This window comes from Acipenser ruthenus, chromosome 3, assembly GCF_902713425.1.
Source record: "Acipenser ruthenus chromosome 3, fAciRut3.2 maternal haplotype, whole genome shotgun sequence".
Lineage (NCBI taxonomy): Eukaryota > Metazoa > Chordata > Actinopteri > Acipenseriformes > Acipenseridae > Acipenser > Acipenser ruthenus.
The window spans coordinates 6,650,646-6,770,775 of record NC_081191.1 but is presented as its reverse complement, the minus strand read 5'-3'; the positions used below and the strand labels follow the sequence as shown (position 1 = coordinate 6,770,775).

At 36.5% G+C, this 120,130-nt stretch overlaps 1 protein-coding gene and 1 long non-coding RNA gene across 3 annotated transcripts; both read right to left on the bottom strand.

Annotated features, from left to right (window-relative positions):
* Positions 1-33,943: 33,943 nt before the first annotated feature.
* LOC131709204 (uncharacterized) lies at positions 33,944-42,613 on the bottom strand. The gene is made up of 2 exons (XR_009311422.1): positions 42,500-42,613; positions 33,944-34,173 (listed from the first exon to the last, which is right to left on the bottom strand). It is a non-coding gene; the product is annotated as an uncharacterized LOC131709204 (long non-coding RNA).
* An 11,874-nt stretch (positions 42,614-54,487) lies between these two features.
* skap2 (src kinase associated phosphoprotein 2) lies at positions 54,488-119,689 on the bottom strand. Of its 2 annotated transcripts, none has more exons than XM_034058763.3 (13): positions 119,467-119,689; positions 117,877-117,982; positions 117,012-117,037; positions 113,733-113,831; positions 84,369-84,446; positions 84,102-84,185; positions 81,484-81,608; positions 80,566-80,629; positions 80,094-80,222; positions 70,973-71,044; positions 64,885-64,997; positions 56,252-56,354; positions 54,488-56,116 (listed from the first exon to the last, which is right to left on the bottom strand). In XM_034058763.3, the coding sequence occupies exons 1-12, from the start codon at positions 119,504-119,506 to the stop codon at positions 56,262-56,264; spliced, it is 1,029 nt and encodes a 342-aa protein (XP_033914654.3). In that variant the 5' UTR covers positions 119,507-119,689; the 3' UTR covers positions 54,488-56,116; positions 56,252-56,261. The 2 variants fall into 2 exon arrangements, with proteins under 2 accessions (XP_033914654.3, XP_033914652.3); XM_034058761.3 differs by having other exon boundaries at positions 84,369-84,449; positions 119,467-119,687.
* Between the last annotated feature and the right edge of the window lie 441 nt (positions 119,690-120,130).

Here is a 120,130-nt window from a genome sequence, read left to right as displayed (position 1 = left end):
GCTAAAAACACACCACCAACCAGAAATTACCAAACTATATTAAACCCACACAGTTTGTTGTTTATTCATTATCCACCTCTTCTATCAGATATTTTTAATTGCTATGAATAACACCTAGATGAATGGATACAGACTGAAACCAAAGATAAGTAAGATGTCAAATGAGTTTTAATGGTCCTTCAGTACAATATAATATTTACCACTCAGCACAGGTAGTATCGCTAGAGCAGCTTGCCAGTGAAAGCAGTCTCAGGGTTAACTGTCTGCTGAGTGACCTATTGATTATAATGGGGTGCATGCACCAATAGCTTTAATGGTGCATTGCATGATGAAGGGACAAAAGAAAAGTGACGTGACATTTTTATTTAGGGAAAAAAGATATACAATCAACATCCTTTATCAGTCTAATTTAAATAACTAATGAGAATATAGATTGATATGAAATTTGATAAAAGAGCTAAATTCCTAAATATTTCATGAACCTCATTTTTAGGTATAACATAAATTACAGAAACACATTTTTCAAAAAACTAATTGGGGGCGGGATTTATTTTCTTCTTTATGAAAAATATATCCTTTAATTGACTACAATACTAAAGAAATTATACATGTGACATTATTTGTTCTTATACATTTTTTCCCCATCAGTTAATGTATTTTACATCTTGTAATGCCGTCAAACAAACAAACTTCTTAATTATTCTACTAACATTTTTTGGGCATCTCTTTTGAGAATAATTGGGATACACCAACCCTTGCTGTGGAAGTACTGTAGTAAACCAAAATTCTAAAGCACCTAACATTGAAAAGAATAATACTGAAACACAGTCTACATAGTCTGTCAATGAAAACTAAAGAAATCTGCTAACATACATATCACAGATCAAAGAACCATGGTAAATTCCCAAATAGACATGTCCACCACTCCACATGCAAAATGGTGGCAGACTAACTGTAGAATAGGCCATTGAGGACATGAGAGGTCAATTTATACCTTACAGCCAACACTATGTGTATCCATTGTGGAGACATGGGTGCACATGCACTCTTGAACACGATGCCTGTTGGGCTCCAAGGCTACCAGAACGCACCCCTCTCAGGGAACCAACAGCACTCGTTAGCATAAGGATGACAAAGAGGTGTAGCAATATGTCTGGAGCATTATTGGCTTGCCACTCAATTAGAGGCTGTCGGGATGACATGAATGGAAATAAGATGATTTTCAGTATATTACAATCCATTACAGGGTAAAGTGGAACACATGATTGCTTGTACTGCTACACTTTTTGATCATCACATTAGGTGTGGTCTCTTTGTTGAAAGATGTTGGTCAAGTTCATCATACAGACACTCAATCAGATTGAGATCTGGTGATTGTGCTGCCCAGGGGAGATGTAGGTGCTCCCCCACTGTGTTCTTTAAACTCGTCCCTGACCTCCCTGGTCAGGGCCATTCGTTGCCCTCTTCATATTACCCATTCCTGTCCGGAAAGTAATGATGTATTGAGGGCAAAAGTGCATCTGCTATGATATTCAGGTACTGTCACGTAACCTTGGCCTTTTCCATTGCTGGATGTCAACACAATGAGACCTTCTGGAATGAATCCGACTGACGTCCGGTGTCCAGGCAACCCCTGCCTCCTGTCCTACAAGCCCTGCCTCCTGTCCTACAAGCCCTGCTAGAGGCTTTGCATCCTGTGAACTCTATTTTAGGGGTTTCTGAGCTTTTAGGTATACATATATGTGCTTAACTTGCTAAAATGGCCTTTTTTAGCATATGAACAGTGTATGCTGTAAACTGCTCAAATGCCATACTTTAACTGTGGATAAGCAGTTTGTAGCAGAAATGTGTCACTATGGAATAAATGTATATGCATTGATGTATTGTTTTAAGTAAGTCTATTCATGAGAAAATATACACCCACTGTGTCTAATTCAAAATGCTTAATTTCAATTATCTTTGGCAGCAGTGTGGAGTAGTGGTTAGGGCTCTGGACTCTTGACCAGAGGGTTCAATCCCCGGTTGGGGACACAGCTGCTGTACCCTTGAGCAAGATACTTTACCTAGATTGCTCCAGTAAAAACCCACCTGTATAAATGGGTAATTGTATGTAAAAAAAAAAAAAAAAAAAAAAAAAGTGATATCTTGTAACAATTGTAAGTCGCCCTGGATAAGGGCATCTGCTAAGAAATAAATAATAATAATAAAATCTCTAATTTTGGCTAACTATGAATTGTCAGAAAAAAAAACGGTTTGTGGTTGAAATTGATGGTCCACAGTGAAACATTTTATGAAGCAAAAGGGGGTGAAATGTCCATTTAAATGTTTAATAACCCAGTTAAATAGAAACTCTACATTATCTACTATCCCTAAATTTTGTATGATTCTGTCACCAACTGATTTAGAGACTGCCAGAGAGTCTAAAACGCCAGAAAAGGGGACTTAATCACTTTGCTTTTGTATCTTTCACAACATATATTGTTAAGTGCCAAAACAGAAGGGAGGGGGGTACCATTGTCTCTCATCACTGGTGTTTAGAGGCTTAAAACTGCACTCGGTTTACCCTGGTAGCATCTTTCTTTGTCATTCACTTGTCAAACTGAAAATGAGCTCAGATACAAGTTGTCGTGCATTCATCAAAGCAGACAGGCCGTCTTTGCTTGGTTCTACTTGGTTAAGCTTGTTTTTTCAATTGTTAAAACTGAGACACTGGCAGAAAATTCTAGTGGAGATATACCAATTACTGGGTACACGTAGAGTCACTGTACTGGAGCATGTAGCTTCCCCTTCATCTGCAGCGACAATGCCTCCCAATAATGTATAGCAATTCCTTTGGAAACTATGCCCTGCAGCACACATATGAAAACGGAAAAGAAAGAGAGCACATTTTTTATGTGTCATAAGTCCAACCTTACAATAATACCGTGCACACAAAAATGGTATAAATACATGATGAGATTTAAGGGGACTTTCTTTTACAGTACTGCTTGTGGGGATAGCTGAAGACTGTGGCTTTTGATACAGTTTCAATCAAAGGAAACACATCATTATCAGAATCCATTTATGCCTGTTTTCAGACAACGCTGGAGGTATCGTAATTTATAGATGACATTTTGCCCAGTGGGTTTGCAATAAATTAGAAACTGCAATGTCGGGACGCAGAGTCCACATTGTTATTTGCAACCATTTTCTTATTTTCAGACTTAAAAAACTAGCATTTTTAATTAAGCAAAAAAAAATAATACAAATCTCAGCATGAGTGTAAAATGCATTTGATAGTTGACAAGCAGATATTCTTATGACTACATTACCTTCCTTTGTAATTAATATGACAGTATCTATCTATCTATCTATCTATCTATCTATCTATCTATCTATCTATCTATTTATTTTTTTTCTTTGTGGGATCCATTCCTCCAGTGAAACGTTTAAGATGTGTTTAAACAACCTTTAAAAAGATGACAACACATCATATTCACAAAGTTAAAAATAGATTTATTTTTCACTCGTCATTAGTTAAGACTGCAGGCAAATATCATCTGGCTCCTTTATCTACTATACAGGATCAGTTTGAATTGAAATAGTAAAAAAAAAAAAAAAAATCATTTTAAGCACAATGACTTGTTGTGGATCAGTGTGGTTCACAAACATATATTTTAGGATTCTGTTATTAGAATCCCGTTTTGTGAATGTCAGGCATAGTCTGTAAAGCACCTCTATCCACGGTTGTCAGTCCTTCAGGCTGGCTGTTATGAAAACGGATGGGAGCACGAGGAGCTTCACTAAAGCCATTGTCAGTCTGAGTTCTGTCATGTGTGTTTTGCAAGACACTCTTCATCTCATCTTTATTGTACATTGAAAGGACTGTCAAACCCTGTGAGAACATGTTTGTTTAAATGATGTCAAAAGCCTGGTCTTGTTTTTTTTTGTTCTTTTTTTTTGATAGGGGGTATTCTTTTAGTTTGCATTGATTCCCTCTCTTTTATGAAACCTCAGAATATATGAAGGAAAGTATATACATTTCAGGACCTGCATCTCCCCAGGACTGATTTATAGAGACGGTGGGACTTTTATCCCAGTAAACAAATCAACAAAAAGTATAACAATATAATATATTAAATCCCCACAATAAGACCCCCCCCCCCAAACCCCTGCTAAGCGAGATCACTGAATTGAGTCTGAACTTAACACAAGTGATTCAGAATCAGGGAGCAACTCTTCAGCTATAGTATAGAGCTATTCAAAACATCTTTATACCCCAAATTAAAGATTCAACAAGCAAACTAGTAGATAAATAACTTATTAAAAAGAAGAAAGATTTATAATATTAATTATTATATAAAATATCCTTATAAATTAATACAGTAATATGTTTTTAATTTTACACGTGAATAATAACAGGTACAGAATGGTCCAAATACCTCAATACTGGAGAAAACTAACATCAAATAAAATGTTATTCTAATTTTTTAATTTTGAAAATGACCAGTGTAGTATCATGATTACATGATGTTGGTTTTAACTTAATTAGCATTGCTTTGCTTTTATATATGTTTTTATGTTTATTTTTTTAAACATGAAACCAGGTTTTGAATATTATAAGAACTATCTGTGTTATTATAATTAAAAACAACGCACCATACAAGGGCAGAGAATGTGTTTCCAGAATGCTCAGGGGATCCCGATGGCTGTGATGTAACTGAGTGGTTTTGTAGCAGAAAGCTCCTAAAATTAAACCTGAACTTTCCAAATAGCTTCCTAATAACCAGTGCCCAAATCAATGGGCCTCCATGAATATTTTGACATAGTTTAAATGGGTTTGTATCCTCACCATTGAGATCTGGTGATTTAGCCTGTCAGACTGCAAATGTGGAAATATCACCTCTCACTGAGCAAAGTCCAATATCTCATTAGAAATGAAAATAGAAGAGAAGGAAAGCACAAATGCTGTCAGCAATAGCGAGGAAAGAAATGAAACCTCTGGAGGCCTGTATATCTTAAACAAAAGATTATGCACTGCCAGGCCATATAAATCATGCCATGGCTCTGGGGCTGCAATGGGCTAGAAAATAAAAAAGCATAAAAATGTCATATTGAAATACAGGCTCTGAGAATTCTTTTATGATGAGCCTAAATTTGCCTGACATTCTTGCAAATTCAAAAGCCTGCTATGATTGTTTATTCCCTGACTCCTTCTGTCATTCTCTGGGCCTTCATACTGTTGCAAATTATTCGAAACAGGGCTTATTATGAAGTCAGGAGCACAGTTATAATTGTGCGCTCCTCTATGGAGCTCCTTAGCCAAGGAGTGGGACAGCAGAAATAACTTGGAAAATCATTTGTTTTTCAAAAAGAAAAGTTCAGACACTGGTTGTTAAGTGAATAGTTTCGGAGCATTGGAAGAGAATGCTATTTTAATAACTACATTTTGCTCTGATTAATTTAGTTTTAAATCTCTTAGTTTTAATGAATGATTTACCTTGTGTCGATATTTACTGTCAGAAAAGTAAATGTATACTGAAGCTAAAATCAACTCCCTTTCCGGGTGTTATTGTTTACCTTTGATTCTCTTAAAATCCACATTTCTGTTCAACTTTAGTTAATAAATAAAACAGGTGCAGTGCAGCTTTTAACTGAGGCAAATAACTGTAAAATAACTGTTAAATAGAAATGTATTATTAGGCTATATAATATTGTATGCAAATAAAATTAAAAATAATGGTGGTAGCATAACAAATGTGTCTTCCTGTTTTTACCTTTACTGTACTGTATGCAGTAAAATATTACTGTCCAACCACAGGAAGTATTTAGAACAAAATGTTCTTCATCCTCCCTTATAAAATTATGGTTAACACGCAGTTAAACCTCCATCGTTTCGATACAGATTTGATCTGATCTTGACAAATGTATCTTTTCTTTTCCTATTGTCTTACCATACATTGCGGCACCACCAGTGTTATACTGTTTGGATTACCCTTTCCTTTGCAATTCAGAATTGACACATTTAATTATCCATACATTCAACTCTCTAGCACTTTCTGTACCACATCTTTAAACTATTATCCACTTTTCACTAAAAGATGTGACAACCCAGAAGTATCAGAGATCTCAATCACCCAGGAGCTACAGGACATGTCCTTACCTGAAATCCATTGAGCCACTGTTACACAGTACAGCTATAAATGGTGATGACAGCTGCAAAGTACAAACAATAAAAATTAACTGCCCAGAAATGACCACAAAAGCTGCTGTAAAAGGCAGGTTTGATTATTTATCATTCAATACAGATACAGTAAGAGACTGTGGCTCATTCAGTACTTTTTTTAAATATTTACTGTTAAACATTCACTGAGTTCTATTTTGGTCTGAGTTCACACACACACACACAAAAATGCTTATTGAATGTTACAAAAAGCAGTCTGATCCTGAATTAATAAAAAAACAACAAAAACAAATAATAGATTTAAGAAATACATATGAAATGGGATTTTGTGGTATTTTGAACTGTAGGATTATGTTACAAATGTATTTTCAAAGTATAATGTGGGACATACCCACTAGGAATAGTAGTAGGTGGGTAATTCAGTTCCACCATTATATAATTTAGGAAATATATAATTGGCTCCCACTTTTCTGGGTTAATATAAGGGGTGATAGTAGACATTAGAAATAGGCTATTCAGATAAATGACCCAAGCACTACAGTAACTGATAAATAGCCAAGAAAGATTGATTGCAGCAAATATCTGAAGATAATCTGTAACTGTGGCTGTCCCATTGAGAGATCTGTAACCCTACCAAACACAGGCGTCGAGTACGTGGGGGCTTCAGGGCCCGGGCCCCCACCGGAAAATGGTTTCGGGGCCCTGCCCCCAGGGAAAAGTGTGTAACGTGCATATTGTTATTTTGTTGTTGTTGTCAGATGTATTTAGTGGTGTACAGCTGGCAGAGCGTTCCGGCACTTGAAGTTGGATGTATTTGTGCATACGTGTCAATGCTACACGTACGGTATACACCGAAGCCGAAACTGTTTGATGCCAGCCGCCGTCGCAGTCGGAATTTTTCTGACTGACCAATGAAGAAATCAATAGCAGTAGCGGCAGGATCAATTCCGAGTCTGTACTGGCAGGTAAGATCTGAGGCCTCGCATCTCAGACTGATGTTTCATCCGAGTCATGCGCTGGGAATCATGGGAGCTGTAGTTATTTTGCATCATGGTGAAGGGATTTGGTGGCAAGCAAACCAAAAGCAGAGTAGGTGGTGCTGTCATATAAACTCTATTTGTTATTGTTTCTGTAGTTTTAATAATGCTCTTAAAATGTGTTTTATGAAACACCAATAGGTGTCTTCAATTTCCTAGCCGCTGCCATGGTTTTACATTTCGTGTTTCGAAAAGCATATGATTTAAATTACTATGGATTATTTTACTAAAATAACCCCCTTCACACGAATTTCCAAATTTAAAAGCATGCTGATGAACTGCATCTTGCTAAAATACTTTTATTTAAATGAATACATTAGAAAAACATCTTGACGAATTAGTCCTAATTGTAGTGAATATATAATTATATAAAGAGTTTACAGCCACTTACTCTGTAGGTAGGTGGAGTGCATACTGTGAGTATGTTATCAGGGCTGTATGTTACTCTGTAAAAAAACAACAGCAGCGTTTTAAAGTAATTCTGAATAGCGTTGTTACTAGCTGCCTTTTATTACACAATAAATATATAATGGTACTATATCTTCTTCTTTTTAATGTTAGTCAATGTATTTTTAGTGGGTTTTGGCTTTTTGACACTCAAATTAACTCTGCTTGTCTTGGAATAATTAAGATCTGTTAACCAATTAAAACGGAGAACGCGTTTTATGAAATGTCAAAATGCCAATCTAAGAAGACAAATAGCTCTTATATCAACGAGGATGTCTAAATCTAAAGATACACTTTATATCATCTAAATATTCTTTACTAATATCCTAATATGTGTGTGTTTCCTATCATTCTCTATTGTTGTGCTGTCTTTGGTTGCTTATTAACTTGTTCTGTTGCCTTTTTGAATCATTGAACCATTGAAAAAAGCTGTATGTCTCAAGTGAAGTTGTTTTTCTTGTGTTGCAACTACCACACTTCAAAAATTCAGTTTTTCCAGTGGTCAGAAATTACATTTGATAGTAAGCCTGTGTAAAATGACATAAACAGAAACAAGAATGATAGCGAACACACATAATAGGATATTACTAAATAAAATATTAAGAAAATGGAAACATAACTTAACAAAATAATGCAAATCATAGTTTTAAAGAATAGACACCACCTGCAAATCTACAAATAAACTACATACAGCACACCTCCAAATATCAAAATAAACATAGTAGGTGTTTTCTGGGGAGTGTTTTTCCTTGATGAAAAATACATGTGATTTGTTTAACATGCTTTAAGAATCAAGACCATTGTCTGGTGAGTGCTTTTGTTTCAATAGTACTGTGTATTTCTCAGACCTGATAGCATTTCTACTGCCTCAGTGGAAGTAACATTTGAAAACTCTGAGCTGGGAAGATAGAGGGTCATGATACCGTCATATAGCATTTAGTGTGTCAGGAATGTGTCAAGGGTCAAGATAAGAAGTATGTACCTTACTGAATGTCTGACAATTCCTGAAAAAGCCTGGTCTATAAAATACTGCATCATCTTCTGATCTGTAAGTGTAGCTCGGACTGAGCCACTTTTAACAGGCACACTTTATTAAACAGACCTTTGAAACATGAATTCATCCTTGTTCCCCTTTTTTGTGCGAACATTTTAATGTATGAAAAAATAGCGAAACTGGTTTCATTTTAATAGTTATAAGTCATATTAAATATGGACTTTCTATAAATCTCACTGGTCTTACATGGTTTTAAGACAGTGTTGACTGTTATTCTAAATAAGGTCTTGCAGCTACGACAACAGGGAGATATCATCACTAGTTGACAGTCTCATTTTAATATAATACCAATCTAATATAATCTCCAAAAAGGGCACCCAGGTGATTAATGGATTAATGAATGTTCAATTTAGCCATGGAGATTAATAAATAATGAAACAATTATTTGTTGCGTCTTTTCTTGCAGGGCTGGCCTTTTTTCCTTGATCGGCAGCTTGCCCAAATACAGGTGGTGGTATTGAGATTCACCGATTATTAAAATAGACCTGGACATATGAAATCTGAATATTACCAATAATAACAACAAACAAAAAACAGCAATAGAGTGTTTGTGGATGTTGCCTGTACAGCGGATTCACAAGTGTTACTACACTTAACAGAAGCCATAGAACTGGAAATAGCAATGCAAAACTAATTATGCTTGATAAACTTACATTTGATGCAAGGGAATCTGAATCTACTCTAAACATGGACCTCATTACAGTCTTAGCACATTAAAACGCAAATGGGATTTGAAAAGAATGGTGTAACAATCTTTCCCCTGGTCCCTGAAGCATTCAGTCATAAATTGGGTTTGTATTAAATTGTGCCAGTAGTATGGTATTGAATTGGAGAAAAGTGCTTTAGGTGGCAGATAAACAAGACTGGGCTACAGTATATGAAAATCTATTTATTTCTGTGTTTCTGTCTATCCATTTGAACAACCAAATGAAAACGCTCCTTATAAAAACATAAATAACTCAAAATGTGAAGAAAAAAAAATATTAAATAACTGGACAATGTTACATTTTGGAAATGCCAAGTCCTATTCACAAAGCTTAAATAATATTTTTAAATTAAACATTTTAAAATGTGTCTGTTAATAGGCCTAAACTAAAGTTTGCTGTTGTTATCGAGTAGATAAAAGGACAAGCCTTGAACAGTTTCCTGATCTTGACACTTTTAAAAAGTTTATATTTTATTCATAAAATCAGACTTTATTTGGTAACATGTTACAATACATATCTCTATATGGTTGTATAGTTACAATGCGAAAATAATTACAAAATAAAAAAGTCACTTTCCAGTCTATTCTAATAACACTGTATTTTCCACATGTGGTTGTATATTTCCAATGTAATCACTAAGTTACTACAATTAATAGAGCACAATAATAGTGTCATATACAATGTCATGTAAAGTGTTAACTATTTTTTAATACGAGTTAATCCTTGTCAACAGGGCATACTCAACCATTTGATGTATTGTAATGAGTAATAATATAACTTATCAATATTGCTCATGTCATATACTCTCTAACAAACAGATTTGGTTTGGCTTACCTTAATTCCGACTTGGCGATTCTTAGCGATTGGGAAGGGCTAAGAGAGACATGCAAAGCCCTGCTGTGGTGTTCTAGCTAGTCCCTGTTCTCTCTGGAGAAGGTGATTGGGCTTTTCTGTCTTGGTGAGACGAATGCAGTATCTCACTCCTCCACCTAGCTCCAGATTTGAGTGTCCGGTAGAGGGTTGGGAGCATTAACATAGCTAGGGATTCCCCAAACTCGTTGATTTGCTTTTAAAATCTAAACAGACTGTTATTTTCAATGGAATGGAATGAAATGGACCTTAAAGGAGTGGTGGTGCCACACAAACCCTGTGAAAGCAGGGGTGTAAAAGTAATGCATTGCACATTGGATTCTTGGAATAGAGTGCTGCATACTTGTTTAGAATCTGTTATTCTATACAGTCCTGCTCTGTGCTGTAAAGCACCTGCTAAACTATAGATGTGTAATGCTAAATATAGGCAACCAGATTCCCTGAATGTCTGAATGGCAGCACTCCTAAGAAGGACAGCTAGGGCAGTGTAGAGCAGAACCATACTGTCAAATAGTAATGATGTCTCACCACTGAGAATGTATTTAGGGGTTACCCTGGCTTTTAGTAACTTTCTCGTTTTCTTTTGCCGGTGTCTCACACAAGTTGGCATAATGAATGGTTACTGTAGTTAGCCAAACAGCTTTCGTGTTTAACATTATATTTTATCTACAAAGCATTGATTCTTTACTGTTCCTTTTGTGTAGATGGCACATCTTTAAAGGACAGATCTCTTTATTCTAACTTGAATGTTTTTTTTGTGCATATGAAATGTTTTTGGTCACATACATATGGTTTTGTTACCCTAATAAAAAAAGGATGTGTTTGTTTTGTTTGTTTGTTTTTTTTCCTGAGCAGTAAACCCTTTTTTACGTTGTAGAGACAGACAACGGCAGCCGTTGTAGCAGTAGAGTTACAATATGAGGATGCATGACTAGATACCAGTGGAACAGGTTTAATAACTTCCTAACACAAATAAGAATGGAAGTTTTCCCCCACCCTCCCTTCGCTATCGCAGAGCCCTCCACCGGACACTGTGAGTCAGCCTCAGCACCTCGGGGAAGGACATCTGCAGGAAGTGACATCAGACTTTAAAGCTTAAAGCTTTTGACAGGATTTTTGACAAATAATACAATGATGCCAACTGAGATAAACCCATTCTTCTGCTGCTAGAATCTGGTGGTACACTCTGTACGGCTTCAGTCTGATAATAATAATAATAATAATAATAATAATAATAATAATAATAATAATAATAATAATAATAATAATAATAATAATAAAATGCACAAAGCCGTGTGTGTTTTTAATGTGAAATGCTGTCACTTCAACTTTGTGATTTGTAAAGCTGTCAAGGTGAAGTTGAGCACAGCTACAGGAGCTTAGGTAGAGTTGAGACTGGGTGAAGTGCGCCCATATGGTGGTATATTTGGAACACTGGCTATTTCAGGGTGTAACCACCTGGGTTAGAATTACAAAGCTTCCCTTATGTGTAGCTTATTTTTGACAAAAGTGAGGGTTAGCATATTCACTTACCCCTCCAATTGCAACTTACAAATATACTTTTAAAATATTTTTTAAAAAGGCTTACTGTATATATCCTGTCTATTACAGGGTAATAAACGCACTGTGAAGGAGTAAAATACTCATGTGGTTAGACTAGGAATAGACAAGGAATGGTGGACAGTGGCAATGAATCCAGTGCAGAATATTGTTGTTAAGCTAATCTTGACATTAAAATAGGCATACAATTATGTTACCATGAATTGTCAATTATATCTACCTATTCAAACAAGACTAACAACTACAGTGCTGATTTATATAGACTTATCTAAAACAGCCACATATAAATAATTAACATATTTTGCTATTGTACCTAATTGGCACCTTTAGTTAATGCAGCTGGGCACTAGTTTCTGAAAGCAGAAATTGTTAGATATTTAATTGCTTTCTATTTTTATATCCCAGTGTGTTTGTCTGCAGTATATTGACTGTTGCCTCTATAATTGCTACTGGTACAGTTTCAGTCTGGTCTAAGGTTTCTATTGCTCATTGGCAAGGCTGCAGATCCTTTGCCTAAGTCGGGTCATGTCTGAGACTGCAGAATTCCCAGAAGTGCCTGGCAGTGACATATAGGCTTGATTTTTTTGAGGATGCAACATCGACAATGGATAATTGCAACGCATACGACATAGTTTATTTAGATTTCCAGAAAGCTTTTGACAAAGTCCTGCATAAAAGATTAATTCTCAAACTGAATGCAGTAGGGTTTCAAGGAAATGCATGCATATGGATTAGGGAGTGGTTAACATGTAAAAAACAGAAAGTGCTGATTACAGGAGAAACCTCAAAATGGAGCAAGGTAACCAGTGGAGTACCATAGGGATCAGTATTAGGTCCTCTGCTATTCCTAATCTACATTAATGATTTAGATTCTGGTATAGTAAGCAAACTTGTTAAATTTGCAGACAACACAAAAATAGGAGGAGTGGCAAACACTGTTGCAGCAGCAGCAAAGGTCATTCAAAATGATCTAGACAGCATTCAGAACTGGGCAGGCACATGGCAAATTACATTTAATAGAAAAAAGTGTAAGGTACTGCATGCAGACAATAAAAATGTGCATTATAAATATCACATGGGAGATACTGAAATTGAAGAAGGAATCTATGAAAAAGACGTAGGAGTTTATGTTTACTCAGAAATGTCTTCATCTAGACAATGTGGGGAAGCTATAAAAATGGCCAACAAGATGCTTGGATATATTGTGAGAAGTGTTGAATTTAAATCAAGGGAAGTAATGTTAAAACTTTACAATGCATTAGTAAGACCACACCTAGAATATTGTGTTCAGTTCTGGTCACCTCGTTACAAAAAGGATATTGCTGCTCTAGAAAGAGTGCAAAGAAGAGCAACCAGAATTATCCCGGGTTTAAAAGGCATGTCGTATGCAGACAGGCTAAAAGAATTGAATCTATTCAGTCTTGAACAAAGAAGACTACGCGGCGATCTGATTCAAACATTCAAAATCCTAAAAGGTATAGACAATGTCGACCCAGAGGACTTTTTTGACTTGAAAAAAGAAACAAGGACCAGGGGTCACAAATGGAGATTAGATAAAGAAAATAGGAGGCACTTTCTTACACAGAGAATTGTGAGGGTCTGGAACCAACTCCCCAGTAATGTTGTTGAAGCGGACACCCTGGGATCCTTTAAGAAGCTGCTTGATGAGATTCTGGGATCAATAAGCTACTAACAACCAAACGAGCAAGATGGGCTGAATGGCCTCCTCTCGTTTGTAAACTTTCTTATCTTCTTCTTATATCATCGACACCTAATACAGAAATATAAGACGTTATAACTAGAGAAAAATATATGGGGCCTGGTCTTAGGAATTCACTGGGTGTAATAGGAAAACACTTACAACAGATAATTATCAGCAGGCTTTATTTTGTAAGTGTTAAGCTAAAATCCAGCAGTGATGACTGCCATTATCACACTGAGCTCAGCAGGATGGAGTGAAAGACAGCTGTGGGAAGCCGGGGGCTCCAGCATAAAGTGTGAAAGCACTTGGACCTTTCACAAGCTTCCCCTCAGAAACGCTCAGCAGAACCTGGTGGTTATCAGTCACCCTCCTAACAAGCCCTGAAAGCTCAGATGGACAGTGTGAATGTAAACAGAAGTCTAAAGCTATGCGGACCCCACAGTAAATAATGTCCTGGTAATGTCAGATGAATGTGCACACTTTGAAGATGTTTACGGCAGATGGACAAACACTTGTCAGTTAGCTGGTGCTGGCGGTCCTTGATTTATTTTAGGAGATTGCCCATCTCATCAATCTGGTCCAGGACTGAGAGCAGACAGCATGCAGCAGCAGTGAATCTCAAACTTAACACCGGTGTCTACTGCTTGACAGGAAAATATAGACAGTGTCGTTTTTTTGTCAACCTAATTTTACAACCCAATTTTGTTTTTCGATAACAACGTGAAGAGCAGCTCCAGGATTATGGTATTCCACAATCTCAACTTTGCAGATTTATGTACCAATTGAAAAGTCAGATGGTTTATTTTATGAAGTCTTAGTGTTTAAACTAAAGCTGTGATCCTTCTGTTGATTTCTGAGGAAAGTCCCATCTTAGCCACTGGTTTACTGTGGCCTAGGGTAAGACACAGACCCAGCTGTAACAGGAGTGATAACAGGACCCAACTGACAACAACAACATGGTGTGTATCAGTGTCACGCTCCAACGATTCTGATTAATATTGGTCCTTTATTCCAGTCAGGTTACTTCATTTCAACTGTTATCCTTTAAATAAACTGACAGGACCCAGATTTAAAAGGCAACTGGCAAATCGTCTTTCTCTTTCCTATGAGTGCTGTCTCTTTTCTATGTCTTCATTGCTAAAGACAACCATGTGCAACACATTAGGATATTGTTCAAACATGTTGTATTTTTAATTACAGCGCTCTACCTCAGTGTGCAAAACATCTGTATATGCTATTAGTAAATAAATAATTGAGTACATTCTGTACATGTTAACATTTGTTTTGCCTAATTTTGTAAAAAAAATATATATGGTAATAATGCTGTCAATTACACCAAAATTCATGATTGAATTATAGTAATTGTAATTCTATGTAATTCACAGTAAACTGAGAGTATGATAGTAATTAAACTATAAGTATGTCTTTATTCTTCTGATAAAACACCAACGATCTGCAGGATTCATTTTGTAATAGCCAGTGCACTGTATGTCAAAAATAATATTGGTGTTATACTTACCAACTATAACTCAATATGAATTACTGCATTCTCTTAAAGACTGTGGAGTTCTATGCCTGGCCTCATTAAGATGTAATGGTAATTACCTTTGGATATCCATGAAAAACAATTTAAATAGTTACCTTTCTGAGATGGCAATTAATTTTTCCCAACTCAGTTACTTTCATGGGGTTTTAAAACAATTAGAAATGCTTCCCACTCCTTTCAGGCTGAGCAGTGATTCAGATGATAAGGCAAAGGTAAAATCTCGCTATGAGATTCAGCCTTTGGCGGTTTTCTAATTGTTAATTACTTTGAAATGAGAACTCAACTAATCTGTGAATGTCAACAGGAATTCTTTTCATTTTTTAAGTTTGTGAGTTTTTGATAGAACATAGTGCAGTGGTTCCAAGTTCTTCAGCACAGTTAACAATAAAGGGTTATGCTTTATCCTAGTCCTATGTTGTGTGCAAGAAAATCAGTGTAGACGTATAAAAGCAGGTCCAGTCTGCTATTGGAACCCAACCCGTACTTCAGTTGGGTTGGGTTACAGTGAGATAGCGCTACATAGTACTAGACACAAACACTAAAATAGTCCAGTACAAATGTCATCATTCATGGCATTCAATGTACTGTCTAATGCACTTTTTCATGAAAATAAAATAAAGCAATCAAAATGTCTGATTTGTATTATTGTATTATTGAGTATTGTAACATTAAAGGTTTGGTAATTTCACACATACCCTGTACCCTAACCCTGTAAGAGTAGAGTCTAATGTGTTGCACAATGTTGAAACTGATAACAGGAAATAGTAATACTCTTGTGACTATATTATATATATTTTATTGATTATATTTTATTTTATTGTAAGGCTTTCCCTGCAGAACACTGCTATGTTATGTTGTGTGTGTAGTCAGACAGTTTTGGTGATGCACAGTTAGTAGTCTTCTTCTGGCTGGCCGCTGCTCTGTGTTTTGTTTTTGTAGCTTGTGTCTGCGCTTGGCTGTGAAACAAAATAAAAGAAAGTGCTGGAACTCTTAGCTGTGTCAAAGTGCTAGTTTGTATGGTGGCCCCTGAAGTGCAAAACACGACGACATTAAGGAAAACGCTGCAACATTAAGGAAAACACAACGACATTAAGGAAAATGCTGCAACATTAAGGAAAACACAACGACATTAAGGAAAACGCTGTAACATTAAGAAAAACGCAGCGACATTAACTTCAAACCAGAATGGGTAGGTACATAGGAAAAGGAGTTCCACATCACTGATATTTATTTCTTAGCAGATGCCCTTATCCACGGCGACTTACAAGATATCACATTATTTTTACATACAATTTCCCATTTATACAGTTGGGTTTTTACTGGAGCAATTTAGGTAAAGTACCTTGCTCAAGGGTACAGCAGCAGTGTCCCTCACCTGGGATTGAACCCACGACCCACCGGTCAAGAGTCCAGAGCCCTAACCACTTCTCCACACTGAGTACTGGGCCAGGTTCATACCCAGTCATGCATCCACAATGAGCAGGTTCTAGATGTGATTCAAAAGAAAGCCAAGCCATCACACTCATTAGATTTAAACCAATCACAAAATCACTCAACTTTGAAAAGGCCTAGATTGGATGCTTTGTACACCATCAGTCATATACCATGTGTTAGAACTTGTGATTAATAGAAGTGAATAAGATACCTGACACTTAACTCGCTGATGTCATATTTTCTCTTGTGGAAACAGTTTTGCATCACCATATAGTGTAATATAGCGGGTTGTGAGAGACGGCAGGGAGGGGGTTAAAACCTCCCTGCAAAGGAAAAAGAAAGAAAAACATGTGAGAATGCACAGTTTTGTATTGCTTTATTGTTTCATTTAATTTGCTTATTGTTTAGTTTAATTGTTTTATTGTTAATTATCATCCGCACCTGGACGTTATTAAAAATTAGGTCCAGGTGTGGGATTTAAAAGGAGAGCAGGCAGTCTGCTCGAGGCTGCTGAGTAGAAGGAGGCAGAAGAGGTGCTCTGTCTCCGAGTAGCCAGAGAAAAAGTAAGTGCGGTGTCAAACCAGTGTGTTTAAGTTTGAGGTTTTTTGAAAAGTCGGGAAAACAGCTTAGCTGTCCCGTGTTAGGAAGGGTGTTCCCGTGTGTTAGTTAGTGCATGTACAGAGCTAGGTGTTTATTTTGTGTATTTGTTTTATTTTTGTGTTTATTAAAAAATTAGCGCAACCGCGCAAGAAAATCCATTTCTGTGTGCTGGGTCGTATTTTTAAAGGGGCACGAACCCGAGTGAGTGCGAGTCGTGTTACAAGAGTTAACTAATCTTGCTTCATAAAGTCGAATGAAACCTGCAGAATAATGTTATGTTAACATATTTAATTATAAACTGCTGCAAAAAAATGAAACATTTTACATTTTGAAATCTAACATGAAATACTGTACTACTATTATGGCTTCCGGTAGACTTTTGCAATATCATTTTGTCGTTTCCTTGATTACATTATGTTTAAACAAATATCTAAATTATGTTCCTATAGTTTTTTTTTTTTTTTTAATTATGTCTCAAACCTAGAATTCTAGGTAATGTAAAACTTTTGGTGATAGATGTCCCTTTTAAACTGTTGCCTAAATTCCTGTCATGGGTCTGATTATCTGCATGTAAAAGGCCATAGAGCTGTATAAAATGATGAACCCACCTGCCAAATATAAAGCTAAAACGGCCAGTCACCTTCAGATGACCTTCAGATCTTCTTCAAAATCTGACCAGCACCATATATTAAGGGTCATTGCTCTGTCCAAACACAACATGGATAGTCAATGGAGCTCATAAGCCTTAGTTATAAATGAATATAATTAGTAGATTCCACAATATATGAACTCCGATCCACTTTGTTTTCAGTTTTAAATTACTGATATTGAACTGCATGAATACAACAGAACGTATTTATAACATTTCCAATACTATTGCTCAGTAGCTAGTTAGATTATTAAAAAAAAGACAAGAATTGTGTTGGACTTTTAAAATTGAAATCTCGTTTGAGACACTTGCTAATGTTAAAATTGAAATCTCGTTTGAGACACTTGCTAATGTTAAAATTGAAATCTCGTTTGAGACGCTAGCTAATGTTAAAATTCAAATCTCGTTTGAGACGCTAGCTAATGTTAAAATGGAAATCTCGTTTGAGACACTAGCTAATGTTAAAATTGAAATCTCGTTTGAGAAACTACCTAATGTTAAAATTGAAATCCTGTTTGAGACACTAGCTAATGTTAAAATTGAAATCCCGTTTGAGACACTAGATAATGTTAAATTGCTTGCTGACTACCAACAGGTGAACAATTATAAACAGTGACACTTCAAAATTGATTAAGGATAAGGATAAATCCTGAACACACACACACATATATCTATATCTATATATATTTACTTGCATTTGCATTTATATATATATATATATATATATATATATATATATATATATATATATAGACGTGCTCAAATTTGTTGGTACCCCGCCACAAAAAACGAAGAATGCACAATTTTCTCTGAAATAACTTGAAACTGACAAAAGTAATTGGCATCCACCATTGTTTATTCCATATTTAATAGAAATCAGACTTTGCTTTTGATTTTTCATTCAACATAATATTGTAAATAATAAAAAAAATGAAAATGGCATAGACAAAAATGATGGGACCGCTAACCTAATATTTTGTTGCACAACCTTTAGAGGCAATCACTGCAATCAAACGTTTTCTGTAGCTCTCAATGAGACTTCTGCATCTGTTAACAGATAGTTTGGCCCACTCTTCCTGAGCAAACTGCTCCAGCTGTCTCAGGTTTGATGGGTGCCTTCTCCAGACTGCAAATTTCAGCTCTTTCCATTGAAAGCAGCCCCAAAACATAACCGAGCCTCCTCCATGTTTCACTGTAGGTATGGTGTTCTTTTCTTTGAAAGATTCATTTTTTCGTCTGTGAACACAGAGCTGATGTGACTTGCCAAAAAGCTCAATTTTTGACTCATCTGTCCAAAGGACATTCTCCCAGAAGGATTGTGGCTTGTCAATATGCATTTTAGCAAATTCCAGTCTGGCTTTTTTATGTTTTTCTTTCAAAAGTGGAGTCCTCCTGGGTCTTCTTCCATGGAGCCCACTTTCACTCAAAAAGCGACGGATGGTGCGATCACAAACTGACGTACCTTCACCTTGGAGTTCAGCTTGTATCTCTTTGGCAGTTATCCTTGGTTCTTTTTCTACCATTCGCACTATCCTTCTGTCCTCTTGCGGCTGCGCCCAGGGAGGTTGGCTACAGTTCCATGGACCTTAAACTGCTTAATAATATTTGCAACTGTTGTCACAGGACCATCAAGCTGCTTGGAGATGGTCTTGTAGCCTTTACCTTTACCATGCTTGTCTATTATTTTCTTTCTGATCTCCTCAGACAACTCTCTCCTTTGCTTTCTCTGGTCCATGTTCAGTGTGGTGCACACAATGATACCAAACAGCACAGTGACTACTTTTCTCCATTTAAATAGGCTGAATGACTGATTACAAGATTTGAGACATGTGTGATACTAATTAAAGAAACTAATTAGTTTGAAATATCACTATAATCCAATTATTTATGATCTTTTCTAAGGGGTACCAACAAATGTGTCCAGGCCATTTTAGAATATCTTTGTAGAATAAGCAATAATTCATCTCTTTTCACAGCTTCTTTGCTTTATTCTATGACATACCTAAGGCATGCAAGTATACATGATAAAATAGCTTTTAATTCCTTCACTTTTCAGGAGGAATGACACATTATTTCAATGAGCTGTAAGGGTACCAACAAATTTGAGCACGTCTGTATATGTATATATATATATATATATATATATATATAAATGCAGGTAATGCTGTCAAGCACCTAGACTATTTAAAAGCATTGATTATGTTGTCCTCACCTCAGAACAAGCATGAAAGATATTCTTCTTAATGGATCATTTGTACAACCTATTTCATTATCGGTAATTTGAGCCTCATTGGATATATATATATATATATATATATATATATATATATATATATATATATATATATATATATATTAAAGCTTAGACAACAAATACTATATTATACATATTTTCATTACAACTTTGGCCTCGACCTTTGAGATACCCCTGCCCATAATTTAGTTTGCTGATAGTGGAGAGGCTGACTTTATGGAAACCATGGGCAGGAGAGCTGCCCCATTACACGAAGCTGAAAAACAGGTGGAGGCTGGGGAGGAGGAGACAAAGTCTGACACACACCAGGTACTGGATTGAGGTAAGATATAAAGCCCTTTCTAGCTGATTATTGGACATGTTGTTTATTGAATGACTAATGAGATACTAGCCATTTGACTGACAAATGTTCTGAAATGGAGTCACCTATGCTTGATGTTTATGATTTTACTCCAGCTTAAATGTGAGTTCTCTGTCTGAACCACCGCTTTGTTGAAATGACAAGTGCTTTGACTTTAGGTCAGTACCACGTGAACAATAGTGTACAACACAAACTGACAAGTAACATTCAGTACAGTGCGTTCAAGAAAAGTGAGAATGCTGACTTCCCACAGTGATGGTGAAAGCTGTGCAAGGTGTCTCTCCTGACATGCTGCTTTCGAAGCTGATCATGTAGACAAGCTAGAAGTTATTTAAGGAACATGTGGTGATGTCATCAGCATTTACAGAACAACAGAACAGCTGTTTTTCAAAAAGAAGAACAACATATCAAATGAACACCATAAGAGAAGGTGAAAGTAATGGCGTCCTGTATCTGGGACCTCATAAAAACAAGACTTTGCATCTCTCGAGTAAATTTTGGTCAACAAAATTCTTAAATAAATAAATACATCTATTATGTAGACTGCCACTCTAACTAGATGATAATCAGGTATGTCTGCCATGTAACCTTGACCTGCCCAATCCACAGATCTAAACTCAATCGAGGCCCCATGTGATGTGTGAACACTCTTTCGAGGCTTTAGAAGATGAATGGTCCTTGATACAAAATATATCAAAGTTTCTTAGATCCGTACCTTTTTAGTGAACAGAAACGCCACACCACTGGAAAAGCTTCTGTTGGTATAACTTGAATATTTCAGGTAATTTCTAAACTTCCATGCTTTAAAACTCATTAGGGATGTCAAGGTCACTAATGAGCAGGTACAACACTAACAACAAGGTGAACAAACCTTCAGGAATGGGGTACAAATGATTTAATATCACGTAACACAATTCTGTTTAATATACCACTCAGGTGTTATCTGTATTTATGCTTTACACTTCCTGACAGTGGATAAAACATAAAAAAGATAAACATTTGGAGTTAAAGAAAGACAAAACATGAGGACTTTGCAATATGTGGTAATATGCTCATTATAACATTTTTTTCTTCTCACAGCTACAAAATATAAAATGAGAAGGTTTATTGTTTTTTTTTTCAATTTCAATACACAACAAATATTTGCAATGGTTTAAATATTTATTATAAACAATTCATAACTCATCAATAAATGTGTATAAACACCAGTAGGCAAGTAATATAATCATGTAACAGCTAAACAGTGTTGTGCTGTTAAAATGCGTTATACTGCTAACCTTTGTAGATGCTTTATAAAAGGATGACATGTGACCAACATATCAGGGATGGCCAATAGTGGCTTAGTTTTGTTCTGAAAAACGTAGAAGATTAAGAATCTCAATCAGAACTCTGTGTTAATGGGAAGGGGGAGAGGAACACCCTTCCAGAAGGTTCAGTAGTTTTAAATGAGACTTTATGCCAGGCAGGATTTATAGCTAACCAATTATGCAAAACTGGCCCATGGAAAACAAAATTAGCGCTCAGTTTTTAGTCATAAAAAGTAGTAAAATCTGACGCCTTGAAAGTCTTTCAAAGGTCGCTAGATCTGGGCTGGAAAGCCAGTACATGTGGATATGACCGAGCTGAAGTAGATTTAAACTATCAAGGCTCCCTTCATAAAACCTCATAATAAGAGCATAAAAAATAAGATGGAGTAAGTCTACTGTTTCCATAACGATTCAAGAAGGTGGTTCAGTGGCTCACTTAGAAATGACCTTGGAACACCTGCTTTATTACCACAGCATTATTTATTCATTCCAGGTGAATATATATTAACAACATTGGTAAGCGAATCTCATTTGAAAAGAACAGGAACACCTTGATTGTATTGAAGGCAGCCTGCTCTTCAGATATATCATCAACAGCATGACTTTAAAGGCATTTGGTGTGACCCCGAATGGCACAGTGCTTGTATTGAGCCTGGCAGGCTGCATGCATTTGGGTAGCCGTACTCTCCCCAGCTGTGACCAGCTGAAATATACTGTACCTGTCTTACATGATGTATTATAATATCCCCAAACCCAAGATGCATGTTGCTACCAGACGCAAATTAATGCCCACCATCAGAGGCAATTAATGACGATTAGGAACACACTGGCAGGGTTAAGTTTTTGCATTTAACAAATTGTTCACACCGTTTCTCAGGGCTGCCATTTGGCCTGGTGGCCCTTAAGAAAACGTACAAATGGTCTGCATTAATTAAACCAAAAAACCTGTATCTTCCAGCATTAGCTACAAGCTAAGACACACAGGGCTGGCTATCTATTTTCTCTGCTACTTTCTTTTCTACCTTCTTAAAGTATAAACATAAAACAGTGTAGCAGAAAAGGGATTAAATTATTTATTTTTTGATTTCCAGTTGGTTAAGTGACTATCGCAGGATATTATAATGAATCGGTGTTAATACTAGAAACCCACTGCCTCCAAATACAACACTGCCCATAAGTATTGACACCTTGTGGTTTCAAATATATATGAAATTTATAATTAAAGTTCGGGAGGAGGGTCAGACACCAATCTCCGCATCACCAAATTGAATCATTCAGTTACACATTAGCTAATTAAATTGTTACCACTATAAATACCCTCTTCACTTATCTCTCAGTTGCGTTTTGATTTCATCGTACATGCACGCATTATGGTCAGTATTCTGAATTATTCCGTTTCAGCGGAGCCGAGATCCACGCAACCAGTTCAAACAGCCCTCCCCACGACAACTTCGGTCGGCGGTATTACCACTCCAAACTTCTCTTCCCAGATGTCTGCTTCTCCTGTCTGCCGTGGCTCCTGCCTGGCCACTCGTTCCTCCGCAACTCCTGACATCAGAGACTGGACGATCTCCCAGCTCCATCTTTATCTTCGTAGCAACAACATCCCATTCAAATCTACAGCACGTAAGGAGAATTTATTTACTTTATTTCATCCTTCCCGTCACAGGCGCTATGACGTCAGCACTGATCGTTGCTTTACCCAGTGTTGCCAAGTCTCATGACAAAACAAGCCCAACCCATGTCGGTATGGGTGTTTCTACAAATTCCAACCCGCGAGAAGTAAGCCCAATTTCTGCGTATTATAAGCGGACTTGAAACACCTCGCCCGCACCGACTGCATCTCCACGAAGCGCGTCTACTACTGGAAAAATCCGAAAGCAGGACCATCGCACCTGTCAATCAAAGGCTCATTCAGCAGTTCCTGAGCATTCTGGCTCCAACTATAACCTTTCAGGTTACCTCCCATCACTGCAGGCGTCCAGCAGACCCCTGTAGTGACGTCTTTGGCCACTATGGGCGTCCAGCAAGCCCTCATAGTGATCCTTTCTCTGTGAAATGCTTTTCTTTCTGCTCATCAGCAGTTTTGAGCATTTGTATCCAGAGATTGTTTTTACAGTTAGGAGCGGCTGCTCCCGCAATCTATCCTGGGGTTTCAACACCCGCCACTGTTGTATAATATGCATCTGTAACCTTTCTGGTTACACCCCCTCATCACTGCAGGCGTCCAGCAGGCGTCCATAGTGCTCCCTTCACCTCCAACTATAACCTTTCTGGTTCCCTTCCCTTACTGCAGGCGTCCAGCAGGCCCCTGCAGTGACCTCCCTGGCCACTATGGGCGTCCAGCAGGCCCTCATAGTGATTCTTTCTCTGTGAAATGCTTTTCTTTCTGCTCATCGGCAGTTTTGAGCATTTGTATCCAGAGATTGTTTTGCCAGATTTGTAATAACTTCATTGAAGGAACCTGTGCTATTCCGCCTGTAACTTCCTTCATTTCCGCTCACCGTAACTCCATCACACCCAGCATCAACAGTCCCTCATGAAGATTGCTCCCTGCAATATGCAAATCGACCACGCCATATTCTTAATCAAAATTGCTGGGAAAAACGCATGACTGGCTAAAACTAATATATCAAACACATTTAAAATAATGCGCATTGAGCCTGTCCTCAGGGGATTGTATTTTTTATATTTTCACTTTTCTGTCTGGTCCCCCTCCTACTAAACACAATCTTCTGTCCCTCCTAGGCCATTTAAACTACATGGGAGCATGGGAGGATTTGCAAACAAGAGGAGGCCATTTAGCCCATCTTGCTCGTTTGGTTGTTAGTAGCTTATTGATCTCAGAGTATCATCAAGAAGCTTCTTGAAGGATCCCAGGGTGTCAGCTTCAACATTACTAAGTTGGTTCCAGACCCTCACAATTCTCTGTGTAAAAAAGTGCCTCCTATTTTCTGTTCTGAATGCCCCTTTGTCTAATTTCCATTTGTGACCTCCTGGTTCAAAAAGTCTCCTGGGTTGACTTTGTCAATACCTTTTAGGATTTTGAATGCTTGAATCAGATCACCGCGTAGTCTTTGTTCAAGTCTGAATAGCTTCATTTATTTTGGCCTGTCTGCATACGACATGCCTTTTAAATCCGGGACAATTCTGGTCGCTGTTCTTTGCACTCTTTCTAGAGCAGCAATATCCTTTTTTTTTAACGAGGTGACAAGAACTGAACACAATATTCTAGGTGAGGTCTTACTAATGCATTGTACATTTTTAACATTACTTCCCTTGATTTTAAATTCAAAACTTTTCACAATATATCCGAGCATCTTGTTGGCCTTTTTACAGCTTCCACACATTGTCTAGATGAAGATATATCTGAGTCAACATAAACTCCTAGGTCTTTTTCAAAGATTCCTTCAATTTCAGTATCTTCCATATGATATTTATAATGCACATTTTTCTTGCCTGTGTGCAGTACTTTACACTTCTCTATTAAATGTCATTTGCCATGTGCTTGCCCAGTTCTGAATGGTGTCTAGATCATTTTGAATGACCTTCGCTGCTGCAACAGTGTTTGCCACTCCACCTATTTTTGTGTTGTGTGCAAATTTAACAAGTTTGCTTACTATGCCAGAATCTAAATCATTATGTAAATTAGGAATAGCAGAGGACCTAATACTGATCCCTGTGATACACCACTGGTTACCTTGCTCCATTTTGATGTCTCCTCTAATCAGTAATTATAGTTGGGAGCGGCTGCTCCCGTGTTCCCCACCCCCCATCACTGCAGGCGTCCAGCAGGCCCCTGCAGTGACCTCGCTGGCCACTATGGGCGTCCAGCAGGCCCCCATAGTGCTCCCTTCACCTCCAACTATAACCTTTCAGGTTACCTCTCCTCACTGCAGGCGTCCAGCAGGCCCCTGCAGTGACCTCCCTGGCCGCCATGGGTCTCCAGCACGACCCCAAAGTGGTCTCTTCTCTGTGAGATGCTTTTCTTCTTTCAGCTTATCGGCAGTTTATTCAAACACTTTCAAAACTGTTCCCTGGGCCACAATATTGCATACTCTGGAGGCCTTCTCTTTTCTACATGTTAACTACTCCCTAATCCACGTGCATGCATTTCGTCGAATCCCTACTGCGTTCAGTTTGAGAAATTAATCTTTTATGTGGGACTTTGTCAAAAGTTTTCTGGGAATTTAAATAAACCATGTCATATGCTTTGCAATTTGTACGCAATGAGGATAAATCCTCGAGGCAGAGCTTTTATCTCCTAACTTCTCTTTATTTGATCCTTTCTGTCGATTCCCTCAATGATGTCATACTTATGGTTTGGTTCCTTTTTTTCGCAAGGAACTCCGCCTGTGGGAGCTCCTACTAAAAGAAAGGAATGGCAGTACTTTCTTTTACAACAACTGTCTCCTGCTGCACAGACATTCAACCGTTCAAAGATGCAGCTCCCTCTCTTGGCTTTGGAGGATACTACAAGGGAAAATTGGCTTTCTGCTCCATGGCCCAACGAATTCAGCATTATTCCTATAACCGATCACTCCTCGTCATTGCGCAAAATGTGTCCATTTGCTGTAGCCGCACTCCTTTTGGGGGTCTTCCTGGGCTCAAAATCCATTCTCCACTCACACAATTCATCTACAGTCTAAATCTTTAACAAGATCGTTCATTCTTCCACCATATAATGAGAATATTCAGAAGGATTACCTGTTTATTTGTTACTCATCAGTTCATTTTCAGAGCTCAACACATTCTCGGCCACCTGAATATAATCAATTCTCTTTCTTGTTTCCAAACGCAGAGATCCGGAGCATAAGCTCCCGAAGACGACCTCCTGCCAACTCAGATTCCTCATTTTTCAGACCTGACATTCATGTGAGCCACCTGCTGCATTCCCTGAGTTCTTCAGGCTCAAGAAACAGCTCTTCTCAGCATCACTCCCCGCTCACTGCAAATGTACTGGTCATCCTGGAATTGCTTTAAAATTTCACTTTGCATTCAACATTCCTTTCCATCATTTTAAGTGCCCGTAGCGTCATCCTATATTATGTACCTTAAGAACAGAGCTATAAGATTTGAATTTCTGGCATCAAGTTTTTCTACAAACTCAACTCAATTTCGGTGTCCCAGCTCTACACTCTGCAACTCACAAATTTCACTAATCCTGAAAGGGCTTCAACTATCAGAATCTCTTTCTCCCCCTGCTTGCCTACCTATTGCCATCAACGTACTCTCTTGGTGCCTCTCATCTGCTCCAGCTACTCCTGCCTGTTTTAGATAAAACCTTAAAGCTCTTTCTCTTAGCCTTCTTGGGTTCCCATAGGTGCTGGGAGTCTACATCGCTCTCAAATTCAACCCCCACATTCACCCACTAATCTCTGACCTAGCAATCCCCTTATCTGATACCCTTTCCTTCCTGCTCAAAAGAAGTAAAACGGACCAGGAAGATTAGGGAAAGCTTTTCAATTTTGTTTATAAATTAAACTCCCATGTTGGCCCATATGACCCCTTTCTCTCTTGTCCATCTCCAGCTTTCTCAGGGCGCATCACCCTCAGGCCCGCTGTTTATTAACAAAAACTGAACAATCGTCAACCAACATTTGTTCTTCTTTCACCTGATTTATTTCCAGGTCCGGATTCGCAGCTGAGCAGTTTTCCGATCCTTCCTTCAGAATCGTAGCAGCTTTTTCCCACGGAGTTCCAGGCTCTCTTATCAAACGGTTAGGTTGTTGATCCTCCAGTGCTTACCAAGTTTACATTATAACAAATATTATGGAGCCTAAAAATGCCTTTACAGAAATGTGCTCTTAAGTGTTAGTAGCCTGCCTGGAGGAAGGGCAATCGAATCAGCCATGGATTCCCAGAGGTTTATTTCCCAAAAATGGGTTTTGTTTTCCTCTCCTGCGTGCTGATGATCATTTGTTAAAGGTTGGCTAAATCTTCAAGTGGGCTATATTCAATTCTAATTTGTTGCATTGAGACCGGCTTGTTCTTTCTGGGGGGTCTCAGCCTCGTCCAGTCGGCCAGGCAGCGAACCCTCAAACCAAGTTAGGTTTGATGCCAAATGAATGTGTATATACAGCATACTTTTCTGTAAAATCGCATACTCTGCATTCTCTACAATAAATATTTGTACTAAAACATTTTGTGATTGGTGTTTGTCCCAAACTACTGAATATAATTTTTGGGCAGTCTGAACATTCATAGAATGAAGTGGACCAATAGGATCTCTTCAGCAATACCAGATGCAGCCTCTCCAACACTGACTGTTATACTGGTTTAAAAGGTTCAATGTCACCAGCACCAGTAACTTCAGCAAAACACAAAAACAATTATTAGGATTCAAACCAACACTCTTTATCTGATAACTGCTAAGTGTGATCTGGACTCCCAGGCGATTCTTGAAAAGGGTTATACAGCCAAAAAAATAATTGCTACCCTTTTTTCTAAAGACACAGCATTTATGCGCTTTTAAGAAAAGGAAACACACACTAATTGATAAAAAGGATCCAAGACTTGTGCTTTATTAGAGTGCTAAAGCAGGATGAGGTGCATTAGTGCTTATGTGACTTTCTGTGGAATAAACCAAGACTATTTCTTTTACAGTCTGAAGCTGAACTGCACCTTATTCTTCATAAAATCAGGTTATTTTCTACAGCTGAAAACCCATCTTAATTTGCTGTTGTGTATTCATCCTAAACAGTTTGTTTTAATAAGTAGCTAAATGAATACATAATTCCATTAAATATCACTCGGGTATGTTGGTATATTAATACAATGTAGAAAAAAATAACATTAACTGATCTGTTAAGATAAACAGATCATTTGATGTTCTTTAAAATGAAGACCAATGGAGCTGGCAGTCCTCTAAACATGACCATGCATCTTAATTCCATGAGAATGTTTAAGCATTTTCAATTTTCAATCAGTTCCTAGCATCTATATTGCCTGGATACAAATTTCTATTTTGAAAAGGCTATAAAATTTCCATTGCGGATCCATTAGCAGTAAAATAGCCTTCAGAGGTTTAAACAGCAATGTAGTGTAGCAACTACCACCCGTATGCAAAGTATTGCCTAGACTAGGATTCTGGTGGAATACATTTCAGAAACACTAGCACAGCGGTACATCCCATGTATTGTAAATGCGTGCGCTCCATTTACAGAAAGTGGTAGGCAAATAAACTAATTTGGTAGACAATGCTACCGCTATGTTCGCTACTGGATGGGAATTAACAATTGAAAATTACAATTCATTTTACAGACTGCAGACAACATTATGGCCTATAAAAAACCCAGCTTGATGACATAATAAAACATGCACAATACAGCGAGGAAGCGATTATTGATCCAGCATATCTGTAGGTAACACTTGAAACAACTACCATCCTTCAAACTAATGTTTCTATAAATGTTTCTATTAATCCAATCTGTTCCTCTTATTTTATCTTCATTATACAGTAGGATGTCAGCCTAGCTGGTGACATTCTGAGCGTGAACTTTCTGTTTAGATGCACAAAACAATATGGTGCAGCAGTGCATTGAAATGTATGCAAAGTCTTAAAACGGAATAATTAATTTAAGCAGTAATTGAAATAGACTGTGGTAACCGCAATGGACATTATTGACTTATTACTAACTTACAAACATTTTAACAAATGTGTTTCATTATTTGTTTATAGTATATATGTGGTGACTTGCTTATCAATTTCAGTTAAACTTCAGGTCTCATGACTATCAACTCTGAGCCTAGTGAACATATTAGTGAACATTTGAAAGAAAACAGTAATTGTTAATAGTGTATTAATAACTTGTAGTTAACAACTCAAAGAGAGTTAATTAAAATAGAGTATGGTCATGATCTTTAATCAAAGATCCACCACTGTACTGAACTGTACATTTAGGAATATGTTTGAAAAGTACCTAATTTAATTACTCCGGGGGCACTATGAGACTTTTGTTGTCCAGTCCATTATTTTCAAATTCATGTGGCAGCCAGCATGAATGTTTAATTTCCATTAAAAGGATTATTGGAGTAATTCCCAGAGATTTTTTAAAGTCACATAAATGGCTAATTATCAGGTAGAACTGTAGCACTTAAGGTTTCAATTTGAATTTGCCCAAATTAGCTGGGAAGTTTAATCATGAATCTTTCTTTCTAAAAGCCAATTGAATAGGACTCTTAAAGAGGTGTCAGCTAACATCAGTGTCAGACCAGTGTTAAACATGTGTCCACAATGCTATATAAACTTCTATATTTACAAAATCAGTTTCAGCACATTTAACATCTATTAGTTTTATTACGTTTAGCACTTAAAAGGACTTCTGGAATTTATTACGCCACCACAGGCATGGAAGGCTGAGTAATTCATTTCTTCTCTTTTGCTGTTTGACACAGTATTCTTTTTGGCTATTCTATATTATACAGCATCACAACTTTTCGAACAAATCAGATCCTTCCATTACAGTGGATTATGTAAGCAATAAGACCCGATACAGAGGGCATTACGGACCATTTGTGTAATGGGGTTATTACAGTCAAACGGTCCATAATGCCTGGTACTGCCCACTGTTGAGGGTCTTGTTGCTTTTTGTACTTCAATGTTACAGCACAGTTGATTTGTATTTATTTTGTTTTCTGTGTATATTTCCACATAAGCATTCTAAAACGAGCATTCTACAAAATGTAGTGCTCCATTATAAGAACATTGGCTATGGGCTTTTCTAGAATATTGGTGTATAAAACAGCATTTTTAAAACTGAATACTTTTATTTGAATACACTTAAGTTTATCTTTTGTCCGGTAACTTTTAAGGCTACTTTCACATCGCTGACCAGTCACGAACAGTACTTTCTGAACCAGCATTGAACATTAACTGGATTTCTGTGGACCTAATTGAATTGTTTGTGTAGCGACGGCCCAAACCTGCAGCAATACTGCGTGTTGCCATCATGTTAGCGATTTCATTTGTTCCTAATGGCTGCAAGTATACCAAATATCTTTATCACTTACATTGGGTGGACCTAGTCCAGTTCAAGAATAAAGATAGAATGGCAGCTTCTGTGGATATTTCATCATATATTTCTCTAGTGACTTGATGGGGCAGTTTTGATCATGTCCCTTTTGCTCAGCCAATCAGAGTGCAGGGAATCTTTTCATTGAAGTATAAGTCAATATGCATGCACTGTATGAAACTGAACTAGTCTAAGCTTCAAAAATATTCAGTATGGCAACCATGGAGACTACTGTAGAAGAGAGCAAAGTAAAAAGCAAGCATGTCTAGATTTATTGAAGCATCCGAGAATGAAAACCAAAAGGTCATTTTCTATAAAGCAACGGTGTATATTATAATAGGCATTATTTGTTTTTAAGTGCAAAAAACACGGAGGTAAATGTTCCAAATTCGAAAAGTATCGCTGCGTATTTGTTTTTGCATGTTTATTCCCTTGTATGATACCCTTGAAAACCAAATAAAATAGACAGACATTCAATGTATATGTGTATTACATGGGTTGCTGCTTGTGATGAACAAGTTTTCAATACACTGTCCGCTGGATTACAGGCTCTTAAGCTTACAGAAGAATGTTAGACATTGACCATGGGAAGGGACATGAAGTGGTTAATTGGGTGCCTTGGTTGTGTTGCACAGTGAAATATGACACCACAGGGTAGATTTAAATATGCATTACCGCAAGCCTACAGCCTAATTGAGCACAGTGGAATCAGCTGGGGTCCCTGTCACAAGAAGAGTAATGTGATTTGTCAAAAGCAAGATACAGTATTTGTAAGAAGTTGATGAAACATTTATAATCACTTCTAAACACTGGGAGATGTTGCATGGAATATAAAAAGAAACCTTGAATGAAATGAAATTTTCATTAACACATCTGCATGTTTAATTCTAACCTTAGGCATTGTTTTACGATGGCCATTCTCACCACTTGTATGGAGAAAAGCTCTACATCACTTATAGACTTATAAAAAGTTATCACTTATAAAAGTTTAATGTCTCTGCATGCCCGCTAAAGTGTTTTTTTTTCTTCCTTTAGGTTATATTTTTCTCTTTTGATTGAATTATCCTAAAACCCAAGTTCCCGGACCCAAGAAAATAACAATACAAAGACCCCTCAGCAATCACAGCTGTGTGAGTTGCTTAGAAGCAACCAGACATCACAAACCGTCCTGAGAGAGTGCTTTATAAAGAGGTCAGCAACAGTTCACGTGAGGGCAGATTCATATGTTGTCAAACTCTGTCATTGTAGGCTACTGGTTTAGAAAAGTGTGAAAGTGTTAAAATGATGAGAACTCTGTAACCCTTTGTCTGACAGGTGACATTTTTCCATCTCATTACAACGATCACAGTAGCTGGTCTGTTGAATTATTTATAAAATGAGCATTTCAGTTATTAAATCACATGTACACCAGTACACTGAAAGCTCGGCTTCATTTTTGGTTTCTTTCTTCAATTCAGACTCTGGTCAGGTCATCTCTTTTTAAATTGTGGTTTGCTAGATTGGAAATAATAAATGAAAACAATATATCCTCTTTACTGTGACATCAGGGTTCTTATTTTACAAATAACACTGAATCAAAGAATAATATATAAACAATATTTATATAGAAGTACCAGACTTTTAAGTAATGTCACCTTATATAAATTGTCAGGTTACATTACTCAGAAACATGTTTTTGAATACCGATATTTCACTAGCTATGGTATCTGTTTAAAAAGGTTAAAAAAAACAAACGTTCCTTTAGATTATGTTCTGGATTCTTAAAATGGGATTGCATACATTTTCTTAATTTCTTGCTGCCCATTTCTCAAAAATAGGCATGGCTTCATCTACACATATTTCTGTTGTACCCAGTTACAGATCTATTTTCCTTTCCCTCACCATTCAGATGTATCCTTTGTTTAATTTTATAACCTCTCCTCAAAAGGGTGAGTGATGTATTACAGTATTGTAGGCCTAAAATACACTTACAATCCAGCCTAATATTACAACACACAACGTTTCCTCAGTACAGCAACCCTTCCTGTCATGTGTGGTTTGACATTTGTAACCACCATGACGGGGGCATTCTGCAGCAGGCCAAAGTGGACAATAAAGGGGAGGACAAAGCTGATAATGTCTTTTGCTGTGTAAAGGGTATGCCTTGGTTGACTGATTACGAAGGAGCACTTGACTGATGAGGATCAGGGAGCCTGCGACTGTGCAGTCCCACCCTCCCAGCAAGATGAATGCTGAGAGCAGGGACACTTCTGGGATGTTTCGGTTGGAAAGCAACCAAAATCTGGAATGCATAATGCACTGTGAAGAATTAGAGCTACGCAAAAAAAAAAAAAAAAAAAAAAAAAAAATCTTGTAACTGAACTATACTTTTTCAATGTTTCTTTTGAAAAAAATAGGCACATAAAAAGTCTTAAGGATTTTCACAAATCAAGTTCACTGAATATACATAACGCATTTCTTTGAACCAATTTCATTTTAACATACGTGTTTTATGGTGACATTTCAATAATGTGCCAGTATTAGCTGGAATTTAATTGTCACTATTACACAGAATTATGCCCCCAGGAGCTTACCCTGTTCATGTATTTATTTATAAGTCATGATTAATAATGTTGCTATCAAGATGTTAACCAATCACTGTATACCAATTTTAGGAAGGTAGCCAATCAAAATGTGAGACACACGTGCTATTAGCACTCTAAAGGAATCCAAATAAAAATGATATTTGGAACATGTTTTAATGAGGTGTGATAAATTTGCAGTGACGGTTACATTTTTCGTCTTATTACTCACTGTGTTCACAGAAATCTTATGCAACAGATTAACATCATACTGTATGTGAATAAAAAACATTTAGAACTGCATTTTGGTTTAGAGTTTCTCAATAGAATTTTGCAATATTTTGTTATGTATAAAAAAACAGTTGTTCAAGCTCCTAGTTTTTTAGGTTTTGGAAGATGCTTAATATAATAATATAAACATTTTAAACACATTTTCTTAGAAAATCTTAAATACAGTACATTCCATTCCTTTTGTTCAGGAAGTCCTATAAGTAACGATTCCTTTTTTCCTGTAAATTGTTTGTTTAAATACAAAATATGGAATATGCTTCTAGTTTACATGACTGAATCTGAATGACCTGAGCAACCTGAATGGTTCAGGACAGTGTGTGGGTTTATAAAACATGTAAGGTTTGTAGTCTTCTTAAAATAATAACTCAGCCTTCTTCAGGTAATCATCAATCAAAAGAGTTTTATAAAGGAACAAAGCAAATCCAAAGACAGTACAGGACGCAATCACAGGATAATACTGTAAGCGAAGTTACAGGTCTCAACAGGTGGTATTCGAGCGCCCCACCCTGGCCTGTGATGTTATCTGAGCTGCCATGGCGACAGAGATGGTATGTCTGGGCTCTCATGGCATCAGAGAGTTCGTTTCTGAGCTGGTGTCAGTGGAGATGTAGTAGTCCTGAAACAATAGTTACAGATATTAATATAAGGCAGGTTACATCCCACCGGGCATGGAACTCCACTGAGAGGGAGTGGAAATCTCCTACCTTCACCAATGAGGCATACCAGCAGGTGCCCCGTGACGCGGCACCGAAAGCACAGCGTGTCACCCTTTGTAGAAGTTTATGAATTCGAACCAGTCTTAGCTGGGTTGATTGTGGCTCGCACCTATGATCAGAATCAGTTTTTTAAGTAGAAAACTACTGCATAAACAAAGGTCACCCGCCCGAGGTCACAACTGCTCTTTGAGTAATACCACGATTCTCAGACATGGAGGCACCTCGGGCCATGTGCAAAGTTACAGAGCTACAAGGACAGGGCACAGTCAGACAGGAGACTTGAAAAGCCTTACATTAAACACAGAGGAATGACACAATGTTCAGAGACAGAGTTGCAATGATTTCTCATTTCTTTACCATTTAAAGGGGCACATAAAAGTATTACAATTTATATAAAACCTTACAAACGTAATACAACCAAAGCATCCAAAATTGACTGATTTAGAAGGGAATACATTTCTACAAGTGTTGATAAATCACATACATCTACCATCGAAGAAGAGCAAGCATGCGTGCCCCAAGTCCATCAGTGCTTTAGAAACCACATCTGATTTTATTAATCCAAATGTAAACTGCAACTCATTTGCTGTAGTGTTCCAACCAAGGCCAGCGCTAGGTTAACTAGCGCCCTAGCAGTGTTTGAGGCGCCACTCCCTATTAGTTACCAGTAAATCCTGGTGAATAGCTTTAAACTATGACATATTCATATATTATTATACCTACTGATGTAGACTATTAAGTGAGGTTAATAATGATTCTGCCGAGGGTGTTGGGTTTGTAAAACTCTTTACTGGTTAATTCAAGCAGATCTCTGCACAGCTAATCAGCAGGTACAGTCATCATCTAGACTGATTACAACCAACCATGTGAAGATGTTACAGAGCTTTTGTGATCCATTGAATTTAGCAGTACCTCAACCCTACCGAGCATCAAAAGAAACTTATCACTATTTTTGGAAAAAAAATAAGGTATATAAATGATGGACATTGACAAAATGTTTCTGGTTTCTTTTTAATCACTCAATCATTCATCCTTGACCATGACACGCTTGAGTGGCTATGACTGAAGCATAGGCACTTAATCACCTAATTAGTGGACACTGGATATGGAGTGATTTCAGCTGTTGAATTGCAAGCTTGAATAAAAGCAATAAAGAAAATCACAGAAAAGAAAACAATATGCCACGTCTGTCAAGAGAGCAGCGACTTCGTGCAATCGGCATGTTGGAGGCTGGACTAGAGCAGCGTACTGTGGCTCGCTGTCTTGGGTGCTCACAGCCAGCAATTTCAAACCTGGCGAGACAGTATAACCAGACACACTCTGTCAATGACAGGCCACGAACTGGGAGACCAAGAGTCGCAACACCTGCCCAAGATCGACAGATCATTTTGCAGCATCTTTGTGATGTCAATTGTTAATCAGCACAATAAAAAGTCACTGCACCTGCTCTAAAACAGAGTTTGTCATTTTTCGATCACATCTAGTGAATTTTATCCAAATATAAGTGATAAGTTTCTTTTGATGCTCAGTACACATTTTACTTGGAGATTTAAACAAAACCTTTTTGTAAAAAAGTGGGTTCATTGTTACCCTAAAGAACCAAACATGTTTATTTCAGTGGTTTTGAAGAAGTAAACAATGAACTAGAAAACTTTAGGGCTTGCACTCCCTTTTGGCTCAGGGTATTTTGCATTGCACAACACGTGGGGCATGCATAGGGCTATTAGGATCCAGACTGGATAAGGAGTTAGGTTAATTTAACCATATGTTTTCAAATGTTGCTTACAGGCAACGTACTATTTTGTTATATATATATATATATATATATATATATATATATATATATATATATATATATATATATATATATTGTGATGATGTGTATGTACCAGACAGTAATTTGGAGGCTTTAGGACCATGGGGGGTAGCCACACACTGTGTTGAAACAAATGTAACAAGTGTTTAATTGTATAATTAATCGGCAAATGCTGATCAGATGGAAGTGATCAGGTCGGGGTTAAAAAGGGCCTCAGTTTGTGTGTTCGGGGGAGGGTTGAAGTGGTGAAACAAGCGTGTTGGACAAAAGGTTTTCTTATAACAAAATAAAGGTACGGCGATCCTTGACAACGGAGTTCTGGACGGTGATTTGGCTGAGGTGATTTTGGGAATTAGTTTAAACAGGGGAACAGGCTTACCCTGCCCTGCATTAGTTAGCCTTTCTGTTTCTCAGTTTAGTTAGCGCCTGAAGAAAGGCTAGGTTTTGTTTTGTGTGTTTTTTTGTTTGAACAGTTTGCTAAATAAACGTACGCCACGGCGTTTAAAGAGCACTACCCTTGTTTCGTGTATAATTAAAGTGACAAACACCTGTTGGAAAGAACAAAGTACTTCACATTTGGTACCAGAAGTGGGGCTTTGTTTTCTTTGAGAACCCCGCAACATGGAAGAATTACTTAAAACAGTTCTACAAGCAACAGCAGCTCAGCAGCTCGCCACAGCGGCTTTGCAGGAGCATACCAAAGCCCTGGCAGAACAAGCAGCGCAGGATCGTCGAGAGTGGAGAGAACTATGGAGCCAGATGAATTCTGGAGAACGGGGGGGAGCAGCTTCTGCGGGACCCCGTCCTATAAGAGCTAGCCATGTTTTACAGAAAATGAACCCAGCAGACGACGTGGAAGCTTACCTGTTGGCGTTCGAAAGGACCGCCGAGCGAGAGGCTTGGCCACTTGAGCAGTGGGCTGGCATTGTTGCGCCTTTTTTGAGTGGAGATGCTCAAAAAGCTTATTTTGATTTGGAGCTAACAGAAGCAGCTAATTATAATCTTCTGAAAGCTGAGATTCTGGCGAGAGCCGGGGTCACCGTAGCTGTGAGGGCTCAACGCTTCCATTCTTGGAGATATGAAGAGGGAAAAGCACCAAGGTCACAGCTGTTTGACTTAATCCACTTAGCCCGTAGGTGGCTTAAACCAGAGACGAATAGCTCAGCGCGGGTTGTGGAACTACTGGTCCTCGACCATTATCTGAGGAACCTTCCAGTGGGCTTACGAAAATGGGTGGCACAGGGCAGTCCAAACACCGCCGATGAACTAATCGCCCTGGTCGAGCGTCAACTCACTGCCCTGGAAATTGCCCAGCCCACATCCCGTTTTGCCAAAAGCAACTGGCGCCCCACAAGCCCGAAACAACGCACCGCCGAGAATCCCGGTAAGAATGACTGGGAAAAAGGGGGCGCTGAAGAGCGGTCTAGAACCGTGAAGGGACCTTGGGCAGGGGAGAATAAATTGTGGAATGAAATGCAGAGTTTGCCATATCACAGGGTGCAATGTTTTAAATGTGATGGTTGGGGGCACATTGCCCGAAATTGTCCCAAGAGGGAGACGGTAGAGTCAATGGACTGTCATGTAGTGACTACGGTTAATAACTTATTTTCCTGCAGGTCACCAAAAACAGAGTATGTGGTTGCTGTTACAATAGGCGATAAAAGCACAGTAGCTTTGTTAGATTCAGGCTGTGGGCAGAGTTTAATATCCTCTGACCTGGTGGGGGAACACTTTTCTACAGACCAGGCGGAGGTACGAATAATGTGCATCCACGGTGATATTAAAACCTACCCAGCTACCACCGTAAATATAAAAATAGGTTCCCAGGAGGTAAAGTTAAAAGTGGGAGTGTTACCTAGACTTCCTTATCCAGTGATTGTGGGTCGTGATTGTACCGAATTTGCTCGCTTAGTACAGTTGCGAGAGGTTTTTGTTGCTACTAATGAGGCAGGGTCATCTAGTGGCCAGAACCCAGAGTTGTCTGAATTGTTTCCGTTTGACGAAGAGGTACTAGCTGAACCGGGAAAAACCAGGAAGACACGAAGTCAAAAGTATAGGACCCAAGCTAAACCGCAAAGGCTCCCTGGGGGGAAATATACAAGCAAAAGTGCAGACCCCCAAACGCGTGTAGGGCAGCCTAACAGGGAATCTGAGTCGTTAGGAAGTTTAGAAGAAAACCTCTCCGAGATGTGGGATGAGCTAGCAGTGTCTTCTTTGGACTTCAAACGAGAACAAATAGAAGATAAAAACCTACAATATGCCTTTAATCAAGCTGTGGTACCGGACGAACGTTATTGGGAAAATAGGGACACGGTGACTATACCACATTTCATTGTTAAAAATGATCTCTTGTATAGGGTCACTAGAACTGAATGTGGCGAGTGGTTAGAACAGTTACTGGTGCCAAGTAAGTTCAAAGGGGTAATACTACAGCTGGCTCACAGTCATTTGTTAGGAGGGCATCTAGGCATACAGAAAACTAGGGACCGGGTAATGATGCGTTTTCATTGGCCAGGAGTCTATAAGGATGTAGAGCGGTTTTGTATAGCTTGCCCGGAATGTCAACTGGTCACTGGCAGGAAACCTACTCGAGCCCCGCTTGTCCCGTTACCTGTCATAGACGTGCCATTTGAGAGGGTGGGAATGGACTTAATTGGGCCCTTGGAAAAGTCTAAAACAGGGTTCCAGTACATTCTGGTCATTGTGGATTATGCCACTAGATACCCCGAGGCTATACCGTTAAGGAACACTAATTCAATGAATATAGCACAGGCGTTGATACAGGTTTTTTCTAGGGTCGGTTTCCCTAAAGAGATCCTTACCGATCAAGGGACCCCCTTTATGTCCACAGTTATGAAAGACATGTGTAAGTTGTGCAAAGTAAAAAAAATTACTACCTCTGTTCACCACCCACAAACGGATGGTTTGGTGGAACGGTTTAATAAAACGTTAAAACAAATGATAAAGAAGGTAATGCACGTAGACGGCAGAGACTGGGATAGTTTTCTTCCTTATCTTATGTTCGCTATCAGAGAGGTTCCTCAAGCCTCGACTGGGTTTTCGCCGTTCGAATTATTGTATGGGAGACAGCCGAGGGGAATTTTAGACGTTGTCAAAGAAGTGTGGGAAGGAACGCCACCTAGAGGGGACAATTTAGTTGAGTATGTAATAAAAATGAGAGATAGAATGGACAAGGTTAGCAGCCTGGTAAATGAAAATCTGGTCAGAGCGCAAGAGCGACAAAAAACGTCGTATAACGCCGGGGCTCGTCTAAGAGAGTTTAAAGTGGGAGACAAAGTGTTGGTTTTGCTCCCTTCACATGCACACAAGTTTTTGGCTAAATGGCAGGGACCTTTCCAAATAGCGGATAAGTTAAGTAATGTAAACTATAAGGTGTACCAGACAGGGAAAAGGAAACCATACCAGATTTACCATGTCAATCTGCTGAAACCGTGGGTAGACAGGGAACCTTTAGTAGGCACAGTACAGTGCGAAGATTTAGAACTGGGTCCTGAGTTGCCGGGTATGACAAGTGCGACTGAAATGAAAATTGGTGAACACTTGACTGCGGAACAGAGTAATGCAATTAAAGAACTAATTAATAGAAATGATGACGTGTTCTCAGACTTGCCAGGGAGAACTAATCTTATGTCACATAGTATCATTACCCCTCCAGGAGCCTGAGTCAGAGTGAAACCATTTCGAATTCCAGAGTCTAAACAGGGGGATCTCGCTAAAGAAATAAAAAAGATGTTGGAATTACAAGTAATTGAGGAATCAAATAGTGACTGGTGCAGCCCGGTGTTGATGGTGCCAAAACCTGATGGAACTATAAGATTTTGTATGGATTTTAGAAAAGTGAACGAAATATCAAAGTTTGATGCATACCCAATGCCGAGGGTGGATGAATTGCTAGAAAGGTTGGGAAAAGCCAAGTATATTACCACACTCGACTTGACCAAAGGCTATTGGCAGGTGCCATTGTCACCAGAGTCAAAAGAAAAGACAGCATTTGTAACTCCACAGGGTTTATTCCAATTTACAGTGTTGCCCTTTGGTCTGCATGGTGCCCCAGCCACGTTCCAAAGGCTTATGAACAGGGTACTCAGGCCACATAGTCACTATGCAGCAGCTTATCTTGACGATGTGGTCATTTTTAGCGTTGATTGGGAGTCTCATGTATACAAGGTGGAAGCGGTATTGAGATCGTTAAGGGAAGCAGGCTTAACAGCTAATAAAAAGAAGTGTGCATTCGCTCTGCAGGAAACAAAGTATCTGGGATTTTCACTCGGACGTGGCTTAATTAGACCACAGCAAAACAAAATTGAAGCTGTTCTGTCTTGTCCCCGTCCAGTGAACAAGAAACAAGTCCGAGCCTTTCTCGGACTTATTGGCTATTATCGCCGGTTCATTGAAAATTTTGCCTCAAGAGCTGTGCCCTTAACAGATCTCACTAAAACATCCACGTCTAACATGGTAAAATGGTCAGCAGAGGCTGAGTGGGCATTTTTAGATTTGAAATCAGCACTGTGCTCTGAACCTGTTTTGATAAGTCCTGACTTTGATAAACCGTTTATATTACAAACAGATGCTTCGGAAGTGGGTTTAGGGGCAGTGTTATCACAGTCCTGTGAGGGGGAGGAACATCCTGTTTTATTTTTGAGCAGAAAGCTCCTCCCAAGGGAAAAAGCATATGCTACAATAGAAAAGGAGTGCTTAGCTGTCAAGTGGGCAGTGGACTCTTTGAGGTATTATCTCTGGGGAAGGAGATTTACACTGGTTACAGACCACGCCCCATTACAGTGGATGTATCGTCAGAAAGACAAGAATGCGAGAATAACCAGGTGGTTTTTAACGTTACAGCCTTACTGTTTTGACTTAATACATAGAAAAGGTAAAGAGCACATAAATGCTGATTTCGTGTCTAGGTTTCCGCAGCCAGCAGAAGTCTTGTATGCCCGACCCCACGGGATCGTGCAGAGGGGGAGGGTATGTGATGATGTGCATGTACCAGACAGTAATTTGGAGGCTTTAGGACCATGGGGGGTAGCCACACACTGTGTTGAAACAAATGTAACAAGTGTTTAATTGTATAATTAATCGGCAAATGCTGATCAGATGGAAGTGATCAGGTCGGGGTTAAAAAGGGCCTCAGTTTGTGTGTTCGGGGGAGGGTTGAAGTGGTGAAACAAGCGTGTTGGACAAAAGGTTTTCTTATAACAAAATAAAGGTACGGCGATCCTTGACAACGGAGTTCTGGACGGTGATTTGGCTGAGGTGATTTTGGGAATTAGTTTAAACAGGGGAACAGGCTTACCCTGCCCTGCATTAGTTAGCCTTTCTGTTTCTCAGTTTAGTTAGCGCCTGAAGAAAGGCTAGGTTTTGTTTTGTGTGTTTTTTTGTTTGAACAGTTTGCTAAATAAACGTACGCCACGGCGTTTAAAGAGCACTACCCTTGTTTCGTGTATAATTAAAGTGACAAACACCTGTTGGAAAGAACAAAGTACTTCACAATATATATATATGTGTGTGTGTGTGTATGTGTGTGTGTATTTATTAACCAACTCATCCCACAACTACACCTTACCACAACAGTAGAACATTATGTCGTCTGTCAGTAATACGTATAAGAGGAATACCGGACGATTGGTTCAAACATTGGTCTAAGAACAATTTGAGTGAGTCTGGAACTTGAAAAACAAAACTCTGTAAAAGTGAGTTTGCAAAAGTATTCATGGAGAGCTTCAATCCAGCTTTAATTACAAGGGAATTTCTTCTAAAACTACCACAGTAGATAACAGCATTAATCAGCCCTCTTATAAAGGATCACAGTAGATGATTTTGAACAATTTATAGCTGCAAAGAAACAATCTTTATCAAGCAACCAATAAATAAACACATTATTTTTCAATGATCATTTTATATTCAGAAGATTAATGTTGAGCAACAAATGTATTATTATAGCCAGGTAATAACTATGAGACTAAGGGGACAGGTAAGCTTTGATTTTGACAACATAGACACCTCTGGAAGTTAACTTTGAGAATGTATAAGACTTGCTAACACAAAGGTCACAACGTTATGGTCTATACAGTTCTTCATTCTATTTATACAACATAAGACTGCCACAGAAAATGTAATGGCATTTCAGAAAATAAATACGTAGTGCTCAATGAATTTCTGCTACAGGAGATTTCATTATTTCCAGTGCTGTGTGTTTCTTATCTGTTTTCCAGTAACACTGTTAGAGCAGTGGTAACCAAATTAATTATACTTCATTTGACATCTTTAACAGTATTGACCAAATTTAAGAACAAATGAGAAATGCTTATCAAGCTTGAAGAAAATAATCCATCAGTGGCAGAATTGAAATTTTTTGCAGTTCTCTTATTAATCAAAGTAACACTTACTATCCTATCTCCACTTCCCATTAACATCCATTAAGCAGGGCTGCTGATTGAAGCAATTTCTTTTGGGATCGCATACTCATTTTAAAGGAGCCTTTCTTCCCTAGCAAACTATCATACCACACAATTACAGAGGCAAGCGAAAGAAACACTGTGCTCATACCATGACCTTGACACATTCAACAAAGACAATATAACAAAAATATTCAACTCCAGCACAGAAGCATGTGCTCGTCCCAGCTCGTCCAGGGGTTCTATACATGCTCTTAAAAAAATTAAAAAAGGAAATTACTCAGCCCTCTCTTAAAAGAATAAGAAACTGCATGCAGAAATCTTTGGAAAATATTGACAGTGCTGCTATTTTGAAGAGGGAGTAGAGGGGTGTGTGGGAGCTTTATATATCATTCCTGACCTACCATATAGATAACCTAGTCTCATTTATTAATTAGAATGCTAATATAATAAGTATGAAACAGCTTTTTTTATTATAGTTCATACTTAATACAGATATAGCCGTGTAGTCCCACTTTCAATAAATACACTGAAAATGTGTTTCCCATATTTGTACTGTGGAATAACCCCCTTCCCTCCCTCCTCTCTCTCTCGACTGTAAAATCTCCATCAAGTGTATCTGAATGTTTTTTCCAGCCGTGTCCAGTCTGTCCCTCCACGGGTCACCCCTGTCTACCACAGCCAAGTCTACCTCTTCTAGTCTCTTCAGCCATTCCCAGGCTTACAGGGAACATATGCTTCCACATTACATGAGCTGTCAAGAAAATCATATTGACCTTTATTCAAAGTACTGCTGAATTGGTTATATTTCATTCATACAATGTTTCATACACTGTCACATGTACTCCAATAATATTACACAAAGCTATTAGTGCAATTAAAAAAAAAAACAACACTGTAATGAATGCTTATTTTCTTTCTTTTTTTTTTACATTTTCCTGAAACAAAAATTAGTCCTGGTTTCTACATGGTGCTCTATTTTAGTTAGCTGCCTGGGTCCTGCAAGTTTAACCACAAAGCCAAATGTACTTATTTGAACAACAATAAAAAGGAGTGCCCCAAATCCAATTAAACCTTCCAATCCAATTAAAACATAGCCCGGATCAATAAAGTTCAATGATCTATTAGAGCACTTCAATAGATAACTCTTACAAATGCACCCTATTCCTTTGACAGGTTTCTGATATATCAAGTGTGGGAAAGTAAGAGCAGCCCAGACACTGTCAATTAGGAATGGGCCTAAAATTACCCTTTAAAACGGAGATGGGGATTTCAATTCCCACCGACAATAAGATATCGTTTCATTTAAATCAAGTCAGAGATTGTTAAGGTGGAACTAAGGTGGTTGTGTAAGTGCATGGTGTTTGAGCACCCCTCTTTGTAATGCATGATGTCTCCATTGTTATAATGGAGCAAGACCTTAAGAAAAATAAATCCAAACTTCTAAGCTACTGTTGCCAAACAGAATTGTATGTTTTAAATCATGCATTATTCAAACACATTACTTTGCTTCTGATTTCCAATACAACAGTTATTATATATATGCAACAGACTTCAGATGGACCAGTGCCTGTACGATTCTGTTAGGTACAGCATTTCAATTTTCCAACCACTTCACTGTTCATGCAATATGATACCAACATTTACCAGTACACCCCCTCTCCTCACTTTAATTTCACTTTATTCACATTGATCAATTCACCTCTTCCCCTGCCGAAGCTGTCTCTGCTGCCTGTGCATGACCAGACCCACTTGGATCTGTGCAGCTCTGTATCACGCCCCCTTGTAGTGCTCCCCCACCCAGTGTGCTCCGGTATGGGAGATGGGAGTGGATATTAACATTGCTAATTGCAAAAAAATCAGCCAAACTTTATGGACATCCAAAAGGTTTATAAATGGTCCAAAAAAGTAATTACAGTTAAGTAAACTGGGCTAAAGTAAATGAAAGTGATATTTCAATGTAAAAATAATAAGGGATTATTACATGTTACTACAATGCTATAACAAGCATGTGACATTAGACAATCATTATGCATTTGGGAAATGAAACGCAATACAAATAGCAGATTAGTGCACTAATGTATAGTAAATGCAGGTTCGACCCTAACAGAAAACCTTTAATGTAAATTGACTTATCTGTCAATCTGATCTCTGCAATCTCTTACCTGCAGTTGGTGGCAAATAGAGACTTACTTACATTAGGCTGTCATTTTATGTTGTTTTTTTTCTCTTGGCTTGGTTAGTTAACATGGTTATAAAGGGGCAACAAAACGTTAATATGTTTAGCTTAACACTAGTACAGTGTAAGAAAGAGCAACACACTAGTGATACTCATAAAGGACAAAAAAAACTCCAGTAATTGACAAGTTTCAGATCCCAATCAGCACTAATCCTAAACCTAAAGGTAAGTCCTATATAAAGTATTATATACATACTAGAATTATGTGAAATGGGTGGGTGACAAACTGTAGGATAGATAACATGAAAATACAACGTCTAATAAAAGTACATTTTATCAATTCAAAAACGATGTATATGTGGGTACTATTGTAGGCAGTTTTTAATATCGCTCTATGAAAACGATGGCAGATTTACACGTTACAACAAGCCAAAAATAGACCACATTCCAGACTGTTCAAAGTTCATAAATCGTGTTTGTTCAACATGAGCGAATGACTCAATACTGGGAATCTCTTCTTAGAAAGATGGTATTTATTAAGCATGCAACAATATAAAAGTTTGAAAATCACACAAAACAGTTACACAATTAAAGTCACATTAAAAGCATTACAATGAGAACTAAGGTTTAAAACAACAATTTACCAACAAAATACTAGTACATACTGACACAACAAGGGGTCACACAATACCTGAATAGATATTTAAGAGTATTGTTACCTAGCCTGAAAAGCAGTTCTGTTACCTTGTGTTTCTCCGAGTGTCAGGGCCCCCAACCTTGATGGATAAATACTGAGAGCTGAGGGCTCCAGGTGCAGTCTTGTAGTTTCTTAGAGTCTGAGCAAGCAGGGATCAGCAGCCAGTCTGGGGCTAAAGCAGGTCTGGATAGCGCTGGGCTCAGATTAGAGGGCAAGCATAGGGGGGTAGAGCTGGGGACCAGGAGTTGGGGATGTAGAGTTGGGGACAAGGAGCTGGGCTAAAGCAGCGGGCTTTATACTTTTCAAACAAAGAGATTATTTGAATTTCCCGCTGCATGCTCCGATTGGCTATTTTGTAGCGAATGGGCTTGCCATCTTGATTGATTGCTCCCCCCTTCCTCTGTCTGATTAGTTCTTTATCATAATCTGGAAAGGGGAAACTTTTAAAACGTGCATAACTTTTGCTAAATAATTCAGATTTTATTCTGAATTCCCGTTATTTTTACCATAAGAAATTACATTCCTTTAGACACCAAACATGTCTGGTTGCGACTTTGGTTGGACATTGCCAACAGTTTAATTCTCTTAGGGATTTATTACCTGGGTTATTCTATACTTGTTAGGCAATTTAAGAATAAAAACGCTTCCATCTTGTACTCATGGTGGTATTAAATCAATATGATGTGAAATTTGTCTTAAATCTCTAAATCTTTAAGCTATTTTTCTCTTTTCAGACTCCAATGCTAAACTACCTCTCTCAATAGACGGGTTAATTAAATCATGGAGACGGGTTTGATTATCCTTTTGTTTCCTGAGTGCCTGGTGCATTCAAGGTGTTAGGTTGATCGTTCTCTCTAGGCAAAGCTAGACAAATTAGATTAAAGTTCATTCAATGTAGATTCCTGATACAATATCATAAGAACATAACATAAGAAAGTCCATGACATTTGCAATATATTTGAGATGACAATGTCTATAGAACCTACATATAGAAACAATGTAAAAATAAATTAAAAAAAGAGATTCCATATTAACAATGTCCAACTTCATGCTCAATATTACACTGCAACTGTCTGGTTTCCGAGCACCTGTTTTTTTAAGCTTTCTTAATTAACGTGCCTACAGAAGCATGGCAGACTTCCAGTCACACAGATGGACCGGCTAAGAGCACCACTGTCCAACCCTTCTCCTCTTCCAGCTCTTCCTGTGACCTCTGCCTGAAAGCTCTCTCGCCCATAGCAAATCAGCACGGTTATCCATTTCATGTCCCTGCAGACAGTGAATCTAACGGTTCCCTTTGTAATTGGTTAGAAATGCATCCTGGATTGTTTAACTCTTCGTGGGAGGGGTTTGCTTGTTCTTTACCACCAGCTTAACCACAATTACTATTCAGCACAAGCACTCCATGTGTATTTATTTTATTAGATATAGGCTGGAGAAAATAAATGTGTCAACAGAGTGTAATGCTATGAGTACGGATTCATTTCAGCAAGTCTGCAAGGTGTTATTATTCTGGAAGGATAAGTGACTGTTTCTCAGTGAATAACGCCTTCAAGGAAACTGGAGTAGAAATCTGTAGCAGGGGGCCCAGAGTCATTTGTTTTAACACTGCACCCCATGCACCTAATATCAAAGCCTTTGCCCAGGTTAGAAAGGTACTTGAAAAAGGGTGATGGAGCTTTTAAATATCACAGAATAATATTTTCATAGCGATTTTATTAATCATATGATGGAAAATTGTGTTTTAAATGCTTTGTCATAAGATATAAAAAGCAAATGTTACAGCACACCATCATTTTTCTTTTTTTTTTTTTTATTACAGACTGCTTCAATTATTGGTACTGTAATAATGTAATGTAACTTGGCTAACATAATATAGATTTAGATAGATAAGAGTCTGTAAGGGTGTCTTTGTCAGTGCAGTGCAAGGACAACATAGAAGGAAGCAGTTTTCTGCCCTAAACAAACCTGGGCGGGTCAAGCTGCATATCACATATCACCTTCTCTCTACTAATAAGCCTGTGCACCACCATGTGGTATCTGGACCCCCTCAACTCTTTCCCCAACAGCTAACCACACTGATGGGCATGATTCTAACCCAATCACTGGCGTAACATCAACCCTCCCTACCACACATGCAATCGCAATCACGTAAACAGAAACTCAGTTACCAGGGGACCATCCCAATTATTAACATGACATTGTGTTCTCAGACTGGGAAATGTATTCCAACACCAAACCAGCCAGAAAACCTGCTGCACCACGACTGTAAACACAGTACTGTGAATCTCGCTGACACACTACAAAAGAGATGGCTAAAATCACCTTCTCTAAAAGGTATACTGTGTATCTTTGATTACAATTATATTTTTAGTATTCAAATAATTCAACTTATATTTTGAAGAGATATGTTAAGGTTTGATGTTGATGCCCTTATTCTTATAAATAATTATAAATACAAGAACCTAAAAGGGTTAGGAATATACCCTGCATCTATATTCTTGTATCAATGTATTTCTGCAATAGGGTAGTTCTGTGGTGTAATGCTTGTAATATCTAGGAAATGTTGAACATAATGGCCACCTACCTATATCTGCAATAAAATGTAGAGTATGGATTATTCTAGTTGTAAGTATCAAAGATAAATTTTGCAACTGCAGGTAATGATGAATCTTTTTGCACAACCAATGTCTAGAGGAAACCTGTCTTCTTCTCTGAGCTGTGACACATAGACTATTTATAGGGCCCTTAGCATTGTGGGGTTTTATCATAAAGAGGCAATGTGTCTAAGATGCTACTCGCTAAAAATGTTACCAAGGGCTTTGTCTCTTTGAAGACCTTTTAGTGGAGAGTGTTAGATTCTTTCTCACTGTGTTTATGTCCCCAAAAGACAAGGGACAGATGTTTAACATCAGGCCATTAATCCCTTAGCCCAGGTTCCTGTGACAGCGCAAACCCAACAGAACAAGCCCTTTGCCATCACTTGTGTACGAGCAGCAATTTACTGCTGATTTTCAGAACAGGGTCAGGCCAACAGAAACTTGGCAATCTCAAGTACAGCTGGGAAACAATATGCACAATAAACTGACTCCCATACCTCCTAGCACTAATTAAACCAGCTCCCACCAGGAGAAGAAAAATAAAAGAAATCACCAACACAACACTGGAACACAGCCCCTTTTCTGCATCCTCATGCATTTCTGTAATTCACAGATGTGCCAAACTAAATAAACTAATATATATTTTGTGAAAATGGGAGTTTAAACCGGGAGTTTGAAGTTTAAAAAAAAAACAAAAAAAAACTAAAGAATTAAACTACTTTTCAGTTTTCAACTTATTTATGGCAAAAAATGGCAAATGAAAAAGAGCTCTGTGTGATATGTGAGATTAATATATGAAAATAAACACAGGATCAACACAGCAGCTCTTGAGCCTCTATTTAAAAGTTTCAGACAGCAAAAAGTAAACAAACAAAATAATGCGCGTGCGAGCAAGCATAGTGATCTCTATGGAAAGCTATCTGGGACAAAAACCTGTTGTGCTGCTTTAGAGTGAGTCAGAATCTCATGGGACAGGAAAAAAAAAAGGCAAGCACGTCATTCTGAAATGCCTCAGTTAAACAGTACCCAACTTCCAGAAAATGTTATGTAGTGATTTATATATAGATTGTATATATTATATATTTTTTGTTGCAACCTTCTGTTATGTGGAATGTAATACACGAGAACCAAAACAGTGAGTTTTTTTCCCCCTTCACTTTACAACGCCATTTCCACGTTTGTTTTATTTTAAGTGTTTAAAGTTTAATTTCAGTTTTCGCTTGCTTGTTCAGCTACAAAAAGGTAAAAAGTAAATGTCATGTTATTACTTTATAAAAACGTGTCTATGGTCGTTTTCCTTGTCAGGGTATAAATACTTTTGAATTAGGATTTTTGCAAAAAAATTGCTGAAAAAAATAATTGTAGACATCTATTTCTTGTAGCTTTGTTTTCCTCATCCACAAAAGCAAAACTTTTGCTACAAAAGATTTTTCCTAAAATTCTTTGTTTTTGAGAAATTATAAAATTTCCATTGGGATATGTAAACTTTTGACTACAACTGTATCTGTGTGTGTCAATGCCTGTTATATATATATATATATATATATATATATATATATATATATATATATATATATATATATATATATATATATATATATAATTTGTGATTAGTCAGCACAAACCAATTTTTTTTTTTTCTCTATTGGAGTTTCAACTTTGTGAGACGTTCAACCTTAAGTAAAACAATGAGAGATGCATTTGGAGGTATTTGATGGGATGAATAAAATGACAAGTGCTCCACAGTCCTGGCATATTGTGTTATTAAACCTAAGGATCATACTGAAGGTGCCCAGCAATGCATTTGGAAAGGACTCACATATTTTACAGGTAGTCACAAAATCGAATTGTCTCTGAAACGGCATAAATTATCACACAAGAGACAAGCCTGCGGTCCACAAGCAGGCGACACACAGGCGACAACGTAATGCAAACCAATCAGAATGCACGTTTTTTTCACGAGACGTAAACATGCTGCGAAGGAAGACTACGATATAAAAATGTACTAATTACATTATAATAAACAAAATAACTAAATACATAAACTAAATAAAAATAAAAAACTAAATAAATACAAATCGAAATATATTACATCTATTATTTATGTATTTATTTTTTTAATTTTGTCACAAATTATCCTTCATAACTGCATACATGGCAAACTAATTTAAAATAAAACATTTTTAAAAATACGCTACATGTGTATTTTGTTATTGTAGAATTGTACTCATAGCTTATATATGTTATTGTAATTGTGGACATTAACATTCGGTTATCCACACACACACACTGTATTGCACATCTTTAGACTACATATAATTCATTGGATGAAATGCAGGAATCCGAATGCATCATATACTGTCTGACGTTATGGTCGAGTCTTATCATCATGTGACACTACTATCAAATTTGATTGGCTGGTATTGAAAATGTTGCCCTCATGTTGCCTGAAAAATAAAACATTGTCCTAAATGGGCGATATGTCGCCGGGGTGTTGCCCAGGGTGGTCACACGAGACGACAAGTCAGCAACATCTGTCGCCCCCTTGTTGCCGTTGACAAATGTCACCCGTGTGACCAGGCCTTAACAGGGCAGTACAGTTTTGCATTTAAACAAAGCAAAGTGTACTATATAACAGGATCCTGTAAACAGCTCTCTGTGTTTGAAGACCTATATTTAAATTTTACTGGCTTTAATTGCACATAAATTACTTGCTCGTTATAAACATAACTGGCTCTTGCAACACTGAATAGAGTGCATTCGACTAACAAACCTTTCCTGTGGTAGCTGCTGTTTCAGCCACCCCAGCAGCAGTAAATTGGTCGGTATGATAGGAGCATTAAGCCTCCTTTAAGACTTTTTTTTTTTCCATGTGAAAAGAATCTGCAGCAACCTTCAAGAGTCACAGCCCAGTACTCTCCTGTAGGACTGAAGTATCATTAACAACCAGACACCTCAGGCACAAGTCTTAACTCAAGAGCCTTCCTGTCTCCCATCAAAATTCATATCCTCTCCCTTCTAGAGCAGAAATGCTTCTCGTTATGACATCATTCCCCTATTGGAAGAAACACTGATTGCTGTACTGGTGGCTTCAGAAGGCAAGGATGTAATTTAGCAAAATAATGTACCATGCTGATTAATTTAATGTAGCCCATGACTAATTATGGTAATTCATTACATCTACAATTAGGCTAAGTAATTTATTGCACTGCAGTCTCATAAAGCAGAGGATTTATATCGAGTTTTGAATGTCACCCAAAGGACATATCTGTACCTTGTCTTAACTGAAGCGGAATCAGGCTGCCAGCTGAGAAAAACACATTCTCACACCGCCATGTTTGTACTGCAGGCAGAACAGAGGCTTGTGGAAATGCCTGCTATAAAACCCATCTTCTTGTCCAATTGCACATTTGTGGTTACTTGGCACACAGCTTCGATTATTTATTTATTTATTTTTTTAAAACTGCATTATATTTTTTTTGTCTAAAGATCTGCTGTAATCTATGTTATGAATTTTTTTTTTTTTTTTTTAAATATATTTCTTGCAGCCGACAGAAGCAGCTTCTCCTACCCTGCAGTGTGGTTTGATGCAACAAGGCTACACTTCGGAGACCAATTTGTTTTGCTGATCACCATCTCTTTGACGTGGCTGCAAATGTTACCTTTCTTTTTCAATCAAAGACACAGCAGGGTGTGCCATCTGTTTGGCACAAACTTAGCTCCCTTTCCCAAATCAATTTTGTGCTGATTACTTCAGTGAAGCAGTAAAGGATGGCATTTTTTTCTGACCAAGCTGTGTTTCTTCTCCCTTTCCCCACATTATCAATTCAGAAACAAGCCACTACGTTATGTTAAGCTGCAGAATATTTAAGGCAACCCAAACCTTAGAAATACAATATACTTGTACTTATAATGGCAACAAACCAACATTGTTAAGCTAGAATTAAATTGGAATATATACACCATATTAAAGTCACAAGCTCTGGTTGACTGGTAACTTAGATTTCATATTCTGTAAACATGGTGGAACGTGACACAATAAATGTTCCTTTCATACACCACCACATATTAGCTCACTGGAGAACTACAGCCTACAGTAACAGCTACTTCTAAATAAAGTACAGGCACACCCCAGGTTACCTAAGGACTACATGCAGCAGTGAAGGGGTTAACTTTCCCCTCTGGTCAGAGAACGAAGCCCCCTGTAGAAGGAACAGATGATCAGCACCACAAGCTGAAGCCACAGGGATGCTCTGGGCTACTGTTTGCTCTCTGGAATGCAAACGAACATGCTCCCCTTTTTTCAATAGCATCATAATGACTTGCGAATGCTATAGTACTGTCGTACTATGTTCACAGTTTCAGGTCAGCCAAAATATTATTGAATACAAATAGTACAAAAAATAATTTGGATTATCTACAAAACATGCACAAAAAAAAAGCAATAAAACAACGTGCTCCCCTAACACAAGGAAGCTGCTATGTTGGTGCTAGGTGTAATAATCTGATGTTTACATACCCTGGACATTGTGGTTAAATTACCCCGAGTACATTTATTGACAGTAACCCGATTTCCAAATGTGTCTAAGAGTTAATTAAAAAGACAAATGAAATTGCAATTGTTTTTTTTTTCTGCTAAATATTCTGACACCACTGTTGCTCGACTAAAATCGAGAGGAGATTCTGTATATATGTAACTTAAGAAGCTAATAATAATAAACTCTGAATATGAAAACAAGTAAATTTATTATAAACCTGCATGTATATACGATTAGTGTAAAACGTATGTGTGGGATGATTATTCCCAGTACCTTATTAGCAAATAACACACACAATACAATGAGCTACTTTATTAGTTGATTTCCTGCCTGCAGTGCCTGGTATAAAGTCTATTCCGTACAACAAAGCACAACGAGTCCAACACCATTGCCCCAGAAGAAACTTACTGTACACTAAAGAATCAAAAGGTTTTATCTGGAACCAACATCAGCAAAATAAGACCTATCTTGAGGTTAAATCCTAAAAAAAAAATAAAAAAAAAATAGGCTGTTCTTTTTTTGAGTCATTTACTTTAATGCATGTTCTCTTATTCTCATGGTCCAATTCAAAATGAAAATGTTGAGTTCTTTTTCTGTTCAGGCATTGCATTTCAAGTAGAGCTTTTAGACACGGACATTGAAAGAACTGCACTAAATAGTATTTCCCTTTGTTCGTCAAGCAAAATAAACCAGGAAAAAAAACCCCCATAAAAACATAAAAAAATAAAAACAAACATATTTAGGTAAAATACTATATGGAACCAAAATCTGCTGATGCACTATTATTCATGACATTAGCATGATACTAAAGGACCTGTTTCTCTCATTGAACAACAATCTAAAATTATAACAAATACAAACAAGTCTTGTCAAAATGATGAAGAGTTTGGAAAGAGAGACATGAAAACTTTTTGAATGTAAAACATGCTTTTATAAAGCTGCAATTTATTTTAAACAAAATATGTTCTACTTCATTTAAAAATATTGCAGCACATTGTGGAGCTCATTTTGTTCTAACACATTTACAATTGAATCCTTCAGCTCCAGGACTAGCTGGATTTCTAAATTCATTCTATGGGAGGTTTTGTATATGCAATATTATCTGGGTAGGCATTGTCCAGGCTAGTATAGGGGCTTGTTTAAAGCATAGGTTTAAAAATCTAAACTAAAAACAACGCACCATTCACATGGATCTGCCTGTTGATCTCATGGTAAAAAGAAATCATTGCCAAATAGAAATGCAAATATATTAGCTGTCCGATTTAGAAAATTCTACACATGGTTGAGTTTTTAACTGCATAAACTGCTAATACTGCCATAATCCACAACTGAATTGATTCTATATATAAATATAATATATAAATATATTTCAAAGCTAGCTGAACACTTTGGGGTCCCCAGGTTACTGCTGTGTTTAAATAATGTAATTTACCATTTGTAACAAGTGTTTATTTGGAAGAAAAACATACCAATAATAAAATTACCAACCACACTCGTATTAACCCAAACTAATTTAGCATTATACAGTAAATACAAAATACTACCTACAGCAAGGGCTATAAAGAAATAATAAAACAAAGAGTTTTCATACATAACCCCCCCCCCCCCCCCCATCATGGAGGATAGTACAGTAAGCCTACCACAAACCTTGCCTCAGTACTTTTACAATATCTTAATTTCCCTAAATAAATGTGCTTCCCAGCACCATTTAATTGACTTGGTTCAGTTTATGGGGCCATATGGCATTAGAATCATTCACTTCAGCTTGTTTTGTTTAATTACTACAATCAACTCTTTTCCAAATTAATCATAACAAAGTAATTTCATTAGTTACACAGCAGGCTGTTGATGTATTAGCATCGTAACAGTTTGAAAACAATTAAACTTTATTTGAACCTTAAAAATGTGCAGGGTGGAACGTTATTACAAGATTTACTGGGTGCACAAAAATAACAGGGACACGTGCCATTTATGATTGCCTTTATTGTGTTAGAATGATCTATCCCCCATTCTTTAACAAATAATATCATTAAAAAGCGTACATTTGTGCTGAAAGAGCAAAATGATTCATTATACAAATCACACAATAAAAATGTATTACCTGTGCCTTGTTCATGTAATTCCATGCTGGTAAAATATATATTGAATTGTAATTTTAGCAAATTATTTTATTACTAAGCAACTAGCAAATGTAATCTACGTATGGCTATCTATCTGAACAAATAGCAATCTACTCAACTGTAATCAAATGATACATAAAGAAATTAATTAATTTGTAATACATATTTCTAAATACTGAAATTAAATGGAGGGATGCAAAACAAAAAGCAAAAACAAGCACAAACTGGTTGAAGGATACAGGTATCAAACCTGAAAGAGGGATATTACTGTACTAAACTGGGAGGATTTCCCTGCCATATGTTTTCTTTCAATTTGGCATGGCTAACAAAAGGGACAAATTATAAACAAGAGACAAAGAATGGAAGAAAGGTGTCACAGATGTCATGTTTCATTGCAAGAATAGTTTTGAAAAGTTTTAATTATGTATTTTTACAAGCAGGGAGTCCCCTCCCGTGGAGGAATAATAATAAAATAAATAAATATATGAATAAAAAACTATGAATTGACAATAATGAGGCAGAATTACAACTGAGAATGGGGGATTACACCAGCTGTGCATGGTCTCTGCTGCCACCTTGTGTTCGTTTTTATGTATTTTCTAAAGATTAATTTTTCCTATTATATATATTTTTGGCACAGAAATACATAGCACTCCTTGACTAGCATTTTAAAATACAAATATTAAAAGCTATTTTGCTAACATTGCTGATACATTTCACTCAATACAAAAGCTGCTTAGAATCTGATTTTTTTTTTTTATCCAAGTAATTTAAATAAAACATACAAATAAAAATCAACAATTATAAATAAATGATGGTAATACTTAAACACATATGGCTTGGTTTAACATTGTTCCAATAGCATATATGGAGTGGGCAATTTGCCCAGAGTGTAAAATATATCCCGTATTATAATATATCATTATATTTGTATGTCTTCAATAATGTGTACTGTTGTAGCATGTAGGAGTACTTTAAGATTGAGAAGTTATGGTGACTTGCTTTTAGTAATTGTTAATGCATTTAAAAGGTATAGTGTATAGTTACAGACAGAAAAGGTGTTGCAATCTCTAGTATTCAATTCTGTTCTTTTTGGAAATATTTTTCACAGTATTATAATTCTGATCCTCAGAGTACCATCTGTTGTATACTTTCTTCACACATACCCAACCAAGTTCTCCTTACTGTTTTATTAATAGTAGTTTGGATAGGTTTGTAATATAAGGGCACATTTACTTCCATACTACTATAAGGTATTGAGGGGAATATGTCTTGGAACAACAGTTAATTCATTCATATATATATATATATATATATATATATATATATATATATATATATATATATATATATATATATATATTAAAATGGGTAAATGTTAAGGCAAGCTTACAAAGCAGCTTCAAATGCAGTTACAAGTAATGGTATCATTTGACTGGTCAATAACACACAAGTTACTTGATTGTAGATGACCCTAGATAAGAAAAACAATAGAAGTTAGAAGGCAAAATTAATATATATTCACATACACACTTTTGCAAAAAAAAAGGCATAATAGATGTTTTTAAATATATTGCAATAGTACTAGATTGAATTTAAACATACTTACTCCGAACGTCTTAAAGAGTATACATCTCCATTAAGTATGTCTTTGGAACTATGCCAATACTTCCTTTTATTTCTCCAATCCACCAGCCAAAATTCTGATACTCCTAAATGAAAAACGAATGAGAGTTTTAGGAACCTCACTGATAAAACCACTACAAAAACACACAAAGAGGACTCCCTAAAGGTCCTTCCTATTCATTCTGGTTACGAGTATAACCTTGATTTAAGAAGAAGAAGAAATAGAGTAAATGTACTGTAAAACATTTAACAAACAAAAAAAAAAACTGCAATTGCCAGGGGCATACTTACAAACATAGGAACATATTGAGGCACTTTGGTTTTTAGAACTTTTAATTTGAGTCTATGACAAATATACATCAGGGTCAACACTGCATGCAGAATACAATAGGAGAACATAATTAATAAAAAAAACCATTTCATCATCAAAATGAAGTCAAAAGTCAGTGTGTAGCTATGTACTGTTGCTTCATGAAATTATTGGTGTGCTAAGTTTAGAAATAGTGTTCACAAATACAACTGAAAATAAACTAAAGCCTTCAGACACTACAACATGTAATGGGATAAAGCAGTCTGCAGAGCTGCAGATATCATGGAAATGAATAGAATCTGTTTGTCAGGGGAACAGAGATCCTCTCAAGGTCAATATGACAAACAGTATGAAGAACAGATTACTGAACTACTTTAAGCCAAGATGAGCGTGAAGTTAACCCTGCCCTAGACTGAACACTAACTAAATAATTCACAATCACACTAATAGGCAATAACCATAAATATGATCAAGAAAAAAAGAGTGCATTTGCAGAAGAGTAAAGCCATATTGCTTGAAGAATAAAAAAGAAAAAAGATTAAACAAACAAAATATTTTAGCATTATCTTGAAACTGTATTAAAACACAGTTTCTCTTCAAAAATGATTTGACTAATTACAAAACAAATGTGCACTAGTCTTTTCTCATTACTACAGCTCCTGCACAGTACAATATAAACCCGAGCAGCATTCCCATAGTTAACCACAGGCAGAAAGGTTCTAGTGTGTCACTGGCAAAGCAGATACTGGAGCTAATTAATGGATCCTTTGAAGTCAGGAAGACAAGACAGACTCACCTCACTGAACCTCTGGCTTTATCATTACTATTCTTTGCACGAGCCTCGCGAGCAACATATTCAAATTAAATCAGTTATACTACTAAATCTACTGCAGACATTTTTAAATAGTAAATTATGTAATGATTTCAGGTGGCTGCCAAGTATACAGTAATATATATATATATATATATATATATATATATATATATATATATATATATATATATATATATATATATATATATATATATATGACACACACTATTAATTATGTTTTTACATTATTGTTTTTATTTTAATTCTGTTTTTTCAACAATATGGTCATAAGTTAATCATACAATCTTTGTTTTCTTATAGAAAATAGCTAATTATTAAACATCAGTTACTTAAAATAAAAACACTTTCGTAATCCATAGAGCAAGTATATAAAGTGCTTCTATCACAGCAAAAGCAGCATATGAAGCACATTAGTGAGTGTGCCATTCTTTGAAAACAGCCAGATAATTAATCAAACTAAAAATGCACTTAGTTTTTTCTTTCCTTTCTTTTTTTTGTGCAATTAAGGCAACAGAAGCCTGTCAGGTTTATACTAATTAATTCACGTGGTAACACTTTACCTTCGGAAAAGTTATTAAACTTGACATTTATTGTAAATGGTCATTTAAAATGTTTACATTACATATGCTTCCGACACTTCATTACCTGGTTGTGTCCAGACTAGAATGATTGTGTTTTTCAGTGAAAACAAATAACGAGTAGATCATTAGTGCAGCACACGGACAGCATTTTCAAACTGAAAACCAGCCTGGATCTGCATGCACAGTATGTATAGAAATGCAGGTACATGTCAGCCATCTGGCATTTCTCACTGCAAACAGCCCTTAACATCTACTGAACTGCTTGTGCATAAGAATTACCGAACATCAGTAAAACTGATAACATAATGAAGAGTCCTTTAATGTACAGGAATCTATTGGAGTCGATTTATAAGACACATTACATCCCTTTGTAGGATGTGTAATTATTTTCTATTAATCATTCAGTATAAGGCTACATTATGCGGTTATTCAGTTATCACTGGCAGGCCTGCAGTCAGAATCTGACGAGGTTGGATAATCGCTAACACAAAGACCCTTTCTCTGCATGCAGTAGTGCTGCAGAGATTCAGGGATACGTGGCACTTAGTAGAAAACAACAGTACAAAAATGATGACTTGAAGCAAATGGTAATAAATGCAATACATTTACAGGATCACATCAATTAATAAATAGAAATAAAAAAGGGGGATGGTCTTGACAGTTTTAGAAGAAATTCACAGGCTGTACTCAGTGTGTCCTGCGGTATTAATGTGCAGCATATTGGCTGGATTATGGCATTAAAGGAGGTGGTGTGTGAATAGGCACATTTGAGACGGAAGGTTTTCTGCTAACCTCTGGACTTGAAATGTAAATCTTTTTTTTTTTTTTTTTTGGTTGATCATAGTGATGAAACACACACACACACACACACACACACACACACACACACACACACACACAACTGCAGTGCCAGTAAAGCCCTAGACTATATGTACTGCCATTTATTTATTTATAGCATAATATGAATATGCACACCATTACTTCACTTTTCTCCCCAGGAGCTGGCACAGTCTAAAAATAAATAAATAAATAAATAAATAAATAAAACTAATTTGATTTGCTCTGATGCTGTGTTGAAGAAAGCAAATACAGTACAGATCCAGTCAGGTAAAAAAAAAAATGTATTAAGTAATATTACTAAAAGCAAGTCATAATGCCAAAAAAAATATGGAATTGTTATTTTAGATTTTCTACAGCTGTAACTTGCCTACATCACCTAGCAAAACAGAGGTTATTTTAAAAGTAGGTGTTCTTCAGCAAGAGGTGTTCATAATTAAGCCTCTTTAAATGTATGAGTTTTGCTTTGTGCTGCCTGTTACAAGGAGTAAGTCTTGTATATAGTAATTGTGAACAGTGGTTCTCTCCCACCCCCACTGACTGTAGTTTTGAACTACCATCCACTTGGCTTTAAATGTTTACTCCAGCATCCATGTGAAAATTCCACACCACCACATTCTAACTGGAACTTTAATGACTCCGGAGCGTTACCGTTCAAGACACATTCCCACTCAGGAATGTGCCCTGTGGAACATTGAGTAAAAAAGGTACCTTCTCATCTAGCTCCATTACAAAACCTTAAGCTAATCAACTTTGTTTTTTCTCATTTTGTAATATTTATAAATTACAAATTGAGAGGGGTTGATATCTTTGAAGTGAGACTTCAGAAAGGGGGTGGGGGCTGGTGACTGTGGAGGAAACAGGAGTGAACCTGCAGAGGAACTGAAGTGGCATTCAAAGAGACGCAGAAGTTACACACCTAATTTGTCCACATTTTATTGTAAATGTGTCAGAAAACTCAGTGTGATGTCTGGGAATGCCAAAAAATCGTGGGGGTTGAAACATTTGTGCTATTATTTCACACCTTGTCTGGGCATTTCTAAAGTCTCCCAAGTAAAGCCTAATGAGGCTGCACAAGAAAGCAAATCTACCTTCCATTCTGCCAGTGAATCACCAGGCCCCCCATTCCTGCTGTATAGTTGTGTACTAATAAAGCAAAGTATTGGGCTGGTTTATGTTTTGGAATCATCATACATTTTCATGAAATTTAAAAATCAACAGTTTTTTTGGTTTTACACCAAATTCAACAAAGTCTATAGGAGTGTATGATAAAAGTCTGGAGAAGGTATGTGCAAATCCACTTAGTTTAACAGACAGATGGGGATGATCAGTGCATAAGATTCCATATTCCTAAATGCTAGACCTGAAGACACTGAAATATTGTTAATTACAGTATTTGTCCACCAGGTGGTATACTATTCTAAACAAAATATTCCATTGTCATAAAAGGTAACTTATTTTTAACAATAATTTTCTTATGAAAGTGTTAAAGACTGCAACACCAAATCAGTAATGAATGAGGCATTATCGCATGCAAATATGGCACTGAAACAGAGGATTATTACATTGCTATATGGGTCGATATTTACTGCACATTATAGATGACACCCTGTTAAACAGCAAACGGGAAAATTATGTATATAGCAGTCTGGATCCATAAAAAATAGAATCTTCTTTCAAATTAAATGGTTAGCTACAGAACATACAAAAACTAGATCACTAGTCTAAGCAGACAGACACCAATTTAGAATTATTGACATTTGGGTCAGATTTTATACCATATGTGACTTACAAAATCACAAAAAATATCTTCAATCTCTCAGCCACCTGAGAAAATGCAGTTTATAATTAAGCAGTGTGCTGAACAGAAATCTACATTAAATGCAATTAGAATACAGCAATTAGAACAGAGCTGCTCCGGCAGGTCACATGATAGTTCTTTACAGCAATTAGAACAGAGCTGCTCCGGCAGGTCACATGGTCATTCTTTACAGCAATTAGAACAGAGCTGCTCCGGCAGGTCACATGGTCAATCTTTACAGCAATTAGAACAGAGCTGCTCCGGCAGGTCACATGGTCATTCTTTACAGCAATTAGAACAGAGCTGCTCCAGCAGGTCACATGGTCATTCTTTACAGCAATTAGAACACAGCTGCTTCGGCAGGTCACATGGTCATTCTTTACAGCAATTAGAACAGAGCTGCTCCGGCAGGTCACATGGTAGTTCTTTACAGCAATTAGAACACAGCTGCTCCGGCAGGTCACATGGTCATTCTTTACAGCAATTAGAACACAGCTGCTCCGGCAGGTCACATGGTCATTCTTTACAGCAATTAGAACAGAGCTGCTCCGGCAGGTCACATGGTAATTCTTTGATTACACTCAGCCAGGACACTGTCCATATTGTTCAGTGTAATGTTTGCCTTTACGTTCCGAATTTTGGATTTCAGGTGGCCCAACAAGGAGTAATTCAAGGGCGTCTCATGCAGTGTGTGGAGAGACCACTCCACAGGGCCTCAGCAACGTATCTGACAGCCCGGGAAGGAGTTATCCGTTTGTCTAAAATATTTTCTGTAATACTGGTTTGATTCTCTCAATGGCATGTTCTTTAGGAATATTTTTTTTTATGGGAAACCAAGAACAACGTTGAATGTGAATGTTTGGGTTTGCTGCAAATAGGCTGTAGGTTTGTATATACTGCAGGCACAGGTCAGCTTATAGGCAAACCCCCCTACTAGTTTTGGAAGTAAAAAATATTATATATATATTTTAGCTGAAATGAAAAAGAAAGCCTTCATTTTCTGCAATGAGGTGAACCGCAGACAGATTTATTAATAGAAAGGGACAAAGGTTAAAACTGCAAAAATGCCAGAAAACACTGAAGCAATGAACATCTCAGCCAGAGGTTTTGGGGTCAAATGGCAGCTGCTAATTGGAAAAAAAAATAGAAAAGAAAGTATATATATATATATATATATATATATATGTGTAGCTTTAAATGCTTCTACTACCTTGCACACTAGATACTGTAACGTTTCCTCTAATAAATATTAAGGGCTCTTGGTTAAATTGTACTGAATGCACATAGCAATTAGTGATGTTGCTTATGAGACCATTGTATTTCATAGTTTCCTTCACCCCGAACACTTCCTATGCAATTCGAAATTGGTGCCTAATATCTTCATTCAAACAGGCTCTGTTTAGTTTATAGTTACACCTCATCTGGCTTCACAATTGCTGTAGATCTCTCTGTTGGCGGTAACCATGACATATATCTTTAAGAAGGCACAAGCCATCAAGCCTTCCACAGAAGTTCATTATGTTTATAGCAAGCAGAAAAAAATAACTTTAAAAGAAATGAATAAAGACAGCGAAGCTTGATCCAAAGGCTTTAACATTATATTTATTTATTTTTTGTTTTTATTTTGCTACCTTTCCTCAACTGTTAAAAGAAATATGTAAATAAAATCTATTTATTCTGAAATTCTGTGAAGTGGGGCAATTAATTTATTTACCTTATGTCAGGTTTATTGACATGCTCTCTAATTTCATTAAAACATTAAATAATATCAGCAAAAATACAGATTGACTAAGTAATTGGGAAGTTAGATTATTACATTACAAATAAAAGAAAACAGTACATGCAGACACGAAGTCAGTACCTCCAATGGTCTCGGAGGTAGAGCCTTTGACACTGTTGCACAGCACCTTTGTAAAATGACTGCCACAAAAGGGTCAGTCTTTTTAATACAATGTAGGATCAAACTCAAACAGTTTGAGATACTACAGTGGCTGCGGATTGACAGTTATATACATGCTTTCTTCACAGGATTGCTTAGACATGCTTTAAAAAGGGTAGGATTTTAGTGACGTTGAAATATCAACATAATTGCCCATAGAATTGCAATACACAGGTCAAATATATATTTGCTGCATAAAAATGATAAAATGTTAAAGCAAATAAAGTTTTGAAGAGTTTGAAGAGAGTAAAATATAGCCTGTATTAGAACATATTATTATATTTAAAATCAACGATTATAAATAAATGACGGTAATATTTAAACATATATGGCTTGGTTTAACTTTGTTCCAATAGCATATATGGAGTGAGCAATTTGCCCAGAGTGTAAAATATATCCTGTATTATAACATATCATTATATTTGTATGCCTTCAATATTTGTACTGTTGTAGCATGTAGGAGTACTTTAAGATTGAGAAGTTAAGGTGACTTGCTTTTAGTAATTGTTTATATATGTTTATATATATATATATATATATATATATATATATATATATATATATATATATATATATATATATTATACTGTAGAGATGAACTCAAACAAAACAACCAATCAATAAAAAAAGAATAAAAGACAGTCTGCCAAGTGGAACAAACACAGACTTAAAAGCCACCCAATAAATTCCAGGTTTAAAACAGTTATTTTAATTTATATAACTGAAAACATTTTTCATGTGGGCTTAAAAAATGGAACACAGATGCTCAATATTACGTTTGCATGCGTATAGAAATATGACAAAGTAGACATTTTACTTAGTTGTTATAATTATATAAAAAAAAGACCCTACATACTGCACTAGACTCAAGGTCCAATATTGTGCAAACACTCTTTTCTTTATAACCACAAGATGGCACAGTTGAATGCAAAAAGCTCAGTGTTGGTGCTTTGCTCATACTGCTCATGTCCCACAGCGATAATGGGACGCAATGACTGTGCAGCAGATTGAACCAAGGGTGAAGAGTTCACTGCAAAACTGTGATTGAGATAACAGTTTGGTTGAGGCAAATGCTAAACTAATTTTCCTGGCTACCTAAATGCTGTTTATTTTATTTTCTATATTATCTAGAGAGACAAATCCACACTCAAAGGCAAACATAATGGACAATATCAATTTATAACAATTATACATACTTAAGGTTGTGAAACTACATATATCTTCCTTACACCAGACTATTACGTTGTATTGACAGAGAGGAATAACATTAATTTACAAGGCTGCTTTTCATTCAAATGAAATGCTGCAACCTTCCTTTCCAGTTTATACGTAAATGTATAAAACACACATATAGGTGCAAAGGTAGTATTCAATTCGAATTAGCTCCATGGTGGTTGTACATAGTCCAAATAGATATTTTTTGCACCACATCAAAACATTGTAAAGGCAATAAAGTATAACTCAGTTTGCTGACAAGCTGGGCACTTTTTACTGTCTCAGTTTCTTTATAGCAAAAATATGTGTCATATAAACTGCCAAATGTATATGAACTGCCAAATTTTGTCATTCAAATTTGAATGGCATATTACATCTATTAAATTGTTGCAGATGCCTTGCCCTTAGACTGTTGAAAAGCACATGGAATATAATCTAGATATAATCTGAAAACTAGAACAGGATTTTTTCTTTTAACAGTGTCTGCTGTTTTCTCAGATTTCATAAACACCACTTCTATCTTTATTTTTTATCTTCAGTCTAATTTCTGCAGTTGCATCACAATATTATCTCAGTGTGTTTCCTCATTGCCTTCTGTGTTACATGGAAAAGATTTCCAGTACAGTACATTTCAACTAATTTCCTTTTGAAATCTTGAAAAAATTAATACAGCCGCTCCATAATTGTGTACTGTTAAAGCCAAAACACGGGACACATTGAATATTTGTAATGTTTTAACACTGCAGTCCAACACCAATATTATCCACATACAGCAGGCCCTGGCTAATGTAACCCAAAGGCGTGATTTGTTTGCTATTTTGCTTTTTCTAGTCTATTTTTTATGTTTTTCAGTTCATTTAAATTCATCAACATACTTGACACAGAATTACAATACTCAAGTTTTGATTTCTACTGCTGTGATCAGAATGCATTTCATTAGGACAGCATGGTAAGGATTAAAGGCCAGTTTGGATTATGGTGGTCCAGATTAGAAGAGTCTGTTGTACATACACTTCTGTGTTAATCAAGCATGTGTAAATGTGTGCAGTTTGCAATGTAATTTCTGCAGTTCTTCCTGCTATAAATACACAGTCTTACCTTGCTCAGAATGTAGACAGCATCCCCACGTTTGAAAGACAGCTCATCGGGTTGATCTCCCACACAGTCCCACAGCCCCTGATAGTAATTGCTGTAATCCGTGCTTTTATTAACTAAAAAAAAAGTAAAATAAATAAAAGAATGATACAACATTAAAATAAAAACAATAAACAAACACAAAGGGATCTATTCAAATGATCTAAAACCTGTGGATGGATGAAAGACAAACACAACCCTTAAACGGTACATAAATCCTGCTGTCTATCCCCAACCCCCCCCCCCCCCCAGCCTTTTAACTTTACGGTTTGAGGGCAGTATAAAAAAAAACAGCCACTGTTTATATCATTAAAACAGAATTCCAATGGCCTGTGTTGCTACATGAATCCCATCCTACTACCCAGAAACAAATTAAACAGTGAATCTGTTAATGCCACAGAACAGATTCACGATATATGAATGGAATGTTCTTTTTTCAACACAGTTCTACAAAACAGTAAGCATAAAGACAGCAAAGAAATTATTAGATGAAATTGAATAAAGAGAGAATATGATACACCATACATAGCAAAGCATTTTTCTTAATACAAATGTGTCCACAATCTGAAAAATTGTTAGTTTTTCCCAGGCTGAAGACTATTGAATGCATGTTTTTTTTGTAGTATATTTTTAAAACTTTACAAAATGATACATATACAGTGACACCTGTTTTATTTTTCTGTAAAATATTACATTTACACATTTTTCAAAATATCTTTACATGTGACAGGGAGAGTTTCTGAAAATGCATGGCTTTCCCTTCGCTGCAGCTCTGCAGATGACGTGCACCACTACACAGGACGGGCTTTTGATGAAATACATTCCCCTCACACGCACATCTTTGTTGTAGGACTGCTGTGCTAAAACGTGCTACTCACACCATTAACTGATTGATGACTTGTTTGGCACACTTTGCTTTCTACAGCACTCTGTATGTTGATCATTCCAGGTAGCTAAGGTCTTAAGCACCCCTTCATTTGTTTGGCAAGACAAGTAATTTATACAGTCTTTTGGGAGTCAGGATGTTCTTTTTTCTCTCAATACAGTTTGCAAGGCTGAAATTTGAAAATTACTTTTTTTTTTTTTTCTTCTGAACACACCCATTTGCTGCCATAGTAATATGTTCATCAGAGCCCATGTTGGTAAGATTGGAATTTAAACTCATCCTAGAAATGCTCTACTAGTTTCCGGATCTCAATGTGAATTGCAAGCTGTCGTTCTCCCTAGTCGTATGATGCATCAGTGGCTTTGTGGGGATTATGAAGGAGGAGGAGAAGGAGAAGGAGAAGGAGAAGAAGCAGCAGCCAGCCCGATCATTAAACAATGCAGCCAAATGTTCAGTACTGACCAGCAGCAGGCAGTAAAGGACACTGGCAGATTCCAAGGGAGCTCCCAGCTGTCCCATTAATAACACCCCCTACGAGGTGTAATTCACAGTGTACACCAAGGGGTACTAACACAAACAACATGGAGTCAAAACACTGCAAAAATATATATACTATTTATTTGAATTATGCTTTCGATGGGAAAATGGTGGAATCCACAGAGCTTGGAAACATACACGCAAACGAGTCTCAAGTCATTAAATATTTATTTTTCTTTCCTTGCTTATTCATGTATTTTTCAGGTTGATTATTATACAAATTTACTAATCTACAAATGCTTCATACTTTATGACAAGTGGATTTGCCAACCATATCTATTGCCATTTTTTCTAACCAGGAAAAAACACACGCACACACACAAATAAACCATTTTTACTCAGCAGTAAATTATTTAGGCAGCATAACAAGTCTCATTAAGATTGTAGGTATGCATCATGGCGTGACCTTGGCAATATCTGAGCTGCAATTCAATGAGTTCACACACCTGCAGGGTGACCTGAAGCCTCTCCTGCAGAAACAGATACCGGCTCAGCACCGCCCGCAGCAATCCATTGTGAATGATATCTCTCTTCATGTTCTGGCTAACCCAGACATAGAGCTGTGACCACGAGCTGACTGATCCACTGACTGACATAGTGAAGCTCACGTGAGGGAGTACCAAAACAGCCACTAAAACACCCAGCTAAACAATACTGTATGATGGACAAAACTACACGTGTAAAAGTTAGAACATTATTACATTTTATAACCAACATTATTATTACTACTACTACATTAGTGCTGGTTCAGACCTTCCTTTTATGTGTGATACACATCAGTGGGTCACAGGGTTATTAAAACCTGACACACGTCACAGTTGCATGTTATTAGAGGTTTCCCTCAGTCCTTGATGGCTTTTAAATGAATGATGATGGGTTAATGCAAATCAGGCGGTATGTTAACGGTCCTCATTCTTCAGAAACATAGAAAGGAAATGTCAAAGGGATGAGGAATGGTAACCTAAACAGCACAAAAATTAACAGCAAAGATCACCTCTGTTCTGCTCATTTATTTCAACAGACAGTCAAAACCTAATTGTGTTAGTTTAAAATAATTTGTTTTATTTTTGTTGAAACTTTTGTCAATTTGTAACCAAGTTCTGTTTTACTACTGTATAGTGTATGATTGAGTGTTTAAAGTTATGGATGGTTTCAAAGTTAGCATAAGCTATCAGTACCAACATGCATTTAGATGGCGGAATGGCGAATTAAAAATAGTAGAATGCAACACTTTCATAGTACGGATGCTTTTCCAGTTATTTATCTAAAATAAGTAAACACATTCAAAAGGTAGTCTATATCAACATCATATCAAAGGATGTGATCAAAATGACCAATTCATTCTTTTGTGAAAATTTAACATCACAATTGTGGGCATTCAGCTGCCCCTTACCACAGTAGATTCCATGGCCATTTTGCACTTTCACCAAGACTATACTATGCATATTATATATTTTTTTAAATATACTTTTAAATATACTTTACTTTATAGTGCTTATCAGGACTTCACCATGCTTTCACTATGCTTTATTACACTTTTCTATGGTTTTACTATAGGAGACTTTATATAGGGCAAACCTGACAATGACTTCAGACCAAGCAGCACCCTCCAGTTCACAAGCTGTGCGAATCCAAACCTACAGACTGAGGCAGTGATACTCATGTGTGAACAGTACAGTCTGCTAATCAGCTACAGAATCTGCACTGTTCAGCACATAATCTGCAAGTCATTCATTCTCCAAGTAGAGAGATTTGGATATATTTCTAAACATCCTTTCACTGCCAAAAGCCATATATTTTAACATGGAACTATTCATCTTTAACAAGTTCAAAATGTCTCCTTTGCATTGCACTCTTCAAGAAAGGGTTAAAAGTAACAAATCTAATCCCAAAATATCAAAATAAAGATAAAAATCACTGATTGCAGATTTGTGTACAGCGGTAATGTGTTTTGTTCTTTTTGATTAATATTAAATGAATATAGTTTTATGCAGTTGCACCTGTGTAAACAAGAGGCCTAAGGAAATATTACATTTTTCTTCAAGTGCTTACATCTCTTTGGAACACAAACTAATCCAGGAAGAGCAGGCTTAAAAAAAACCAAAAAAAAAAACCCTGTCAACTCATTCAGCAATCTGGATAAAAGAAAAGGGAATTACCCTCAGATCAAAAGTCAGAGACAAAAAAGTTAAATATGAATACAATAATTGCTTTTGAGATAAAACAGAATACATTATTTAAATCGATGGTGATGTCTTATGATGAACCACAGCAGTGTACTTACAGTGAAATACACAATCTATTGCAAACAGTTTCAAGGGGGGTACTAAACAACTTGCTATTAATTTTACAGTTGGATTTTAAGGTTTTCAAGCTGAATATTTTGCATTTATTGACTTCCACAATGCATGCACATTACTCTTCAAGGGAAAAAAATGCAGTGTTGAAAAACATTCTGGCATTCTTGAGTGCTGTTAGAAGTTCATGTCACGTTGTGCCCAGCAAGAAAGAAATACTCGTCAACCTCTTGCTCTACATGGCAACCGACATTCTAGTATTACAAAGTTAACCGTCTACAGGAGGACAAAGGTTAGTGCTGAGCAGCTGAACTAAAACCATAGCCTGCAGTAGGAGTCAAGTCAAAGCATTCAGGGATTCACAGCGGGGCAAAAGTCTGATCACAGTTCACATTGAACGTTTGGATCATCTGAGACGATAAACACTGCCAATATTATGATTGACATTTCCAAAGGTATCGGTATCTTTGTCACCCCAGAAATGGATAGATAGCACTGGGTATGCATCATGAAATCTTAAATCTCACCCCCCCCCCCCCAAAAAAAAAATATATATATAAATAATATAAAAAAAAAAAATATATATATATATATATATATATATATATATATATATATATTTTATTTATTTAAAAAAAAACAGTTATCCAGTTACCATCTAAAATACAAAAAGCACTACAGTTCAGAAGCTACAGAAATGTTGAATATACACACTCTATTATTACACTGTATTAAAAAATAGAAATGATACACAATTAACAAGAAGCAACTTAATTGCAGGGAGAGGCAGTTTGATTACTGCGGCAAGTAGTTTGTGAGTTGCATTTTTCTACGCACATGCATTTTTAAAATCGGTTTCTAAATCACCTCTGATCAAGGCAATCAATCAAACTAATAAATAAATAAATAATTCTGTCAATAAACATATGCCTGCAGAGATCCAAGCATCATTTCAATATTCATAACTGACCTAAGAGTTCAAATATGTGTTCATGTTTCTAACAGCAGCATGGTTTATTGACCTAGTGTGGGTTCCCTGTATAATCCAAACCCTCCAAAGAGCAACCTGTTTCGGACTTCCTGTCAGGGGGTGGGGTTCTTCCTGAAAACAGCACTCTATTTCCTCTCCACATGTCACAGCAGAAAGAGCTCTGAAATGCTACTTCCTGCCAGCATTACCCTGTCCACCCTCTCTCCGACAGCAGAGCTGCTGATGAATGTGGTACCTATGATGGGGAAAACGACCGAGACTACATTTCCTCCCTGGACACAGCTCAGATACAATAGCAAACTCTGCCTTTGCTGACATGGGTTGTAGGGAAGTGTAAAATCCTGATAAGAAGCAGATACTCTCCCTATTTTCTGTCAAATCGTACGTGTGTGTGTGTATGCTATTGAAAGTGGTGTGTCCTTGAGCTGGTGAAATTCAGTATCTTGTTTTTAAAAGGCTTGGAAATGAAAAGCACCAGAGTCAGTTACTTCTAGGACACAACTGGAAAGTGTGTAGTATTTTTTTTATTTTTTCTACAGGATTTCTGTTGCTGATAAATATAGCACAGGCCAGTTAACAGGCACATGCAGATAGGAGAATGTTTTCCTTTCCCACTTTCCTGTGAAACTATATTCCTGTTCCAATTTTATCCTGCTGTCACCAGCCTTTTTTTCTTACCAGGCATCTCTCGCCTTAGTCTTCATTTGCTTTTCGTGCTAATCATATGCAATGAAGATATGCATGGCCAACATTTAAACAGGCTGCAGATCAATTAGCGGTCTTAAGTTTATCTGATTTTTATCAAAGCAGACAGAGCGGTGGGTCGATTGTCAGAGCCTGTGTCAAGTTGACCTTTTCAGAGACATCTACGTTGCCAGTCCCTAGGGTAGCTCCTTGTCCCCCGTCAGATTCTGAGTGGCAGAAGTCTGTTCCGCTCAACCACAAAGTATACAGAGATGTCTATATTATATTCTTATAGGTGTGACAGCAAATGTGTGTTGTATTTAGAAACTGTCCTTCTGTGGTGACACTTTCCCGATGAGGATTACCTAATTTATGCAGCTAAATCTCCTTTGTGCAGAAATGAAAGCTAATTGAGTCATTACAAAGTAATTCAGCAAAGAATATGTTATATACATTGGCTTACTTTGTAAAGCCTTCTCAAGTGGATTCCTTGTACCCTAAACAATGCGGAGATCTTCTTTCTGCCACGAAAGTACACAGTTCAAGCAGCCTGATAGTTAGCACAGATTAAGAGGATTTTAAAACACAGGGTGGTTTCTGGAGAAGAGAAAATAGTTTGCTTATTGGAGAGGAAATGTAAAGAATATATTGAATTACCTGTCAGGTTGATGACACTGGGTTTGCTCACTTTCTCTGGCTGTTTCTGAGGAGGATTAGGAAGGTCTTCCTCTAAAGAAAAAAAAAAAAAAAAAAAAGTTTACTGAATCTTTTACAGTAATGCAGGCTTAAACTGATAATCCAAATACCAATGATTTTCCAAAAACAGTTGTAACACAGAGGGATGCATTTACATACTTATCAGACTACATAAAACAGATTACTATATTTTATTATTCAAAGACTAAACATTTTAACCAGGTTGATTTTAGCATGCATTCTTAATTACACATTCTAATTATTAGGTGGAAAGTTACAGCATGTTACCTTGAGCACGACAAAGCAAGACATTGTACTAAGACGTTGGAATAGTGCTGATTTTAAGAAAAAAAAAAAGTTAAAAGAATATATTGGTATGGGTGAATGCAAAATGTTTAGAAGAACTGATCGGTCCTGCTTTCTCTGCGAGTAACAAGTATGCCAGTAAGCTATCTGTATAAAGTGGATGACCGAGAAATATATGAAATTACTAGTTTATTGAAAATTGGATAAGTGGTAAAGCACACCCTCGCTATAACGAACCTGTTACAGCAAAAGGGCAATCAAAATGAACGATACTGTTGAAGTAAGTTAATGAGATTGTGAATAAAAGCAAGAATCTTTAATCAATTTTGCTTTGCCACATGGTTGCTGAACAAGCCAAAAACAAGCTGAACAAGCCAAAAAACAGAGTGCTTTTTGACAACCTATATTCATGACAGAGATATGCCTGTGTTACTACTTTTACCAAAAAACCAATATAGTTTCCAGCTTTGTTGCAACATAAAATGATTTTCGTTTCGGAGGCAGTTACACAGCGCTCGCTTTTATTAAGACAAGAGTTAACTTCACTGCGGAGGTGGCTTCCCGTGTGTACAGACCGGGATGTTGACAGCGTGTACTTATATAATCTTTTTATGTTTTTTTCTATTTGGGGTCCAGAGGCCAGGCACTTTATAATGAAGGGCATTATAGCAAGTGTGTACTGTATCTAAGACCAAGAGATAAGAAAGTAATATGCAAGTATCTTGGTAAATATATAAAAATGATTGATTTACAGTAGGTGGAAAAACCTTGCCCTCAAGATGCATGTAAAAATATGACAGGACAGACACCACCATATAGCCCCACAATCCGATACATCCAATAACTTCTGCTAAATAAAGTCGCATCTACATTTAATAAGCGGTTTTCCACAGATATGTAAAAATGATGGACAACTGATGTGACAGACAGACAGACAGACACCAGAATGTAATACTCTCAACAATGGAGGCTAAATAATGTTACAGAGATTGACAAATGGAGAGACCAGGAAAGCAAATCAGTTTGATTGGTTCAGTTTTTTTTTTTTTTTTTTTTTTTTTTTTTTTTTTAACAACTCTAGCTGTTTTGACATCCTGTCGATTTTTGGTAAAAGCAAAATGAAAGTTTAAAACCGAAAAACCAAACAGAATTTGTGCAGCCAAGGGAAAGAGACCATTGTTGCACACGTTGTTTTTATTTATTAAAAAAAAAAAGAAAAGAAAAATTGTAACAGTGGCAAATACAACGGTATTGTATCATGCATAAGAATGTATTATACAACTATGTAGAACTACAGCTCAGGATGCTTTTCCAGATTTAAACTATTCAAATAAACATGTTGGCTTCAAAGCCGAACACTTCTTATTTAAAAACTCATACAGATTTATGTCAGCAAAAAACTAAAGCTTGAACTCAGGCTTACTGTCATCCACCCTCCAAAAACATATGCAAAGTTCTAGATTAGTATGCTGGTTTATTATAAACCATTCATACATATGACTATGGATAAGGCCCTTAAACTTAAATTCAAATCAATATGCAATATGCTAAAAAAGGTGCCTAATATTAAATGAACTGTTTTATAAAGTATTAATGCATTTCCTTATTTTATCCATCTGTATGGGCAGCAGTGTGGAGTAGTGTTTAGGGCTCTGGACTCTTGACCGGAGGGTCGTGGATTCCCACCCAGGTGGGGGACACTACTGCTGTACCCTTGAGCAAGGTACTTTACCTAGATTGCTCCAGTAAAAACCCAACTGTATAAATGGGTAATTGTATATAAAAATAATGTGCTATCTTGTAACAATGTAAGTCACCCTGGATAAGGGCATCTGCTAAGAAATAAATAATAATATTGAAGTTGTATCATGTTCACCGAGTTTAAGAATATAACGTAATTAATTTGAAGAGTCAGTGTGATAAAAAATGCGCTGAGCCCAATAAAGAAACTTGTAGAACAAATGCTTGGTTGTACAGTAGTTCAAACACTGCTGTTAAAATGCCAACCCCATTATCATTAAAGATTGTACAGTACTTATTGAAATTACTCATGACTTCAAGGTAATGCTGCATTTTACCCTCTGTGTTAGAATTAGAGGGTAAGTTACTCCCAGACCTAAAAACTTATCTTGAGCGCTGCCAGCAGGTGATTAAAAATACCCTACAAGAAAAACTGTTTGTTAACAATGAACTGATGTACATATCTGGCTCTGCTGCTACAGGTATGTGTGTTAATTTAATCTCAAGTGTGGAATGAAATACTACATTTGCAGTGCCCCAAGGTTTAAATATAAAAATGACTCAAAATGATGCGAGTTATCAATCCATTAATACATACTAAAATAACGTCCTCCAATAACTGCTTTAGTAAATTATACTTGAAATCCGTAATGTTATCTGCATAAATACAAAGAAAATAGCTTTTTAGCATTGGAAGTATTTTTTTTCTCTGAATCACATTGGCTCTTTCCAAGGTGACTCCAACTGAGAGGCAGGTTCAAGAAAGCCACCGACAGGCAACCTGACAACCCAGACTTGCCAATTCCTGGCAACATGACAAAGGCTACTGCATATCTTATTGTAAATGAAAATGAAAAGAAATACCACTGCCAATCTAAGCTTACATTTTACACTAAATCTGACTATAGTAGTTTGCAACAGTGTGATTATCTCTGCATTGAAAACTTCTTTATCCTCTTTCTCTCGACATACCTCTATTAGTCATTCTATTCAATTGCATTATTATTAAATCAATATATATATTTTTTTTTTACTGTCATCATCAAGATTGATTAAGATATTTGTTGTATGGATAATTCATTTTCCTACACTATTCCCATAAGGGTAAATAAAAATGGTTCAACTATGCGGCAAAACCCATCGAACCACCCAAATTGTAATGAAGATCATAATGTGGTTTCTATGGCAATCATACCAAAGTAAATCTGGAAGGATTCTGCAAAGAAGCAGATTGTATTTACATGCTTCTCCTCCCCAGGATAAACATGTGCTATTCCCTTCACAAAGCATCGAAGACAGAAATAAGACGCTCTGATCGGAGAACTGAGCTCTTCTGGGGCCAATGCAAAATCATTGGTATTTTCTATTTGTTCCTGTTTCTCAATTACATATGCAGTTAAGATTTAACTACAGTTCATTTAAGCCATATAGTAAAATCAAACAGTTAAACTGTTACCCAGAATTAGTTTATTCATAATAAATATTGTCAATGCTCAGGATACACATCCCCTGCCACAGCTTTAACTGCAAATTTACAGCTGTCAGTATCATGACAAAGTACTTCATCCACTGTATGCACTTTGACATACATACACACTCAGAGACAGATGTCTCTCCGAACAGGTCACCCAGACTGATAATCCCAAACTAATGCTAAAGAATGCCCTAATCAAATTTCATCACAGTTGAAGTAGCGGTTATCTAGATACTGCATACAGTATGTATACATGCAAGTGTGACAGGCAGCTTATGTTGATGCATCATGGTATTGAGAAAACCTCCAAGATGGTTTCCAGGCAGCTATATGCATAGGAGGTCAAAGTCGCTTGATAAATTTAATATTGGTCATGTTTCAAGTACATAAAAACAAAATAGTCCGAAGTGGTGAGATACCAGCAGTTGAAGAGGAGTCAGCGGACTTACAAAAACATATTACAGGATGCTTTTAGGAAAATAATACACATTTATTTATTTTAAAATGAGATAATAAAAATAATGGAACGTTTTCACTGAGAAATATGAACCTTAATCCTTTAAAGGTCCGGGGTCGTGTTAACACGATCACACTGAAGTGGGCTGCTAGGACTGCAATCGTGTAAACACAAAAGAAAAAGCTTTATTTTGATGACCTACAGGGCCACTGTACTTTGCAGTGCAGGCTTGAAACGCATATCGTTCCATAGGGGAGGGACTGAGGTTCACTTCCTGATAGTATATGGTTTCTGAAGAGTGTTCTGAAAAAAGGACGCCTGGTCCTGGAGGAGCATCCCCCTGAAAAATGCTTGGTCCTGAAAGGGTTAATAATTTAACTGTAGAAGGCTCCATGAGGTGACGTTGTTGACCCTTTGCTGAAATCAGAACCATAAAGTGCACTTGATGAGATATAAATGCAGTCTATTATATCTATGACTTAATGTGTATAAAACAAATGCCCCACAGTACAGGAATAACTATAGAAACAATCAGGACATGGGGATACATCAGGGTGAAGTTGCACCACCTTGACTGTCGTCTAAAGGCCTAAAGGTCATTCTGTATAAGCAGTTGGACATCCACATTACAGGTAAATCATAAGTTTCAGTATCCAATTTACAAGCAACAGCAAACTGCACACCTTGTTATTCTGTTGGCTCATCAAAACAACATGCAAATATTAAGGACCGTGAATTTGTGATGTGACCTTATACATTGAAGTACAGTATATGTACAATTTCCTGTCAGCTGAATCAACTGGATTTGTTGTGAAACAAGGGTGTACTGTACACAGTATGCACCATAACAGAAATAAAAGATATCCTTCAATGTATGCAGTATTTTAAAAAGATTGAAGAGCAGGGGCAAAAGATTATTTCCCCAGCTTGTATTCATGTTATGACAAGTCAATGGCTGTCTTATTCCACACCATGATCAGTCGAGGTCAGCGGCATTACAGCTGGTTGTTCTGCTATTAGCTGCTAAAAAAAAAAAAATTGTTCAAAAGGGATTACAATTAGTTCAATGTACTGCTCTCTTCTGAAAACTGAAGTCATGGGATAAGACAGCAGTTCAGCAATAAAAGACAAAACACAACACCGCTCTTGGAGATTTCCAATGGCAGGGCTCCCAGGTGCTTTTCTTTCAGCCTAAACCTCTGCTGAAATGTTTAAAACCACTGACATTCAGCACATTCCAGAGTGGCAATGCAAAGCTGAATAATTCAGTGGCAGCACAATCTGGTGGGTATCTCTGGTAAATTAGTAAATCACAAATCCCTTACAGTGTTACATAACCCCCTGCAGTATTAACCAAAAACACTGCACTTTACCTGGATTCCATGTTGTCCATACCACAGTATTACAATTTATTATTATTATTTTGAAACATATTTGATAGTTTGGGTATTTAAAATTATAATTTAAAGGTAAATAAAAACTAGGGAATTACTTTTTTTTAACTTTTACAAGGAACATTCGCCTAAACATCTCAGTGTATGCAGTTCACCCTCCCTCCTCTGCTAGAATGCTGCTGTTCTGATAGAAATGAGTATCGTTTTTCTCGCTCCTGGTTTTTATGACGTGAAAATGTGTGATTAAAAATGTGGCTGTCAGTATGTTTAAAAATATAACACTATGATACGGATAACATAGGACACAGCAAGTTACTAAAACAGCCATATAGTATCACTGTACCTGCTACCTCTAAATGTAGTAGATCTTTTGTAATAAACTAGTGGTTGTTCAAAATCTTTCCTGAGTCAATGTTACATCCTGCAAGCACACAGCTTAAATGTAAGGATAACATGAATGCATTTTCCTTGGATGAGGCATACCAAATATGAACTGAATCTTCTTTTTCTGAATAGCAAATACATTCCAGAAGTACTTGAGATGTATGGGTGTTGATATAATGTTTGCATAGTATGTGGATTAGCACAATATCACATGGACAAAACATTCCACCTTAAAACAATGCGATTTAAAATCATTTTGCAAGTATGAAAAACACAGACGTCATCAGCCCAACCAAAAGCTTTTAGATGTTTAACTATATAGAAAATGCAAACACACTGTTTAAATACTGCTTATAGAATACAGTTGAGTACCGAATATGAAGCCTGCCTCTCAAAGCCTTCGATCTTGATCATCCGGCAAAGTCACATGACCAGAACAGTTTTATTTCAAGAACTCGAGTTGTACAGTATGCTTTTAAAAAAATCTATATGCAAAGTTTAACGTATTACACACAAAATCTGCTTTTTATAGACTAGTATAACCCACAAAATGTTACTACAGCAACAACAACATAGGGTCCAAAGTACATTCATACCACTGTTTTCTTTCACTGGTAAAGTGAATATAACAGGATACTATTATAGACAACTAATAGTTTAGAATTTCCTGCACAGGCAGGTATTTGGTGCCTTCACAGAAATAGTGGCCAAAAGTTTTGCACCACCTAGAATTTTAGACTTGAGACCTTTTAATTTTTATATATATATATATATATATATACACATACATACATACATACATACATACATACATACACACACACACAATAATTTTTATCTTTTATGTAACATCATGTAATCAACTGGAAGCCATAATACAGTACTTCATGATAGATTTCAAAATGTCACATTTTTCAATTTCAGTTTTTTGTTAAGTATATGGAAAACTACAAAGAGGTAACCTATGTAATTCAATATGTTAACGTAACATTATTCAGCAGGTTTCATTCGCCTTTATGAAGCAAAATTTGTTAATTCTATAGGGTGATGCAAAACTGTTGGCCATAGCTGTACAACATTAGTAGTCAACATTTACGTGGGAAAATTCCCTTTATTTTTAATTTTTAGGTTTAAGGGACTTGTTGATAGGTAGTATCTCTTGATAACAAACACAAACACTCAAAGTATTAACAAATTGCCACAATCTGGATGAATTTATTGGATTATTTTGGAAATGCACGTTGCTAGTACAAAAGGAATCACATGTCACCACGTTAGTTCTCTTCTACCTTGGATAATATTTGTCAATAAGCCATGCTGCTGTATATGCTCACCCATTCAGTGTTCTTGATTAGTATTCATTCTCAACTCATTAATGCAAAAGTAAAAAAAAAAGAAAAAGGGTTAAGACATATGGTTTCACCCACAACGGCAGTAATAGGAGACAGCTTACTGCCTGAAGTTGCTAATATTTAACAAGTTAGCATTGAAGAGATATGATACCAGTACAATTACTTTTGTGCGATTCTGTCTCTTCAGCAGACAAGCCTTTCCAAGATGGGATTCTATCTCTTAATAACAAACAAATTCTGTCACATTGCGTTCACATCCCATCACTTTTACAAATCAAAAGGTGTCAAAAATGTTTGGATACTGATGTCAGGCAGGAAGCGAAACAGATACTGATTGATCAGTACTTGTAATATAATGTCTTATTTCAGTGGAGGGAAATTAATAAGAATCTGATGCATTTCTCATCTTAAACATACCAAATGATATACAACATGTAAAAGTGAGATACAAGCCAAATATATTATTTTCTGCACTACATTTATTTTGGTAAAGCTTAACCCCCCCTGGAGACACTTAATAAAAAATGATTAAAGAAACATAAGATTAACGTTTTGCTCTCTTTCATGTATAGTAGCACATGGACAGGAATAGGAGTTCCAGTATAAAGCCGTTTAGGACATTCAAAACTGCAGTTTAACTTACTGCCGTGAAAAGATGTTCCATCCTATGACCCCACACCTCAAGTTAGAAGCTTTCCAGGATGTGGGTGTGATATGAACACTACTAAATAGATTCTGAAAAAGCTGTGCAGCAATATAGGGACTAATGGCAACTGAACAAAAAACCGCTCTCTTAAATATTAAAACAAAAAATGCAGTATCATATTTAAATGTAGTCATTAGGTAATGCATTTGATAATACAAACGTACAACTTGCTGTATACAATAAGGGCTTCATAGTAAGGGGAATTCCTTAAGGACCATGTAGCCATAGGGGTAGCCAACGACATATCATACGGCTGTACAGTAGAAGTGTGGCAGCATACTGCAACATCCCTGAACTGCACTGTCCCATTGATGACTCCTTTAAACAGTGCTGTGCCAGGTTATACATCTCTACTCCCCTTGTTGGGGGGTACCATGTGATGCACCACCTAATTTAATTTCCAGCGCTGCCCATATTGTTTACTGCAATCATGTAATACATTTGCTGCTATGCCATGTGAAAACTGGCAACTTATTTCAATAAACCTACAGTTTTTGATAGCTAAAACTCATATCCATCATTCAAATGCCATATTGCAAACTTTAAGCAATTGTCCTTGTGACGTTTTCCTTGGCCTGCGACCATCGAGACCTTCACCATGCAATACTTGACCTATGGTTGAAATGGAAACCCCAGTCCTACTTGCAACCAATTCACTTTGAATATCTTTGGCAGTCAATCTCGTATTATTAACTTTCCTCACAATTCTTCTACTTGTTCTTGGTGAAAGAACCTTCCTTCTTCCAGACTGAGGGAGCATTGTAACAGTACCATGAGTCTTGTACTTCTTGATAATAGAAACAATAGTTGAAATTGGGACTCTCAAATGCTTCACAATCTTCTTGTATCCTTCTCCAGCTTTATGACAATAAATACTTTTCTGCCTAAGGTAGCTTTTTACTTTTTCCCCATATTGACTTATTTATAATCACAGCAATCATCCTATGCCTTATAAAAAAAAAATACTGCATGGGGTAGTGTGTGACAAATGAGAATTTAATGCCCACCCTCAGGGTGCGATGCTTGGATAAACCCCTCTGGCTTTGCCCACGGGTGTGCATTAAATTCTCATATCACACACTACCCCATGCAGTATTCTCTATATAGTAAATGTAAACATATTTTTGATTAGTACCCATCAGCAACAAAACCGACAATATTAACTGTATGTTAAAGCCCTGCTTTAGCAACTTTGCAGTTGAAACAAACACATTTTCACACCTTCTTTGGTGCTTGTATCGGTTTGTGAACAAAAGCTCTGAAACACACCTGGAAGTTCTTCATAAATATCTTCATCTATGGGCTCAATGGCTCCAGGTTCCTCATTCAAAGCAACGTCATCATAGGTCGCCCCTTCTTCGTCATCATCATCTTCCGGAATAATGCCAGATGCCATGTCTATGTTAATAAAAAACAACAAAAACAAAAGTAGGCTTGCAGTCTAAATTAATAAATCACGTATTCAACTTTCCCATTAGACTAACAGCAGCAGAAAACCATGACACAGTCTCATGCTGTACGTATTTGAGTCTTTTACCAGTCTAGTCCAACCTAAACACCACCTGTAAAGAATAATTCAGCATTTACATTTTATATGTTAAATCAACTGGATATAATGGTCATTGTAAACAGGTTTTACTGCACACTGTAGAATATGAAACAGGTCAAAATGACCATTAAGAAAATACATCTAGTTTTCCTGAGTTAAACCATAAAAACCATTCAAGATTAATTGACTCACCTTTCAACACAAATTGTATTTGCTCTACCCATTCTTCTGCATCTTTCTGAGAGGCTGCAGTAAACTGAATTAATATAAAAGAACAAATAAATCAGCAGCACATATTGTAAGGAATGCAAAATAGTATTCATGTCACTTCTTTAAAAGAACCATTAGCTATTCTTTCCATGTATTATGGTACTTTTCGTGCAAGGGTGCCTCCTATAATGTACACTTAATTTTGACAAACGTACGTAATTGAAGCCAAAGATGATGGATCTGAATCTCTGATAAGCAGCTGACAGCTGTACAGAGAAGAAGCTGCTTCTCTTCATCAATGTCACATGCAAACTGATGAACACAATTCACCCGTGACAATTAAGAGACATCCGTGAATTTCTTTAGACTGCTGCTGTGTACAATCTTCTTAAAAATGTACATGTCAGGTTCAAACACTCCACCTGACAACTTCATTAACTGGCTTGCAGCTGCAATCCCTGACATTTCAAATGCATTAATCTTGCACTCAGCATTGATGCTGGGTTAATATAACCAAGAAATGCAAATCCAAGTTGTGTTTGACTTCAAAATGTTATAGAGCGTACAAAGTGAGTAAAAGTATGTTGAGCTAGTGCTAGCTAAACATTTTCAAAAATGTTTTAGTTTATCAATAAATTAAAAAAAGATGACTTCTATTCTATAACCTTCATTCTTTGACAAAAAAATCCCATATGGGTATTTACAGAGGTACAAGCCCATCACAATGTATTGCAGTGCAAAAAAGAAACAGAATAAATAATATACTGTAATATTCAAAAAAGGTGTTCAGTTAAAACAGTATTATGAAAACTGCAGTACTACTTTCTATTAACATTTTTTTTATAAAGATGCATTTGTTGTTGTTAACTTCATTTCAAAGAGGGGTATTGGATGTCAAACCTGATAGATGCGTTTCTCAGGCGCAATGATTTCAAAACACCAATCTTTCTTCGAATCTTTTCTGAGCGTATTATTCATCCTGACTGTGTATCCATCTATAGCAAATTCACCCTTCTGCTGCTTGTCTGTCAGAGAGAAACAGAAAAGTACTCACTTGTTTACCAAGTTGAGAAGTGAGGGTCAGACAGAGAATGTCTCTTTACACCATTTTATTTCATTACTTTAAACAGTCTCCATTTTCAATTAAAAAAACAAATAACAAAAACGATGCATGTTCTTTTTCAAAGGCCAGCAATATGCAGTTTACCATATATTTATAACCAATAATTCACATTTTTAAAAGACAAGGTGTAACATTTGCTTAGTTTTCATTGTGATGCATGGTCTTTCTTCTGTCTGAAGTACTGAAATGTCAATTACAGAGATGCCAACTTCTGAAAGGAGAAAATAGTAGCATGTGCCCAGTGGCTGCTAGCCCTTAGAAATTAAAAGGTTCTTAGGGACTGGCAAGCCAATGACCTATTTTCTGCTGTTCAATCTATAATTTTGGTAATTGTAAACACACTGCATTTAGAAATTTAAAAAATAACAATAAAAATACTTCAACACTGATTTTTTAGTTTTTTTTTTATTTATTCTGGATTTAAATATTAGTAATGAAGAGTGTTTGAGGATCTCGTGCCAAACCTGGACGGCAATACTCTCAACTTTATGAAAAAAAAAAAAAAAAAAAAATACCACCTCAAAGATTTAACTGTGTTTTTTTATTTAAATATTTACTACTACTCTGCAACTATCAAAACACAAAATGCGGTGAGTATTCAATAATTAATTATTTAAAGGAAGATAAAACCCATTTGCACAAACATACAAAGTCATATTGTATTTATCTTGCTCTTAATTGTATTAATACACTGTACTGTGATTCTTAAAATGTATTTTTGTTTACGACTGTACTCTGCACACATGTAAAGCATGCTTACTTTACAGCATTTTTTCACACCTGCCTAAAACTTTTGCACAGTACTGTATATATATATATATATATTTTTTTTTTAAATACAATATATAGTACCTACATAAACATAAAATTAGTCTGTCTATAGAAGTAGGAAAAAGAGAAAATTAATTTAAATATGTATTTAGTATGCTTTTCACAACATCAGGTTCAAGTTTTAATCCTGTAAATTGGTAAGCTTCACATCATATACAACTATAAACAAAAATGTTCTTTTTACATAACATTTGGTGAGACTTTGTGTGCATCTGTTGCTTCTGCTGTGGTACTGTTTGCAGTTATTTTACGTTTTGGTTTGTTTGTTTACATATTATTCTGATACAATATGTAGTACATTTGATGCCTTTCTGGAGGGCCGGTCATTCCGAAGTACATTTTTTTATGCAGAAAATTATTACAGCAAGGAGTTGGGAATGTTTTTCCAGAACTGGTAAAAGTCGCGTTTCATTTCACCGACAATTTCACAGTAAGCACGGTATTCACGCTGTGCTACACAGTTTTCTTCAAACAGTAGAATGGCCTCAAACACTTCTCAGCTATGCTTCGATACTTCGCCTGATTTGGGTCTAAAACCCGACGAGCATTGAAAAATGCAGCTGCAGGTGACAAAATCGGGCAGTAGCGTTGCACTGCATGATTGTTTAAATCAATTGACAGCGCTGAAAAAATTGAAAGTGTGAACGGCTAAATTGCAAAGGCAACTGAGCTAGTTCAACATCATTAGCAATACTGTGAAAAAAGCTTTTTTTTTTTCTTTTTTTTTGGTTAAGGTGGAATTTCAAGTTTGTGTTGGTAAAGTTCAATATTCTTTACTAAAATCACGGAATCCCCGTGACTTAATCACAGCCTTACTAAAAAGCAACCAAGTAAACGTGCGACTGATAATGATAGAAAGGCGACATTTGCGAAGCTGTTTTTAAAGGACCCCTAAACTGGTTACTAAGCAACTTACTAGACACCTGGCCGGAAATGTCAGCTGTAGCACGATGAGGGGAAACCATCCCCGACTATCCCGTCAGAATCCCCAGAGAAGACCAGCTACTTCGCACAGCCAGGACGTGAACCTGTGTTGTATGGCTAACCCTGCACACCACACGGCTGCGTTTCTACCCGGTGAGTCAGAGACGCCACACAGATTGCATCTTTAAACATTGCATTTTTCTGGTTTGTAACTGTAATATGGCTGGTATGGTCAGTGGTCAATAAAAATGAACCATAATGGCAGCAGAATTGGATAATGACCATTTTGAAACTTGATTTAGACAATGTGGCAGTGAAACAGTTCATTTTCATAAACCACCACTTGTAATGGAACTTGACAGAGAATCATACAATACAGCTCTATACCTTCAACATGGTAACCAACAAATTTAGCATACCATGTTTTATAAATACGCAAGAGACTCGCGCACGCACACACACACACACACCTTTGGAGATGAACAGTAGACTCCTATAAAGTAATGCCAAGAGAACTGGAGGTGTGAGTCTGCACGACGCTTGGTTTTAACACAGGCCATGTTGAGTTTCTTCACTTTCTTTTCACACCAACATTCTTTACAGTATCAAATTAGTATCAGATGCAATGAATCTACAATACCTTTGTCACTTCCAAAATAATAGAAGGTGTGGTTGCTTAAAGCACACCAGCGCTTTTGCCATTCAGGTCCAAAGAAGCTGTGATCTGAAAGAGAAGTGCAGGTACAGCAGAAGATTAAAATCGAATTCTGTTCCAGCTGTTCTAGGGCGTTAAAGCAAACAATTGACTGTTTTGTATATATTTAAATTAGTTATTTCAAATTAATACATTACAACTTAAAGTTATATAACATTCCAATTCACCACACTGGTAAAACATATTTCCTACCTTTTCTGCGCTTTTCTAGGTATCCTGCCTTAAAAACTGATTGTAGATCTTGGGCTGAAACTGGAGGTGACTGGTGTGCTGCTGAAAAGTAATATAAAAGAATAAATGTTAACAGGTTACCCATAACTAAGGAAACCAGAGCAGTTTTACAATGGCAGAGAATAGTACCTGCAACCAAAGAAGCTGAACGAAAGATGATCATTGTGTGTAATGTCCTCATTTAAGCATGAACAATGTTTGCTTTCTATACATTACATTATTTTTCTTTACAGTATGCATCGTTATCTAGTTTTCATGAACCCTGAAAAGAACAGCTTGACTCGGAGTTCTTAGTGAGCAATCTATATAATGCTCATTTAATTAAAAAAAAAAAAAACCACCCTTTACCTGTATTGTATAATGTGGCACATCTGTTCTTGCCAAATACAGCACTTGATTGTTTATCTACTCTTGTGTATCTAAATCTAAAATGAATAGATCCTTACTTGCCTTCACTTAATCTCTTTTAGAGCCATTAGTGTACTGTTCAGTAGTAACCCAACACCTGTTTATTTTTTGGGTTAAACTGGAGGAATGGAGCGATCAAGTAACAATTGTTTTTAAACTTGTGTTACTGGTACAGTAGCCGAGTATTTCAACTCCCATTACTAGGCTATAAGAAAGCAAGAAAAATAAAGACACATCAATGAGGCTCCTTGATTTTTCAATTCTATTAAATTTGATTTTCAAATTACAGCTGTGTTTCTAAACAATCTGTAAAGCATGGGAAAGTACTCAAGTTACTGTAAGCCAAGCAAGAATCAGCTGCTCTTTTCTGAGTCTTACCAAAAGAATGCTTAAGTTCTCTCACTCATTGGCACAAACACTTCATGTGAAACATTATACAGAAGTGAACTTTGTTTCTGGACTGTAAACAGTCTTTATATGGAATACATTCCTGCACAAAGTATGCCACCAAGGCAACATGCATAAGATTTAAAAATAAGCCAATGAATGCAACCTATTTAGAAAAACACATCAAGTAAAGTTATTCTATGGACCTAATCACTCTTCAGTTCCAAGTTTCTCATTTATAAACACTAATATGGGTGATCAATGATCACCCACAGTCTTCAAGCTCAGTTATTACACTTTTCAAATGCCAAGTGTACTGGAGGTTTTTAAACAAGAAACTAGAAATGGGAAGGATTTAATAATAATAATAATAATAATAATAATAATAATAATAATAATAATAATAATAATAAAGCAAAGGCAAGGAAATAATGCAAGTGTAATGTAATGGTATCTCCGAGTTTTTCAACTTTAGATCCACCACTATTTAGATCAATTGAGACCTCAATGGGGCCCTACCTGGAGGGCAGTCCGGCAGGGTTTCTATTTTTTTTTTTTACATGAATTGTTAATTGATTCACAAAAATACATGGATTCTTTTTTCTGGAGTACTTAACATTCTTTGATGACGGTTATGTCTGTCTAAAAAAAAAAAAGCAATCAGCATATTTATGAGGGGTGTGTGATTAAGTAAAACATAGCGTTGTATACAGTGTATGTACATGAAATTATTGTTTAAGCATCCAGTTAGATTTTAAGGTACGATTAATGATACAGCTCCTACAATACATACAACCATATTTTTTATGTACAGGTTCTTAAGGACTAGAACACAATTTATAAAATACGCTCAAATCTTTACCTTAGGAGCATTAACAGAGTGTAGAGTTGTGCTGGGTATGCCTATAGTGGTGAGGAGCGATTATCACTTTTACAAGTCGATTTGATTATCGAGTCGATATTTGAAAATAATCCTGATTGTGATTACGATTATTGATTATTCTAATAACATCATTCTTAGGGGAAAAAAGTTACAAAAAGTTTCTTGATTAAATGTTTCTTTATTTCTAATTACAAACTACAATAAAACTTCAATAATTGTTTTCAACAGCACTTTCAAACCTACAAAACATACAAAACATACAGTATGCATATATTGAAGTCACTACTAAAACAGCATAACAAATACATAAACATTACCATTACATAACCCATTTTTAAATAAAGAAAAGCACACACAATCTGACAAAGCACTCTCTTGCTCTCAACTGCCTGAAATCTTCTCTTAAGCTCTTTTGAATCCCTAACTCTCTAGGGTTGATAATGCTGCATAACAGAAAATAATAATAATAATAATAATAATAATAATAATAATAATAATAATAATAATAGGCTGGAAGTTTATTAACTCATTACATATAATGTAATATAAGAAAAAAATGGCAACCTGAAACAAAATATCACAAAAATAATTGTCAGTAATTAATAATTACAGGTATTTTTATAATCTTTTGTTTCAGGTTGCCATTCTTTGTTGTATTACGTTTCATTTAATAATATTGCATGAAAAGTAATACAAGAAATAGTAATTTGAAACATTTTTGTTCATGAATTTTAAAAAATAATGTAATTTATTAACATGTCTCGCTGACTAAACTAAAATGAGAAAACGAGTCAACAATAAAAGATACATACAAGTGCAAGTCCCAGTAAAACAATACAATAACTTAGATACATATTCATATCAAGATCCATGAACCTTCGCTTCAGTTTCGAGGGTGATTGATCGGACATGGACTGACCCTATATTTCTATAATTTAACATCTGCCGCTTTTCTCTTGCGGAATGACATGTCATTAATAAGGTGATTGATAAATGTGTTAAGAAAATAAAAATAGTTTGTATTTTATGAACTTACAGTATTTAAACACTCGCTCAACTTCTTTCTCTGACAAGTATTTATAATGAAGAGTTCCGATACTCTATGCTCCCTGTATGTTTTTGTACGTGACGCTGTTTTGTATGCATTATGGGAGCTTTACAGGAGGGCGGGTCTCGAGATTCTTGCACTACAAATCCCAGAGTGAGAGCAGCTTCTGTGGTTTCCTGATGCGAACCGCTGGAATCGAAAGGAGATGTGGAAGTAACTTTTATGATGAGTGACCATAAAGAAAACATGATGTTTTATAGTATAATAATCGATCGAAATTGTGCAGTTTATTAATCGTTCGAAGTCGCTTTTGGTGTTTAATTTAATAAAATCAGAAATGAACCGTATTTTCTATTAATCGCTCATCACTAGCCTACAGTTCATTAGAGTTCAACAACATGCACTAACAGTACACTAGGAAGGCTCCACGAGGTATGAGTGCAAACATAAAGGGCTTGTGCTTGCAGTGTGGGAATGCTTTGATCAAGCTGGACTGACTGCCCCTTGCAGTTCAAACATAAAGGACCACTAAACTCCAATTCCACAGTTGTCTGCAACCTACGTAGCTAACAACAACTCCCTCTGAAATCATCTTCGCAGCTTCTAAAAACAAATCTCTTACAAATGGACTACTCCCTTCGCAACTGCACTCACTTTTTTTTAGCAGATCATTAACAGCATTTGATCCAGAATTAGACAAACAAATAATGATCATTTAATTGAACCCATGTGCCAAGGTTCAAGTTTAAGGTTAATATCCTGGATTTGGCAGGTCTTATTTCAACATATCTAGAACTTTGATGACTCTAATTAAAAGTGAAACTTGGTATGGGAATGAAATCTCATAAATGTATTGTTCTTGTTGTTTATAGGAGACACACTTGATTTTATACTGCACACATTTACAGCGAAAGTTCACAGCCATACACAGCACAGATAAATTGTAAATTGTTACCTTGCCAGGTAATACAGCTGCAGAGTGCATACATTAACAAGTCAAATGGAAACAGATTTAAAATAATCTTTATAACTTTCACAGGAGCAGAACATAAAGGCTGATGTCAAAGAGTTGATACAAATCATCATGTTTTCAGTCCACTGGCTAGCTAAATAGTTTTTCCATATTTAGGTGAGTTAGTTGCTTTAAAAAGTGGTACAGACATTCAAAGAAAGGTATTTTTTGTGAACTAAAAGTAAAGATACTACATAAAACTCTGGATATTGACACCTAGGGTAACATTGTTAGTTATTTTTTGAGCCAGTGTATGGATGCAATATAGATAAAGTACATTTATAGATAATGTCACCAGTGCATTTCAATTGTATCATGTCACACAAATTATCTTAGCTATCAGGAACACTTGCACCACAGTAACTATGACCCCATTCATACTTGCAATTTAAGTCGGCCCACAGCTGGCCTAGATTTAGGCCACTGTTTCACTGTGGCCCAGGGCCTGCAATCCAGGACCAAGGCCGGCCTTTACATATATATATATATATATATATATATATACACACACACACACACACATATAAATAAATAAGTAAATAAATAAATAAAAAATCATACAATTGCTACTGTGCTGCACTGAAAAAACTATATATTAATAAGAAACACTTGCTACAAGTCAAGGATTACTGTATATCCAGACAGCATTCTGAGTGCAGCCTATTGTTCCATTTAAAAAAAAAAAAAAAAAAGCAATTGGCCCAATTTTAGGCCTGCTTTTCTGTCATATATGTGAACGCACTTTAAACCGCAAATGTGAACATGGTTGCAGACCTAAATATGCGCGGCCCTGGGCCAGCCCAGTAGCGTGAACAGGGTTTATGAAGTGAAAGTAGAGTTCAAATATTTTTTTTTATTATTATTTATTTATTTAAAACAGAAATCATTTTTCATACTTTACCATTAGGTAGCTAATTCCAAGTTGCTTAAAATCAATTTTAAATTGCATTTATTATTCTGCTGGGAAAGGCTTGTGCTGTCCCTTACCACCTTCTGCGCAGATCTACAATATGACAGCCTGGCACAAATGTGTCACCAAGCACATGGAGCCATGCAGTGAACTATCACTTCTTATTTAAAACATTATCACCTTTTCATACCCCCCCCCCCCCCCCCGACACGTGTCAGCAGACAAACATTAGTTCACAGACTTATCAGCGTCGTGTTACTCCGTCTTCATTAGCAGTAAATAAATACGATGATTTATTAAGATCTGATCACAGGGTACTTGTCCACTTTAAAACGCAACCATTGAGAACCAGGGTTTCAACACTTTCATTGCAATGCTATGGGGACTTCAAATATATCTGAATATTATTATTATTATTATTATTATTTATTTCTTAGCAGACGCCCTTATCCAGGGCGACTTACAATCGTAAGCAAATACATTTCAAGTGTTACAATACAAGTAATACAATAAGAGCAAGAAATACAATAACTTTTGTTCAAGCAAAGTACAAGTGTGACAAACCACAATTCAATAATACAGCAGATAATAGTGATAGTTACATCAGGATATGATTAAATAGTGATAGTTACATCAGGATGTGATTAAATACAAAGTACTACAGGTTAAACACTTGGCAGATTACAGTATTCTGAAGTACAGGATTAAATGCAGTAAAATAGGGGGCAGATAAGAGCAAAACAAAGCACATTTACATGAAGGGTGATAGTGTCCCAGGATACAAACAGAGGAGTTCTACAGGTGCTCTTTGAAGAGGTGAGTCTTGAGGAGGCGCCGGAATGTGGTCAGGGACTGGGCAGTCCTGGTATCTGTAGGAAGGTCATTCCACCACTGTGGAGCAAGGGTGGAGAAGGAGCGGGCTCTGGAGGCAGGGGAGCGTAGCGGAGGTAGAGCTAGTCTTCTAGTGCAGGCGGAGCGGAGAGGTCGAGTGGGGGTGTAGGGAGAGATGAGGGTCTGGAGGTAGCTGGGTGCAGTCTGGTCAAGGCATCTTATTATTATTATTCTTTTTAATAAAAAGGAACTGCACGCTGAATGTGATTTAATGTGTGTGTTTTTTTTTTTTTGTTTTTTTTTTTAAACTGTTTATACTCTGTTCAATGTATCTCTTCTGAGTTATCAAAAATCTACAGCAACTCCAAGCATTAACATTGTATTACATTAAATTTCTCGGGTGGTACTTATGGTCAAAATATGTAGTTAAACATGGTGAAAAGGCTAAAACAGAATAGCATGGCAAAGAAAACTCCACGGTAAAGGACAGTAAATGCATGGTGCATGGCCAACTGTTACATAAATAGATTATACATGTATTGGATTTAAAGGTTTCCATAGCATTAAAAGTACGCTTGATACAGAATCTGTAGTGAAGCATGACAAAGAACATTACAACTATCTGACTGCTTGTTAGAATCATATAATTCCCAAGTTGCCGTTTCCATTAAACTTTGAATATATAGAATGACAGATCTTAGAAAATGGAAAGAATCATTAACACAAATATTTATTAGGATATGTATTTTCATGTAGCTGCCTCACAACAATTGCACAAACAATACTAACGGCTGTTTTTAGTTGCTTGTAAACATAACTTTTTATTTTATTTTTTTTAAAGCTAAATATTTCAAGGCCAATTACTCTTGACTGCCTTTAAATGAATATTTGAAATTAAAACTGTCAATTTTTGACAACAAAATGATTAAAATGTAAATGGTATACACTCTACGTACAGCATGTGTAAGTATTCTGTCATTTTTCTAAGTAGCGGATTACTAATCAATATTTGCTGGAGTGTGCTAATCCTTTATAAAATCACTTGCTTGGTGATTGAGGAGTTTGCTCAATCTAATCCCTATTCATCTGACTGAGCCCTTTATTTATTCCAGCCATTACTAGAGCCAGCACTGGCAGATTATCATGTCTCAGCATGCGAACCGTGCCTTGACAATCGACACAGCACAACGTTGTGAGACCAGTCTTGTTAAACTCAGGACCTGTCTCTTGTTAAGCCTGCAGGCAACACACAGGAATCAACACTTATAAACAGAAATATCAGGCAAATGACCCTCTAATCTGGGAGGCATCCATTGCATTTATAAACACACAACTAGTCTAAATTCATGACGTTCTGGGTTAGGGTGAAGTAAAGAGCACTGTAATTACACAGAATGTGTAATTTAATAAAAATGTATGTATATATATTTTTTTAATAAAGTAACATACTCTTACAATGCATTTAACCTAAATTAAAAACCACCAACAAAAACGGGCTTGATCAATCTGTACTCTTACAAATGTAACTCTTGCGTAAACCAAGCATCAACAACAAAAAAGATAGATGATTTTTTTCATTTTATATTGTTCTATGTAGTCTATATTAAGAAAGTAACAGCAAAATTGACAGATTGATTTCGCCTCTTCTTTATGGTTTCTTAACATTGACAGATAAAAGTACATTGACCTTTACACCAGCTGTGAAGATCATTTTACTTGCTGTTCACAGATTCTGACAGCTACGGAAAGTTTAGACTATTTTTTACCCCTAAATGAATCAAAACCAACTTGACATTATGCTACCTATCTTTGCTCTGTTATCCTAAAAGACGTGAACAAACGACAGGTTTAACTTTATAGGATGTGAAGGTTCACTAAACCTATTGTTAGGCATGTCAAATGCAAATTAGGAAATTACAACATTACTATACCTTGTGGCCTTTTGGTGGAGACACACAGTATAATTAACATTACATCCTATTGTTGTTATTAGAATTACACACTTAAAAAGCAAAGGAAGCAAGACAGGATGTAGCTAACCACCCAGCTATAATCACTGAGTGGAATATGATTTAAAAATCACTATTCAGCAGTTTCTTAGTATCTACTACCACCACCTTATCACGAGTCACTTTACAGTAAACTCATCCGACCAAAATACACTCTATGGGCATTTTAAAAAGTTTGACATACATAAAGATACATAGATATCCAACCGTTTTATCACAATTGAATAGGATCTCTACATACATCTAAAAACAAAAGTGTGACAGACAGGTGGAGTGTCTCCATATACAGTGCCTATAGAAAGACTACATCCACTTTCAAAAGTTTCACCTTTTGTTGCCTTATAGCCTGGAATTAAAATGCATTAAAATTGTTTTTTTTTCTTAATTTATCTACACATCCTACCCCATAACTTCCAAGTGAAAAAATATTCTACAAATTTGTAGAAAATTAATTAAAAATAAAAACTGAAATAGCTTGGTTGGATAAGTGTCCACCCCCATTGTAATAGCAATCCTAAATTAGCTCAGGTGTAACCAATCGCCTTGAAAATCACACACCAAGTTAAGTGGCCTCCACCTGTGTTAAACTGTACTGATTCACATGATTTCAGAATAAATTCAGCAGTTCCTGTAGGTTCCCTCTGCTGTGTAGTGCATTTCAAAGCAAAAGACTCAACCATGAGCACCAAGGCGCTTTCAAAAGAACTCTGGGACAAAGTTGTTGAATGGCACAGATCAGGGGATGGGTATAAGAAAAATCAAAGGCCTTGAATATCCCTTGGAGCATGGTCAAGACGATTATTAAGAAGTGGAAGGTGTATGGCACCACCAAGACCCTGCTTAGATCAGGCTGTCCCTCCAAACTGGATGACCGAGCAAGAAGGAGACTGATCAGAGAAGCTACCAAGAGGCCAATGGCAACTTTGCAAGAGTTACAGGCTTTTATGGCGAAGACTGGTCAAAGTGTGCATGTGACAACAATATCCCAAGCACTCCACAAATCTGGCCTATATGGTAGGGTGGCAAGAAGGAAGCCATTACTCAAGAAAGCCCACCTTGAATCACGTTTGAAGTATGCAAAAAAAACACTCAGGAGATTCTGTAGCCATGTGGCAAAAAGTTTTGTGGTCTGACGAAACTAAAATGGAACTTTTTGGCCTAAATGCAAAGCGTTATGTTTGGCGCAAACCCAACACAGTGCATCACCCAAAGAACACCATCCCTACTGTGAAGCATGGTAGTGGCAGCATCATGTTATGGGGATGGTTCTCATCGGCAGGGACTGGGGCACTTGTCAGGATAGAAGGGAAAATGAATGGAGCAAAGTACAGAGAAGTCCTTGAGGAAAACCTGCTGCCCTCTGCAAGAAAGCTGAAACTGGGACGGAAGTTCACCGACAACATTTACAAGGACAGTTCCAAATACAGTAATAACAAATCAATAACACACTAAAAGCTTACACAGGAGTGACAATACAAATTTGACTTTGAGAGCTGAGCATTAACAATGCATGACAACGACCCAAAGCACACAGCCAAAGCTAGACTGGAGTGGCTAAGGAACAAAAAGGTAAATGTCCTTGAGTGGCCCAGTCAGAGTCCCGACCTAATTCCAATGGAAAATTTGTGGCATGACTTGAAGATTGCTGTCCATTAACACTCCCCAAGGAACTTGACAGAGCTTGAACAGTTTTGTAAAGAAGAATGGTCAAATATTACTAAATCTAGGTGTGCAAAGTTGGCAGAGACCTATCCCAACAGACTCACAGCTGTAATTGCTGCCAAAGGTGCTTCCACCAAGTATTAACTCAGGGGGGTGGAGACTTATCCAATTATGATCTTTCAGTTTTGTATTTTTAATATATCATTTTTTTGTCAATAAAAGCTTTTTTCCCCCCTAACAGTGTGAAGTATGGTGTGTGGAAAAAAATCCTCATTTAAATGCATGAATCTCTGAGGCACCGACACAACAAAATGTGAAAAAAGTTCAAGGGGGTGCAGACTTTCTATAGGCACTGTACCATCTGATAAGTTCTAAATAACTTGTTCTTTCGTTTCCTTCTCAAGCATGGTGAGACATACAGAGATGGTTTCGCCTGACAGTCAGCCTCCATATACAGTACTGTACTCCCAGATTCTGATACACTCAATAACACGTGCTAAAGAAGGGGCTTAGCAAGTTTCGTCAAAATATATAGCATTTCATTGGCCAGCCAATTGCATGTTTGTGGCTTATCAACTTACAGTTAAAAATGTGCGACAATCAAAGACGGCCTGGAGCGTCCAATCTGATCATTCCCTGAATCTAATTTGGTGAAACAAATAGTACCAGAGATACAAGAGATATGAACAAGATGAACACTGTATAAAGCACCTTATTCAACAAATACTGTATTACAGAACTTAACCCTACATTGCATTTTTGATATGAGAATGTTTATGTTCAACTAACGTGATTAAATGCTACTATCAACTATATCAAAATGATCAACTGGTCTGCTTTAATTACTGCTTGGTTTTCAATCAGCACCGACTCCAAAGTACTATGTTTACTCCACAATTATGCCTATATCAAATCTCTGTTTATCAGCCAGGCTACAAATGTTGGGATATGGGATGATATTTGCTTAACACTAGAAACCCCGCGGCAGTCATTTTGGCGGTTTTTGGTTTTAAAATGTAATTTTCTCCAGTCGTGTAACACATATGGGGCTGCACGTTCATGTACCTTTCTGTCCGTATGCATTAAATATTCTCACAAAGCATGAAACGCGGGAGTGCAGAAATAAAGGAGATATATTACATTATACCTAAAAGCCCCGGGAGCAGTCACATTGACGGCCACACAGAAAACAACTGTATTTTGATTATACAGAACGGTATTCTACTTTATTATTTTTATTTACCAGTCCACAATGTGTTTAGCTGTAATCAGATTAGTCTCTACTCTCTGCCTGAGTGAATGACTGACAGTCTATTGTTTTTCAATCAGCCTTTTCAAAGGCTGGCACTTGTTTGCCAGCCGTGCTGTTTTGGTCAGTCAGTTAGTATCGGGACTAGTGAAAATAAATACCAGAGACGGTGGAGTTTTACCATGCAAGAAAATATGGAGTTGATGTTTTGGATCAGATGGCACGGAAGTATTCCGTGAAAGCTGGCTCCCGACTGTGGCCTTTTCAGGCGTTTTAAAATGTATTGGACCTAGCAGCCATCAACTCCTGGGTACTTTACAAAGAATGCACGGAGAAGAATTTACCAAGGAGAGAATATATTTTACAGTTAGCACAGGAACTTCGTAAGAAGCATTTGGAACAGAGGGAGACTGCCAAGCGTGTACCCACAGCTGAAGCTGGCAACCCCGCCGAGAGCTGAAAGAGACGCCAATGCCAGGTTGGCAAGTGCAGTAAAAATAAAACTTCGGACAGCTGTGCCCTGTGCAGAAAGGCAGCGTAGAAACCACGTGCAAACCTCAAATTAGAACAAAGAGAGACATTTGGAAAAAATGGCTAAGGCATAAGTTAAGCTTTAGCAGAATACCACAATTTGAAGTCTGGATTCAGTAAAATAAAAAACTATTTAAAACAGGTTTTTGGTAGATCATAATAAATCAAGATCCCTCGTCCCATGGGCAGTCAAGTCAGTCCTACAGGAGGAGGACAGCAGAATCCCTGGCATGATAGAACTTAAACCTAATGCTGATGCTGCTACACCCGGCTTCCAATTTAGGATTAGCCAACTTTATTGGGCATATTTTTCCTTTCTAAAAAGAAAAAAAAGCTAAATAAAAATTGGTATAAAAAGCTTTGAGAATATATTCCATTGTAATACTGCACCCGTCAATTAATTAGTAGTACTGTACATGTTCTTGTTTAAGCTCTAGTGTAAAATAGACTAGTGTAAAATAGTAAGCTGGTGAAGCCAAATGTATCTTCTTGAGCACATTTGGGTCTCAATAAATGCTGTAATCCTTGCCAAGCGTGCTCAATAAGTAATGGTTTTGCTGATTAGTTATACCCTGGCTCACTTACAAAAGTTAAATCCAGTCTGATATCAATGACCAATAGTATTTATTTATTTTTAATCCATAAAGGTTGACTCTGACAGCACATTCTTTAAATAACTAAAAAGATTTGTGACTAGGCCCAACGTATGGCGTAATCCACATCTACTCTCCAAAACATTTTTCATGGCGATAGTGTCACTGATGTGTCACATTTCCAGCAGGTCACGTGGTACAGAACCAGTAGCGAAGTCTTCACTCAAACCACAAGACTAAACTGGATTTATCTTTTAAAATATATGCTAATATGATTGTGAATCCCCAGGCAATATGCCACAGGCTGTTTTATTAAGTGTATTCTGCTGTTCTTCCACATGGTAGCAGTGCGCAATAGAACAAGGTCGGTCCTTTGGGAATAACAACAACAGCAACTGTATATATGAGGCAGCTGTACCCTCATCATAAATATGCACAGACCGAAGTGCCTAACAACAGAGACAAATGTAAGCAATAATGGCACTTGATATAAGACTATACATTTAAGAACAACTTAATTGTTTTAGGGAACCAACAACAGTTTCAGATAAAGATATTCCAATTTATTGAACTGAAACTACTGTTTATTTGGACACCCCTCTGTAATTCCCTCAATCTAATATTAATGTTAACCTTCATCTTCTGTAAGCTATTTTGATATTGATGGTTAAGGTGGTAGTACACCCCACTGGAAATACAGGCAAAGCTGCATGAAAAAGCAAAACATTCAATAATTCAGTTATTTTTGTTCAGGTCTATTAAAATTAAGAAAAACACCCATCTAACTTCCCTCTTGGTAGTTTACTTGTCAAAAAATAAAGTTGTCAGATCCATTATTATTTTCTTACAAGTTCCACTGAGAAGTTCAGTATATGTACAGATGGTGTTAACGAAGGCCTCAAAAAACAGTAAGTGCAATTTTTTTATTTTTTCTGTGCTAATACACTGTTACCAGAATTTCATTCAGAAGTACATGTACACCAATACATAAAGAAGGGTTTATAGTAATTCATTTATGACACCAAGACAGAAATAAATCGGTGAAAAGGAATGAATACAAAATAAAAATAAAATTAAAAAAACCTTACATTTCATATAAACCAACACAACAAACACTGTTTCAGCATTCAGCATTCAGTATCTTCATGCTTCCGCAACAAATGCAAGACAGCTTTTTGGAATCTGTCACAACTTAGTTATGCCTAACTATAATCTGCGTATAATAATATGTTGACAAGTTTGTAAAATGTCAGAATTACACACTGGGAAAGAAGTTGCCATGCTGCTTCTAATGTATTTTTGGAGCAATAATCCCAGCTGCATAAGGATGTTACATCAGTAATTCATCTATACTCAACCACATACAAGGGATTACGTTTGTTAACTGTCAGTTTTACAAAGTGGAAAAGAACTTGACACATTTATTCTAATTATTATTGTTAGCAATAAATAGAGTGATTTAAAAAATCTCTCTGACTTCACAAGAGGATGATAGTGTCCATCAAGGCAGTCTCCCAGGTGTTCCTGGAATGGCGAAGCAGACAAACGAGCACCAGAAAGCACAACTTGGACAGACCTAGCCCACAGATGTACATATTGTGGCCAGTCGGTGTAGGAAAATTAGAAGAGATTTTTATTTTTGTTCTTGATAGCCATTAGCCCTTATTAGAAATACCCAAACCAATTAAATAGACCAGTTTTCTGCCTTTGATATGCCAAGACTTAAATAATCATCAGCAACACATCAGTGCATTTATCTAATTTAACACTACATTTGAAACCAATGGAAAGCCATAGCAACTGTGATTGGCTGGAATACTACGGTAGTCTAGGAAACCTTAATTACCAAAGCATTGATGGGGTTAAAATTCAATAAGGTTTGTGAAAGGAGAAGGAAATGTGGTGCGTCTATTCTTACAATGCTACAGTATGCACACAGCAGGGATTTATCTTGCACCATCATCTCCACCAATCAGAAATCCCCTTACCAGCTGAACAGCCAAAGTCTTTAAGAACAGTGTCACCAGACCAGATCTAGCAATCTTGGCAAGCAGACCACAACATAATGCTGCCATTTAATGAAGTTCTGAACACTATTAAATCAGGTTAATAGATTACAGGTATATTCTAAAAAAGAAGTTAATACATACAGAGATGGTTTGGGTTGTTAGGTCTGGAAAGGGTGCTTAACAATTGATTTTTAGTTTATTTTTATCAAGGCAGAAAAGTGACAGCAAGCATGAGTAAGAGAGAGCCCAAGAAGACTATTTAAACCTTAGCATACTCCCAAGTTAGCTTAATAAACCTGACTTATTAAACCAAGTCATCAATTCTGTAATAACAGTATTAAATATTCACATACAGAACTAGGTCTCTAATTATAAAAATAGATATAACTATTTTCTTTACGTTTAACTAAATTTGCTTTCCCCTCAGTTTTTGAATACCATATTGTAAGTTTTAAGGTATATGTAGTTCACAGATTACAGAAAAGGTTGTTATAATTTTAATTACATTCCGATACATACAATTTATATTTCAGTCAAATCAGAGAGCAGATACACTTAGAGAGTAGCTCACAGCAGGGGTCCCCGCAGCCACTGCACCAGTGACAGCATTCCAATGCAAAATTATCTTTACAGAGCAGTTTAGATGCAAGGACTAATAAGAAAAGGTAAAAAAAAACAAAAAAAAAAACACCATAGCAAACCCACAGGAATGGAATGCAGTTAAAAATAATACCTCTGCCAGGAAGGAAAGGCATACATAGTATGCAGGAAAGGAAAGCATGTAGCTGCATTTAAAGATTGTGAAAATTCATGCAAGTACAGTTGCATGAAAAATATCACAGAGAACGAGCAGAAACACATATTTGACAACTATAGTTTACCTCCGTGTTTAATTAAAAAAAAAAAAAATTAAAATGTCAGATGGTATTATGTATCACAAAATATATTGACTATTAAATTACATGGTTCTATCTGCAAAAACACCCCTTGAAAAAATACCCTAGAAATGAATGGTGGGCCTATGGTTATCAGGCTATGAATCGCCCTGTCGTGTGTTATCCCTTACTTATAAAACAGAGTGTTTGGAAGCTGCACGGTGATTGGATGTTGAGGATTTTTTTCACCATGCAGTAAAATAGTACAATGCATGGCGAAACTTATTTTTGACGAAGCACAGTTCGATTAATAAATGATCAATATACAACAAATTAAACTTGCAATAAATATACACATTGTTGTGAGAGGTCTTTTAAAAGTTTTAAAAAATGAGTGACATTCCTTTAGTCACATTTCATCTTTTCTGAGGCATGACAGTAGAAAAGTGGCTAGAATTACAAGCAGCAAAACCTCCGTTGAGAAAAAAAAAGCAAAAAAAGACAAAGATCTAACAAGTCAACAACTTAATGAAATCGAAGAAAACTAATTCTTGGGCAGCTGATGTTTTTAATGATTGGATGAAACATGAAGAAATGGTAAATCGTCTTGAAAATGTAAACTGTCTGTTACGAGAATTTTATACTTCAGTGCGTAATTCGGCTGCTCAAGAGTACTCAGTTTCTAGCTTTGTTATGTTCGTCTCAGTCGTTCCGTAAACAGCGCTGACATAAACCACAATGATAGCCTGTTAGTGACCAAGCATTTAAAAAATGCCAATCATGTATTTGTGTATTAGCTTCTCCAGGTCAGTGGTAGTAATGCGTGGACAGTGAACTTTGTCTTTGCCTCCTTTTCTGTATCTTTTTCATTATCAACAAAAATACATAACTGGCATTTTTAAACGCTTGGTCACTAACAAGACTAACATTGCGGGTTATGTCAGCTCGGTTTACGGAGCAATCGAGACCAGCACGGAGGTATTATTCATTTTAATTAATTACAATAAATGGAAACGTCGAAAACCTCCAGTTTAATGTTTACAACAAATAGAACCTTGTTTGAGGTACTATCCAAAGTGAAAGGACATATAATAAAATTGTTAATTTTATTTTCAAAAATAAAAAAAACATTTTTTTTAATTTTAAAATTGCATCCGTTTCATAAGTTTCACACTCCAGGGCTTGGGTGTTGTGTTACATTAACATACAACTTCGTGCCTCCAACCCAACTACAGCCATATGTAAATGAAAGACAAGACACGCCCTGTCATGTGTTATCCCTTACTTAAACTATACTTGTTTTCTTGGTTTGTTTTTTGGTTTAAAGAAATAGTGAACAGTTTTAAAAGAAAACCAAAATGCTACGACGAGTTTGAATCCAGTGAAGCTAGTAGAATTCTGGTGGTTTCAGACCATTCTACATTACAATAAAAAAAGAGGGTATATAACATAGTGGCTGCTGCATTTTTAATTGTGCATTGTCCTGCTATTCAAAAGTATGTGGCATGAATATGCATAGGGACTTCCAATATGAATAATGATTGTAGATTAAATGCCAGTCAATCTGCATGGTGATCCCAAAATGGCTGCCGTTGTCAAGGGTCATTTGAGGTCAAGTGACAAAACTACACACCGTCTGTGCATTACTGCAAATGTTAATACCTCAGTGAACTGCTGTAGCATTTTAAAGCTTTTGAACCATGCACCCCCCCCCCCCCCCCGACCCCCGACCCCCGACCCCCGACCCCCTTTTGTACTTTCCATAAAGAATATGTATTCTATACAATAGTGTATGGGGAGGGGGTTAGATAATTGAAGCAATCATATGTTAATAAAATATTATAATCACATCCTATTATTAAAAAAAAGATAGCATTTCATAATGTAGTGGCATATTTTGCTTGTAATAATGAACTACAGGTATGAACCTCAGATACATATTCTTCTTTTCAGTGCCTCAGCAAAATAAACTCATGGATGTTGTCTCCAGCCAAATATCCAGCTTTACACCATCTGTCATCGGGCTCGGATTCAGCAAGCACACTCCTTCAGTTTTAGCTCTAATTGTGTTTAATGCTGCACTAATTATTTCAATGGGGAATAATTTCATACAGTCAAAGTTGACTCATTTTATAAATTGGAAGCACTTCAACTACAAATTGGCAGGTCTCATCCTTCATTTCTCCTAAGCGTTGTGAGAAGGGGGATAAGTATATGGTTGCTTTGTGACCAAATGTCATGTGCTGGGCAGAAACATTGATCCTGGCTATTAATCACTCTGCAAGCCCTCCCAGTCCTCCCAGTAATCAAAGGACACAGCTGCAGTGATATATGGTCAATGTCAAAGCAGAAAGCCCTTTACAAGACTGCATGCCTGCCAGCTGATGGCCAGTATGTTCTATGGCACACAAAAGCCAGCCCAAAGTGCCCAGGCCAATTAATCATCACCTCTAAGTGTTCACACTGTCATTAAACACCTTTACTGACCGAATCGTCTAAAGAAAATTTGATACAGTCCTGATCTCAGTGTCAGTTCACATCAGGTCAAGGCCACATCACCAAATTGGCTTAAAATAAGTTTTGATGATGAAAGTGTATTTTTCCTGTAAAAATACATTTTGAACACAGCAAAACACACTTTATTTGTTGCTTCCTAAAGTAGGAGTCTTGGTGGAACCAACAAAGACAAGTGTATGCAAAAACAAATCAAACAATATCATCTAAGTTTTTATATACATTTTAATAATTTTAATGTGCCCCTTTAAATGGTAAAGAAGTAATAAATCATTTAAACTCTGTCTCTGAACACTGTGCGATTGTCCTCCATTTAATGTAAGGTTTTTAAATATACTGCTTAAGGATGCCCTGTCCTTGTAGCTCCGTAATGTTGCACGCAGCCAAACGGTGCCTGCATATCTGAGAGTCATGATATAAAACAGTTTTTTATGGTTCAAAGAGCAGTTGTCATCTCGAGCGTATGACCCTTGTTTATGTGTGAGTTGTTTCTACTTCTACATTGGTACGAACTACAAATAAAACCCAAAATAAAATTGGTTCTAAATCCACAAAACTTTGGCCAAAAGGTGCTGTCACGGGGCGCAGGCTGGCACGCCTCCAATAAAAGGGGGGCCAACTTTGTTCATTGGTGAAAGAAGATTTCCATTACCTGTGGGGTGTAACCTGCCCTGTATATTAATGACTGTAACTTATATTTCGTTGCACAAGATTCCATTTATCGAGATCTGTAGGTTTTTACTTGCAGCTCGAATACTACCTGTCGAGACCTGTAGGTTTACCTGCAGCTTCTGCATGGGATTAAGTTTTGTACTGTCTTTGAATTGCTTTCTTCCTGATTTAAACTAAACTATTTTGATTGAAGAGTACCTGAAGACTGATTTATTATTTTTAAGAAGAAAACAAACCTATTACAATTGGCAAGCCAAGCCTGGTGGAGCTGAACCCGACCAGAGGACCTTCAAAGGAAAGACCCACTTCAAGGACATGGACCCTGAAAAACCCTGACTAAGAGAGAGTGTACACCAGATGTTCAAACAGTGAGTATATAGTTGCTATTGTACTTAAATAGAACGATGAGATCAGAGGCAGACTGTAAAGGGGAAGTGGTTAGTTCTTGTAGTGAGTGGAAGGGGTATTTTTGGTTCCTCTTGTATAAATTGCTGTGTTTGAGTAGGACAGGACCACGCATACCATACTACACAGATCAGTTTTGGGATTGTGATAATTGTTAAATAGAGGGTGCACGCTCTGAATTAAACAAATAATTTTTCGAACTGAAAAGTTGAGTGATTTTGTAAAGAAGTACATTAAGAAACATGGCGATCATTGTGAATTTATGTTAGAAAATGTGGGTAAAAAAAAGTGAACCGGAGAGTAAGGTTGCAGAACTGTTTGAAACTGAGACGCATGAGAAAGAAAAACAAAAAGCGAAGGTTGGCTTTTGTGGTATACGGACTGAAGGCAAGCTGGCATGCATACCAAGATGAGCTAGAAAAAAAAATATGATACAAATATGAAAAGGGCAGTGTAAGGATTTCAGTGATGTAATTAGACAGACAAAGAGAAGGAGATGCGATACCTTTTATTGGACTAACTAAACAAATTTTACAGAATCGTCATCCTTCTGCTGCTCATACCAAGAAACGAATCCTCCCATCTGAAAAAATGCTGTCCTCTTGTCGACTCCGCAGGTTTCAGACTGACGCATACGTTGTTACGTGTGTGTGTACACCGCGGGCGGTAAGTCTAAATTGGCAATAATGTACTGTATTCCAGAGATAAAACTTGTCAGGGAGCTGCGGATGAATGGGGTGTGTGTAAATGAGGTTCTATCTATTGAACAGTGACAAAATCAGTGGTCGGAAATTCTGGCCTGCGATTGGTTAAAACCTCATCATAGGAGCAAAAATAGATTGAACTATTGCCATAACATCCTTACACCACCAGACAAAAGTCTCCATCTGTATGTGATTGGTTACTGTCATCACTGTTAGGCATGCCCATTTTCAAAGGAACATCTTTCATCTCCACTCCTCACAACAAGAGAAAATGGCTGAACACTGATTCTGTAACTTAACAGAAAATGAATTACAAAACATACTACAAAAGAAAGATGGTCCAAACACGAAGATGGTGATTACATCGTCACTGTCTTCTGACTTTCTGAAATTCAACTTGATGAAAACAAATATGACGGGCGGGCTATAAACTGGATTATGCAGCAGTCAGCAAACAAGACAGCGAGCTCTACGCCAAAAAAAAAAAAAAAAAAAAACTTTGATAACTATGCAGTATGAACTTCAAAAACATTCTGTTATTTATTTATTTACTTATGCTGTATCAGCTATAGTAAAACAAAATATATAAAGTCATATTTACTATCCAACCTTGCCTCACTTATTTTCTTGTATAAAATAAGTTCTCCTGAAATGTGTGTGTAACAGTGTCTGCAAAACACTGATCTACATAGCTCTTGGGATAGTTATAATTTGGGAGATGTGGGAGCAGCATTCTGCATCTCAGGGCTTCAAATATGCATAGTGTGGTAAAACAGTGTTTCCCAAACTTTTTGATTGGCGACCCAAATGAACAGAGGAATAATGAACCCACAGCGCAAAATTATTCACAATTCAGTATTTTAAACAAATTTTGAGGTTTAATTTATTTGTAACTACAATACGCTAGATAAGCATTCAGGCTTTAATCATTTTATCAACCTAGAAACTTATTTTATCAAATTAATCATTAGTAAAAAAAATGGTATTAAACATATTGTAACAACGAGGCAGACAAGCCTGGGGGTGCCACTTCTGCGAACACTCTCTCACACGACAGCCAGCCCAGGTTTTTGAGTTAAGGGTCCCCTTCACACAGGCATTGGGACTGCAGCTGATCGCAAACATGAATTTGCAGGAGAGATCCCATGGTGATTAATGGACTATGTGGGTGCATTGAGATAATGGGTGGTGTGACAGGAATGCGTGCCTGTGACTGGGGGAGCGCGCACGACGGAGCGAAATGTAAGCCTGGCAGAGGGAGGGGCTGGGTGAAGTGTGTGTTTTGGAGCTCTGGGAGAGAGTCTGCTGTTTTTGTTTTTTTTTTTTTTTTTTTAATTAGAGGTCAGAGACTGTTAGCTTTGTTTGTGTTACCTGACTGTTTATTAAACCCTTTATTTATCCTGTGTTCGTTATTGTTTATTGCATTTCAGTGGCGGCTCGTGACTTTTTTGACAGGTGAGGCACAAATCACAAAATAGTTATTACCACTCCCCCTACTCAATGGATAACATACTAAAAGTAAAATTTACTTTCTTCAGCTGACTGCGTATATGCCTCAGCTGAGAGAATTTGAACGCATTCAAATAACAGACTGCCGTTGCCATGTAAAATATACACCCATCAATTAAAGAAAAACATTAGCACTGTAAACACCACAAAATTGACAGAATTGCAGTTTTTATAATCAATTGGCAAATCAGAATCTTAAACGTACTATTTAGTTCTACAAGTCAAATATGTGACACCAGCGCAGAACATACGCTATGAAGACAAATACAATATCACTAAATTATTAATTCAAAACGAACAAGGCAGCTTGTCATGTCGTGGCAAGAAATTGTTAGTTTTACTCCATTAAGAGATGTAAACTTGTCTTTAGTTGAAAGAAGGAAACATGGCCAACAATAGTTTGTTCACAGCGCTGCCTTCCATTTTATGAACTCCTTGTCGCGTTCACAGCGCTGCCTTCCATTTTATGAACTCCTTGTCGCGTTCACAGCGCTGCCTTCCATTTTATGAACTCCTTGTCGCGTTCATTTACCGTCTTTCTTGAAAATCTCCAGTGCTAGTGTTATTCTGCCATCCTTAACAATTGAACGTCTCTCTCCTTGGGAGCTTACTGTAAAATGTATTTTCCTCAGGTCGCATAAATGATCAGATTCAATTAAAGCCATTATTGAACAAATTAAAAATCGCACACATTCTTACTGCTCCAAATCCAGTAGGTGCCTCATCAAGCTGTGGTTACCATATGTGGCGAATTGCCATGGTAACAAGCAGCTTTGTGAGGCACCCAAGGTTTGTGCGTCACACGGCAGTACTACACTGTTCCAGCTTTCTGGCGAGTTGAGACTTTTAAATAATGTCACTAGCACTTCTGTGGACTTACATGTATTTAATATGCTTAAACGTGTTTATATTTTTCAATTAAATAATACAAATATGCAAAAAAAAATGTTTGCCTTTGGGAATTATTGGTGAGGCCATGCCCACTTGCCTCGGCTGACGACCCACCACTGTTGAATTTATTTTATTGAACTGCTCGTTCTTGTAAAAACAAACTGTGCATTTGACTGAATTTTTAAGAACATCTTGCTGTTCAGCTAATTGATCAGCTTTCTTCTGGAAAAACTTGTGTGGTTTCCCAATGCAATCTGGACACCTTGGCTTTCGTGCGCCAGTACTTCACAAGAAATGACACATGAACACGTGGATCATCCTCGTCACCAATGTAAGAAAAACTGAAGCTAATATACGATGGTAATTGCAAGTTTTTTTGTCTGCTTGTTTTATTTCTTGGAGCTGCAAGTATGATTAGTCATTTTTTTCATTTTGCATCCATTTTAACAACTGTTTTCAAAATCCCAAGCAATCGTACTTCAAATGTTACCTTATATTTAAAGCAGAAGACTGGTGATAAAACAATACATTGTTAACATAATTACTGCTAATGGTTTCTATGCAAATTATATGTATTTTGAATATAAGCATAAGTTGTATAGTGAAACTACATCTTAAAAGTGTGCACCAAACGTCATATTTTTTAGATTGTTTGGCGACCCATCAGAAACCTTGCCGTGACCCCCACATTGGGAAATGTTGGTCTAAAGCAATGTGGGGGGTGGGGGGGTATAGTTCTGTTAAGCTATCACTTGAACCTGGAAACAGTTTCTGAATATAGAAAATTAGCTACTTGTGATTGATCTTCCTTAAGAACTTTGAATGCTTGATTATTATTATTATTATTATTTATTTCTTAGCAGACGCCCTTATCCAGGGCGACTTACAATCGTAAGCAAATACATGCATGCACAAATTCAGGCCCACCTACTGTACAGAAAGCATAAACAAAACACACACACACTATACTGCATTTTAACAACATGAAAAACACATATGAAATGCTCTTGATAAGTAAATCACACGTCCTACAGTGCAAAAATCTGATCTGAAAACCTAACAAAAGAGAGGAACATAAAACTGCACTTAAAAATATAAAACAAAACACAAAAAGGTGTACTATGGTAAAATGCTCCAGCACCCATTACTGTGTGTACTCTTCATGTCTAATGATAAATTCCCTTTGCACAGATTGATCAAGTTTGTCACTGTGGTAAAAGTTCTCTGTTTTAAAACACTGCATTCACTGCTTTTCTTCTTTAAATGACTTCTTGGGTGTTTACATCCACCCACCAAACAAACAGGCAGACAACAAGACAAACTCAGCGATGAAAATTACAAATCTGGCAACAATAGGCTAAGGTTTGTGGCATTGAGCTGCAAAGTTGACTTTAGTCCCCAAGGCAGGAAGCATCTTGATGGATTGGGCAGAAAGGTGTTTTACAAATACTAGCAATATAGAGGTGAGAACATACAATGGCACCCTATTAATACACCATAATAAAGAAGATTAATTAATTAATGGGGTTTTACTTCCTTTTTAAAAGGAACATGGTTAAACTGAGAATCTCACAAACAATTGTGCCGCCTTCTCATTATGGACTCTATTACAAAGCAGTAGGCAATATGTTACAAGAAGTTACTAACTATATATTTTACAGGCTTATTTCAAACACTTTACTTGGAAACTCTACTGAGACTATCAAGTCTAATTTCCTTAAGCTATCAGAACATACATTATGAATAATTGAAATCATTGAAATAAGGAGGCATTGATTTCTAAAATGACTTCTGTGTTGCATTCCTGTCCATGCACTCTGAACTGTCTCCAAGGGTGCTGTGGTAGTAGTTTACTGGAAGCTTAGTCAAAGTAACAAAAAATATTTACAATACATACATATCCTAAACAGTTATATATTAAAAAAAACAAAAAAAAAAAAACACACACACAACAAGTGACGAACCGAAAGATTCTCAGTACAATAGCCAGATCAGTAATAATGCTAATAAAATCAATAAGAGGTAAGAATTTCTTTAAAAGGCACTACAAAACAAAATTGTATATTTCTAATAACTCAAGATCCTGAGAGTGAATTGGCACATACATACGAAACTAGCACAGAAAGAATACTTTTCGGATACCGTATTTAACAGGGAAACAGTTTAGTATAAATGGTTACTGTTCATCTTGCATGTTTTATTAGTATAATGTAAGTATTTACCCCAATGTTTACTTGAAGCATTTTAATTACTGGTACACACCTAAAAATAAATCTACAGGAGTTTTTGTAAAACACAAAGAATTCCTGTAATGCGAGAACGGCATATCGAATAGAATTAATTTAATAAAAATTCAGTAATGTAACTGAACTGAGAATTTCATATGAAACACCTGTTTACCAAATACTAAAACATGACTCAACGTCACTGTCTCTGTACCCAAGAAACGTAAAGTCACATGCAGTGTTTACATAACCCTGTCAATCTGAAGACACTACCTCAAATGATGTCCAAGACATGAGGCTTTAAAACCATTGTAGCAGCAGGTTTGCAAGATTACGGTCATGAAATGGTTAATTTTTCTTGTGCGATACCCATTACTTAAACTTGGAGAATCACAGAACACAGATGTTAAAGAATTCAAAGCATCTCAAAGCAGAAAGTATTTATCATATGCCAGGTTTACAAAAAAAATGACAGAGGGGCTTAATAAACATATTAAAAAATAGATTTTTTTTATGCTAGTATTTTTATATCCAGTATGAAAGAAGAACCCAATACAACTGCACAATATGTTTGTTACTTTGTACATACTTGTACAGAGATACTGCATAAATTAGCATAATTTAGATTTTTTCTGTGCATAATTCCCTGGGGAGTATCTAATGTTAAAGGCTACCAAGCCAAAACTTTTGCTGACTGAACACAATCTTTGGTTAAAGTTTTTGTTTGTGAACAAACAAAGATGCTGGATAACGGTTTGACTGAAATACATATTGTACGGCTAGATTAGATGAAACACAGTTTGCCCCACTTTGAATACTTTAAACAGATTTTTGCCAATTCAAGACCACAGAGAGATAAGAAAGGCTATAGGAGGTTTGGTGTGTGCGACTCTGAGCAAGTCACTTAACCTCCTTGTGCTCCGTCCTTCGGATGAGACGTAAAACCGAAGTCAACTGTAAATTCACCCCCTAGTCTTTGTAAATCGCATTGGATAAAAGCACTTCTAAAATGACAAATACAAATTTAAAAAAGCAAAAACCAGTTTGTTTGTTTTTTTAAATATGCCCTCCCCTGAATAATATAGATTGGCTCTCAGAAGCACAGATTTCTCACTGGCTCAATTTATTATTATTATTATTTATTTCTTAGCAGACGCCCTTATCCAGGGCGACTTACAATCGTAAGCAAATACATTTCAAGTGTTACAATACAAGCAATACAATAAGAGCAAGAAATACAATAACTTTTGTTCAAGTGTGACAAACCACAATTCAATAATACAGCAGATAATAGTGATAGTTACATCAGGATATGATTAAATAGTGATAGTTACATAAGGATATGATTAAATAATTTACATATATGCACTGGGGGTGTATCCTACTGTATATGCATATTCAATCATGTTACCAAAACCAACTATCTGTTAAATGTAAAATACAGTTTTACACATACATTTGAATTACAATGGTACACATTCAAACTGAGATACAGATATCGATTAATAAAATAAATATACCCATCACCTACACAAAATGCATTCTGATACCAGTCTGCAACCACAAACACAATAAAGTCATCACTATGTAAGGCAACTTATTTGAACTATGTTTTAGCCCTGTGAAAATGTAGCCATAGCAGATTGTGGGAATGGTAATACAAAATAAAACGGCATGCCTTTTCCTGCCAGAGCCTCTGAAAGAGCTATAAAACCTGACCCTGCACTGTTCAAATTTCACTTTCGCAGCTTTTTTGTACTTGATACAAGGTTGTAAAATATACGTCTACTTCAAAACAGCATTAAAATATCTGCTGTTTAGACCAAGTAAATAGATCATGACTTTTTTTTTTTTTTTTTAAACATACATGCATCAACATCTTCAAATGGCTCATCACCCCCCTCCCGTTTATTTTATTTTTAAACAAATTAAACCGATCCAAAGTAGCAGTCTTGTGAGGATATTACTTTTTACAGAGTTAAAATCTTTGTATATTACTTATGTAACCTTAATACTGAAAAGTAAACTGGAAGCATTGCAAGCCAAATAACTATTTTGTCCATTAACCAGCGATAAAAGTATTATTCTGCCATCACAAAGGGAAAGCCTTTGGAGGTTGTAAAAATGCTTGGTGTTGTGTGATATGCAGTAGCTAAAAACCAAATACGCCTTTTCTTTCTTTTTTTTAACCCCCCCCCCCCAAAAAAAAAAAAATCAAATAGCCAGGCTCTGTAGCTCAACTGGGCTTAGGGCGACAAGCAAATTCCACCAGCTGCAAACTTAGAAACAATCTTGAATTATTTGTTACTGACCGCTGGCTGAACCCTGTTCTGATGAGCACTGTCACCATGAGGCTCCTCTCAGTGCATTCCATCAGCCAGTGGCTACAGCAATGTGCTACAGCTCAGGCTGCCCGGAATTGATCAAAACAGGGTAATGAGACTGTTTTTCCACTGCAGATACTTTAAATGAATATAAATATTTTTCTTTTGCATAATTTATCACGGGAAAGGTCAAAGAACTCCCGTTATCACCAAAAGCAAAAGATGGTAGTATTTCTCTTTGCTGCTAAGCATTTGCAATTTAAACAAAATAATTAAGTGTGGCTCTTACTGTAGCACTGGATTTTTTTGTGGTTTTTTTTTCCACCTAAAACTAAAATAAATAAGAAAACCAAGAAAATGAATATTGTATTCCCATATTCGTAAAATGTGCATAATGTCTAAGCAAGTACAATTTCATAATTTCATTGGTAACTTAAGTAAACCAAGTGTTAAATATTATCTAACCCTACATGAACTTCTGTAGTTATGTGTTTCTTATCAGAATCAGACACAGCAAGACTAATATAAAACTGGTTGTTGTATGCTCCAAGGCAATTTTGTTTTAAAACAAACTTCTTGGGTTTGTGATACAATATTAAGCGCGAGTAGATAATAGCTACCTCCCTACCTCAAAGGACTTCCCTCTCCTGGTTTGATAAATGTGCCTGGGACCTTGATAAACTAAAGAGTACAGTCTGGAAATTCATCATTTAGCGGATGTATCCGACTTGTTCCCCTGATGACATCTGTATACATTCTTTCAAATGAACCTCTCAAAAGGTTAGGAACACTGAAACTGAAATCTTTCAGGGACAAAACATTTTTTGGTTTCCCCCAAGTACTCCGCAGATGCTTCTCTGACTATCTTAATACTCTTGTTGTCAAGCACCAATATAGTGATGTATACAAATTCTTGAAATTGTAATGTTCCAGATACATTTATTGTATTTATGGTTTAAAAAAAACAAAGTTGATGTTAGGCCTTCTGTTAAGCTTTTGCAGGAGTTAAGCTTTATACAGACTTAAAAGGCCAACATTTTCTAGGAACATTTCAGTTGCCTTTAATCTGTGATTTATAACCCACCTCCTTTACTACACTATTCCATCTGCTACTGAAACCACAACTTGTATTACAAGTGTATCTGTTGCACCCCAAATACCTTTAACCTTTTTTTTTTTTGTAGCTTCAGCTTTTCGAACAAACATTTTTAAATAGCAGTTACACTTTATTTTGAGACCTTATTCATTTGAACACACTTTTTATTCTACTGAATTCCAGAATTCATCCGGAAGATGAGATATGCAAACACATTCAGGCAATAAGCAATAATCATATACTACAATCATCTGTATGGCTCCTGTATAGAGTGGATTATAATGTAATTAAAAAAAAAAATGTAAAAAGAATCAATAAAATAGCTTTGTCCATAATGACTTACATGCCTAATATAAACAACCCACCACATTCTATAAAACTGGGGGAAATAAATTAAATACACATTTTACAAACCTTTGTTTGTTAAATGCAAGCTGAAATTAACCATGTACAGAAACCAATCAACTATTGAAGTCTGAAGTATAAAAATGAAAAGTACCAATGAGCAGCAAATCAGCTTCTACAGATGTCGAATAAGTAAATCAGCTTACTCATATATCAACACATGTCAAATGTAAAAATGAAACATAGCAAGTGCTTAATAGTTTGTTGTTTGGTTCACGTGTCACCACTGTATCCTTTCTCCTAGTTCTCCTTTTGGTGGCCAGTAAACCATGAAGCATTTGCACAAGCAAGCAACACCCATTTCAGTGTTAAATAATCCAGGCTGGCACAGGAAGATAAACAGCGATTTAAAATGAATCGGCTTCTAGAAATCACCAGTACTGAGGAAAACAAAAAACCCTCTTATAACTGCTGAGAACTGTCCTTTATGTTAGATGTTAACATCTGTAACTTGAAAAAGAAAATCAGGACCTGGTTTAAAATCAATGATCTGAAAATCCCCAGTGGAAAGAGCAACAAACCTTTCAAGTAATTGGCATTAACAATCTGACACGACTATAGAATATCCATCTGTTTTTCACGGACACGGCTGCCACTACCTCACTTGCTCATTGGAATTCCATTAATCTGATGCACCCAAGTCCGACATGAAAATCAAAACTTCACCCAGCCTTTATCTGCCTGTTAGCATTCACCCACTTATATTTTTTTCTATCAATCAGGCTTGTGGTCCATGCAAAAAGTTCAGTGCTACAGAGTTCAGTGGCTGGGAGTGGAGTAATGGTGCACCAGTCAACCATATCAAGATCTCAAAGAAGCCATTACTCAAAAAGTACCAGCTGAAAGCACGTCTGGAGTTTGTCAGAAAGCATGAGAGTGACCCAGCTGCGATGTGGGAAAAGGTTTTGTGGTCAGATGAGACCAAGACAGAGCTTTTTGGCCAAAACTTAAAGCGCTATGTGTGGCACAAACCTAACACTGCCCATGCCTCAAGACACACCATCCCTACAGTGAAGTATGGTGGTGGCAGCATCATGCTGTGGGGATGCTTCTCATCAGCAGGGACTGGGTATCTTGTTAAAATTGAAGGAAGAATGGATGGAGCAAAATACAGGGAAATACTGTAAGAGAACCTGCTTCCGTCCGCTAAAAAACTGAAGCTTGGGAGGAAATTCACCTTTCAACAGGACAATGATCCCAAGCACAAGGCCAAAGCAACACTGAAGTGGCTCAAGAACAAAAAGGTGAATGTCCTACAGTGGCCCAGTCAAAGTCCTGATCTCAATCCCATTGAGAATCTGTGGCACTATTTGAAAATTGCGGTCCACAAGCGTCATCCAACCAACCTGAACAACCTGGAGCAAGTCTACCAAGAAGAATGGGCCAAAATCACTCCGACACTGTGTGCAAAGCTGATACATACTTACCCCAAAAGACTTAAAGCTGTTATTGCAGCGAAAGGTGGCTCTACCAAATATTAATGTGTGGGGGTTGAATACTTATGCAAGCAAGATATTTCAGTTTTTTATTTTTCTTAAAAATATTTCCAAGGGGAAACGGCAGCGCTGTGCAAACATATTTATCATGTATTAAAAACAGTTTAGCACAGGTTGTAGCACTGCTGAATATTTCATTTTTATACGCAATCGATTATAATTTAAGCAATTCCTAAAAGATAGTAATAATTTAAAAGCAATTACAACAGATTTCAAAGTCTCAGACATTAAACAAAAAAACAGGTTACATGTGCAAAGTTTGAGATTTGGGTGGTGTATTTTAATAACATACATAATATATGTTTTAATACTTAGGTACAGTAAAGGGCAAGAAAGATTTTGGGGATGGTCTGAGTTTTCTTTTTTTTCAAATCCAAATAAGTTCCAATTAGGTTGCAATATTAACTATTTCTATAGGATTAAAAATATATACATTTATATTAAAAATACACCAAAAATCCTGAGAAGCCTTTATATGGTTTATCCTACATTCACCAGTACACGGGAACAGACTCCTTCTCTTGGTGTACCACTAGAGAGAGCTCTTCAGTTCCACTGATCTGCTTTAAAGCCAGGTTGATATATTTAACTCTTTGTGACCAGTTTATCTCCTCACTCACCACAAAGCAACAAAAACAAAGAAAAAAATGGACACCTCAAGATAACTCGGCACATACCATCATAGGGAGATTCTTCATCTTTATCATTTCTTTCTGAGGTCATAGAAACAGTATCGTTTTCCAGGTCTTCATAGTTATCCGAGTCCACCGAATCACCTGTGAAAAAAATTGTATTATTATGGAGTTTTATTTAAAACCAAAAAAATATATATTATATGTACAACATATCGAAACGTTGGGCAGCTGGATCTTTGAGCTAAAATTTATATATATATATATATATATATATATATATATATATATATATATTATTGTACCTGTTTGCTGTGTAAAACTGATCAGTTACTAAATGGTCTTACATAGTAGTTAACTTAGGTTTTGTTCTAAATTCTCAAACAAACCTGTGTTCTGTTTTTTAATTAATTATCACACTACAAGTTGGGGCATATGGAAATCACTATTGTAATTACCTAGATAGACGGATACATTTTTATGAACAAATGACCAGGAAACAACCAAGACTTTTCTGCACAAGCATGCTAATTTGAGTATTGACTAAAGGTTATTTAAATATCGGGGGTCTGCTGTAGCAACAGCAGAAATTTAGTTTTTGCTATAGATAAGGTAAATTTCACAAAGACCAACATAAATCAGTTAATTATGCAATTGTGCCAACGGATTAAAATATGTTAAAAATAATACGTAAAATTAGTTAGGAAAAAAAAAATACTGCAAGTAACGCAGGCAAATCTCTGTTGTGAATACAGGTTGTCAAAAAGAACTTTTTTAGCTTGTTAAGCAACCATGCAGCAACAAAATTGATTAAAGAAAAAATAACAACAGCAACAAAAAACTTGAGGATCTGATGATCTTTTCATGTCAAACTTTTCATGTCGGGTTGATTTGGAATAAAAGATCAGTTTGGGATTCTTGCATGTTGGATTAAGATTTAGTGCACTTTGAAACGATTCATGGCAGATTGATTTTGAAAAGAAGTTCAGCCTCAATTCGGGATTTCTGCTTTTTGTACTGCGTTTTAATTCTGTAACGAATAGGATAAAGCAAAGGCAGAATACTGCATACATGAGACAAACAGGTACATGTAATTCTACTTGTATTTTATTTTTTTACAATCTCATCTCTAACTTACTCCAACAGTTTATTATTCATTTTGATTGCCCTTTCGCTTTAACAAACCCCTTGATAAAATGAACAAAAGGCTTGGACCCCAACAAGTTTGTTATAGCAAGGGTGTACTGTATATCGCAATTACCTTCCAGAGGACTGGAACTTGAAAACAAACTAATGGGTCATATAATATCACATTTACAAGGGTGTCCTGAAATATTATTTAAAAAGGCAAATTAAGGATGCCAGGACATATACTATATTGACAATGTGATCTGAGACATACAAAAAAAGACTACAATTAAAATCATTAAATTCCCCACGTCACAATACATTATTATCATACACTCCTAATTGATTAACTAAATTATTTATCCTGCTAGAGTTCTCTGATCTTCAAGGCTGCTGAAGAGAAGTCTTGTTAACTCTTAATATTTACAAACTTCATTAGACTACATAAAGGTATGGTCAATAAGAGGCTCTAGCCTCGGCAACAGAGATACATATATATTAAACAATGCCCACCAACCCTCCCTACCCACAAGTTTGTATGCTCACGATCCAGGGAGCTTCATGCAAGTGAATACATTAAAATTGGATTTTGCCCAGAATTATATTCAATGTTTTTTTTTCTAACAATAAACAGCTTTTCTTAAACAGAATTATCTAAATATACAGTATACAATCAAAATACTGTACAATCATATTTACTTTTTTTTTTTTTTTAATCCTTAATTCACTTGACTACAAGCTACACATTGCTACCTTATAATGAAAACAGTCTTTATTTGAACGCAATCCTCAATAAATCTACATTTAATATAGGACCATAATTGGGTTTTCAAACTAGCCAAGACCTTTTCTAATTAACTTTACTACAACAGTCATCTTGATGCTTCCGCCATGCTCCAGATTTGTATTGCTTCCTGTTATAAATGAATGCTGCACTATACTTAGAAGGGCATTCATTATACAGCATCATACAAAATACTATCTGTCCATGTTTTCTGACATCATTTAAAATGCAGTTATGAACAGCTTTGTTTACCCACGTCTTTACAGCACTGATTGACCAGGATTACTATTAACTATCAGGACCTTCTAGACCAGGGCTTCCCAACCCTGGTCCTGGGGACCCAGTGTGGCTTCTGGTTTTCAGTCCAACTGAGCTCTCAAGAAGCTACACCCTAATTGAACTAATAACTTGCTTAATTAGACCTTTTTAATTGTTGTTAGCTCCTAAAAAGTTGCAGTTCATGTTACTTGTAGCTGACTTGAAATATGCAACTGTTTAAGAGCTGAAAACAAGTAAAAAAGGTCTAATTAAGCAAATTATTAGTTAAATCAAGGGTTTAGTTAAGTAATTGAAAGCTCAGTTGGAATGTTAAAACCAGAAGACACGTGGGGTTGGGAAGCCCTGTTCTAGACTATCAGCTAGTACTGACATTAGTTACAGCCTGAGCATCTTGTGTCTGCAGCTACAACACATCAAGTCATTTGATGCTTACAGATTCACACAGGCTTTTCTTGACCTCAAGCTGTGACCCTCATACCAGCAGTAACAGACTCCAGGTCATGACCCTTTGAAGGGAAACTCCTGACACTTTAGCGGGTTCAGCAAAACACAGCATTAATGCTAAAGATGTTTTATTACCTTCAGAATTATTCCCACTTTTTTTTTTTTTTTTTTTTTAAATCACTGAAACTTAATTATTTTAATTTCTTACCACAAATGAAAAAAATAGTAACCTTTATTTGCATTTAAATGAATAATTTTACTAATTATAATTACATTCTATATACCAACTAAGTATATACTAACCAAACTGAACGGTATATTCTTGATTTGCAAGACCCTGTATATTATGAAAATATGTTATTTATATTCGACTTTTTTTTTTTTTAATCATATTCAATTATAGGATTTCTTTACTTGAATAAGTAATTTAATTCCTCCTAGTGTATAAAAATTGTCTCACATTGTGACACAATATTACCTATGTCTGAAACCAAAAGGAGTTGTCTGTAAACTAAGTGTAAAAATGAAGTGGTCATGTTGTTTTATATTTCTTCCAGTAGAGGGTGACTGCACCCTCATCTAGGTTTTGAAATCCAATCACCAGATACATTCCTTCAACATGATGTGCAGTCAGTACATAGTGCATTGTTGTATTTTAGTTTAATGTATGAAACATATAATGTACTTACATTTTTCTTGGAACTCCTGGGGATAACTGTAAAAACAGTAAACGAGTAAGTGAATACCAAAAAATGTTGATATTTCTAAAATATAATTTCAATAATTCTGTTAAATATGATTTTTAGAATCCATATGTATCACAATGCTTGGCTTTTTAAAAATGTATATACATCGCCAACCTTCATAACAGATACACACAACGACTAAAAAACTATTCACTAAACAATAAGAGATCATTACACACTGACAACAGTACTGGCTTTGGGTCGTTTGTTCAAAACTTAGACATGATATTTTAACAATATAGTTTGAATAACAAACCTGAACAATCAGCTCGCCTTCTATAATGTCATATTGTATCTAGCCTTTCGTACAAGTGATTCACACCTCTAATTCTCTTGAGTTTTCACATAAAAATGAAAAACAAGAAGGTTAATGCTAGGGTTGGGGCTAAGGCTTGTTGTTTTGCTAGTAATAAGTGTTCTTAATGATACGGTTTAGGTCAGGTTTGGGGCTACAGCTAGGGTAATACAATAACATAACATAGAAGGGGTGTTATGAGTATTTGAAACAGTAAAGGATCACATATTTCTCTCTCACACACAGTGCAGTGATGTACAGTTCATCACAAGTGTCACATGGGCTTACCACATGTATTGTACTTTGGGTCTATAGAAGAGTGAGGCTGATCAGCGCAGATGAGGTTTTGAGGTTTCATTGACTTGATTTTATCACCTCTACCAGGAAGTCATTTTAATATCAGATGCTTTTGTTTCTTGTTATCTTGATGGATTTACACTTTTTATATGGATGGTGGGACTACAGTAGACCGTGAATCTACATAGGCTTTCCAACTCCGTATTTCTACCGTACCTTGATTTCACATCCTTGATTTTCTTGAGAAGGGCATCTTTCTTCTCTTTTGCTTTCTTGCTTAGGTTTTCTCCTTTCAGCACATCTGATAAAAACTTTTCCAAATCTGATCATGAAGATAACAATTATTAATTATGATAAGTTAAAAAACAGTTTGAGATTCTTAGGTCATTGCCTGAGTATTACTGTATGATAAGCATTTGGTATTAAAATTGTTTATTTTCTTAATTATGTTTAATAAATATATACTTTTTGATGATTAGTATTAAATATTAAATATTAGAAATTATCCAAACTACATGCAAAGGCTATTCTTTATAATTTATATATATATATATATATATATATATATATATATATATATATATATATATAATGTTTATTTGTTACATATACAATTGTAACAAATAAACTGTGGCGCTGTAGTCGATTTCATGAAACTCTTAAGAACTACAAGTCTTGACCGCAGGGTCGTGGGTACAATCCCAGGTGGGGACACTGCTGCTGTACCCTTGAGCAAGGAACTTTACCTAGATTGCTCCAGTAAAAACCCAACTGTATAAATGGGTAATTGTATGTAAACATAATGTAAAAAATAAATAAATAAAATGCAATTATATGTAATAATAACGTGATATCTTGTAACAATTGTAGGTCGCCCTGGATAAGGGCGTTTGCTAAGAAATAAATAATAATAATAAATAATAATGAACGTTTGATCAAAGGGTTTACCGGCCTGTTCCCAGCATCCAGCAAAGCAAAATGCAAACCGCTATCTGAAATAAACAGCTTTAACTCAGATAATATCTGAGGTCAGTACAAACTGTGATTATATATAACACTGTGGTTGTCTCCACTAGATCAATGCACCAGACAACACAGGCATTGTTTTAGAAACGCCAGTGACATGAACTAACAGGACAGGGGGAAAAAAAAAAAAAAGAAACCTTAAATTTCATCACATCATGAACCCCATACATGAGTATTACTCACATGAGATTAACAAAAACAAAATGTGGATTTGACTAAATACGATACACAAATCCTAGCATTGTAGCAAAGCTTCACGATACAGTAATTAATACACTTTAACACTGTATTTATTTGCAGAATTCACAGCTACAGCAGAAGCCGTAACTGCCTTTTTTTTTTTTTTTACACCTCAACCGGTTAGGAACCGGTTATTAACATAAACTAAAATAATAGAAGCAGCACACAATCCCGTAACATGTAGGACTATTTTGTGAAAAAGAAAACTCTTCCGGATTAGATGTGCTACGTGTATTTTCTATATAACCTTCTTTATCTTGGCCTACTGGATATAGCTCAAATCAAAACAACCTGTGTCGATATACTCAGATATATACTATCACCTGTGAGCTGGTGAGATTTAAAATCGTACTTACAAACATAGTATTACAACCAAGTAGTGGTAATACATTCTATCATTTCTAATGGTTTTTTTTTTTCATCCACTTCCTCTTTTTTTCAGAATCAGTATAACAAAAGACACTCTTATCAAATAATAGCAAAAGTTATATACAAACAGCTGCATATATACACAGTTTGACATTTTCAGTTATGTTTTACCTGATATGAGGGTCTTTATGTCTTCCGGTACAGGCTGCATTTCTGCGTTTTATTTAGGGCTTTCTTTAGTAGTGAATTTAATAAGGAAGTTCTGCAGTTAGACAGACTAATGAGGAAGTCAACACATACATTTCACATATTCTTTAACACAGCCTAGCAGATACAGAAGCAGCCCCTTCACAGGTTGTGAGCTACTTCCTCTTTCCCTGCTTGCTGGAGACTCTGCTCTTCCCATTGGACAGTCTCTCAGTTCTATCTTCTCATTGGACAAGAAGGTTTGCATGGTATGCAAAGTAATGTTTCACTTTAAACCCGCGGAGAAGAGAACACGTGAGTTTCTGTGTGGTGTTGGGGTTTAGGGTTACAACAAATAATTGTATTTTTAAGTTGCAATTGTGTGACATTTAAACAGTATATTTAATTAGTGTTAAAAAGGAAAGCCAGCATTTTCAGAGACCAACTTTTCGCTTCTTTTTTTACATTCTCTGCATTTACAACGAATCTATTAACCAAGTAAGTGTGCCCAATTACTTGTTGCAGTAGGTTATGGCATCTTCAGTCTCTCCAAAAAGGCGGTTGTAATATGGGACTATTCATAAAAAGTAGAGTTTTAAGGATTTGTATTTTGTATTGGTTAATAAACATACATTAGGTCAAACAGTTC

What these genes read in the sequence shown, in the direction of transcription:
- skap2 (XM_034058761.3), bottom strand. Translation starts at nt 119,506, where the DNA reads ATGCAGCCTGTACCGGAAGACATAAAGACCCTCATATCAG. An exon ending in CATAAAGACCCTCATATCAG is followed by an intron (nt 117,983 to 119,466) that starts GTAAAACATAAC and finishes CTTCATGATCAG; the next exon opens with ATTTGGAAAAGTTTTTATCA. An exon ending in TATTTATGAAGAACTTCCAG is followed by an intron (nt 71,045 to 80,093) that starts GTGTGTTTCAGA and finishes TTTTTTCTTTAG; the next exon opens with AGGAAGACCTTCCTAATCCT.